The 143,005-nt window shown below is 44.3% G+C and overlaps 7 protein-coding genes across 13 annotated transcripts; 2 read left to right on the top strand and 5 right to left on the bottom strand.

Annotated features, from left to right (window-relative positions):
* Nucleotides 1-8,825: 8,825 nt before the first annotated feature.
* Nucleotides 8,826-11,426, bottom strand: LOC139702682 (zinc finger protein 83-like). The gene has a single exon (XM_071604397.1). It carries the CDS (start codon nt 11,169-11,171, stop codon nt 10,164-10,166), a length of 1,008 nt encoding a protein of 335 aa, XP_071460498.1. The 5' UTR covers nt 11,172-11,426; the 3' UTR covers nt 8,826-10,163.
* Nucleotides 11,427-11,639: 213 nt separating this feature from the next.
* On the bottom strand, nt 11,640-19,740 carry LOC114081942 (zinc finger protein 880-like). The gene is given in 6 exon segments (XM_071604380.1): nt 11,640-11,807; nt 11,809-12,895; nt 13,423-13,554; nt 14,041-14,167; nt 16,609-16,696; nt 19,661-19,740. Coding segments are annotated over 5 exon segments (1,443 nt in total). The 5' UTR covers nt 16,624-16,696; nt 19,661-19,740; the 3' UTR covers nt 11,640-11,725.
* Nucleotides 19,741-25,157: 5,417 nt separating this feature from the next.
* Nucleotides 25,158-36,650, top strand: LOC139702675 (zinc finger protein 83-like). Its single transcript, XM_071604360.1, has 6 exons — nt 25,158-25,247; nt 26,962-27,033; nt 29,224-29,311; nt 31,757-31,883; nt 32,551-32,679; nt 33,712-36,650. Exons 3-6 carry the CDS (start codon nt 29,243-29,245, stop codon nt 35,310-35,312), a joined length of 1,926 nt encoding a protein of 641 aa, XP_071460461.1. The 5' UTR covers nt 25,158-25,247; nt 26,962-27,033; nt 29,224-29,242; the 3' UTR covers nt 35,313-36,650.
* A 13,031-nt stretch (nt 36,651-49,681) lies between these two features.
* Nucleotides 49,682-62,200, bottom strand: LOC139702674 (zinc finger protein 83-like). 6 transcript variants are annotated; one of them, XM_071604352.1, is made up of 6 exons: nt 62,111-62,200; nt 60,327-60,398; nt 58,050-58,137; nt 55,119-55,245; nt 54,316-54,447; nt 49,682-53,078 (listed from the first exon to the last, which is right to left on the bottom strand). In XM_071604352.1, the coding sequence occupies exons 3-6, from the start codon at nt 58,116-58,118 to the stop codon at nt 51,226-51,228; spliced, it is 2,181 nt and encodes a 726-aa protein (XP_071460453.1). In that variant the 5' UTR covers nt 58,119-58,137; nt 60,327-60,398; nt 62,111-62,200; the 3' UTR covers nt 49,682-51,225. The 6 variants fall into 6 exon arrangements, 3 of the variants coding, with proteins under 3 accessions (XP_071460453.1, XP_071460451.1, XP_071460452.1); XM_071604350.1 differs by lacking the exons at nt 58,050-58,137; nt 60,327-60,398; nt 62,111-62,200 and adding an exon at nt 57,318-57,341; XR_011705234.1 differs by lacking the exons at nt 49,682-53,078; nt 54,316-54,447; nt 55,119-55,245 and adding an exon at nt 57,422-57,557.
* Nucleotides 62,201-68,355: 6,155 nt separating this feature from the next.
* Nucleotides 68,356-94,344, top strand: LOC139702676 (zinc finger protein 480-like). 2 transcript variants are annotated; one of them, XM_071604377.1, is made up of 7 exons: nt 68,356-71,995; nt 73,998-74,124; nt 74,490-74,672; nt 87,050-87,135; nt 89,607-89,733; nt 90,149-90,280; nt 90,809-94,344. In XM_071604377.1, the coding sequence occupies exons 1-7, from the start codon at nt 71,981-71,983 to the stop codon at nt 91,696-91,698; spliced, it is 1,560 nt and encodes a 519-aa protein (XP_071460478.1). In that variant the 5' UTR covers nt 68,356-71,980; the 3' UTR covers nt 91,699-94,344. The 2 variants fall into 2 exon arrangements, with proteins under 2 accessions (XP_071460478.1, XP_071460479.1); XM_071604378.1 differs by lacking the exons at nt 87,050-87,135; nt 89,607-89,733; nt 90,149-90,280; nt 90,809-94,344 and adding an exon at nt 75,203-78,904.
* Nucleotides 94,345-100,922: 6,578 nt separating this feature from the next.
* Nucleotides 100,923-115,474, bottom strand: LOC114083999 (zinc finger protein 160-like). The gene is made up of 5 exons (XM_071604336.1): nt 115,417-115,474; nt 112,005-112,092; nt 104,974-105,100; nt 103,579-103,707; nt 100,923-103,033 (listed from the first exon to the last, which is right to left on the bottom strand). The coding sequence occupies exons 2-5, from the start codon at nt 112,017-112,019 to the stop codon at nt 101,013-101,015; spliced, it is 2,292 nt and encodes a 763-aa protein (XP_071460437.1). The 5' UTR covers nt 112,020-112,092; nt 115,417-115,474; the 3' UTR covers nt 100,923-101,012.
* Nucleotides 115,475-115,532: 58 nt separating this feature from the next.
* LOC139702771 (vomeronasal type-1 receptor 4-like) lies at nt 115,533-133,283 on the bottom strand. Its single transcript, XM_071604922.1, has 3 exons — nt 133,235-133,283; nt 130,378-131,188; nt 115,533-115,812 (listed from the first exon to the last, which is right to left on the bottom strand). Exons 1-3 carry the CDS (start codon nt 133,281-133,283, stop codon nt 115,533-115,535), a joined length of 1,140 nt encoding a protein of 379 aa, XP_071461023.1.
* Nucleotides 133,284-143,005: the final 9,722 nt, after the last annotated feature.

Genomic DNA, 143,005 nt, shown 5'->3' with positions numbered 1-143,005 from the left:
ATAAATGAAGTAGTTCAGCATGAATTCTCATACGTTTGACTTTGAAAATTCCAAATGCTTTAAAATTTGTTTTTACCTATTGGTAATAGAATTCCACTTCAGGAATATCAAATAACGCATTTATGCATTCCTTTCTTGATACACACGTGCAATTGTGTGGATATGACACAAGTTTTTTTCCCTAAAATTTCATGTATTGGAAGCTTTGTTCCCAGTATGATGACATTGGGTGTTGGAACCTTTGGAGTGGAGGCAAGGAAAAGATGGTTGGGTTTATCCTTGGAAGGGTAAATGCCGATCTCCTGGAGCATAGTAGTTCTCATGAGAATGGGCGGTCCTACATTGAGTGCAGGTGTCTCCTCTTTGTCTCGCTCTGTCCTGCCCTGTGGTCTCTTCTGCATGTGCTCCCACCATTGTGATTCCATCTGCTGTGAGGCCCTCACCAGAGCTGAGCAGATGCTGGTGCTGTGTTCCTGAATCTGAAGAAGTGTGAGCTAAATAAATTTCAGTATCAAGTACCCAGCCTTAGGTATTCGATGATGGCAGCAAAATCACTCTAGTCCAACATGTGCACTTTAGTTTGGAGCATCATGATGGGCACTGGCAACAAATTTTGATGATAATTGTCAGAAGTTCTGCTGGTATGTGTGTAGTGGTACCCTTATTGGTCATAGGTTTACACCTCCTTGGCCTTAGAATATTTTGCCAAAGAGTTTACCAAATGATTCCATGAATTTCAACCAAGAAGATACTCCTATTTTCATGAATATCATTTATATTTCCCTCTTTAGAGTCAATAATTTGTTCTATTAAACATAGTTTCTTATTATATGACCTGTGTTCATCTCTTGTCATATGTATTGTAAAACCTCTGGGAAAATATTTTGAGTTTTTGTCATATGAGATTCTGTTTGAGGAGATAGATATGCTTAATCTGATGCAAAGATTGACAAATGTGCACATTGTATTTGAATATCTTTGGAACCTAAAAATGTGTAAAATTTTAAGTATTAGTTAAAACAATGTAAATTTAATATTTATTTTTTATTTTTAGGTGAACACACAATCTTTATTTCATTTTTTTTAGGTGGTGCCGAGGACCGAACCCAGTGGCTCATGTGTGCTGGGCAAGCCTGCTACCACTGAGCCACAACCCCAGCCTAAGCACCCATTTCTTTCTCACACTTTTGTTGAGGGCTCTCATACTCCAATGCCAATAATAAGTGAAAAACCCTTCTCATACTCCATAGTTTTTTAAAGTGTAGATTATAACTGTTCTTGACATGGGGGAATATGTGTATCTCTGAGAGACGAGGGATCAGTTAGTTTGTTTCTTTCTAGTAACCATTTTATTCTATATCTTATATCGTCCGCTTTGACATACACAGTGAAATTCATTGTTTTACAAAGTATGTTAGACCACTCCCACTTCTTGCATCACAGATGGAGTCAATGAGCTTGTCCTCGCGCCCTATCTGAGAGTGGAATCAAGTCTGACATTCAAAACAAGCAGAACATTGGAAGTTCACTCTCTGCATGGAGTAACAAGTTGGAGGGACATGAATTCAGTAGAGAGCTGGAAACCCTACTGAATATTGAAAGCCCACAGCCATCTTCACCTGGCCAGCTTCCAATGGTTGGGCAGCCAGACTTGCCTTCCAAACAGAACAGAACCTGACCAGATGAAAATTTACAGATACTGATGTTCAGCCATGCAGATGTTTTTAACCTCCAATGTTAAAGAGATGGAATCCAGTGGTGACCCATGTTCTCCCCAGAGATCTCTGTATGGAAGAGGCTACTCTCTGAATACTGATAAGCTGACCTTCAAACCCTGCCTTCCAGCTTTCCAGCCTACAAGTGTTCTCTAACGACAGTGATAAACATCACTCTTCCGCATTTAGCATCAGTCCAGGCCTATCAAGAAAACTCTCAGACAGAGTAAGAAAAGCAGATGAGAAGTTACATTACTATTCTGCATCAACATCACCGGGCTCTTGAGTCAGAGGTCCACAGCTTCAGACTCCAGAATATTGTCCTCTGAACACATGCTGGACCTTGGGGCCCCAGCAGAGCCATGAATTAATAATATTGTGAAAGGATTCTTCTCCTATGGTTTGGTCCACGTGACCAGAAGAATACTGCAGAAGTAAGAGGTCCATATGGAAGGAAACTGAGGTGTCTTGTTAACAGCATGTTCAACATGCCAGCCCTGTGAGCAAGCCACTTTGGGAAATGATCCGCCCACCCCAGATGAGGACACTAAGGGTCAGAAACGTTGAAATCACTCACCAGAGTTCCACAGCCTACAGCACGTGGGTCCCTACCTGCTCAATCCGAAGCCACGGCCCTTGTGCAGCTCGGCTCCATCCGCTCAGGCTTTTGCAGCAGTTGGTGCATCACCTCCACGGACCTGAGAAGGTGGGAGTTTAACTTCACCTCTAATCATCCGAAACACCAGGATGACTCACATACCCAGTTGTCTTTAGACGACTATCCAGTGTTTCCGGGAGGAAACAAGGCCTCCGGTCCATCTCCTTCCTTTTTAGTAGAAGAGAACTTGTATGCAAAGGACTTGTCAACGAAAGCTATCTGCAGTGAACTTCACATTTTTCTAATTTCCCTTATTTTGTTTCTTCTTGCTCTTATTTCCTTGTGTGTTCCTAAGAGCTGCTCTCGTTTCTATCCATTTCTAGCTGGTCCTCCTGTGGTCCCTTTGTGAACTCCCTGTTAAAATTTTAATAAATGCCTTTTCTGATTAAAAAAAAAGTATTTTAGTAGATATTTTTCCTAAAAAAGACAATGCAGGAGAAAGATACATTAATTGGTCTCATACTGTCTAATAATCACGCAAGTGCACAAAAATACAAGGAGATATTACCTCACAAGTGTTGGGATGGTTAATATGAGAAAACAGTGTTGGCAGGAATATGGGGCAAGTCAATCTTGGGCAGATTATGTGGGAGATCAGGTAACCTGCACCCCACCATGGAAAAGTGCAGGAGGACGCCTCTGAAAATGTAGAGTAAAACTCACCTGTGGGACAGCAATCCCACTCCCTGCTGTGCATCTAAAGGAAAGTATTCATAGTCAACAAGACGTCTGCACCTCCAGGTTCACTGCAGCACTGTTCACGACAGGCAATCAGCAGCAAGGTGAGATGTGGTGTCCACCAGAGTGTACAGGTGTGTAGGTGAGGTGCTGTGTCCATCAACACTCAGGGGAAAGGTACTGAGCCTTCTACCAGGGAAATCCTGCCACTGTGCTGACATAAATGAGCCTGGAGGAAGTGAGGTGACAATAATTAAACACAAGCACTCTACGATCTCAGGTGGAATCTACAGTAGTCACCTTCACAGAAACAGAGTGGAACGAGAGTTGTAAAGTGGTGGTTAGTGAGGGACATTGCGGGGATGGTCAAAGTGCACCAAATTCCATTACAACATGAATGTACCCTGGGGATCTACTGAACAGTGTGGAGACCGTAGTTAGTAAGACAGTGTTGTGCAGTTGGAATCTGCAGAGCTCTTAAATGTCCTTACCCGCCCCCACCCACACACCAGGTAACTGTGAAGTGATAGTGTTAGAAATATTGGGATGCAACAAGAAATCAGTCATCTGCTCAAAAGTTAATTGACAAGGCAAATGTTACTTCTACAGAAGGGTGTGCTACTCCCGCCCAAATCTGGCAAGCTAGCGCACTGGGCAGGAAGTGTGGCCACGTTTTTATCCCAGATGCAGCACTGCCCCTAGCTTGGATGGGAGGAGCTCAGGTTACAATGTACAGGATTGACTAATTTAAAATTGGCGAGTGGATGGGGCAGGACTATAGTTAACAATGGGTCACCGACTACACCAGAGGCATGATAATTGGAAGACTGAGAACAAAGGGGGTTTGATAGGGGGCTCAACATGTCAACATTTAACCACATGATTTTGTGACTTGAAAATGGCTCTACCTTACTTCACAATATAAAATTTAGTTTTTAGATTACAGCAAGAAAACACATTTTTGTTACATATGAGGAAACTCAGACAACAGGTTTAACTGTCACAGAAAAGAGAACGTGAATCTTAACCGGTCCCATCGTCCTCCATCTCTCTCCTGGGTGCACACCTCTCCACATTATTTCTTTCCCATGTGCCTGGTCCTAAATCAAGGACTTACCCTGGTTTTTTTGCTGTCTTTTCATGTGCTTTATAGTGTAAGTACACCACATGGTTGTCAAAACTGTACCTCTTCACTCATCCTGAAGTCGTAAGTCACAGGTTTTAACCTTTTTTTCCTGATGTTTCTACTGTTCTTGGTTGTCCCGGCCTCTGTTCCTCTCTCAACCCACTTCTTTCCCCAGCTTCTTCATTGCCCTGTGCCTAATTTCCCACCCTTGAGATGCATTCTCTCTCCCCAGACTCACCCTCTAGGCCCATTTGAACAACTACTTTATCCAGGACATCATTCTCCACGCATATTAACAAGCCTCCCACTACCTGTAGATATTAATGCCTTAAAGACACTAATTCTATGAATTTTTCCAGCCAGTGACCTTCACCTTTATCATTGCTCTCTGCTCATCCCCAGGAGCCCCTTCATTCCCTTGTAATCATACACCCCATGTCTCTATTAACTGGCAGGCACCATGTCCCTAACGTCCCTTAGCTCTTTGCCCCCTGTATGCCCAATCCATACCTCTTTCTGGACATTCGACGAGCTTTTGCCGTTTCCCCTTCTACCTGCTCTGTTTCCCCCCTCAGTATTTCCTTAGCATCCCATGATCTTCACCACCATCTTGTCCCTGTGTCCCCCGGTTCTCTGTGACCTCTTGCTTACCACTTCTGTATCACACCCGTGCAGTGTCACTGCCCCAAACCTTCTACTTTCCTGCCACAGGACTTGACCTGAATGGTAAGCCTCACAGCATTTATTAAGATGATTCACTATAACAATTGTCCTTGCAGGGTTGGAGGGATTACAAAAAATAGGAAGGACTTCTTTTCTGTGGTCACCCCTTAAGGCTGCTGAGATGATGTTAGTGGCCCCCTGGCAGATCTGATACTTAAAGAAATGGTAGGTCTGGCCTGTTGAAGCATCTGATCCTGCTGCTGTCTTGGTGAAGGAACATTCTGTGTTGTTTAACAAATATTGTTGTGTTTCTCCCTTCGTTCACTGATGACATCAGTATGGGTATACTTATCCACAAAATTTTGGTATTAGTTGGCAATAAATTGTGCAAATGAGGGAAGTTAACTGACTTGCATTAGGCAGATGAGTACAATGACTTCCAAGGTGATCTATCAGCGTCATGTTCTTCCCTTGCTGTGTGTGTTTTAAAATCTTTAACGGGTATTTTATCAAATGCTATGCACCTAGTAATAGTCTAAATGGTGGTGCCACTACTGAACAGTGTGGAGAAATGAATAAAACTTAACTATATTTGGAGTAGAAAACGTCACACGGAAGTGAGGAATGCAACGGATAGGTATAGCTTACTGCCAGTCCCTCCCATGACAGACCTCAGGATTCCCTGCCATCTCCATGTGACCTCCTATCTGCCCTCAGAGATCAGGGATAAGTAAGAGCCTCCTCAATACTCCAGGATTCCCTGGGGAGGAAGTTTTCCACAGTGTCCTCAGCTCCCCTAGCTGGCTGCTACAGGCACAGAGAAAATTGCGGGTCCCAGGACAGGTGAGGTCACAGTCACAGACCCATATCTCAGGAGCTGGCCGCCTCCCTGCAGCACAGGTCCCGGTCACAGAGGCCTCTGCACTGAAAGCACCATCTGGATAAATAGAATGAGCCTGATGAGTAATCCAATGTTTTTCTGAGGGGCAAAATATGTGGGAAAAATCAATTTCTGTTTAAAAATGTTTTTGTGGATGCATTATAGTCACACAAAATAGTGGTTCATTTTGACACCATCATAACTGCATGGAATATCCCCAGTACACCCTCTTTTCCTACCTTCCTTTTCCCTGTTGCTTTATCTACTCTAATGGTCTTTATCCTATCTATTTTTTTGGTGCTTTATATATAAAGGTGAAATTCACTGTGGTATGCTCATATGTGTACAGAGCATAATCTGCTCAATTATATTCAGCAGTTCTTCCTTTTTCCTGTCCTTCCCCACCCAGTGCCCTTCCTACACTCTAAAGTTCTCCATTCTCTTTTCATGGAAGCCTCCCTTTTTGCCCTTATATTACTCTAGCTTCTACATAATGGAGAAAAAATTCCAGTCTGGCTTATTTCACTTAGCCTGATGTTTTCCAGTTCTGTGCATTTGCAAACAAATTCTATGACTTCATTCTTCTTTATGGCTGAGTAAAACTGCATTGTGTGTGCACATTGGTGTATATACAGTATTTTCTAGATATATTGTATTTGTGTGTGTGTGTGTGTATATATATATATATATATATATATATATATATATATATAAAGTAAATGTATACACAATACATATTCACATTTTCTTTATCCATTCATCTTTTGATGGGCACTCGATCTGGTTCCATAACTTGGCTACTGTGAATTTCATTGCTATAAGGATCGATAGGAAAGAATCATTATGGTGTGCTGATTTTAGTTCTTTTGTATAGTCACTGAGGAGTGGAATTGGTGGGTCATATTATTGTTCCCTTCGTAGTCTTCCAAGGAATCTTCAAAACTGATTTCCAAAGTGGTCATTCCAACTTGTAGTCCCATGAAAAATACACACATACCTTTTTCTAACACCTTTGTCTGCACTTATCATTAATTGCAATCTTACTGATTGCCATCCTAACTGGGAGTGAGGATAAGTCTTCAATGTAGTTTTTACATTTTCTTGTTTCTTCTTTTGAGAAATGTCTATTTGGTTCTTGTGCACATTTATTGTTTGGGCTATTCATTCTTTATCTTTTTGGTGTGAAGCTTTTTGAGTTTTTAATACACTATGGATATTAATCTCTTCTGTTGGAGAGGCACTGACAAATATTTTTTTCCAGTCCATATTAGTGTTCTTCAGTAGGTTGAGAAAGTAGTTCTTAAAGATGGTAAAATTGCTATTATATTCTATAGGGGCTACAAAGGGGAGAAGAGAAAAAAATGGAAAAGAAGAAAAGATAAAATAACACAAACTAAGGTAAAAAAGGTGAATCAATGTGAGGTTATTTGAGGCAGGAGTAGGTAATACAAGAAGCAAACATGAAATTAAGAGGAGCAAGTATAAATATACATTAGGAAAGCAAAGATATAATGCTTCTAGTTAATGCTTTAAAACAGGAAATACTATCAATTGAGGTGAAGGCTGCAATGCCAAATAAACAGAACATGCCCATTCAATATGAAATGCAATATCAGTAAGATAAAAATTGACATTAGAAGTATTTATGATATTCCATGCCAAAGTGGGGAGTGTTCTTGGATCTTCCTGATTTGGACTCTATCAGGGTTTGGAATGTTTTAAAGATGCCGAGTACTCCTTGTCTTTGCCTCTATTTTTTCCCTGGTGTGGAGGTAGTGATCAGACCAGCTCACCTCAGATACAATTCTAGGAGGCTCCTCTAATCTTTCATGTGTTGAGGTACTTACTAGCTTTCTGGTGGGTCAGAGTAGACCGTCCTGAATTGTCTGATTTTGTCAGTTACCCCCATTAGGGATAAGTAAGAGCCTCCTCAATACTCCAGGATTCCCTGGGGAGGAAGTTTTCCACAGTTTTGTGAATCCTCCTGAAGAAAATCTCTTTGACCAGCCCTCTCAGATCCAATATGGGTTCCACCTTATGTACTCTGGAGCATGCAGGGTGCAGTGGTGTAAGGTGGAGGTACTATAGTCAGGATGACATGGCTGTATGGCCCATGTGAGGGTCTCAGGTCGGTGGGGTTTTATCTGGCCACACTGGGAAGTGGTTGGTGTCAGTGGGATACTCCTCTATAAATCCCTTTTTGGGGTGTACTGCCCTTATCTATTCAAGGAGGTTCTCTGCTGGTTGCATGGGGTTCTCCTAGGGGAAATGCCATTTGTGGTTCAGTGCATCTGAATGAGAATTAGCTCACAACTCTGGGACACCCGGCAGGGCCTCTCCTGCAGGTGCTGGGGCAAGTAAGCTGCATTATTCTCAGAAAAAAAATCAGACTGAGAAAAAGCATCTAAGAAGAATGTCTAATGAGATAAGAAAAAAAAGGAAGAACATAATGTCTTAATTTACCTTCAAATTCAAAAGATTTGTGTAACTGAATGTGAATTAATTTTAAAATAATGATATACAGATATTATAGAACTTACTTTATGAATATTGCCCCAGGATGGCCACCATTTCCCTGCATTCTTCCTGGATATAATCAGTCCCTAAGATCACACTCCTCTTCTCCAATAAAAAGCCCAGTCCCTACAGTCTTGGCTGCCCTACTTCAGGCAGTTTGTAGAGTGTTCCTTACCCCATTCCACTATGGACAATATGGACAAGGGGGCACAGACCGCCACAGACAGGATGACTGACATCCTAATTCTACATCCTGCTCAGCCCCTTTGAAATACTCTTTGATGCAGATAATATTGACTTTTAACAAGGAGTGTTCTCCACCTCCAGGAGCAAGGACAGCAATGATCCTCATTTCATGAAGGCCTTTGCTCCTAAGGGTTCCTTTCTGGACACAGCCATGAGGCCTGTAAGGAAGGCAGAGAACCCAAGACAAGCAGAGTACTTTCCAAGAAATATTAAAGAATGAGACACTTTACAACCTGAAGATAACTGGATCTTTTCAAAAATCCCTGTACCTTTGACATGTCATGAGTTTTAACATATTCTGACTTGTAATTCTTCCACAGTATGCAAGACCAGAAGCTAATCTTGGACAATCAGAGACTAATTTATTTTTCCTATAAATTCTCTGACATGGGGAATTGTGTGAGAATTGGTGAAATAATGCATTATACCAGTACAACTAGTGAATCCCAAGGATACTCCCTTGATGAAGAAACTATCCAGGGTCACAATGCCTGTCTCATTTCTCCCCAGAATAAATCCTCTCAGGACAACAAAATCACAAATGTTTGACAATGAAATAGCACTTTCCTTACACTTGGATGGTTGGTTGTTCTCTGGGGCATGTACTCTGTTCCAGGTTTTAAGGCTTGTATTTAAGCCCCATCATGAAAATAACTTTTGCACAGTTTCCACTGGTTTTGAGGCATGGAAGTCTGTCCTGTGTTGTGATTGTGACGGATGTTGCTCTTTAGTACGGACTCTGACCACTGCTTGAACTCATAATGCAGGGGGTGCCACACTCACTGGATTCAAGCTTTACCTCTAGGACGTCTTCTCCCAGGATGTGCAAGCTGTGAACTGTGCCAGAAGAGCTTGGCACCTGCAGACATTTCCATGGTTCCTCTCCAGTGTGGATCAACTGATGTCCACTGAAACATGAGCACTGAAGACAGGCTTGGCCAAAGTCATTATGCTTTTGTGCCTTACCTGACGTGTACAGAGGACTGAGTGCATAATAAAGATTTGCAACCGTGGTACATTTATGAGTTTCTGTTCCAGCAGGAATCCTTACAAGAGGCTTTTACCATAGGGCCTGTTTACATCCAATGAATGTGTGAAGTTCCTCTCTATCACAGACTAACTAAGTTACTAAGCCTTAAATGAGGCCTGGATCACTCTGTATAGTCATGACACACGGGAGATAATTTCTCCACTAGGAAATCTCAGTGGTCTTGCACGGTTTGAATGCTGACTGAGACTTTGTCTAATTCATTTGTGGTTTTATTCTAGGATGAGAAATTGACAATGTGCATGATAGGAAATGTCAGTGAACACTTTGCCTAGCCCTCTTGGTGTGGATCACATGATCGGCCAGGCCAGATGCACCTTATATGGTTTGCGACCCTCATCACATTCATTGGGTTTCTCTCCACCATAAATGCTTGACATGTGAGATGTCAATGTTACTGAAGACCTTAACACATTTGTTGCATTACTATTTTCCTCTTCTGGGGTTTAGGGATTGAACCCAGGGACTCAAAACGTGTTAGGCGGTCATTCTAACACTTAGCTACATCACAGCCCTTTATTTCATATTTAGAGAGTCTCACCATTATGTCCAGACTGGATTTCCACTTGCCACCCTTCTGCCTTTTTCTGAAGTAGGTGAGACCCACCACCCTGCGCACCTTGATTACACGACTATGGCTTCTCTACACTATGGATCCTGCGGTGATGGGCTAGGGATGAGTTCAGACTGAAGACCTTGCCACAGTCATTACATTTATAAGGTTTCTCCCCAGTGTGGATTCTGCGATGACATGCAAGGTATGAATTTTGACTGAATACTTTGCCACAGTCATTACACTTATAAGGTTTCTCTCCCGTATGGATTCTGCGATGACATGCAAGATGTGAACTGCGACCAAACACTTTGCCACATTCATTGCATTTGTAAGGCTTCTCCCCAGTATGCATTATCAGATGTTCTGCTAGGTATGAGTTGCGGCTGAAGCCCTTGCCACACTCATTGCATTTGAAAGGTTTCTCTCCTGTGTGGATTCTTTGATGATTTGCTAGGGAAGATTTGTGACTGAAAACACTGCCACACTCATTGCATTTGTAAGGTTTCTCTCCTGTATGAATTCTCCGATGTTGTGCAAGGTGTGAAATGTGACTGAAGACCTTGCCACACTCATTGCATTTGTACGGTTTTTCCCCAGTGTGGATTATCAGATGTTGAACAAGGTAAGAATTGCGACTGAAGACCTTGCCACACTCATTACATTTGAAAGGTTTCTCTTCTGTGTGAGTGGTTCGATGTTGTGCAAGGTGTGAAATTTGGTGGAAGACCTTTCCATATTCATCACATTTGTAAGGTTTCTCTCCAGTGTGGATTCTACAATGACTTTTCAGGTGTGAAATCTGATTGAAGACCTTGCCACATGCATCACACTTGTAAGGTCTCTCCCCAGAGTGAATTCTCTGGTGGTTTGCCAGGTAGCACTTCTGACTGAAGACTTTGCCACAGTCATCACATCTGAAAGGTTTCTCTCCAGTGTGGATTCTCTGATGTTGTGCAAGGTGTGAACTGTGATTGAAGACCTTCCCACACTCATTACACTTGAAAGGTTTCTCTCCAGTATGAATTCTATGATGACTTGTAAGATTCGATTTTTGAGTGAAGACCTTGCCACATATATCACACATAAATTGCTTCTCTCTAGTACGGAGTGTCTGATGTATAGTACATTGTGACTCTTGATTAAAGGATTTTCCAAACTCATTAAATTTGTGAGCTGCTGGAGGAATGTCTGTTTTTGGTTCTTGTATAAACAAACAAGAACCTATAAAATCATGTTCATATTTATGAGAAATGTTTGTTTTGATACTAGAAAGAATTCTTTGGTGGGCTGGAAGCAAGGAACCATTGTTGAGTGCCTGCTCACTATCGATCAATTTATGATCAATTTATGAAAGACCCGTAAGGAAGGCACAGAACCCAAGACGAGCAGGATACTTTCCAAGAAATCTCGAAGAATGAGACACTTTACAACATGAAGATACCTGGCCCTTTTCAAATGTCCCTGCACCTTTGATATGTCCTGAGTTATAAAACATTATGTAATTTTTCCACAGTATGCGAGGCCAGAAACTAATCTCTTTCCTGCTTCCTTGTGACGCTGTTGGGATGACAAGTGAGGCCCTTGCACAGTGATTAAATGTCGAAGCCTTCTCTCCAGTATAGATCCTCCAGTGTCGTCTCAGGGATGATTCAGACTGAAGACCTTGCAACACTCATTGCATTTGAAAGGTTTCTCTCCAGTGTGAATTCTCTTGTTGTGCAAGGTGTGAAATGTGATTGAAGACCTTCACTCTCTCGTTATGACTGTAAGGTTTTTCTCTACTATGAATTCTACGATGAATTGTAAGGTTTGATTTCTGACTAAAGACCTTATGGCAATCATTGCATTTGAAAGGTTTCTCTCCAGTGTGGATTCTTTGATGACTTATAAGGGCTGATTTTTGATGGAAGACCTTGTCACACTCATTGCATTTGAAAGGTTTCTCCCCAGTGTGGATTCTTTGATGAGTTATAAGGACTGATTTTTGTTGGAAGACCTTGCCGCACTCATTGCATTCGAAAGGTTTCTCTCCAGTGTGGATTCTTCGATGTTGTGTAACATGTGCAGTCTGACTGAAGCTCTTCCCACACTCTTTACACTTGTAAGGTTTCTCTCCGGTGTGAATTCTACGATGATTTGTAAGAATTGATTCTTTATTGAAGACTTTGCCACACTCATTGCATTTGTACGGTTTCTCCCCCGTGTGGATTATCACATGTTGAATGAGGTATGAGTTACGACTAAAGACCTTGCCACACTCATTACATTTGAAAGGTTTCTCTCCAGTGTGGATTCTACGATGACTTGCCAGGTGTGAAATCTGATTGAAGACCTTGCCACATGCATCACACTTGTAAGGTTTCTCCCCAGTGTGAATTCTCCGGTGGTTTGCAAGGTAGGATTTGTTACGGAAGACCTTGCCACATTCATCACATCTGAAAGGTTTCTCTCCAGTGTGGATTCTCCAATGTTGTGCAAGGTATGAACTGTCATTGAACATCTTCCCACACTCATTACACTTGTAAGGTTTCTCTCCAGTGTGGATTCTCCGATGTTTTCCAAGGTGTGAACTTCTACTGAACATCTTCCCACACTCATTACACTTGTAAGGTTTCTCTCCAGTATGAATTCTAAGATGACTTATAAGATAAGATTTTTTATTGAAGACTTTGCTACATATTTCACAAGTAAATCGTTTCTCTCCAGTACAGATTGTCTGATGTATAGGACGGTGTGATTCTTGATTAAAGGATTTTTCAAGCTCATTACATTTGTAAGGAGCTGGAGGAATGTTTGTTTCCGGTTCTTCTACAAATGATAAAGAATCTATAAGATCATGTTCATATTTATGAGAAATGTTTGCGTTGACATTAAAAGGAATTCCTTGGTGGGGTAGTAGGAAAGAAACATTGAAAGAGGTAAAATAAGCCAGAATCAAAAATTAAGGGTTAAACTGTTGCTCTCATATATAGAAACTAGTCCATAATAAATGAGAAAAGGCAGTTGAGGAAGTGACTGGATACCATAAAGATACAGAGAAGATGGGGTGGGAGTGAGGAATGAGAGGAAAAATGAAATGAATTTAACAAAATCATGTTACATTACTATGTAAAGATACCAAACTGGATGTCATCATCATGTATACATAAAGTTTAGAGGAGGGAGAAAAGGGAGAAGGAGCAGAGGAGGAAAAGGAGAAAGTGGAGCTTGAAACCAAATTCCTTGCATGTAAAGCCCAGGAAATGCACTTCACCTTAGCCCTGACCCCTCCCACTGCCAAAGCACCCCAACACTACTTAGTGGGCAGCTGCCTCTCTGCCCATGTGAGCTCTTACCTGCTTTCACACCCTCCACACATGCCCACTCATTTGCAGGCCTGGATATTTCCTCTGGGCCATTCACAGTCCAGGGCTCCCTCCCTAGCTCCAACCAGCAGAGGACACTCAGGTCTGAAGGACATATTCCTGCTTGTAAAGAGAAAAGAAGCTGATGCACTGTGGCTTCTCCACAATCCAGCATGAGAAAGAGGACATTACAGAGGGATACAGAATCACTATATCATGTAGGTATCTACCTCTCTTCCAAGAACCACTGAATCAAAAGCACAGAAATAGAAAACGGGGAACTGGATATTTTGTGATTGTCCTGATCCTTGTACCTCAGCAAACCAATTCACTGGGATTGTAGGCATGTGCCACTGCATCTGGGTAGAACTGGATATTTTAAGAGTCGGCTGTGGGCTTTATGTTGTGCTTCAGCTCTGGAAGCACCACTGCAGTATCATGAAGGGGGCAGAACATCTGAAGAAAGGGAACAAACTACAGAGGATGTACTGTGGAGCGTCTTTCACAGGCAACAGGACTTCAATCAGTCAATGTAGAGAATCCCAAAGACAAAAGGGAAATGCTACGATACACAGAGCAGATCCCAGCATCAGGGGAAGTCAAGCTCACCCAGGTAGACCAGGTTCCTGTAGGTCTCCAGCATCACATCCCTGTACAAAGCCCTCTGAGCAGGGACCAGGCACTTCCACTCCTCCTGGGAGAATTCTATGGCCACATCCCTGAATGTCAGCAGACCCTGAAATTAAAACAGACTTCACAATGGAGCACTGGGGACAGTTACAATCTTCATGCAAAATGTGAACCACAGAACCCAGACATGGTGGTACATGCTTGTATCCCAGCTATCCCCAGGCTGAGGTGGGAACATTGTAAATTGGAGGTGGGATTGGGAAACATAGCAAGATCCTCTCTGAAAATGAAGAACATAGGAGTAGGGATGTAATGGCAGAGGGGACCTAGGTTCAACAACATTATTGCAAAGAAGTAAACTGAAATGAAATGAGAAGGGAAGAGAGGTGTAAGCATGCAACTGATTCAAGTGAGAAGTGCTGCACTGTGAGGCTGTAAATACACATTTGGTATCTGTCTGTCTGCTGATGTGGAGCTCACCTGGAATACCTGGAGAACTAAGAAGGATTTCTATGCTAGTGAGAAGACAGGTGCCAAAGCCCCCTAGAGAGCTTCACGAAGAGGCTTCTCCCCAGAAAGCCTCAGGCAGGAGAGGCAGTTGTAACACACTCCTGCTATCCACCTCCAGGGAAGGGAGAGGGACTGAAGTCTCAACTGATCACCATCACCCAGGATGTAATCAAGCCTGCCTACATAATGGAGCCTCCATAAAAACTCAACAGGACAGGGTGAAAGGGTGTTCAGATCAACGCATGGGTGTAGGGTCCTGAAGGGTGGCGCAGCACACAAAGTCATATGAGCTGCACGACCTTTTCCCCACACCTTGGCCTATCCACCTCTTCCATCTGCGTGTTCATCTGTATCTTCCGAACAGGCGTTACCATAAGGCAAATGCAAGTAAACTCCTTGACAGTTTTAGGATGCACTCTAACCACTTTTTGAATGTGAGGGATGAAGGAAGCCCCATTTATAGAAAGTCGTTCTGAATCATGGGCCATACTTTTGCAGGCCTCTGAAAAGGGGCCCATTTTGTGGGACAGAGACCTCAGCTGGTGGGATCCACCATGTATCTACACAGACAGTGTCTGAACTAGGTGAAATGACAAGTGCCCTCTGAAGAACTGCATTCTTGGCATATGGGCAAAAACCCGCACTTATTTGGGATCACAGAAGCTTTCTGTGTGCGGAGGGTATATAAGGAGAAACTGAGCTTGCTTTCCCTGTGTTTTCATATGTTCTGGTATTTCTGAGAATGTTAAATCTCCTCGTTGTGTTTTATTTTAATTTTCCTTAAGGCAAGATACTGCCTAAATCTGTACAGATTTCTCCCCTGCAGAAAACATAAGAAACATAGTAGCCAGCCACAGTGGTACACAACTGTAATCCAGACCCAGAAGGAAGAAGCAAGAGAATCACAAGTTCAACACCACCTCAGCAATGAAGCAAGACTCTAATTATAAAAAAGAAAAAAACAAGACAACAGATTTGAGGATATAACTCAATGGTAGAAGGGCCTGATTTCAATTTCTAAGAAAGAAAGAAACAGGAGTCAGGATGCTCAGAGTCACTGTGCTCAGAGACTGTGCTGCAGGACACTGTGCAGCCAAAGCAGTCCATAGGAAAAAGAGGTCTGTGCAGAATCAACCGGAAGTTGGGGCTGAAGGTAGACCATTCACATAAAAATTCATAAAATTTAGTTATGGTACTGGACAATGAACCAGGGTGCTTCACCACTGAATAAAACTGCTAGCCCCGCCACATAACTCCAGGCCTTTTTTTTTTTTTTTGGTTGTAGAAGACTGACACCAGGACACTTACCACTAAGCTACTACACACGTCTATTTTTTCATTTGAGACACATTAGGTCACAAATCTTAACATTCACTTTCAGAAGCTTAAAAGGACCCCAATTTTCTTTCTGAGCACAATGGAATAAATACAGAAGCCAATTGCAGAAGAAAAATTAACACCCTCAAATAAGGGAAAATGAAACACCTCATTCTTAACCAACCAATGGTAAACAGGAAAAGGATTCAGAAAATATCTGAAACAAAAGCAAAATAAAAAAAATATATACACGAAAACTCACGAAATGCAGTGAAGAAGAAACAAAAAAAATGAAAGACCTTAGGGTAGTGAAACTTTACAACAAGGACGAAGAAACCCAGGTCAACTAACCATACACCTCCAGGGCAAAGAGCCAACTGAAGGCAACAGAAGCAAAAGGCAGGAAACAGTGAGCAATAGAGCGAGAGAACTGGTGTGGAGGACAGAGACAACACCAAACAGCACACTCACTTTTTTAAAAAAAAGATCAACAAAAATGACAGAGGACTCCCAGGGCCACACCTGACGGCACCTCCTCATGGGTGCCCTACCACCAGGTCACAGTGGGATGGAATCTAAGCACAGAGGATGGAGTAAGGGAGGCCCTGGGGAGTGCAGGCACACTTGACAGGCAGGAGGCCACAGAGTCACCTGAGGCCAGCAGCTCCCAGGCCCAGAACTGCACAGGGGACTCAGTACCACCTGACAGCATCACTGTACCTCAGTGACAGCCATTCCTGACCCCTTTTCTTTCCTCCTCCTCTTCAGAGCTGTTTCCTCAGGTAACACGATTCTTTACAAGTCAATCCTGGAAGGAGGAAACATACTGTTTAAGGCTCAGAATCATCACACCCTTCCTATGCCAAGCCACACACACAGGGAGGACCTCACCATGTGAGAAGATGGTCCTCTTCTGCCCACCCCTTTAGAGTGACCCAGGCACAGTAGTAAACTCCTGCAAGAAGGTGCACAGGAGACCTCTGTTACTCCTCTCTTAAGGCTTAAGCAACCTGCTACCAGGAAAAGGAAAGAGGCCTGGGTGGCTGAGCAGCAGAGGCCCTGAGGCAGCAGAACAACCAGGACCCAGGTCTTCCCACATCTTTCCCAAGCCTCAAGAACAGTGTGCACTCTAGTTTCCTTGCCTGTCTGAAAAAACACATGTGATCTTTGTCTTTCTCCTCTTAAGATATAAAACTTACCAATATGATAATACATTGTGCTATTTCGATATATGTCATATCTAGCCAACACCCCCAAGTACAGGATCACCCTACCTGAAATGCTGAAGACTACAGGGGAGAGACACCTGGGGAGCTAAAGAAGTCACAGGATGGACCATGAAGGTAGAAAGGCCCACTAACATCCCAGCATGGACCTGAGGACACAACTGGCCACAGAACTCTTATGTTCATAGGAGAAGTCTCCAGGAAAACTATAGAGGAGAATGGTATCAAAGCTGTGATCAAAAAGATGAGGAGAGACAGTGGGCACAGACAGGCTGAGCAAAGGTACAAGGCTCTACTGTGGGGCAGCACTGCCATCAGAGAACAGGGGGTGGGGCCTGGCAGCAGAGGAATTGCCAAACTGATCAGGGAGGAATCATAATGAATGCAAGGAGAGTTTTAAGATAGATAGATGTCCTAACAACTAAGAAGAGAAAAGAGAAGAGGGAGTCATCAACTGGGCAATGTGCTACTGACAGAAAAGAGAAATGAAAAAGGGAAATTTGATACTGCATTTAAGCCAGGCACAGTGGCACACCTGCAATCCCACCTACTTAGATTGTGCCAGGAAGATGGAAACATGGGACACTTAGCCAGACCCTCTCTCAAAATAAAAATTAAAAGGACGAAGTATGTGACTCAGTGGTTAACTCCCCCAGGGTTCAATTCCCAGTACCAAAAAAAAACCCTTACATTTTATATATTTTATATGGAGTTTTTTGGTACTGGGATATTTGGGATGTGTGTGTGCATGTGTGTGTGTGTAAAATCTATCTTTCCTTTTCCTTTACTATCTGAGACAGAAGAAAATCCCAAATGTTTCTACTGTCTTACAATCATTACACAATGCCTCCCCTCTATTCAGCAATATGTGGTTTCCCCTACTGGCAGATTCCTGGTGTCCCACAACCTCAGTACCCATCCTATTTATTTTAGGAAATGTCATCCTATAGATGACATTTAGGGGTTCAGTTCCACAACAAAGGCACTCACTTCACATGCTGTAATATGGAGCTGTCATTCATCCCTGCGTGATAATGGATAAAAGTCATGGTGCCCAAAACCCCCTCCTGGGTTTCAGTTAATCTTCTAGCATATTCTTCCATGTGTACCTGTATGCATAATAAAGTATTTCCCTAAGTGAAATTACCCCATGGAGCAAATTAACAAGACCCGAGCAGGGAGCATGGGAAGCTCTAATTTATAGCCGACCAATGAATTCAGGTCCCAACCCAGGACATGTGGCTGGCATGGGAACTGGGGTGTGTATGGAATTGTGGTACTAAAACACTCAACCAGTGACATTGGATGCTATCTCCAGGTAGTGATTCCCAGATCTGGATGCAATTACAGAAACCTAAGATGGTATATGACACAGAACTGTTTGCTGACGGAGACAGATTCCCACGTATTTAGATGACCACAGTTAAGAGTGCTGTACACAGTGTTGCACTTCAGCTTTCCCTATCCCCTCACCAACACTACACCATCTCTGGAAAACACAAGAGGGGAACCCACAACTGAATGGCTCAAGTCACTGCCTTCTGGCCCAAGAGACTACAAAAGGAAGCTATCCTAATCCCAGAACTGCAGAACACACAAAACTTAGAAACAGCAGTTTTGTCATTCCCTTCTTCAGCTGTATAGTTCAAACAAACAAAAACTTAACTTACACTTACCTTATTGGAGACAGAAATCAATATATTACATCATCATCATCCACACCCAGGGGCCTCTGTCTTCATTGCTGCTTCCCTCCCTCACTCTGATCATCTCCATTCTCACCTCCACTCTGATTTCCTCACCCATCCTGGGTCCTGCTCCCTTTGCTTCTCTCTCCTCTCCTGGTTTCTCCCCTTCTTCCCTCTACTCCTTCCCTCCATCTGATCTTCCCCATTCCTGCAACTCCCTTCACCTCCAGTCAGTCTTTCTGCCCAGTCTCCTCATTGTCCCCAATCTCCACAGATGTCTGCCTCTTTCTTCCCCATCCACTCTCTCCCTCTGGCCTGCCTGCTGCAGGCCCCTGTCCGCATGCTCTGGACCCGCACATCACTAGGCCTCTTCCCTGGGCTCCCTTGTCACTACTTACACCTCTTCTTGTCCCAGCACCAGTTGTCCTCTGCCATCCCTGCAGATAATCCATCCTCTCCTCCCCTGCTCAGCCTGAGGTCCCTCCCCGTTATGTACCTTTCCCTATGTGGCTGTCCTTCACGTCTCCGGAGATTGAGATTCTAGATTTCTCCATTTCCTTTTCCCCTTGTTGGGAGAATTAGGAGACCAGGACGCGCGCTCTGTGGAGAACCACCCGCGCTCGGACAGGCTGCGGGCGGCGGGGAGGGAGCGGGGACCGACAGGGCGTCCAGCGGCCCAGGCCAACCCCGGCTGGGACTCGCGCCAGGGCACAGACCAACGCGACTCTCCCGCGGCGACCGAGCTGACTACAGGTGGACGGCGCGCGGCAGAGACGCAGAGGTCTGTTGGGACCCAGTCCCCGCCACGGACCCGCCGGCGACCCAGTAGCGCAAACAACCCAGAGACCGGGAACTCACCAGCCGCTCGACGACGGGATCCGCTTCCGGGTCTCCTCGTGGACGCGCGGGCTCCGGGAAGATTGCAAACAAGGAGGAACCTGGAGCTGGTGGGCGGGACCGGAAGGCTTGACGGGCGGGGGAGGGACGATGGAGAGAGTGGATCTCACAGGTTAAAACTCACCCAATGAGCGGGGTCGCAAAGCTTGACGGGCAGGGAGGGATCGATGGAGAGGGGGGGCCTAAGAGGGTAAATCCCACCTAGTGGAGGGGGGTCGAGAAAGCTGACGGACAGGGGCGTGGCGATGGAGAAGGCGGGACGCACTGGGGGAAACCCACCCAGTGGGCAGGATTGGAAGACTGACGGACAGGGGCGTGGCGATGGACAAGGCGGGACTCACTAGGTGAAACCCACCCAGTGAGCGGGATTGGAAGGCTGACGGACAGGGGCGTGGCGATGGACAAGGCGGGACGCACTGGGTGAAACCCACCCAGTGCGCGGGATTGGAAGGCTGACGAACAGGGGCGGGACGTTGGACAGACCCCGCCTGGGCAGAGAAACCCTGGCGCCTGAACCCAGGGGCGGGAGTTTCCAATGTGCTGAGAATAGAGAACCTTTGCTGGGTACAGAAATGCTAGCAGTTGAATTGGGTTGAGGTCGGCCTGCAGGGAAGTGCGGTGGTCCAGGATGTGCTGGACCTGAGCATGAACCCCAAAACGCAGGGTCTTAGTGGGCAAGGGTGTGGGCGAGGCCTAATTATCCTGCTTTCCGCGTTTTTGTGTTTTATGACTGAAAAAGGAGGTGAGACTCCCTGGGAAGCTGCGACAACATGGGAATGTGGGAGGTCACTTCGCCCTTGGGGAGGGCCCCTGGGTTAACATTGGGTGATAGGATCTAGTTCGGTTCTTGCTATTACAATTAATTTTAGCAATTGAATTCAAAAACCCTGGGATTATCCATGAAGTCAATGCGAATCAGAATGTGAAAGGAAAATGTGGCGGGCAGCATGTATAATTTCACCCTGAGGCCCTCAGGATATAAATCCCACCCCCCACACACACACCTCCACCCACCCCCACCCCGCTCTTGTGACTGACATCACATTGTTCCTGGAACTAAGCCTAGGGTTGGGTACCTGTCTCTGAGGTGAATGGATGAAAGAACTAGATAGGGTGCTCTGATGGAAGTGGACATAGCAGGATGCACAAGCAAAGCTTGGGGATTTTTTTTCTTTTTATCACAATCAAAGTTTTGCGTGGCATGTATATAGCATATACATAACAACACGGTGAAATTCAGCTCTTCTGAAACCAAGGGCACTTAATTACTGAGCCACACCCCCAGGCCTTTTTATTTATTTATTTATTTTGAGACAGTGTCTCAGTTGATTATGGCCTCACTAAACTAATGGGGCTGGCTTTGAACTTTCTATCTGCCTGTCTCAGCATCCTGAGCCACAGGAATTACAGAGTGCACCACCATACCCAGCTATATATGAAATTCTAATATGTTCTAAACCTCAGAAATTCCTGACCTCAAACACTATTGGATATTAACTGCCCCCCACACAGAAACACACAGACAACACTGAATCCAGTGCACACGTCTGAGGTTTACCAGAGTCACTTGCAGGATATATGCACTGTAAAAATGTCATAAGGGTTTAGACTCTTCACTTCTGCCTCCAAATATCCAATGGGTGGCTAAAGGCAGGACTGAGACATGTCATCTCTGCCTCCATTTTACATCTAACTCTTTGGCTCCAAGTCACCTTGGATTCCAAACAACATTTGACCAGATAAACATCTTGTGTGGACTCTAGACTACCTCACAGCAAGAGCAACTTTCTTTATTCAGGAAGAGGCTCCACCTGGCTAATCCTGAGATAATGATGGACTACATTGAGGTGGGAATTTAAAAATAAAGGGAAATATACTGAGTCTCAAAGGAAGTGCCCATGAACTGTTGTGAAACAGACTGGTCCAGCAGCAGCAAGTAGCACTCTTGGAGGACAAATCCAAACTTTATTTTTCACAAGCAGGACCAGAAAAGAACAAACTACAAATGCTGAGCACTGATCCTCAGTTTCTCACAACATTTAGAGGCTACTTCGTGCCATAAAATTTCTACTCTTCAGTCTGGTGTTGTGACTGAGTGGTAGGACACTTGCCTAGCTGGACTAGATCCCACAAGACTGTTGCCGTTTCAAAACAGAGTACTCAGACTCAGATATTTTCAATACAAAATGTAGGGACTTAGGGTTAATTAGGTTTGCTGAAGAAATGATATAGCAAGGAAGGGAACTTACTCTTTCCCCAGGCATTCGTTTCTCAGGATAGCATTTCTACATTACATTTTACAAATGGATCTGGTTTTGCTACCTCAGAACCACTGAAATGCATAAAGCACCCATGAAACAAATTTCAACTCCCCACTGATATGTCCTTGATTCATGCCCTTCAGCCTTGTAACCTGAGGTCAATACTCAAGCACAAGGAAAACGTGATATTTGCTTGCTCTGACATTGCTCCACCTCTAGCCCAGGACCTAGGAACTGTTCCTCTATGAATATTAACATCACCATTCTAGGGGTAAGTCCCGTGCTCCAAAAATAGCCAGGCTTCTCCCTTGAATGTATATGCCTTGCTTTACCCCAGAGGAGACTCCATTTAGAGAGGGCTCCTATTCTTTCTTGAATATGTATTTACCTCCTAAATAAATCACTTTGTATGCCTTTGGCATGTGCTGAAATTCTTTTCAGTCATGTGTGCCAAGAACACCCCTGAGACAATTTTCCTCTTCTCTCTGGGAGTTCCTCAGAGCCTTCTCCAAACACATCTCTTCCCCTGTCAACAAGACATCACCTAGAGAAAATCATCTGCTTTGGCAGCAGAGAAAAGCCTTCCCCTATGCAAATCCCAAACCCTTGCACTCATTACCCTTTTTAAATTGTGTGTGTATGTGTGTGTGTGTGTTTTCTCCCCTGCTAGGGATTGAACTCAAAGTCTTGCACATGTGCTACTTCAGTTACACCTACACCAACTGGAGCTATAACTCCAGCCCCACTCCCCCTTATTATAAAACCTCAAAGTCATTGTCAGCCAGTTTGGGGGTAGGGGCTTACCAGGCATGGAATTCAGAGTTAGCAACAGTATGCAGCTATTTCCTCACTTACATTCTACAGTTGCAAAATGTAATGTAGAGTGGGCACTCTACACTGAGTCACGTCCACAGACCTACTTTGTAGTTTATTTAGAGACAGGGTCTCACTGAGTTGCTTAGTGCCTCATAGTTGCCTAGGTTGTCTTGAAATCCCCATCCTCCTGTCTCAGCCCGCTGGGATTATAGGCACCCACCACTGGGCCTAGACATTGTCAGCCTCTTGAAGAGAGAGATAAAGAAGCAGGTACTCTTCTATTCCCAATGCAGTTCTACTGACTAAAGTTACTTTCATGTGTTTACCTTATTTTTTTGCGGGGGGAAGGGGGAGGGGTGCGACTGGTCTGACCTGATTTATTGAATCCTCAGAGCCAGGCCTCTGATTGAGGACCTCAATACCAAGACATATAAAAATTAGTTTTTCCTACTGCAAATGAGGGAAGCAACTCTCTGCCCCTCCTTTTTAGACTTTCACCTTAGAAACTTGAAATTTAATCTATTTTCTCCTGTGCTTAAGATGCATATAAATTCTTTTGAAAACTGAATAGGAGTGTTGTCACCTTTATGACCCAGAAATGTCTTCAAGGACCAAAAAGCTATCTCTTCAAACATCCCAGTAACTGAGGCAGGGTAGGCACCTAACTCTTTAGGCATCTTGCTGAAATTTGCAATCTCTTAGTGCATTGCCTGTGTTACCCACAACATTATAGTTTAAAGCTTTATTCAATTACAATATTTTCTTCTTTCACTCCTACATTGGTGGGGAAGATTTTTTTTAAGAGAGAAGAGAGAGAGAGAGAGAGAGAGAGTTTGAGAATTTTAATATTTATTTTTTAGTTTTCGGCGGACACAACATCTTTGTTTGTATGTGGTGCTGAGGATAGAACCAGGGCCACATGCATGTCAGGCGAGTGCGCTACCATTTGAGCCACATCCCCAGCCCAGGGGAAGATTTCTGAGGTGTGAAGCAATTTTGTTTTTAATTATATTTTCCCATGCCACCTGTTGGCAAAAAAAGAGCATGCACTCCATAGTTTACAACTAGTTTGAGGAAAATGTTCTCAGCTCCCAAGACAAGTGGCCTTTATAGGCAGCTTTAATCTCTCACCCTAACTTGCTGCACTATTAATTTCAAACCTAAGGAAGCCAACCAGGTCCCACAGGTCATCCAAAAGATGCCAGGAATGCAAAAACAGAACGATCAGCCCAGGTGGATGACTCCATTTTCACTGTTCACCTTGATTTGGGGACTCCCTGCATGTGCTTAGTCTGTAGGAATGATCTCTAGTCTTTTTGACTTAAAAATATCTACTGTTTTGGAAGATCCCAATTTTCAAGCCAGCCTCAGCAATGGTGAGGTGCTTAGCCACTCAGTGTGGACAGCGGTGACAGTAACTGGGAGACCAGTGTCTGAGACTGGGGTCCCTGATGACTTCATGGCTGTGGCATACTTGGTGACTGGGAAAGTTTCTGTGCATAGGCATAGTGTGGGAAGCCGTTCTCACACGTGATTGGGTACCTCCCTGACTGGGTGTGAGGCGCTCAGGCCAGCTGTGTCTGAGCTTATCTCCACCCTTTTCAGGTGCAAGAGCCTGTCCCTGTGGGGGTGTGACTGACCATTGACCCTGAAACCAATCACTGACCCTGACCTTGGAATGCTGTCCCCCTCGAACTTCATTGCATGGAATTTTCCCCTGAATTTTTTGTTCCCCAATAAAAGACAACTCTCCGCGTGCTCCGCCATCTCTCCTGCTGGTCTCTTGTGTAAACCTCCGAAGCACATCAGGTGGCTGGAGACAGGAGCCTGGAAGGGCAGTCTCTTAGCTGGGCAAAAAAAGGTAAATTGAGTTTATATGTCTTTATTTTGATCTCACTAGTTAACTTCTATGTTTGGAACCTCTAGTATGAAGCTAGCGTGCTGGTCGCACAGCAGCCTTGGATGCCCGGTTGCTATGGAGATGTCCTCCATGCTAGAGTCTTAACAGCTTGGACCTTATTCTCAGGCAGGGCAGCTCCTGGGAATGACGGAACTTCATGGATGTGTTCCCTAGGAGAGCCTCTGGAGTTAGCACAGGTGCAGGATCACCTTCAAAGTGAACTGAGAATAGAAATGGAAAAGAAGTTAATGCAGGACTTGAGGGACACAGCGAAAAATGGCACCATCTACGCAGACGGTTTTGCATTTCAACTGGTACTTCCTACATATTTCCTGCCTGTCACTCACAAAAGGGGCTCCAGGTTCTAAGTAAGAATCTCCGCAGCCACGCCCCTGCGCGCCCCGCCCCACCCGCCTTCTCCCGGGGCCGCGTCTCCTGTCACTCTGGCCCCGCCCCGCCCGCCGCGGCCCCGCCCACCGCCCCTGTTTCCCTGCCAGGCATCTCCAGGAGCGCTCTGCTCCTCCTCCCAGACCCGGAAGCTGATCACGGAGCAGCGGTCACAGTGAGGCACGTGAGTTCCCTGTTCAGTGGCTGCGTCTCCTCCAGAGACATAAGAATCACACAGGCCTGCAGCAGCGGCGCCAGGCAGGGAACCCGACAGGTGTCAGGCTTGGCCGCCTGACCGCTCTGCAGCCTCACCCAGCGCGCTGGCCTCCATCTGCACACCAGGCCCTGCCATCACCTGGCCCTGCCCTCCTCAGTCCTGCCTTCACCTGTCCTGTCCTCACCCAGCCATGTCTCCTGGCCTGACCCTACCCTCGCCCAGCCCTGTCCTCCTCACCTGCCCTGTTCCTCACCCAGCCCTGCTCCCCTACTGGCCCAGCTTTTGCCAGGCCTTGTCCTGCTACCTGGCCCTACCTTCACTTAGCCCTGTCTACCTTGGCGCTGTCCTCCTCACCTGCCATGTCCTCCTTGGCCAGGTGTCCACCCTGCAGGTCTTCCCTCCATTAGTCTCCCTGTTGTCTACAGGAGGTGACCTGGGCCTGTGTGGTGACTTCCAGGGGGTCATCTGATGCCATCTCCAGGTAGCAACAGCCAGATCTGAATGTCATCACAGAACACTAATTGAGCAGGTGGCACAGATTCCACCCCAGGGGAAAATATGCTCCCCTGGAGGTGGGCATCCCAGACCATCCCCCTCCCTGTGATGTGTGGCACTAGGCTCTGGACAAAGAGCTGGACCACAAATGAGAGAAAGGAGACAACAGAGAGAGACCTTACACAGATGGCAAGGGATTGCAGAGGGAGGGCACAAGAGTGAAAGAAGAAGCCATAAAGCAGCAGAGAGAAGCAGATGGAGAAATCTAGAATCGCAAACTCCAGAGAGGCGAAGGACAGCCACACAGGGATATGGACAGAACAGGGGAGAGACCTCAAGCTATCTAGAGAGATGAAGGACATAGGGAAAGAGACAGAATCGGGGAGGGACCACAGGCAGAGCGTGGGAGCAGAGGACACATTATCTGCAGGCATGGCAGAAGGCAGCTGTGGTGCTGGGATAAGAAGAGGGGTAACAGGTGACAAGGGGAGCCCAGAGGAGCACCTTAGAGAGGAGGCCTCGGAATGTGGGCATCCAGAGCATGGGATTAGGGGCCTGCAGCAGGCAGGGCAGATGGAGAGTGTGGATGGGGAAGAAAGAGGCGGAAATCTGTGGAGACTGGGGACAAAGACTGGGGAGAAAGACTGACTGGAGGTGAAGGGACTTGCAGGAATGTGGAAGATCAGATGGAGGGAAGGAATAGAGGGAAGAAGGGGAGAAACCAGGAGAGGAGAGGGAAGCAAAGTGCGCAGGACGCCCTCCAGGGTGGGGGTGCTAAAGGAGCACAGTAGAGGTGATGAAAGAAATTGCAAAACTACTGCCCAGGAGAGTTGTGTATTTTAAAATTCTAGAGGTAACAGGATAGCTCCCTTATCCAGCCCAAAGGCAGTAACTGAACTCATTGTGTCCAAGGTCACCCTCCTTCCTCTCCTGATTTGTGGTGTCATGTAGGGAGTGTAGGAGATAGAAAGGGCAATTAAAGTGTTTTTGCTTTTGTCATGCTGAATGCAACAGTGACCACTCAGCAGAGAGTTTTTCACCTCTGGTCACATAAATGTGTGGGGATTTCTCCCCACCAACAAAGGGTGTCTGTGCCACCTGCCAAATTAGTGTTCTGTAATGGCATTCAGGTCTGGCTGCTGCTACCTGGAGATAGCATCAGATGACACAGACCTTTCTCCTACAGCACTGCCCCACATGGTGTGCCAGTCACCTTGAGAAGTTGGGACCCCCTGCTCAACACCTTGAGGGAAACATGGTACTTTTGTTTGCATGCTTGTTACAAATAAAGTGACACAGGTTACAGAGGTACAGGCAAATGAAAGAGCCATGGTAAAGGTTAACTGAACCCTAGAAGGGTGTTTTGGGAACCCTGAGATACCAGGGAGGAGTCTGGCAGAGAACTGGTCATTATTAAACAACCACATATGCATTTTAGTGACTAGAGAGGTGGTATTGTTTGTGGAATGTCAGAGCAGTTGAAACAGGGTGGGTTTTCCCTGTATCAGACAGTAAAAGGAAGAGATCTTATCTAAGCTGCCCTCCCATCTCAAGGCTGGTGTCTCACTGCTGCCTGAAGAGAGTGTGTCTTTGCCTCTGGCTGGTGCTGACCCTGAGATCAAGCATTCTCAGCCCCTCTCACAGTCTGAAAATGGTGTGGTGTCCTTCCCCTGTGTATCATAGTTTTCCACATGCAGAATCATTTGGTCATTGTCCTCAGAACACTGGCATTGAGCATTTCCAATCACATGAAATAAAGCCTCTTTTGTTTTCCATTCTTCTGTCTCTAAAAGACAAATACTTTGTTAATTACATTTTTTCTCTCTAATGTGGACTCCCCTTTTAGACTACATTTGCATGCTGAAAATTTGTTTATATACACCGTCTTCTAGTTCTGGAGTCATGTCTTCCAATCAAGTGTTCTCATCCACCCTAAGCTAATGGTTTAATTTTCACAGTCTCTTGTGACATCACTGTTTCTATATTCCTTTTTAAATGCCTTGTCCTCATATCTCTTCATGTCAGTACCACATTGCCCAGTTGATGACTCCCTCTTCTTTTTTCTTAGCTCTGCAGACATCTTCCTTATCTTAAAACTCTGCTTGCATTCATTGGGATTCTTCCAAGGATCACTTTGGCAATTCCTCTGCTGCCAGGCCCCACGCTGTTCTCTGACTGGGGTGCTGCCCCACAGTGGAGCCTTGCACCTCTGCTCAGCTTCTGTGTGTGCCACTGTCTCTTCTCCTCCTCTCACTCACACCTTACACACCATTCACCTCTCCAGTTCTCCGGGAGACTGCTTCCATAAACCCTAGAATCTTCTGGCCATTGTCTCCTAAACTTCATGCTGGGATGTTTAGTGGGCCTATCCACATTCATGTTCTTCCATGACCTCAGCTCCTCACATGCCTCCCCGGCATAGTCCTCAACATCTCAGGAAGGTTGGCCTCTACGTGGGGGACTTGGATGGACACCTCCACATATATCAAAATTGTACAATGTATTATGACATTGACAGGTTTTTTTTTTATTGTATAGGAGAATGAAAAAAAATCACATGAGTTTTTCAGAGTAGAAAAGAATCTAGAGTACACACAGCTCTTGAGGCTTGGGAGAAAAATGGGGAAAGACCTGGCTCCTGATTGCTCTGCTTCCCCAGGGCCTCTGTCCAGTTCTACTACTGTGTCCTCTGCTTGCTCACTTTCAGCCACAGGGGCCTCTTTCCTTTTCCTGGCCGGAGCTTGCTCTAGCCTCAGGGCCTTCACTGGGTCCTGTCTCTCTACCTAGCCCTCTACATGGCCCCTGGGCTGCAGGTGGCCAACCCCTCAGGTCTTTGTTATGACATCACCTGCTCCATGGAGACTCCTTGATCGCCCCCAGCTCCTGTCACACTCCAGCCACAACCTGCCCCTACTCTGGTCCATGCATCTTGCTGTGTCTGTCTCTTTCTGCTCCTTTACTGTCCACTACCTGGATCCTGATAAGAACAAGGGTCCAAGAGATGGGCAGAGCCAGAAGGTGGGTGGTGGGCTCGACCTGCCCTTCTGGGAGGTGCTCCATGCTGGCTTCCCCTAAGTGTGATGAGTCATTTTACATCCATTCAGGGGTGAGGCTGGTGCCCAGCCTTAATAATATTTGAGGGTGATTTTCTTCTTTGTACCAGCATTGAGTACCAGCTCTGGAGTGGTACTGGGGTCAGCCTGAGATCTGATGATAGCTGATGGGTCAGTGGTGTGGTTCACTTTGGTCAGGACTAGGGGGTGCCCTGAAGGGGAGCCCAGTGCTGCCCAGGTCCCCGCTTGTGCAGCCTGTGGGCTTCACCAGCAGGGAAATGAGGCCCAAAGGAAGGAGTCAGAGAAGCCTCCTGTGCTCCTCCCTGTAAGAGCTTACTATGCCTGGGTCTTCCTGTGCATAGGCAGCCAGTAAACAGTATGTTTCCTCCTTCCAGGATTGACTTGTAAAGACTCATGTTACCTGAGGAAACACCCCTGAAGAGGAGGAGGAACGAAAAGGAGTCAGGAATGGCTGTCACTGAGGTACAGTGATGCTGTCAGGTGGTCCTGAGTCCCCTGTGCAGTGCTGGGCCTGGGAGCTGCTGGCCTCAGGTGACTCTGCAGCCTCCTGCCTGTCAGGTGTGCCTGCACTCCCCGGGGCCTCCCTTACTCCATCCTCTGTGCTCAGATTCCACCCCACTGTGACCTGGTGGCAGGGAACCCATGAGGAGGTGCCACCAGGTGTTGCCCTGGGAATCCTCTGTCATTTTTGTTGATCTTTTAAAAAAGTGAGTGTGCTGTTTGGTGGTGTCCCTGTCCTCCACACCAGTTCTCTCGCTCTAGTGCTCATTGTTTCCTGCCTTTTGCTTCTGTTGCCTTCAGTTGGCTCTTTCCCCTGGAGGTGTATGGTTAGTTGACCTGGGTTTCTTCTTCCTTGTTGTGAAGTTTCACTACCCTAAGGTCTTTCTTTTGTTTTTATTTTTATTTTATTGCATTCTGTGAGATTTGGTATGTTTATTTTTGTTTTGCTTTTGTTTCAGATATTTTCTGAATCCTTTTCCTGTTTACCATTGGTTGGTTAAGAATGAGGTGTTTCATTTTCCCTTATTTGGGAGTGTTAATTTTTCTTCTGCAATTGGCTTCTGTATTTATTCCATTGTTCACAGAAAGAAAATTGGGGTCCTTTTAAGCTTCTGAAAGTGAATGTTAAGATTTGTGACCTAATCTGTCTCAAATAAAAAAATAGACATGTGTAGTACCTTAGTGGTAAATGTCCTGGTGTCCGTCTTCCACAACCAAAAAAAAAAAAAAAATGGCGGGGAGTTGGGGGGGGGGGGCTGGCAGTTTTATTCAGTGGTGAAGCACCCTGGTTCATTGTCCAGTACCATAACTAAATTTTATGAATTTTTATGTGAATGGTCTACCTTCAGCCCCAACTTCCGGTTGGTTCTGCACAGACCTCTTTTTCCTATGGACTGCTTTGGCTGCACAGTGTCCTGCAGCACAGTCTCTGAACACAGTGACTCTGAGCATCCTGACTCCTGTTTCTTTCTTTCTCAGAAATTGAAATCAGGCCCTTCTACCATTGAGTTATATCCTCAATCCCTCTTGTTTTGTTTTTTTCTTTTTTATAGTTAGAGTCTTGCTTCATTGCTGAGGTGGTGTTGAAGTTGTGATTCTCTTGCTTCTTCCTCCTGGGTCTGGATTACAGTTGTGTACCACTGTGGCTGGCTACTATGTTTCTTGTGTTTTCTGCAGGGGAGAAATCTGTACAGATTTAGGCAGTATCTTGCCTTAAGGAAAATTAAAATAAAACACAACGAGGAGATTTAACATTCTCAGAAATACCAGAACATATGAAAACACAGGGAAAGCAAGCTCAGTTTCTCCTTATATACCCTCCGCACACAGAAAGCTTCTGTGATCCCAAATAAGTGCGGGTTTTTGCCCATATGCCAAGAATGCAGTTCTTCAGAGGGCACTTGTCATTTCACCTAGTTCAGACACTGTCTGTGTAGATACATGGTGGATCCCACCAGCTGAGGTCTCTGTCTCACAAAATGGGCCCCTTTTCAGAGGCCTGCAAAAGTATGGCCCATGATTCAGAACGACTTTCTATAAATGGGGCTTCCTTCATCCCCTCCTCACATTCAAAAAGTGGTTAGAGTGCTTCGTAAAACTGTCAAGGACTTTACTTGCATTTGCCTTGTGGTAACGCCTGTTCAGAAGATACAGGTGAACACGCAGATGGAAGAGGTGCATAGGCCAAGGTGTGGGGAAAAGGACGTGGAGCTCACATGACTTTGTGTGTTGCGCCACTGTCCAGGACCCTCCACCCACGCGTTGATCTGAACACCCTTTCACCCCGTCCTATTGAGTTTTTATGGAGGCTCCATTATGTAGGCAGGCTTGATTACATCCTGGGTGATGGTGATCAGTTGAGACTTCAGTCCCTCTCCCTTCCCTGGAGGTAGGTGGCAGGACTGCATGTTACAACTGCCTCTCCTGCCTGAGGCTTTCTGGGGAGAAGCCCCTTCGTGAAGATCTCTAGGGGGCTCTAGGCACCTGTCTTCTCACTAGCACAGAAATCTTTCTTAGCTCTCCAGGGATTCCAGGTGAGCTCCACATCAGCAGACAGACAGATACCAAATGTGTATTTACAGCCTCACAGTGCAGCGCTTCTCACTTGAATCAGTTGCATGCTTACACTTCTCCTCCCTTCTCATTTCTCTTTGTTTACTTCTTTGCAGTAAGGGGATTGAACCTAGGTCCCCTCTGCCATCACATCCCTACTCCTATGTTCTTCATTCTCAGAGAGGATCTTGCTATGTTTCCCAGTCCCACCTCCAATTTACAATGTTCCCACCCCAGCCTGGGGATAGCTGGGATACAAGCATGTGCCACCATGCCTGGGAAATGTGGTTCACATTTTGCATGAAGATTGTAACTGTCCCCTGTGCCGCATTGTGAAGCCTGTTTTAATTTCAGGGTCCGCTGACTTTCAGGGATGTGGCCATAGAATTCTCCCAGGAGGAGTGGAAGTGCCTGGTCCCTGCTCAGAGGGCTTTGTACAGGGATGTGATGCTGGAGACCTACAGGAACCTGGTCTCCCTGGGTGAGCTTGACTTTCCCTGATGCTGGGATCTGCCCTGTGTATCTCTGCATTTCCCTTTTGTCTTTGGGATCCTCTGCATTGACTGACTGAGGGCCTGTTGCCTATGAAAGATGCTCCACAGTACATCCTCTGTACTTTGTTCCCTTCCTTCAGATGCTCTGCCCCCTTCATGATACTGCAGTGATGGTTCCAGAGCTGAAGCACAACATAGAGCCCACAGCCAACTCTTAAAATATCCAGTTCTACCCAGATGCAATGGCACATGCCTACAATCCCAGTGGATTGGTGTGCTGAGGTACAAGGATCAGAACAATCACAAGTTCAAAGTCATCCTCAGCAAAACTGAGGTGCTAAGTAAGCATCTCAGTGAGACCCTGTCTCTAAATAAAATACAAAATATCGCTGGGGATATGTGGCTCAGTGCTCAAGTGGCCTTGAGTTCAATCCCTAGTACAAAACAAAACAAAACCCTAAAAATTAAAATACCCATTACCTGTTTTCTGTCCGTGTGCTTTTGATTCAGTGGTTCTTGGAAGAGAGGTAGATACCTACATGATATAGTGAAATATTTTCTGTATTCCTCTGTAATGTCCTCTTTCTCATGTACAGATAGGGCTGGATTGTGGAGAAGCCACAGTGCATCAGCTTCTTTTCTCTATACAAGCAGGAGTGTGTCCTTCAGACCTGAGTGTCCTCTCCTGGTTGGAGCAAGGGAGGGAGCTCTGGATTCTGAATGGCCCAGAGGAAATATCCAGGCCTGCAAATGAGTGGGCATGTGTGGAGGGTGTGAAAGCAGGTAAGAGCTCACATGGGCAGAGAGGCAGCTGCCCACTAAGTAGTGTTGGGGTGCTTTGGCAATGGGAGGGGTCAGGGCTAAGGTGATGTCCATTTCCTGGGCTTTACATGCAAGGAATTTGGTTTCAAGCTCCTTTTCCTCCTCTCCTCCTTCTCCCTACTCTCCCTCCTCTAAACTTTCTCTATGTATACATGAGGATGACATCCCCTTTGTTATCTGTATATATGAGTGTAACCTGATTTTGTTAAACTCCTTCCGTTTTTCTTCCCTTTCCTTCCTTCCTCCCTCCTCTTGTTCTCTTCCTTCTCCTCCCCTGTCTTCCCTGTATCTTTATGGTGTCCAGTCACCTCCTCAAACCCCTTTTCTCCCTTATTTTGCTCTAGTTTCTACATATAAGAGCAACCATTGACCCTCAATTTTTGAGTCTGTCTCATTTCACCTAGCACAATATTTTCCATTCCACCCACCAGCCAATGCCATGATTTCATTCTTCATTTACCTCTAGGTTTTTAAAAATCAGTGCTGTCAATTAGTAAAGAATGTCTCATATTTTATAGTAAAGATTCACAGTTTCCTTTTTGTTGACTAAGATTTGTTAGCCTTCTCTCATGATCGTGATGAGATGGTAATTTTCCTGTCAATTCACTTCCAATTACTATTAGAAATCCAATAGACTTATTTACTTCAACCACAGAAGTTTATTTCTCACATTTTGGGGCCTGCAAAATCCATGATCAAGGTCCCTATTTAATTAGTTGATATAGCAGGAGTGTTTTGGTCAGAATTTATTTAAACTAACTTTTGCTGTTAAAGACATTTTGCTTACATGAATTACATGTAAACAAGCTTTCCTTCTGTAAAAGTCCAGTTCCATATATTTTTTCTTAACAATAAAATCATGATCATGTAATATCCCCATAACTGTTGTCAATACAAGTATTACTTTGGTATAACATTATATATTTACGTGTAAGATAACATTTTTTTTCTTCAGTAATTAGTCATAAACCTGTGGTTTCTTTTGTCATGTAGACATTACTCCAGAACGTTTCTTCAAGGAATGTTCACCAAAAAGGCACAGCTGTACAGGAGAAATAGTCCACACGGTGACATTGCAAACATGTGATGGCCGTGCCATTGAAGGATCATGCTGCGATGAAACCCGGAAGAGTACATGGGACTTATGTTGTTGGAGCAATGTAGGAAGACATCACACAGGATTTTCTATGACTCAAGAGGAAAGTCCCCCTGGTTGCAGAGGTGAACGTGGAGGCAGGGATGCAGGGAAGGTGCTCATCAACAGTTGGCTTGGATTCAGCTTTCAGTCACATCTGCCTGAACCACAGTCCTTTCAAGATGAAGGGAACCTTCATAAATGGATCGATAGTGAGCAGGCTCTCGACAATGGTTCCTTGCTTCCAGCCCACCAAAGAATTCCTTCTAGTGTCAAAGCAAACATTTCTCATAAATATGAACATGATTTTATAGATTCTTGTTTGTTTATACAAGAACCAAAAACAGACATTCCTCCAGCAGCTCACAAATGTAATGAGTTTGGAAAATCCTTTAATCAAGAGTCACAATGTACTATACATCAGACACTCCATACTAGAGAGAAGCAATTTATGTGTGATATATGTGGCAAGGTCTTCACTCAAAAATCGAATCTTACAAGTCATCATAGAATTCATACTGGAGAGAAACCTTTCAAGTGTAATGAGTGTGGGAAGGTCTTCAATCACAGTTCACACCTTGCACAACATCAGAGAATCCACACTGGAGAGAAACCTTTCAGATGTGATGACTGTGGCAAAGTCTTCAGTCAGAAGTCCTACCTGGCAAACCACCAGAGAATTCACTCTGGGGAGAGACCTTACAAGTGTGATGCATGTGGCAAGGTCTTCAATCAGATTTCACACCTGACAAGTCATCGTAGAATCCACACTGGAGAGAAACCTTACAAATGTGATGAATGTGGAAAGGTCTTCCACCAAATTTCACACCTTGCACAACATCGAACCACTCACACAGAAGAGAAACCTTTCAAATGTAATGAGTGTGGCAAGGTCTTCAGTCGCAATTCTTACCTTGTTCAACATCTGATAATCCACACTGGGGAAAAACCGTACAAATGCAATGAGTGTGGCAAGGTCTTCAGTCACATTTCACACCTTGCACAACATCGGAGAATTCATACAGGAGAGAAACCTTACAAATGCAATGAGTGTGGCAGTGTTTTCAGTCACAAATCTTCCCTAGCAAATCATCAAAGAATCCACACAGGAGAGAAACCTTTCAAATGCAATGAGTGTGGCAAGGGCTTCAGCCGCAACTCATACCTAGCAGAACATCTGATAATGCATACTGGGGAGAAGCCTTACAAATGCAATGAATGTGGCAAAGTGTTTGGTCGCAGTTCACATCTTGCATGTCATCGCAGAATCCATACGGGAGAGAAACCTTATAAGTGTAATGACTGTGGCAAAGTATTCAGTCAAAATTCATACCTTGCATGTCATCGCAGAATCCACACTGGGGAGAAACCTTATAAATGTAATGACTGTGGCAAGGTCTTCAGTCTGAACTCATCCCTAGCCCATCACCGCAGGATCCATAGTGTAGAGAAGCCATAGTCGTGTAATCAAGGTGCGCAGGGTGGTGGGTCTCACCTACTTCAGAAAAAGGCAGAAGGGTGGCAAGTGGAAATCCAGTCTGGACATAATGGTGAGACTCTCTAAATATGAAATAAAGGGCTGTGATGTAGCTAAGTGTTAGAATGACCGCCTAACACGTTTTGAGTCCCTGGGTTCAATCCCTAAACCCCAGAAGAGGAAAATAGTAATGCAACAAATGTGTTGAGGTCTTCAGTAACATTGACATCTCACATATCAAGCATTTATGGTGGAGAGAAACCCAATGAATGTGATGAGGGTCGCAAACCATATAAGGTGCATCTGGCCTGGCCGATCATGTGATCCACACCAAGAGGGCTAGGCAAAGTGTTCACTGACATTTCCTATCATGCACATTGTCAATTTCTCATCCTAGAATAAAACCACAAATGAATTAGACAAAGTCTCAGTCAGCATTCAAACCGTGCAAGACCACTGAGATTTCCTAGTGGAGAAATTATCTCCCGTGTGTCATGACTATACAGAGTGATCCAGGCCTCATTTAAGGCTTAGTAACTTAGTTAGTCTGTGATAGAGAGGAACTTCACACATTCATTGGATGTAAACAGGCCCTATGGTAAAAGCCTCTTGTAAGGATTCCTGCTGGAACAGAAACTCATAAATGTACCATGGTTGCAAATCTTTATTATGCACTCAGTCCTCTGTACACGTCAGGTAAGGCACAAAAGCATAATGACTTTGGCCAAGCCTGTCTTCAGTGCTCATGTTTCAGTGGACATCAGTTGATCCACACTGGAGAGGAACCATGGAAATGTCTGCAGGTGCCAAGCTCTTCTGGCACAGTTCACAGCTTGCACATCCTGGGAGAAGACGTCCTAGAGGTAAAGCTTGAATCCAGTGAGTGTGGCACCCCCTGCATTATGAGTTCAAGCAGTGGTCAGAGTCCGTACTAAAGAGCAACATCCGTCACAATCACAACACAGGACAGACTTCCATGCCTCAAAACCAGTGGAAACTGTGCAAAAGTTATTTTCATGATGGGGCTTAAATACAAGCCTTAAAACCTGGAACAGAGTACATGCCCCAGAGAACAACCAACCATCCAAGTGTAAGGAAAGTGCTATTTCATTGTCAAACATTTGTGATTTTGTTGTCCTGAGAGGATTTATTCTGGGGAGAAATGAGACAGGCATTGTGACCCTGGATAGTTTCTTCATCAAGGGAGTATCCTTGGGATTCACTAGTTGTACTGGTATAATGCATTATTTCACCAATTCTCACACAATTCCCCATGTCAGAGAATTTATAGGAAAAATAAATTAGTCTCTGATTGTCCAAGATTAGCTCTGGTCTTGCATACTGTGGAAGAATTACAAGTCAGAATATGTTAAAACTCATGACATGTCAAAGGTACAGGGATTTTTGAAAAGATCCAGTTATCTTCAGGTTGTAAAGTGTCTCATTCTTTAATATTTCTTGGAAAGTACTCTGCTTGTCTTGGGTTCTCTGCCTTCCTTACAGGCCTCATGGCTGTGTCCAGAAAGGAACCCTTAAGAGCAAAGGCCTTCATGAAATGAGGATCATTGCTGTCCTTGCTCCTGGAGGTGGAGAACACTCCTTGTTAAAAGTCAATATTATCTGCATCAAAGAGTATTTCAAAGGGGCTGAGCAGGATGTAGAATTAGGATGTCAGTCATCCTGTCTGTGGCGGTCTGCGCCCCCTTGTCCATATTGTCCATAGTGGAATGGGGTAAGGAACACTCTACAAACTGCCTGAAGTAGGGCAGCCAAGACTGTAGGGACTGGGCTTTTTATTGGAGAAGAGGAGTGTGATCTTAGGGACTGATTATATCCAGGAAGAATGCAGGGAAATGGTGGCCATCCTGGGGCAATATTCATAAAGTAAGTTCTATAATATCTGTATATCATTATTTTAAAATTAATTCACATTCAGTTACACAAATCTTTTGAATTTGAAGGTAAATTAAGACATTATGTTCTTCCTTTTTTTCTTATCTCATTAGACATTCTTCTTAGATGCTTTTTCTCAGTCTGATTTTTTTTCTGAGAATAATGCAGCTTACTTGCCCCAGCACCTGCAGGAGAGGCCCTGCCGGGTGTCCCAGAGTTGTGAGCTAATTCTCATTCAGATGCACTGAACCACAAATGGCATTTCCCCTAGGAGAACCCCATGCAACCAGCAGAGAACCTCCTTGAATAGATAAGGGCAGTACACCCCAAAAAGGGATTTATAGAGGAGTATCCCACTGACACCAACCACTTCCCAGTGTGGCCAGATAAAACCCCACCGACCTGAGACCCTCACATGGGCCATACAGCCATGTCATCCTGACTATAGTACCTCCACCTTACACCACTGCACCCTGCATGCTCCAGAGTACATAAGGTGGAACCCATATTGGATCTGAGAGGGCTGGTCAAAGAGATTTTCTTCAGGAGGATTCACAAAACTGTGGAAAACTTCCTCCCCAGGGAATCCTGGAGTATTGAGGAGGCTCTTACTTATCCCTAATGGGGGTAACTGACAAAATCAGACAATTCAGGACGGTCTACTCTGACCCACCAGAAAGCTAGTAAGTACCTCAACACATGAAAGATTAGAGGAGCCTCCTAGAATTGTATCTGAGGTGAGCTGGTCTGATCACTACCTCCACACCAGGGAAAAAATAGAGGCAAAGACAAGGAGTACTCGGCATCTTTAAAACATTCCAAACCCTGATAGAGTCCAAATCAGGAAGATCCAAGAACACTCCCCACTTTGGCATGGAATATCATAAATACTTCTAATGTCAATTTTTATCTTACTGATATTGCATTTCATATTGAATGGGCATGTTCTGTTTATTTGGCATTGCAGCCTTCACCTCAATTGATAGTATTTCCTGTTTTAAAGCATTAACTAGAAGCATTATATCTTTGCTTTCCTAATGTATATTTATACTTGCTCCTCTTAATTTCATGTTTGCTTCTTGTATTACCTACTCCTGCCTCAAATAACCTCACATTGATTCACCTTTTTTACCTTAGTTTGTGTTATTTTATCTTTTCTTCTTTTCCATTTTTTTCTCTTCTCCCCTTTGTAGCCCCTATAGAATATAATAGCAATTTTACTATCTTTAAGAACTACTTTCTCAACCTACTGAAGAACACCAATATGGACTGGAAAAAAATATTTGTCAGTGCCTCTCCAACAGAAGAGATTAATATCCATAGTGTATTAAAAACTCAAAAAGCTTCACACCAAAAAGATAAAGAATGAATAGCCCAAACAATAAATGTGCACAAGAACCAAATAGACATTTCTCAAAAGAAGAAACAAGAAAATGTAAAAACTACATTGAAGACTTATCCTCACTCCCAGTTAGGATGGCAATCAATAAGATTGCAATTAATGATAAGTGCAGACAAAGGTGTTAGAAAAAGGTATGTGTGTATTTTTCATGGGACTACAAGTTGGAATGACCACTTTGGAAATCAGTTTTGAAGATTCCTTGGAAGACTACGAAGGGAACAATAATATGACCCACCAATTCCACTCCTCAGTGACTATACAAAAGAACTAAAATCAGCACACCATAATGATTCTTTCCTATCGATCCTTATAGCAATGAAATTCACAGTAGCCAAGTTATGGAACCAGATCGAGTGCCCATCAAAAGATGAATGGATAAAGAAAATGTGAATATGTATTGTGTATACATTTACTTCATATATATATATATATATATATATATATATATATATATACACACACACACACACAAATACAATATATCTAGAAAATACTGTATATACACCAATGTGCACACACAATGCAGTTTTACTCAGCCATAAAGAAGAATGAAGTCATAGAATTTGTTTGCAAATGCACAGAACTGGAAAACATCAGGCTAAGTGAAATAAGCCAGACTGGATTTTTTTCTCCATTATGTAGAAGCTAGAGTAATATAAGGGCAAAAAGGGAGGCTTCCATGAAAAGAGAATGGAGAACTTTAGAGTGTAGGAAGGGCACTGGGTGGGGAAGGACAGGAAAAGGGAAGAACTGCTGAATATAATTGAGCAGATTATGCTCTGTACACATATGAGCATACCACAGTGAATTTCACCTTTATATATAAAGCACCAAAAAAATAGATAGGATAAAGACCATTAGAGTAGATAAAGCAACAGGGAAAAGGAAGGTAGGAAAAGAGGGTGTACTGGGGATATTCCATGCAGTTATGATGGTGTCAAAATGAACCACTATTTTGTGTGACTATAATGCATCCACAAAAACATTTTTAAACAGAAATTGATTTTTCCCACATATTTTGCCCCTCAGAAAAACATTGGATTACTCATCAGGCTCATTCTATTTATCCAGATGGTGCTTTCAGTGCAGAGGCCTCTGTGACCGGGACCTGTGCTGCAGGGAGGCGGCCAGCTCCTGAGATATGGGTCTGTGACTGTGACCTCACCTGTCCTGGGACCCGCAATTTTCTCTGTGCCTGTAGCAGCCAGCTAGGGGAGCTGAGGACACTGTGGAAAACTTCCTCCCCAGGGAATCCTGGAGTATTGAGGAGGCTCTTACTTATCCCTGATCTCTGAGGGCAGATAGGAGGTCACATGGAGATGGCAGGGAATCCTGAGGTCTGTCATGGGAGGGACTGGCAGTAAGCTATACCTATCCGTTGCATTCCTCACTTCCGTGTGACGTTTTCTACTCCAAATATAGTTAAGTTTTATTCATTTCTCCACACTGTTCAGTAGTGGCACCACCATTTAGACTATTACTAGGTGCATAGCATTTGATAAAATACCCGTTAAAGATTTTAAAACACACACAGCAAGGGAAGAACATGACGCTGATAGATCACCTTGGAAGTCATTGTACTCATCTGCCTAATGCAAGTCAGTTAACTTCCCTCATTTGCACAATTTATTGCCAACTAATACCAAAATTTTGTGGATAAGTATACCCATACTGATGTCATCAGTGAACGAAGGGAGAAACACAACAATATTTGTTAAACAACACAGAATGTTCCTTCACCAAGACAGCAGCAGGATCAGATGCTTCAACAGGCCAGACCTACCATTTCTTTAAGTATCAGATCTGCCAGGGGGCCACTAACATCATCTCAGCAGCCTTAAGGGGTGACCACAGAAAAGAAGTCCTTCCTATTTTTTGTAATCCCTCCAACCCTGCAAGGACAATTGTTATAGTGAATCATCTTAATAAATGCTGTGAGGCTTACCATTCAGGTCAAGTCCTGTGGCAGGAAAGTAGAAGGTTTGGGGCAGTGACACTGCACGGGTGTGATACAGAAGTGGTAAGCAAGAGGTCACAGAGAACCGGGGGACACAGGGACAAGATGGTGGTGAAGATCATGGGATGCTAAGGAAATACTGAGGGGGGAAACAGAGCAGGTAGAAGGGGAAACGGCAAAAGCTCGTCGAATGTCCAGAAAGAGGTATGGATTGGGCATACAGGGGGCAAAGAGCTAAGGGACGTTAGGGACATGGTGCCTGCCAGTTAATAGAGACATGGGGTGTATGATTACAAGGGAATGAAGGGGCTCCTGGGGATGAGCAGAGAGCAATGATAAAGGTGAAGGTCACTGGCTGGAAAAATTCATAGAATTAGTGTCTTTAAGGCATTAATATCTACAGGTAGTGGGAGGCTTGTTAATATGCGTGGAGAATGATGTCCTGGATAAAGTAGTTGTTCAAATGGGCCTAGAGGGTGAGTCTGGGGAGAGAGAATGCATCTCAAGGGTGGGAAATTAGGCACAGGGCAATGAAGAAGCTGGGGAAAGAAGTGGGTTGAGAGAGGAACAGAGGCCGGGACAACCAAGAACAGTAGAAACATCAGGAAAAAAAGGTTAAAACCTGTGACTTACGACTTCAGGATGAGTGAAGAGGTACAGTTTTGACAACCATGTGGTGTACTTACACTATAAAGCACATGAAAAGACAGCAAAAAAACCAGGGTAAGTCCTTGATTTAGGACCAGGCACATGGGAAAGAAATAATGTGGAGAGGTGTGCACCCAGGAGAGAGATGGAGGACGATGGGACCGGTTAAGATTCACGTTCTCTTTTCTGTGACAGTTAAACCTGTTGTCTGAGTTTCCTCATATGTAACAAAAATGTGTTTTCTTGCTGTAATCTAAAAACTAAATTTTATATTGTGAAGTAAGGTAGAGCCATTTTCAAGTCACAAAATCATGTGGTTAAATGTTGACATGTTGAGCCCCCTATCAAACCCCCTTTGTTCTCAGTCTTCCAATTATCATGCCTCTGGTGTAGTCGGTGACCCATTGTTAACTATAGTCCTGCCCCATCCACTCGCCAATTTTAAATTAGTCAATCCTGTACATTGTAACCTGAGCTCCTCCCATCCAAGCTAGGGGCAGTGCTGCATCTGGGATAAAAACGTGGCCACACTTCCTGCCCAGTGCGCTAGCTTGCCAGATTTGGGCGGGAGTAGCACACCCTTCTGTAGAAGTAACATTTGCCTTGTCAATTAACTTTTGAGCAGATGACTGATTTCTTGTTGCATCCCAATATTTCTAACACTATCACTTCACAGTTACCTGGTGTGTGGGTGGGGGCGGGTAAGGACATTTAAGAGCTCTGCAGATTCCAACTGCACAACACTGTCTTACTAACTACGGTCTCCACACTGTTCAGTAGATCCCCAGGGTACCTTCATGTTGTAATGGAATTTGGTGCACTTTGACCATCCCCGCAATGTCCCTCACTAACCACCACTTTACAACTCTCGTTCCACTCTGTTTCTGTGAAGGTGACTACTGTAGATTCCACCTGAGATCGTAGAGTGCTTGTGTTTAATTATTGTCACCTCACTTCCTCCAGGCTCATTTATGTCAGCACAGTGGCAGGATTTCCCTGGTAGAAGGCTCAGTACCTTTCCCCTGAGTGTTGATGGACACAGCACCTCACCTGCACACTCTGGTGGACACCACGTCTCACCTTGCTGCTGATTGCCTGTCGTGAACAGTGCTGCAGTGAACCTGGAGGTGCAGACGTCTTGTTGACTATGAATACTTTCCTTTAGATGCACAGCAGGGAGTGGGATTGCTGCCCACAGGTGAGTTTTACTCTACATTTTCAGAGGCGTCCTCCTGCACTTTTCCATGGTGGGGTGCAGGTTACCTGATCTCCCACATAATCTGCCCAAGATTGACTTGCCCCATATTCCTGCCAACACTGTTTTCTCATATTAACCATCCCAACACTTGTGAGGTAATATCTCCTTGTATTTTTGTGCACTTGCGTGATTATTAGACAGTATGAGACCAATTAATGTATCTTTCTCCTGCATTGTCTTTTTTAGGAAAAATATCTACTAAAATACTTTTTTTTAATCAGAAAAGGCATTTATTAAAATTTTAACAGGGAGTTCACAAAGGGACCACAGGAGGACCAGCTAGAAATGGATAGAAACGAGAGCAGCTCTTAGAAACACACAAGGAAATAAGAGCAAGAAGAAACAAAATAAGGGAAATTAGAAAAATGTGAAGTTCACTGCAGATAGCTTTCGTTGACAAGTCCTTTGCATACAAGTTCTCTTCTACTAAAAAGGAAGGAGATGGACCGGAGGCCTTGTTTCCTCCCGGAAACACTGGATAGTCGTCTAAAGACAACTGGGTATGTGAGTCATCCTGGTGTTTCGGATGATTAGAGGTGAAGTTAAACTCCCACCTTCTCAGGTCCGTGGAGGTGATGCACCAACTGCTGAAAAAGCCTGAGCGGATGGAGCCCAGCTGCACAAGGGCGGTGGCTTCGGATTGAGCAGGTAGGGACCCACGTGCTGTAGGCTGTGGAACTCTGGTGAGTGATTTCAACGTTTCTGACCCTTAGTGTCCTCATCTGGGGTGGGCGGATCATTTCCCAAAGTGGCTTGCTCACAGGGCTGGCATGTTGAACATGCTGTTAACAAGACACCTCAGTTTCCTTCCATATGGACCTCTTACTTCTGCAGTATTCTTCTGGTCACATGGACCAAACCATAGGAGAAGAATCCTTTCACAATATTATTAATTCATGGCTCTGCTGGGGCCCCAAGGTCCAGCATGTGTTCAGAGGACAATATTCTGGAGTCTGAAGCTGTGGACCTCTGACTCAAGAGCCCGGTGATGTTGATGCAGAATAGTAATGTAACTTCTCATCTGCTTTTCTTACTCTGTCTGAGAGTTTTCTTGATAGGCCTGGACTGATGCTAAATGCGGAAGAGTGATGTTTATCACTGTCGTTAGAGAACACTTGTAGGCTGGAAAGCTGGAAGGCAGGGTTTGAAGGTCAGCTTATCAGTATTCAGAGAGTAGCCTCTTCCATACAGAGATCTCTGGGGAGAACATGGGTCACCACTGGATTCCATCTCTTTAACATTGGAGGTTAAAAACATCTGCATGGCTGAACATCAGTATCTGTAAATTTTCATCTGGTCAGGTTCTGTTCTGTTTGGAAGGCAAGTCTGGCTGCCCAACCATTGGAAGCTGGCCAGGTGAAGATGGCTGTGGGCTTTCAATATTCAGTAGGGTTTCCAGCTCTCTACTGAATTCATGTCCCTCCAACTTGTTACTCCATGCAGAGAGTGAACTTCCAATGTTCTGCTTGTTTTGAATGTCAGACTTGATTCCACTCTCAGATAGGGCGCGAGGACAAGCTCATTGACTCCATCTGTGATGCAAGAAGTGGGAGTGGTCTAACATACTTTGTAAAACAATGAATTTCACTGTGTATGTCAAAGCGGACGATATAAGATATAGAATAAAATGGTTACTAGAAAGAAACAAACTAACTGATCCCTCATCTCTCAGAGATACACATATTCCCCCATGTCAAGAACAGTTATAATCTACACTTTAAAAAACTATGGAGTATGAGAAGGGTTTTTCACTTATTATTGGCATTGGAGTATGAGAGCCCTCAACAAAAGTGTGAGAAAGAAATGGGTGCTTAGGCTGGGGTTGTGGCTCAGTGGTAGCAGGCTTGCCCAGCACACATGAGCCACTGGGTTCGGTCCTCAGCACCACCTAAAAAAAATGAAATAAAGATTGTGTGTTCACCTAAAAATAAAAAATAAATATTAAATTTACATTGTTTTAACTAATACTTAAAATTTTACACATTTTTAGGTTCCAAAGATATTCAAATACAATGTGCACATTTGTCAATCTTTGCATCAGATTAAGCATATCTATCTCCTCAAACAGAATCTCATATGACAAAAAATCAAAATATTTTCCCAGAGGTTTTACAATACATATGACAAGAGATGAACACAGGTCATATAATAAGAAACTATGTTTAATAGAACAAATTATTGACTCTAAAGAGGGAAATATAAATGATATTCATGAAAATAGGAGTATCTTCTTGGTTGAAATTCATGGAATCATTTGGTAAACTCTTTGGCAAAATATTCTAAGGCCAAGGAGGTGTAAACCTATGACCAATAAGGGTACCACTACACACATACCAGCAGAACTTCTGACAATTATCATCAAAATTTGTTGCCAGTGCCCATCATGATGCTCCAAACTAAAGTGCACATGTTGGACTAGAGTGATTTTGCTGCCATCATCGAATACCTAAGGCTGGGTACTTGATACTGAAATTTATTTAGCTCACACTTCTTCAGATTCAGGAACACAGCACCAGCATCTGCTCAGCTCTGGTGAGGGCCTCACAGCAGATGGAATCACAATGGTGGGAGCACATGCAGAAGAGACCACAGGGCAGGACAGAGCGAGACAAAGAGGAGACACCTGCACTCAATGTAGGACCGCCCATTCTCATGAGAACTACTATACTCCAGGAGATCAGCATTTACCCTTCCAAGGATAAACCCAACCATCTTTTCCTTGCCTCCACTCCAAAGGTTCCAACACCCAATGTCATCATACTGGGAACAAAGCTTCCAATACATGAAATTTTAGGGAAAAAAACTTGTGTCATATCCACACAATTGCACGTATGTATCAAGAAAGGAATGCATAAATGCGTTATTTGATATTCCTGAAGTGGAATTCTATTACCAATAGGTAAAAACAAATTTTAAAGCATTTGGAATTTTCAAAGTCAAACGTATGAGAATTCATGCTGAACTACTTCATTTATATAAAGCACAAAAGAGGTAAAAGTGATCCATGCTGTTAGATGTCACATACTGATCCCTCTTGGCAGAGGCAAGAGGAGGAGTCTTTAAGACTGACAGTATAGGTTTTGGTGCAGAAGTTGATTGCAGAGGTGTGTGTTGTTTGTAAAATTTCATTGTATGATGCGTGTCTGAATTGTACATAACATTGCTCTTAAGATGCATATCAGTAACTTAAAAATCAGTTGCAACAAGAAAAGAAAAATAGTACCTAATATCCTATATTGCCAAGGTGGACAGTAAATGTGTTAATTTTACATTCTGATTCATTTTTTTTAAAGATAAAATGTGTATTGTGGATTAACAGTACAAATTAATGTAGAAAACTCAACACAGTACCTATTGCTTGCCTTTAAGCCCTGTACACTGTTAAACATAAAGGACTAATTTCATCTGCTATAGGCAAATATTATTGTTGGACTATATTCACTAAGATAATTCTTTAGAAAGACACAGCTAAGACACAAATATGAAAGTAGATGACTAAAAAACTATGTTACACTTATTATAAATGCTAATCAATCAGAATAGCAAGAAAATATAAAAAGATTTTATGTGAAATCAGTTTGAAATACATTTATTTATTTATTTATTTATTAATTACTGGGGATTGAATTCAGGGGCACTTGTCCACTGAGACATATCCCCAGCCCTATTTTATATTTTATTCAGAGACAGGGTCTCACTGAGTTGCTTAGTGCCTCACTTTTTGATGAGGCTTGCTTTGAACTTGCAATCCTCCTGCCTCAGCCTCCCAAGCCACTGGGATTATAGGCATGCACCACCAAGCCCAGTATTTAATTGGTGTTATTAAAGCTGAAATTTGCGTTTCTTACATACAATTTCACAGAAGTGTTTCTTGGTAAATACTAGCATAATTGAGGAGATATGCACGCATCCATGCTCATGTACACAAACACACACACAGACACATTCATAATATACAAAAGAGCATGTATATAAACACCATTTGCATACAATATGATTGCTTACAACTGTGCTTACAATATTGTAAGAATGACTAAAGAACTCAGAACTTTGCAAAACCTTAGAATTTACATGTTCCTCATAAAATAGGGGTTTTTTCATTTCTTATCCACATAAGGGAGAGTGTGAATGTACTGGAGTCTCTCGAGCAGAATGGGACTGACAGCTGGGAAACACCCAGACTACTGCAGCTGTGTTCACCAGGAACCAGTTGGGATAATAAATGCAAAACTGAAAGATGCAGGAAAGTGTATAAAAAAAAAAAAAAAAAGACAAAGGTGCTCACAGGAAGGAGGATGATTTGGGGGACTCAGGACCCAGGGGAGAACCTGGGGAGCTGGACTTATGAAGGTGCTGTATTCTCTGCTGGTGCCTGTGCAGGATGAGCACCATGGAGCTGCTGGCCCAGAGCATGAGCCCCCCCCCCACACCCCCCCACCCACACACACGACATCAGGGAATGTTAGCAATGCTGCCTGCAGTGCGTCTGTGGTTGTGTCATGAGGAACACTAGAACACTCTCCAAAATCTTTTAGGATTGTGAAGTTTTTGGTGCTCTTTTTTCCAGTCATGTACATAAGAAAATTAATATTTGCAAGGAGTTACAAAATTCTGCTCAGGTATATGGAGAAGCCAATGTACTTGAGAGCCTTTACTTTAAGCACTGACCACCTCAGGCTGGTCTCTGGGCCTATTTGAAATTCAGATGGCCCAAATCATTCCAATTAAGAGGACACACATTAATAGACAGGAGATCCAGAAGCAGATCTTTAATATTACTGCACACCAGGTGGACCTCCCACACCAAACCAGAACATTGTATCCTAGGGCAGTAGGAAACGCATCTCTTAAAATCCACAAGGAACATCTATCTACAGGAGGGTCCATAATTAGGTCACACACATCTTCAAATTCAGTTTCAGAAGCTTGAAAGGACCCCAATTTTCTTCCTTTGCACAATGAAATAAATACAGAAGCTGAGTGCAGAAGAAAAATTAACACCCCCAAATATGGAGAAATGAAACACTTCATTCTTAACCAACCAATGTAACAATGGGAAAAGGATTCAGAAAACATCTGAAACAAAAGCAAAACAAAAACAAACACACCAAAACTCAGGAAATGTAGTGAAGAAAAAAAAAAGAAAATAGGAGAATGTTAGTGTAATTAGACTTTACAACAAGGTCAAAGAAACCCAGGACAGCTGACTACGCATCTCAAGAGGAAATGAGCCAACTAAAGCAAAGGGAAGGAAACACTGAGCACTCTAGCAGAGGTTGCTGGTAGAGAGGACAGGAACCCCACCAAGCAGCAGGTTTACTTTTTTAAAAGGTTAACAAAAATGACAAAGGGACTCCCAGGACCATGCCCAGTGGTGCCTCCTCATGGGTTCCCTGCCACCAGGTCACAATGGGATGGAATCTAAGTGTAGAGGAGAGGGGCTGAGGGAGGCCCAGGGGAGTGCAGAGTCACCTGAGGCCAGCAACTCCCAACCCAGCACTGCACAGGGGACTCAGGACCACCTGACAGCATCACTGTACCTCAGTGACAGACATCCCTGACTCCTTTTCTTTCCTCCTCCTCTTCAGGGCTGTTTCCTCGGGTAACACGAGTCTTTACAAGTCAATCCTGGAAGGAGGAAACATACTGTTTAAGGCTCAGAATCATCACACCCTTCCTATGCCACAGCCACACACACAGGGAGGACCTCAGCATGTGGGAAGATGGTCCCCAGCTGTCCACTGCACCAGGGACACCCAGGCATAGTACAGTCCTGCAGAAAGGTGCACAGGAGACTTCTGTGACTCCATTCTTTCGACCTCATTTCCCTGCTGGTGAAGCACACACAGGCTGCAGCAGTGGGGAACTGGGCAGCACTGGGCTCCCATTCAGGACACAGACTGGCCCTGACCAACCTGAACGTCAGAGCAGCCCCCCTCACCTCTCCTGGGATCTCAGGCTGATCTCAGCCCTCAGGATGGAGGACACAGAGCTGGTACTCAATGCTGCACAGAAGAAAATCAACATCAACCTTAAGTATTATTAAGGATGGGCACCAGCCTCACTCCATCAGTACGATGCCACTTAGTGGACATATTTATTGCAAAGTACCTCAGCACTCTAAAGGCAGCCAGGGTTGAACATGTACCAGAGGGGAAGGCCCAGCCCATTGCCCATGCCCTTCCATCATGATGAGTACATGGCCCAAAGCAGGTGGCAGCCCATCAGGGGTTGGAACCCATGAGTCTGAAACCGTGAGTCAAAACAAATCTTTCCTCCTTGTTCTCAGGTGTTTTGTCACAGCAACAAACACAATGAATGACCTGGCAAAATTGTTTAACCATATCTATTATCTACCAAACATTTAAAACAATAGTTTTCATGGAACTACCATACAAACGTTAGGTAACTTGTCTAAACAGTATTTCAAAAACATTTTCAACAATCATACTGTAGAATGGGACCTACAGGTGCATCAGGAAATGCAAATTTGACATGACAAAAATTGTAAGTTCCTCTATGCCAACCAAGAGCCCAGAGAATCAGGAGTAAACACTCAGGGTTGTGCTGGAGTCTGACCCATTTTGATGTTTATTGTTGACACCTTTCAAGTCTCACTGCTCCCTTTCTATGATGCCATCTGGGCAAGATGCTGATAAACCCTAAGTGTTCCCTTCTTCGGGCAGCAGCTGGGAGTTCTAAAGATGACCAGGTTCCCTCACTCCAGCACCACCCAGGACCCCCATAAGAGGAGGCAGCCACTTCTGGACAAGTGTAGCAAGTCCACCCTGCTTCCCTGGAAGGCCTCCTTATGCTGTGAAGTCTGCAAACACTTCAGTGTTTGGCTTCGCCATTCCTGACAAACCAGCCCAACTGGGTGGGGTTCGGCCCTGAGTTGGGACTGGTCACAAGTGCAAACTAGCAAAAATGTTAGGGGCAAATACATGAGTTTCCACTTCACAAACAAGAGAAATTCCACCCTGGGTGTTCATTCTGAAGTGGAAACTCATGAACGTTGACCTTTTCAGTATATCTCTCTCACAAGCACTTTAAGAATAAAAAGATATTTTTATCCTTATTCCCTGAATTTTCTTATGTTTCATATTCTTGCTGTATTTCAATTTTCACATTTATGTAAATTAAAGTGAATTCCATGCAGTTTTGTTAAAAAATGTATCATAAATCTCATGTAATAAAATTTAGTCTCTTTTTTATTATTACCAACAATCATGTTCCTTTCCTCATTAGCACAGAAGAAATAATACAGTGCATGTTCCATAACAGTGAGGGCAGAATGTCAGTCTGAACTACATTTTGTACTTTCATTATACACAGTAAGTATCCTAGTCAGACTACAGAGATGGGAACACAGCATTTCTCCAAGGGATTGTGCTTCTACTAAGTGTAGAAAGAAAATATATGTGAACATGAACAATCACTTTACAAAGAAAAACATGAGGTATTTCCAATGGGAACAAATGAAGGGGAGAACATTGGGTGTCCTGTGCACAGTGAAAAGGACACGTACATCATGTCTGTCTGATTTTGCCAGAATAAATCCTCTCAGGACAAGAAAATCGCAAATGTTTGAAAAAGAAACAGTACATTCCTTACACTTGGATGGTTGCTCTCTGGGGCACATGATTAATTTGGGCACAAATTAAATCATTCCTCCTTGTTCTCTGGTGTTTTGTCACAGCTTCCTCAAAGGTGTCTCTTTGATGCCCACTGGTTCTGAGGCATGGAAGTCTGTGCTATGTGCTGTGATTGTGACGGATGTTGCTCTTTAGTGTGGACTCTGACCACTGCTTGAACTCATAATGCAGGGGGTGCCACACTCACTGCATGCAAGCTCTACCTCTAGGACGTCTTCTCCCAGGTTGTGCAAGCTGTGAACTGTGCCAGAAGAGCTTGGCACCTGCAGACATTTCCATGGTTTCTCTCCAGCGTGGATCAACTGATGTCCACTGGGACATGAGCACTGAAGACAGGCTTGGCCAAAGTCATGCTTTTGTGCCTTACCTGACGTGTACAGAGGGCTGAGTGCATCGTAATGATTTGCCACCTTGGTACATTTGTGAAGTTTTTTTCCAGCAGGAATCCTGATGACAGACTTTTACATTAAGGTGGGTTTATAGCAAATTATGGATGAGGTTCCTCTCCATCACAGACTGACTGAAAGTTTCCAAGCTTTAAATGAGGCCTAAAGGTTCAGATAGTCATTACACATAGAAGATAATTTCTCCACTAGGAAATCAAGTGGTATTACATGACTTGTATTCTGACAAAGACTGTGCTTAATTCATTTGTGATTTTTTCCTAGGATGAGATCTTGACAATCTGAGTGATAGGAAATGTCAGTGAAAACCTTGACATGCCCTCTTGGTGTGGATCACATGATAGGCCAGGCCAGATGCACCCTACAGGCTTTGCCACATTCATCATATTCATAGGGTTTCTCTCCACCATAAATGCTTGGCATGTGATGTGCCAATGTGACTGAAGTCCTCAACACATTCATTGCATTTCTTTTCCTCTTTGGGGGTATGGGAATTGAACCCAGGGACTGAAACATGCTCTACCATCATTTTCCCACTGATCTACATCCCCAGCCCTTTATTTCATTTTGTAAGCATCTCACAATTATGTCCAAGCAGAATTTGCACGTGCCATCCTCCTGATTTTTGCAAAATAGCCGGGATTACAATGTGACCCCCGACCCTGCACACACTGATTACTAAGGCTTTTCTACACTATGGATCCTGCGGTGATGGGCTAGGGATGAGTTCACACTGAAGACCTTGCCACAGTCATTACATTTGTGAGGTTTCTCCCCAGTGTGGATTCTGCGATGACATGCAAGATGTGAATTTTGACTGAAGACCTTGCCACAGTCATTGCATTTGTAAGGTTTCTCTCCAGTATGAATTCTGCGATGACATGCAAGATGTGAATTTTGAGTGAACATCTTGCCACAGTCATTACATTTGTAAGGTTTCTCCCCAGTATGGATCCTGCGGTGATGGGCTAGGGATGAATTCAGACTGAAGACCTTGCCACAGTCATTACATTTGTAAGGTTTCTCTCCCGTATGGATTCTGCGATGACATGTAAGATGTGATATTTGACTGAAGACTTTGCCACATTCATTGCATTTGCACGGCTTCTCTCCAGTATGGATTATCAGATGTTCTGCTAGGTATGAGTTACGGCTGAAGCCCTTGCCACACTCATTGCATTTAAAAGGTTTTTCTCCTGTGTGGATTCTCTGATGATTTGCAAGGGATGACTTCTGACTGAAAACACTGCCACACTCATTGCATTTGTAAGGTTTCTCTCCAGTGTGAATTCTTCGATGTTCTGCAAGGTGTGAAATTTGATTAAAGACCTTCCCACATTCATCACATTTGTATGGTTTCTCTCCAGTATGAATTCTTTGGTGACTTGTAAGGATCGATTTTTGATTGAAGACCTTGCCACACTCATTGCATTTGTACGGTTTTTCCCCAGTGTGGATTATCAGATGGTGAACGAGGTACGAGTTGCGACTGAAGACCTTGCCACACTCATTACATTTGAAAGGTTTCTCTCCTGTGTGAATGGTTCGATGTTGTGCAAGGTGTGAAATTTGGTGGAAGACCTTTCCACATTCATCACATTTGTAAGGTTTCTCTCCAGTGTGGATTCTACGATGACTTGCCAGGTGTGAAATCTGATTGAAGACCTTGCCACATGCATCACACTTGTAAGGTCTCTCCCCAGAGTGAATTCTCTGGTGGTTTGCCAGGTAGGACTTCTGACTGAAGACTTTGCCGCAGTCATCACATCTGAAAGGTTTCTCTCCAGTGTGGATTCTCTGATGTTGTGCAAGGTGTGAACTGTGATTGAAGACCTTCCCACACTCATTACACTTGAAAGGTTTCTCTCCAGTATGAATTCTATGATGACGTGTAAGTTTTGATTTTTGAGTGAAGACCTTGCCACATATATCACACATAAATTGTTTCTCTCTAGTATGGAGTGTCTGATGTATAGTACATTGTGACTCTTGATTAAAGGATTTTCCAAACTCATTACATTTGTGAGCTGCTGGAGGAATGTCTGTTTTTGGTTCTTGTATAAACAAACAAGAATCTATAAAATCATGTTCATATTTATGAGAAATGTTTGCTTTGACACTAGAAGGAATTCTTTGGTGGGTTGGAAGCAAGGAGCCATTGTCGAGAGCCTGCTCACTATCGATCCATTTATGAAGGTTCCCTTCATCTTGAAAGGACTGTGGCTCAGGCAGATGTGACTGAAAGCTGAATCCAAGCCAACTGTTGATGAGCACCTTCCCTGCATCCCTGCCTCCACGTTCACCTCTGCAACCAGGGGGACTTTCCTCTTGAGCAATAGAAAATCCTGTGTGATGTCTTCCTACATTGCTCCAACAACATAAGTCCCATGTACTCTTCCGGGTTTCATCGAAGCATGATCCTTCAATGGCACGGTCATCACATGTTTGCAATGTCACCATGTGGACTATTTCTCCCGTACTGCTGTTCGTTTTCCATGGAAGTTTCTTGATGACCCATTTAGGAGTGATGTCTAGAAGATATAAGAAACCACAGGTTTATGACTAATTACTGAAGCTAAATATATATCTTACACTGAAATATATAAGGTTATACCAAAGTAATACTTGTATTGACAACAGTTATGGGGCTTATGATCATGATTGTTAATTGGTAAGGAAAAAATGAACAGGAATTTTAAAAAAGGAAAGCTTGATTACATGTAATCCAGTTTTTTTCAGGGAAGCTTATTTTATTTTTTATTTTCTGGGTATGGGGGATTGAACTCAGGGACACTCGAGCACTGAGCCACATCCCCAGCACTATTTTATACTTTATTTAGAGTCAGAGTTTGACTGAGTTGCTCAGTGCATTGCCATTGCTGCTGAGGATGCTTTGAACTTGCAATCCTCTTGCCAGAGCCTCCCAAACTGCTGGCATTAAAGGCCTGTGCCACAGACCCTGGTGGAAGCTTAGTTTTGAAAAACCTCTAGTCCAAAAAACTCATGCTATATCAACTAGTTCAATAGGAACCTTGATCTTGGACTTTGCAGGCCCCAAACTGTGAGAATTAAACTGCTGTAGTTAATGTAAATAAGTCTATTGGATTTCTAATGGTAAATGAAAGTGAATGAACAGAAAAAGGACCATCTCATAATGATCATGAGAGAAGGCTGACAAATCTCATTCAAAAAAGGAAACTATGAATCTTTAGTATAAAAAATGAGACATTCTTTACCAATTCACAGCACTGATTTTTAAAAACCTAGAGGTAAATGAAGAATGAAATCATGGCATTGGCTGGTGGGTGGAATGGAAAATATTGTGCTAGGTGAAATGAGACAGACTCAAAAATTGAGGGTCAATGGTTGCTCTTATATGTAGAAACTAGAGCAAAATAAGGGAGAAAAGGGGTTTGAGGAGGTGACCGGACACCATAAAGATACAGGGAAGACAGGGGAGGAGAAGGAAGAGAACAAGAGGAGGGAGGAAGGAAGGAAAGGGAAGAAAAACGGAAGGAATTTAACAAAATCAGGTTACACTCATATATACAGATAACAAAGGGGATGTCATCCTCATGTATACATAGAGAAAGTTTAGAGGAGGGAGAGTAGAGAAAAGGAGGAGAGGAGGAAAAGGAGCTTGAAACCAAATTCCTTGCATGTAAAGCCCAGGAAATGGACATCACCTTAGCCCTGACCCCTCCCATTGCCAAAGCACCCCAACACTACTTAGTGGGCAGCTGCCTCTCTGCCCATGTGAGCTCTTACCTGCTTTCACACCCTCCACACATGCCCACTCATTTGCAGGCCTGGATATTTCCTCTGGGCCATTCAGAATCCAGAGCTCCCTCCCTTGCTCCAACCAGGAGAGGACACTCAGGTCTGAAGGACACGTTCCTGCTTGTAAAGAGAAAGGAAGCTGATGCACTGTGGCTTCTCCACAATCCAGCCCTATCTGTACATGAGAAAGAGGACATAACAGAGGGATACAGAAAATATTTCACTATATCATGTAGGTACCTACCTCTCTTCCAAGAACCACTGAATCAAAAGCACACGGACAGAAAACAGGTAATGGGTATTTTAATTTTTGTTGTTGTTGTTGTTGTACCAGAGATTGAACTCTGGGAGACTTGACCACTGAGCCACATCCCTAGCCATATTTTGTATATTATTTAGGGTCTCACTGAGTTGCTAAGTACCTCACTTTTGCTGAGGCTGGTTTTGAACTTACAGGAATATTTCTGATCCTTGTACCTCAGAGAACCAATCTACTGGGATTGTGGGCATGTGCCATCGCATCTGGGTAGAACTGGATATTTTAAGAGTCGGCTGTGGGCTTTATGTTGTGCTTCAGCTCTGGAACCACCACTGCAGTATCATGAAGGGGGCAGAACATCTGAAGGAAGGGGACAAAGTGCAGAGGCTGCACTATGAAGCTTTCTTTAGCCTGCACCAGGGCTTCAGTCAATCAGTCAATTCAGAGGATCCCAAACTCAAAGGGGAAACACAAAGGTATGCACTGAAGATCCTGGCATGGGGCGGGTGCAGGGTGGGGAAGTCAAGCTCACCCAGGGAGACCAGGTTCCTGTAGGTCTCCAGCATCACGTCCCTGTACAAAGCCCTCTGAGCAGGGACCAGGCACTTCCACTCCTCCTGGGAGAATTCAATGGCCACATCTCTGAATGTCAGTGGACCCTGAAATTAAAACAGGCTTCACAATGGGGCACTGGGGACAGTTATAATCTTCATGCAAAATGTGAACCACAGAACCCAGACATGGTGGCACATGCTTGTATCCCAGCTATCCCCAGGCTGGGGTGGGAACATTGTAAATTGGAGGTGGGACTGGGAAACATAGCAAGATCCTCTCTGAGAATGAAGAACATAAGGAGTAGGGATGTAATGGCAGAGGGGACCTAGGTTCAACCCCATTACTGCAAAGAAGTAAACAAAGAGAAATGAGAAGGGAGGAGAAGTGTAAGCATGCAACTGAATCAAGTGAGAAGAGCTGCACTGTGAGGCTGTAAATACACATTTGGTATCTGTCTGTCTGCTGATGTGGAGCTCACCTGGAATCCCTGGAGAGCTAAGAAGGATTTCTATGCTACTGAGAAGACAGGTGCCTAGAGCCCCCTAGAGAGCTTCACAAAGGGGCTTCTCCCAGAAAGACACAGGCAGGAGAGGCAGTTGTAACACGCAGTCCTGCCACCTACCTCCAGGGAAGGGAGAGGGACTGAAGTCCCAACTGATCACCATCACCCAGGATGTAATCAAGCCTGCCTACATAATGGAGCCTCCAAAAAACTCAACAGGACGGGGTGAAAGGGTGTTCAGATCAACGTGTGGGTGGAGGGTCCTGAAGTGTGGCGCAGCACACAAAGTCATGTGAGCTCCACGTCCTTTGCCCCACACCTTGGCTATGCACCTCTTCCATCCGCGTGTTCGCCTGTCTCTTCTGAAGAGGCGTTACCACAAGGCAAATGCAAGTCAAGTCCTTCTCAGATTTACAAAGCACTCTGACCACTTTTTCAATGTGAGGAGGGGATGAAGGAAGCCCCATTTACAGATGGTCATTCTGAATCATGGGCCACACTTTTGCCTAAGACTGATATCTGAAAAGCGGGCACTCTTGTGGGACAGAGACCTCAGCTCTTGGATCCATCGAGTGTCTACACAGACAGTGTCAGGATTAGGTGAAATGACAAGGTGCCCTCTGAAGAACCGCTCGCCTGGTTGCGGACAAAAACCCTCTCATCTGGGATCACAGAAGTTTTCTGGGTGCGGAGTATATACAAGGAGAAACTGAACTTGCTTTGCCTATATTCTCACATGATCTGGTATATTTGAGCATGTTAAATCTCTCTAGTTGTGTTTTATTACACTTTTCCTTAAGATAAAATACTCGCTACATCTGTATAGATGTCTTCCTTACAGACACCACAAGAAACATAGTAGCTGGGCACAGTGGTACACAGCTGTAATCCAAGACTCAGGAGGCTGATTCAGGAGGATTCGCATTCAACACGAGCCTCAGCAACTTAGCAAAACACTGTCAAAAAAACAAACCAAAACCAAAACAAAACAAATCAAGACTGGGGATGTATTACAAAAGAGAGGAAAAGAAACATGCAGATGGAAAGAGAGGAAAAGAAACATGCAGGCTGTATCTATGAGTGGAGACCCTGTATTCCACACACCAGGTGATGCTCAGGGTCTGGGTGAGCCAGAGCATGATCTGTGTCCTGAGAAGATAAGTCCACCCTGTGTGGACAATAGCAAAATCTCAACAGCAGGGGAGGACCACAGAGTAGTGTCCTGGGTGGTGACACTACTGAGTGCACACCTTTTCCTAAATGCTTTACATGCACTAACTTATAAAAAATGGCCCAGGAGAGGAAGAAGGATTCCCATCATTCTGCACACATGATAGTGTCACAGACGCCCTATGAAATTTCCGTTGGGTCAAGGAATACAAAATTACAGAGCAAAACCCAGCCCAGGTGATTGGAATCAGAGCTGAACATGAGCAATCGGAGACTTAGGGGCAGAGACTGTCCAGTGAAACTGACAGCAGGTTTCCTACGTGAGAGACGTGGACCAAGTGCAGGGCAACATCATGGATCTGCCTGGCAGGTCCCTGCAGGTGCACAGGCAGGGGCAGGCACAGGAAGGCGCCCCCACTACTGGCAGCACATTCACAGCCTAGGGTAGAACCAATCCGATGTAGATGAATGCAGGCGCCTCATTTTAAAATTCATAAAACTTACTTATGGTACTGTGGTCTGAACTCGGGTGCTTCACCACTGAGTGACACTGCCAGCCTTTTTTGTTGTTATTGTTAGGGGGGATTGTCAAGAGGATGCTTAACCACTAAGCTACCACCCAGCTTTATTTATTTTTTCATTTGATACAGATTGGGTCACAAATCTTAAGATTCAGTTTCAGATACTTGGAAGGACCCCATTTTCTTTCCAATGGTAACGACAGGAACAGGATTCAGAAAATATCTGAAACAAAAGCAAAACAAAAATAAACATACCAAATCTCACAGAATGCAATGAAATAAAAAATAAAAATAAAAGAAAGACCTTAGGGTAGTGAAACTTCACAACAAGGACGAAGAAACCCAGGTCAACTAACCATACACCTCCAGGGGAAAGAGCCAACTGAAGGCAACAGAAGCAAAAGGCAGGAAACAATGAGCACTAGAGCGAGAGAACTGGTGTGGAGGACAGGGACACCACCAAACATCACACTCACTTTTTTAAAAGATCAACAAAAAATGACAGAGGATTCCCAGGGCCACACCTGGTGGCACCTCCTCATGGGTTCCCTGCCACAGGTCACAGTGGGATGGAATCTAAGCGCAGAGGATGGGGAGGCCCAGGGGAGTGCAGGCACACCTGACAGGCAGGAGGTCACAGAGTCACATGAGGCCAGCAGCTCCCAGGCTCAGCACTGCACAGGGGACTCAGGACCACCTGACAGCATCACTGTACCTCAGTGACAGCCATTCCTGACTCCTTTTCTTTCCTCCTCCTCTTCAGGGGTGTTTCCTCAGGTAACATGAGTCTTTACAAGTCAATCCTGGAAGGAGGAAACATACTGTTTACTGGCTGCCCACTGCACAGGAAGACCCAGGCATAGTAAGCTCTTGCAGGGAGGAGCACAGAAGGCTTCTCTGACTCCTTCCTTTGGGCCTCATTTCCCTGCTGGTGAAGCCCACAGGCTGCACAAGCGGGGGCCTGGGCAGCACTGGGCTCCCCTTCAGGGCACCCCCTAGTCCTGACCAAAGTGAACCACACCACTGACCCATCAGCTATCATCAGATCTCAGGCTGACCCCAGTACCACTCCAGAGCTGGTACTCAATGCTGGTACAAAGAAGAAAATCACCCTCAAATATTATTAAGGCTGGGCACCAGCCTCACCCCTGAATGGATGTAAAATGACTCATCACACTTAGGGGAAGCCAGCATGGAGCACCTCCCAGAAGGGCAGGTCGAGCCCACCACCCACCTTCTGGCTCTGCCCATCTCTTGGACCCTTGTTCTTATCAGGATCCAGGTAGTGGACAGTAAAGGAGCAGAAAGAGACAGACACAGCAAGATGCATGGACCAGAGTAGGGGCAGGTTGTGGCTGGAGTGTGACAGGAGCTGGGGGCGATCAAGGAGTCTCCATGGAGCAGGTGATGTCATAACAAAGACCTGAGGGGTTGGCCACCTGCAGCCCAGGGGCCATGTAGAGGGCTAGGTAGAGAGACAGGACCCAGTGAAGGCCCTGAGGCTAGAGCAAGCTCCGGCCAGGAAAAGGAAAGAGGCCCCTGTGGCTGAAAGTGAGCAAGCAGAGGACACAGTAGTAGAACTGGACAGAGGCCCTGGGGAAGCAGAGCAATCAGGAGCCAGGTCTTTCCCCATTTTTCTCCCAAGCCTCAAGAGCTGTGTGTACTCTCGATTCTTTTCTACTCTGAAAAACTCATGTGATTTTTTTTCATTCTCCTATACAATAAAAAAAAAAAACTGCCAATATCATAATACATTGTACAATTTTGATATATGTGGAGGTGTCCAGCCAAGTCCCCCACGTAGAGACCAACCTTCCTGAGATGTTGAGGACTATGCCAGGGAGGCATGTGAGGAGCTGAGGTCATGGAAGAATGAATGTGGATAGGCCCACTAAACATCCCAGCATGAAGTTTAGGAGACAATGGCCAGAAGATTCTAGGGTTCATGGAAGCAGTCTCCCGGAGAACTAGAGAGGTGAATGGTGTGTAAGGTGTGAGTGAAAGGAGGAGAAGAGACAGTGGCACACACAGAAGCTGAGCAGAGGTGCAAGGCTCCACTGTGGGGCAGCACCCCAGTCAGAGAACAGCGTGGGGCCTGGCAGCAGAGGAATTGCCAAAGTGATCCTTGGAGGAATCTCAATGAATGCAAGCAGAGTTTTAAGATAAGGAAGATGTCTGCAGAGCTAAGAAAAAAGAAGAGGGAGTCATCAACTGGGCAATGTGGTACTGACATGAAGAGATATGAGGACAAGACATTTAAAAAGGAATATAGAAACGGTGATGTCACAAGAGACTGAAAATTAAACCACTAGCTTAGGGTGGATGAGAACACTTGATTGGAAGACATGACTCCAGAACTAGAAGACAGTGCATATAAACAAATTTTCAGCATGCAATCATAGTCTAAAAGGGAAGTCCATATTACAGAGAAAAATGTAATTAACAAAGTGTTTTATCTTTTAGAGACAGAAGAATGGAAAACAAAAGAGGCTTTATTTCATGTGATTGGAAATGCTCAATGCCAGTGTTCTGAGGACAATGACCAAATGATTCTGCATGTGGAAAACTGATGATACACAGGGGAAGGACACCACACCATTTTCAGACTGTGAGAGGGGCTGAGAATGCTTGATCTCAGGGTCAGCACCAGCCAGAGGCAAAGACACACTCTCTTCAGGCAGCAGTGAGACACCAGCCTTGAGATGGGAGGGCAGCTTAGATAAGATCTCTTCCTTTTACTGTCTGATACAGGGAAAACCCACCCTGTTTCAACTGCTCTGACATTCCACAAACAATACCACCTCTCTAGTCACTAAAATGCATATGTGGTTGTTTAATAATGACCAGTTCTCTGCCAGACTCCTCCCTGGTATCTCAGGGTTCCCAGAACACCCTTCTAGGGTTCAGTTAACCTTTACCATGGCTCTTTCATCTGCCTATACCTCTGTAACCTATGTCACTTTATTTGTAACAAGCAAGCAAACAAAAGTACCATGTTTCCCTCAAGGTGTTGAGCAGGGGGTCCCAACTTCTCAAGGTGACTGGCACACCATGTGGGGCAGTGCTGTAGGAGAAAGGTCTGTGTCATCTGATGCTATCTCCAGGTAGCAGCAGCCAGATCTGAATGTCATTACAGAACACTAATTTGGCAGGTGGCACAGACACCCTTTGTTGGTGGGGAGAAATCCCCACACATTTACAGGACCAGAGGTGAAAAACTCTCTGCTGAGTGGTCACTGTTGCATTCAGCATGACAAAAGCAAAAACACTTTAATTGCCCTTTCTATCTCCTACACTCCCTACATGACACCACAAATCAGGAGAGGAAGGAGGGTGACCCTGGACACAATGAGTTCAGTCACTGCCTTCGGGCTGGATAAGGGAGCTATCCTGTTACCTCTAGAATTTTAAAATACACAAGCCTCCTGGGCAGTAGTTTTGCAATTTCTTTCATCACCTCTACTGTGCTTCTTTAGCACCCCCACCCTGGAGGGCGTCCTGCGCACTTTGCTTCCCTCTCCTCTCCTGGTTTCTCCCCTTCTTCCCTCTATTCCTTCCCTCCATCTGATCTTCCACATTCCTGCAACTCCCTTCACCTCCAGTCAGTCTCTCCCCAGTCTTTGTCCCCAGTCTCCACAGATTTCCGCCTCTTTCTTCCCCATCCACACTCTCCATCTGCCCTGCCTGCTGCAGGCCCCTAATCCCATGCTCTGGATGCCCACATTCCGAGGCCTCCTCTCTAAGGTGCTCCTCTGGGCTCCCCTTGTCACCTGTTACCCCTCTTCTTATCCCAGCACCACAGCTGCCTTCTGCCATGCCTGCAGATAATGTGTCCTCTGCTCCCACGCTCTGTCTGTGGTCCCTCCCCGATTCTGTCTCTTTCCCTATGTCCTTCATCTCTCTAGATAGCTTGAGGTCTCTCCCCTGTTCTGTCCATATCCCTGTGTGGCTGTCCTTCGCCTCTCTGGAGTTTGCGATTCTAGATTTCTCCATCTGCTTCTCTCTGCTGCTTTATGGCTTCTTCTTTCACTCTTGTGCCCTCCCTCTGCAATCCCTTGCCATCTGTGTAAGGTCTCTCTCTGTTGTCTCCTTTCTCTCATTTGTGGTCCAGCTCTTTGTCCAGAGCCTAGTGCCACACATCACAGGGAGGGGGATGGTCTGGGATGCCCACCTCCAGGGGAGCATATTTTCCCCTGGGGTGGAATCTGTGCCACCTGCCCAATTAGTGTTCTGTGATGACATTCAGATCTGGCTGTTGCTACCTGGAGATGGCATCAGATGACCCCCTGGAAGTCACCACACAGGCCCAGGTCACCTCCTGTAGACAACAGGGAGACTAATGGAGGGAAGACCTGCAGGGTGGACACCTGGCCAAGGAGGACATGGCAGGTGAGGAGGACAGCGCCAAGGTAGACAGGGCCAAGTGAAGGTAGGGCCAGGTAGCAGGACAAGGCCTGGCAAAAGCTGGGCCAGTAGGGGAGCAGGGCTGGGTGAGGAACAGGGCAGGTGAGGAGGACAGGGCTGGGCGAGGGTAGGGTCAGGCCAGGAGACATGGCTGGGTGAGGACAGGACAGGTGAAGGCAGGACTGAGGAGGGCAGGGCCAGGTGATGGCAGGGCCTGGTGTGCAGATGGAGGCCAGCGCGCTGGGGGAGGCTGCAGGGCGGTCAGGCGGCCAAGCCTGACACGCGGCGGGTTCCCTGCCTGGCGCCGCTGCTGCAGGCCTGTGTGATTCTTATGTCTCTGGAGGAGACGCAGCCACTGAACAGGGAACTCACGTGCCTCACTGTGACCGCTGCTCCGTGATCAGCTTCCGGGTCTGGGAGGAGGAGCAGAGCGCTCCTGGAGATGCCTGGCAGGGAAACAGGGGCGGTGGGCGGGGCCGCGGCGGGCGGGGCGGGGCCAGAGTGACAGGAGGCGCGGCCCCGGGAGAAGGCGGGTGGGGCGGGGCGCGCAGGGGCGTGGCTGCGGACATTCTTACTTGGAACCTGGAGCCCCTTTAGAGTGACAGGCAGGAAATATGTAGCAAGTACCAGTTGAAATGCAAAACCGTCTGTGTAGATGGTGCCATTTTTCACTGTGTCCCTCAAGTCCTGCATTAACTTCTTTTCCATTTCTATTCTCAGTTCACTTTGAAGGCGATCCTGCACCTGTGCTAACTCCAGAGGCTCTCCTAGAGAACACATCCATGTCGTGGGGCGAGCAGGGCTAAGGCCAGTGATAACTTACATCACCAACAGCTGCTTCACAGCAATGGTGACAGCAAGCTGTACTTTAAAACAGTAGATGCTTTGATGTTTTTATCTATCTATCTGTTTATTTATTTATTTTTGTACTCGGGATTGAACCCAGGGACACTCAACCACTGGGCCATATCCCCAGCCCCATATGTATTTTATTTGAAGACAGGGTTTCACTGAGTTGCCAAGATCAGGATGGCCAAAGTAGCAGGTTCCAAGGAGGGGCGATGGGAGATTGGAAGAGATAAGAATCACACAGGCAGATCTTGAAGCTAAAACAGCTGGGGTCTAGTGGAGAGCTGCTCTCTGATGCAGAAGCAGGTTTAAGGAATCACTCCAGCAGTCTTTATTATATATGTCTCTAAATCAGATTAAAGATTGTGCAAGCATTATTCTTTGTACTCATAAAAGTTACAGAGTTAGCAACAGTATGCAGCTATTTCCTCAGTTACATTGTACAGTTGCAACGTGCAATGTTAGGAGCATTGTGCAGCTCTCAAGAAAGTGCATTGTTTAAATTTACTAATTTGAGGCAGATTCAGGAGCAGCAGAACTGGTGAAATATTGTGGCTATCTTAGCAAGGACGTTCCGTCATTCCCAGGAGCTGCCCTGCCTGAGAATAAGGTCCAAGCTGATAAGACTCTAGCATGGAGGACATCTCCATAGCAACCGGGCATCCTATGCTGCTGTGCGACCAGCACGCTAGTTTCATACTAGAGGTTCCAAACATAGAAGTTAACTAGTGAGATCAAAATAAAGACATATAAACTCAATTTACCTTTTTTTTGCCCAGCTAAGAGACGGCCCTTCCCGGCTCCTGACTCCAGCCACCTGATGTGCTAGCGAGGTTTACACAAGAGACCAGCAGGAGAGAGGGGGGAGCACGCGGAGAGTTGTCTTTTATTGGGGAACAAAAAATTCAGGGGAAAATTCCATGAAATGAAGGTCGAGGGGGACAGCATTCCAAGGTCAGGGTCAGTGATTGGTTTCAGGGTCAATGGTCAGTCACACCCCCACAGGGACAGGCTTTTGTACCTTAAAAGGGTGGGGATAAGCTCAGACACAGCTGGCCTGAGCGCCTCACACCCAGTCAGGGAGGTACCCAATCACGTGTGAGAACGGCTTCCCACACTATGCCTATGCACAGAAACTTTCCCAGTCACCAAGTATGCCACAGCCATGAAGTCATCAGGGACCCCAATCTCAGACACTGTCACCGCTGTCCATACTGAGTGGCTAAGCGCCTCACCATTCCTGAGGCTGGCTTGAAAATTGCCATTTTCCAAAACAGTAGATATTTTTAAATCAAAAAGATTGGAGATCATTCCTACAGACTAAGCACATGCAGGGAGTCCCCAAGTCAAGTTGAACAGTGAAAATGGAGTCATCCACCTGGGCTGATTGTTCTGCTTTTGCAATCCTTGCATCTCTTAAATGACCTGTTGGACCGGGTTTGCTTCCTTGGGTTGGAAATTAGTAGTGTAGCAAGTTAGGGTGAGGGATTAAAGCTGCCTGTGAAGGCCACTTGTCTTGGGAGCTGAGAACATTTTCCTCCAACTAGTTGTAAACCATTGAGTGCATGCTTTTTTTTTTGCCAACAGGTGGTATGGGAAAATATAATTAAAAGCACAATTACCTCCCACCTCAGAAATCTTCCCTACCAATGTAGGAGAGAAAGAAGAAAATACTGTAATTGAATAAAGCTTTAAACTATAATGTTGTGGGTAACACAGGAAGAGATTGCAAATTTCAGCAAGATGCCTGAAGAGTCTGGTGTCTACCGTGTCTCAGTTACTGGGATGTTTCAAGAGATGGCTTTTTGGTCCTTGAAGACATTTCTGGGTCATAAAGCTGACAACACTCCTATTCAGTTTTCAAAAGAATTTATATGCATCTTAAGCACAGGAGAAAATAGATTAAATTTCAAGTTTTTAAGGTGAAAGTCTAAAAAGGAGGGGCAGAGAATTGCTTCCCTCATTTTCAGTAGGAAAAACTAATTTTTATATGTCTTGGTATTGAGGTCCTCAATCAGAGGCCTGGCTCTGAGGATTCAATAAATCAGGTCAGACCAGTCACCACCACCCCCGCCCCCCACAAAAAATAAGGTAAACACATGAAAGTAACTTTAGTCAGTAGAACTACATTGGGAATAGAAGAGTACCTGCTTCTTTATCTCTCTCTTCAAGAGGCTGACAATGTCTAGGCCCAGTGGTGGGTGCCTATAATCCCAGTGGGCTGAGACAGGAGGATGGGGATTTCAAGACAACCTCGGTAACTGTGGGGCACTAAGCAACTCAGTGAGACCCTGTCTCTATTTAATAAACTACAAAGTAGGTCTGTGGACGTGACTCAGTGGTAGAGTGCCCACTCTACATTACATTTTGCAACTGTAGAATGTAAGTGAGGAAATAGCTGCATACTGTTGCTAACTCTGAATTCAATGCCTGGTAAGCCCCTACCCCCAAACTGGCTGACAATGACTTTGAGGTTTTATAATAAGGGGGAGTGGGGCTGGAGTTATAGCTCCAGTTGGTGTAGGTGTAACTCAAGTAGCACATGTGCAAGACTTTGAGTTCAATCCCTAGCAGGGGAGAACACACACACACACACACACAATTTAAAAAAGGGTAATGAGAGCAAGGGTTGGGGATTTGCATAGGAGAAGGCTTTTCTCTGCTGCCAAAGCAGGTGATTTTCTCTAAGTGATGTCTTGTGACAGGGGAAGAGATGTGTTTGGAGAAGACTCTGAGGAGCTTCCAGAGAGAATAGGAAAATTGTCTCAGTTGTGTTCTTGGCACACATGACTGAAAAGAATTTCAGCACATGCAAAAGGCATACAAAGTGATTTATTTAGGAGGTAAATACATATTCAAGAAAGAATAGGAGCCCTCTCTAAATGGAGTCTCCTCTGGGGTAAAGCAAGGCATATACATTCAAGGGAGAAGCCTGGCTATTTCTGGAGCACGGGACTAATCCTTAGAATGTTGATGTTAATATTCATAGAAGAACAGTTCCTAGGTCCTGGGCTAGAGGTGGAGCGATGTCAGAGCAAGCAAATATCATGTTTTCCTTGTGCTTGAGTATTGACCTCAGGTTACAAGGCTGAAGGGCATGAATCAAGGACATATCAGTGGGGCGCTGAAATTTGTTTCATGGGTGCTTTATGCATTTCAGTGGTTCTGAGGTAGCAAAACCAGATCCAGTTGTAAAATGAAATTGTAGAAATGTTATCCTGAGAAACGAATGCCTGGGGCAAGAGTAAGTTCCCTTCCCTTGCTATATCATTTCTTCAGCAAACCTAATTAACCCTAAGTCCCTACATTTTGTATTGAAAATATCTGAGTCTGAGTACTCTGTTTTGAAACGGCAACAGTCTTGTGGGATCTAGTCCAGCTAGGCAAGTGCCTTACCACTCAGCCACAGTTCATAATGTGGAGTAGAAATTTTATGGCACGAAATAGCCTCTAAATGTTGTGAGAAACTGAGGATCAGTGCTCAGCATTTGTAGTTTGTTCTCTTCTGGTCCTGCTTGTGAAAAATAAAGTTTGGATTTGTCCTCCAAGAGTGCTACTTGCTGCTGCTGGACCAGTCTGTTTCACCACAGTTCATGGGCACTTCCTTTGAGACTCAGTATATTTCCCTTTATTTTTAAATTCCCACCTCAATGTAGTCCATCATTATCTCAGGATTAGCCAGGTGGAGCCTCTTCCTGAATAAAGAAAGTTGCTCTTGCTGTGAGGTAGTCTGGAGTCCACACAAGATGTTTATCTGGTCAAATGTTGTTTGGAATCCAAGGTGACTTGGAGCCAAAGAGTTAGATGTAAAATGGAGGCAGAGATGACATGTCTCAGTCCTGCCTTTAGCCACCCATTGGATATTTGGAGGCAGAAGTGAAGAGGCTAAACCCTTGTGACATTTTTACAGTGCATATATTCTGCAAGTGACTCTGGTAAACCTCAGACGTGTGCACTGGGATTCAGTGTTGTCTATGAGTTTGTGTGTGGGGGGCAGTTAATATCCAATGGTGTTTGAGGTCAGGAATTTCTGAGGATTAGAACATATTAGAATTTCATATATAGCTGGGTATGGTGGTGCACTACTGTAATTCCTGTGGCTCAGGATGCTGAGACAGGCAGATAGAAAGTTCAAAGCCAGCCCCATTAGTTTAGTGAGGCCATAATCAACTGAGTGAGACACTGTGTCAAAATAAATAAATAAATAAAAGGCCTGGGGGTGTGGCTCAGTAATTAAGTGTCCTTGGTTTCAGAAGAGCTGAAATTTACCGTGTTGTTATGTATATCCTATATACATTCAATGCAAAACTTTGATTGTGATAAAAAGAAAAAAATCCCCAAGCTTTGCTTGTGCATCCTGCCATGTCCACTTCCATCAGAGCACCCTATCTAGTTCTTTCATCCATTCACCCCAGCGACAGGTACCAAACCCTTGGCTTAGTTCCAGGAACACTGTGAAGTCAGACACAGGAGGGGGGGGGGGCGGATTTATATCCTGAGGGCCTCTGGGTGAAATTTTAAATGCTGCCCGGCCACATTTTTCCTTTCACATTCTGATTCGCATCGACTTCATGGATAATCCCAGGGTTTTTGAATTCAATTGCTAAAATTAATTGTAATAGCAAGAACCGAACTAGATCCTATCACCCAATGTTAACCCAGGGGCCCTCCCCAAGGGCGAAGTGACCTCCCACATTCCCATGTTGTCGCAGCTTCCCAGGGAGTCTCACCTCCGTTTTCAGTCATAAAACACAAAAACGCGGAAAGCAGGATAATTAGGCCTCGCCCACACCCTTGCCCACTAAGACCCTGCGTTCTGGGGTTCATGCTCAGGTCCAGCACATCCTGGACCACCGCACTTCCCTGCAGGCCGACCTCAACCCAACTCAACTGCTAGCATTTCTGTACCCAGCAAAGGTTCTCTATTCTCAGCACATTGGAAACTCCCGCCCCTGGGTTCGGGCGCCAGGGTTTCTCCGACCAGGCAGGGTCTGTTCAACGTCCCGCCCGTGTCCGTTAGCCTTCCGACCTCGCCCACTGGGTGGGGTTTAGTCGCTTAGACACGCGCGCTCCATGGCTCCCTTCCTGCTCATCAAACCTTCCCGACCCCGCCTGGTGGGTGAGTGTTAACCTCTGAGCCCCGCCCTCTCCATCGCCACGCCCCTGTCCGTCAGCCTTCCAATCCCGCCCACTGTTGGGTTTCACCCAGTGCATCCCGCCTTATCCATCGCCACGCCCCTGCCCGTCAGTCTTCCAATCCCGCCCACTGGGTGGGTTTTACCCTCTGAGCCCCGCCCTCTCCATCGCCACGCCCCTGCCCGTCAGCCTTCCAATCCCGCCCACTGGGTGGGTTTCACCTAGTGAGTCCCGCCTTGTCCATCGCCACGCCCCTGCCCGTCAGTCTTCCAATCCTGCCCACTGGGTGGGTTTCACCCAGTGCGTCCCGCCTTCCCCATCGCCACGCCCCTGTCCGTCAGCTTTCTCCACCCCCCTCCACTAGGTGGGATTTACCCTCTTAGGCCCGCCCTCTCCATCGATCCCTCCCTGCCCGTCAAGCTTTGCGACCCCGCTCATTGGGTGGGTTTTAACCTGTGAGATCCACTCTCTCCATCGTCCCTCCCCCGCCCGTCAAGCCTTCCGGTCCCGCCCACCAGCTCCAGGTTCCTCCTTGTTTGCAATCCTCCAGGAGCCCGCGCGTCCACGAGGAGACCCGGAAGCGGATCCCGTCGTCGAGCGGCTGGTGAGTTCCCGGTCTCTGGGTTGTTTGCGCTACTGGGTCGCCGGCGGGTCCGTGGCGGGGACTGGGTCCCAACAGACCTCTGCGTCTCTGCCGCGCGCCGTCCACCTGTAGTCAGCTCGGTCGCCGCGGGAGAGTCGCGTTGGTCTGTTTCCTGGCGCGAGTCCCAGCCGGGGTTGGCCTGGGCCGCTGGACGCCCTGTCGGTCCCCGCTCCCTCCCCGCCGCCCGCAGCCTGTCCGAGCGCGGGTAGTTCTCCACAGAGCGCGCGTCCTGGTCTCCTAATTCTCCCAACAAGGGGAAAAGGAAATGGAGAAATCTAGAATCTCAATCTCCGGAGACGTGAAGGACAGCCACATAGGGAAAGGGACATAACGGGGAGGGACCTCAGGCTGAGCAGGGGAGGAGAGGATGGATTATCTGCAGGGATGGCAGAGGACAACTGGTGCTGGGACAAGAAGAGGTGTAAGTAGTGACAAGGGAGCCCAGGGAAGAGGCCTAGTGATGTGCGGGTCCAGAGCATGCGGACAGGGGCCTGCAGCAGGCAGGCCAGAGGGAGAGAGTGGATGGGGAAGAAAGAGGCAGACATCTGTGGAGATTGGGGACAATGAGGAGACTGGGCAGAAAGACTGACTGGAGGTGAAGGGAGTTGCAGGAATGGGGAAGATCAGATGGAGGGAAGGAGTAGAGGGAAGAAGGGGAGAAACCAGGAGAGGAGAGAGAAGCAAAGGGAGCAGGACCCAGGATGGGTGAGGAAATCAGAGTGGAGGTGAGAATGGAGATGATCAGAGTGAGGGAGGGAAGCAGCAATGAAGACAGAGGCCCCTGGGTGTGGATGATGATGTTGTAATATATTGATTTCTGTCTCCAATAAGGTAAGTGTAAGTTAAGTTTTTGTTTGTTTGAACTATACAGCTGAAGAAGGGAATGACAAAACTGCTGTTTCTAAGTTTTGTGTGTTCTGCAGTTCTGGGATTAGGATAGCTTCCTTTTGTAGTCTCTTGGGCCAGAAGGCAGTGACTTGAGCCATTCAGTTGTGGGTTCCCCTCTTGTGTTTTCCAGAGATGGTGTAGTGTTGGTGAGGGGATAGGGAAAGCTGAAGTGCAACACTGTGTACAGCACTCTTAACTGTGGTCATCTAAATACGTGGGAATCTGTCTCCGTCAGCAAACAGTTCTGTGTCATATACCATCTTAGGTTTCTGTAATTGCATCCAGATCTGGGAATCACTACCTGGAGATAGCATCCAATGTCACTGGTTGAGTGTTTTAGTACCACAATTCCATACACACCCCAGTTCCCATGCCAGCCACATGTCCTGGGTTGGGACCTGAATTCATTGGTCGGCTATAAATTAGAGCTTCCCATGCTCCCTGCTCGGGTCTTGTTAATTTGCTCCATGGGGTAATTTCACTTAGGGAAATACTTTATTATGCATACAGGTACACATGGAAGAATATGCTAGAAGATTAACTGAAACCCCGGAGGGGGTTTTGGGCACCATGACTTTTATCCATTATCACACAACGATGAATGATAGCTCCCTATTACAGCATGTGAAGTGAGTGCCTTTGTTGTGGAACTGAACCCCTAAATGTCATCTATAGGATGACATTTCCTTAAATAAAAAGAATCGGTACTGACATTGTGGGACATAAGGAATCTGCCAGTAGGGGAAACCACATATTGCTGAATAGAGGGGAGGCATTGTGTAATGATTGTAAGACAGTAGAAACAGTTGGGATTTTTTTCTGTCTCAGATAGTAAAGGAAAAGGAAAGATAGATTTTTACACACACACACACACACATACATCCCAAATATCCCAGTACCAAAAAACTCCATATAAAATATATACAATGTAAGGGGTTTTTTTTGGTACTGGGAATTGAACCCCGGGGGAGTTAACCACTGAGCCACATACTTTGTCCTTTTAATTTTTATTTTGAGAGAGGGTCTGGCTAAGTGTCCCATGTTTCCATCTTCCTGGCCCAAGCTAAGTAGGTGGGATTGCCACTGTGCCTGGCTTAAATGCAGTATCAAATTTCCCTTTTTCATTTCTCTTTTCTGTTAGCACATTGCCCAGTTGATGACTCCCTCTTCTCTTTTCTCTTCTTAGTTGTTAGGACATCTACCTATCTTAAAACTCTCCTTGCATTCATTATGATTCCTCCCTGATCACTTTGGCCATTCCTCTGCTGCCAGGCCCCACCCCCTGTTCTCTGATGGCAGTGCTCCCCCACAGTTGAGGCTTGTACCTCTGCTCAGCCTGTCCGTGCCCACTGTCTCTCCTCATCTTTTTGATCACAGCTTTGATACCATTCTCCTCTATAGTACTCCTGGAGACTTCTCCTATGAACATTAGAGTTCTGTGGCCAGTTGTGTCCTCAAGTCCATGCTGGGATGTTAGTGGGCCTTTCTACCTTCATGGTCCATCGTGTGACTTCTTTAGCTCCCCAGGTGTCTCTCCCCTGTAGTCCTCAGCATTTCAGGTAGGGTGATCCTGTACTTGGGGGTGTTGGCTAGATACTTTGACATATATCGAAATAGCACAATGTATTATCATATTGGTAAGTTTTATATCTTAAGAGGAGAAAGACAAAGATCACATGTGTTTTTTCAGACAGGCAAGGAAACTAGAGTGCACACTGTTCTTGAGGCTTGGGAAAGATGTGGGAAGACCTGGGTCCTGGTTGTTCTGCTGCCTCAGGGCCTCTGCTGCTCAGCCACCCAGGCCTCTTTCCTTTTCCTGGTAGCAGGTTGCTTAAGCCTCAGGGTCTTCACTGGGTCCTGTCTCCTGGTCTAGGCCTCCTTGACACTGGGCTGCAGGTGGTCAACACCTCAGGTCTTTGTTCTGATGTTACCTACTGCATGGAGACTACTGTGACCGACCCCCCCAGCTCCTGTAGCACTCCAGCCACACCCTGCCCCACCTCTAGTCCATGCAGCCTACTTTGCATATTTCTTTCTGTTCCTTCACCATCTGCTGTCTGGATCCTGGTAAGAACAAGGTTCCAAGAGAGGCGCAGAGCTAGAAGGTGGGTAGTGGGCTGGGCTTGCCCCTAATGGGGGTACTTAATCTTGGGTTCCATGAGAGTCCCGAGTCATTTTGCAATAATTCTACTAACTGGATGTGCCATTCAGGGGTGAGGATGTTACCAGTTTTAATAATACTGAAAAATAGTTGATTCTCTTCTCTGTGCAGCATTCAAAAACTGGCTCTGTGTCCTCCATCCTGGGGACTGAGATCAGTCTGAGATCCCAGGAGAGGTGAGGGGGCACTGTGCTGTCGTTCAGTGTGGTCAGGGCCAGGCTATGCCCTGAAGGGAGCCCAGTGCTGCCCAGCTCCCCACTGCTGCAGCCTGTGTGTGCTTCACCAGCAGGGACACCAGGCCCAAAGAGAGGAGTAACAGAAGTCTCCTGTGCGCCTTCCTGCAGGAGTTTACTACTGTGCCTGGGTCACTCTAAAGGGGTGGGCAGAAGGGGACCATCTTCTCACATGGTGAGGTCCTCCCTGTGTGTGTGGCTGTGGCATAGGAAGGGTGTGATGATTCTGAGCCTTAAAGAGTATGTTTCCTCCTTCCAGGATTGACTTGTAAAGACTCGTGTTACCTGAGGAAACAGCCCTGAAGAGGAGGAGGAAAGAAAAGGAGTCAGGAATGGCTGTCACTGAGGTACAGTGATGCTGTCAGGTGGTCCTGAGTCCCCTGTGCAGTGCTGGGCCTGGGAGCTGCTGGCCTCAGGTGACTGTGTGTGGCCTCCTGCCTGACTGGTGTGCCTGCACTCCCCGGGGTCTCCCTTACCCCATCCTCTGCTTAGATTCCATCCCACTGTGACCTGGTGGCAGGGAACCCCATGAGGAGGTGCCATCAGGTGTGGCCCTGGGAGTCCTCTGTCATTTTTGTTGATCTTTTAAAAAAGTGAGTGTGCTGTTTGGTGGTGTCCCTGTCCTCCACACCAGTTCTCTCGCTCTAGTGCTCATTGTTTCCTGCCTTTTGCTTCTGTTGCCTTCAGTTGGCTCTTTCCCCTGGAGGTGTATGGTTAGTTGACCTGGGTTTCTTCTTCCTTGTTGTAAAGTTTCACTACCCTAAGGTCTTTCTTTTATTTTTTTTTTCTTCTTCACTGCATTTCATGAGTTTTGGTGTATTTGTTTTTATTTTGCTTTTGTTTGAGATATTTTCTGAATCTTTTTCCTGTTTACCATGGGTTTGTTAAAAATGAGGTGTTTCATTTTCCCTTTTTGGGGGGTGTTAATTTTTCCTCTGCAATTGGCTTCTGTATTTATTCCATTGTGCACAGAAAGAAAATTGGGATCGTTTTTAGCTTATGAAACTGAAGGTTAAGATTTGTGACCTAATCTGTCTCAAATGATTGCTTCTTCCTCCTGGGTCTGGATTACAGTTGTGTACCACTGTGGCTGGCTACTATGTTTCTTGTGTTTTCTGCAGGGGAGAAATCTGTACAGATTTAGGCAGTATCTTGCCTTAAGGAAAATTAAAATAAAACACAACTAGGAGATATAACATTCTCAGAAATACCAGAACATATTGAAAACACAGGTAAAGCAAGCTCAGTTTCTCCTTATATACCCTCCGCACACAGAAAGCTTCTGTGATCCCAAATAAGTGAGGGATTTTGCCCATATGCCAAGAATACAGTTCTTCAGAGGGCACTTGTCATTTCACCTAGTTCAGACACTGTCTGTGTAGATACATGGTGGATCCCACCAGCTGAGGTCTCTGTCCCAGAAAATGTGCCCCTTTTCAGAGGCCTGCAAAAGTATGGCCCATGATTCAGAACGACTTTCTGTAAATGGGGCTTCCTTCATCCCCTCCTCACATTCAAAAAGTGGTTAGAGTGCTTCATAAAACTATCAAGGACTTTACTTGCATTTGCCTTGTGGTAAAGCCTGTTCAGAAGATATAGGTGAACACGCAGATGGAAGAGGTGCATAGGTCAAGGTGTAGGGCAAAGGACGTGGAGCTCACATGACTTTGTGTGGTGCGCCACCCTTCAGAATCCTCCACCCACGCGTTGACCTGAACATCCTTTCACCCCGTCCTGTTGAGTTTTTTGGAGGCTCCATTATGTAGGCAGGCTTGATTACATCCTGGGTGATGGTGATCAGTTGAGGCTTCAGTCCCTCTCCCTTCCCTGGAGGTGGATGGCAGGACTGTGTTACAACTGCCTCTCCTGCCTGAGGCTTTCTGGGGAGAAGCCCCTTCGTGAAGATCTCTAGGGGGCTCTAGGCACCTGTCTTCTCACTAGCATAGAAATCCTTCTTAGCTCTCCAGGGATTCCAGGTGAGCTCCACATCAGCAGACAGACAGATACCAAATGTGTATTTACAGCCTCACAGTGCAGCTCTTCTCACTTGAATCAGTTGCATGCTTACACTTCTCCTCCCTTCTCATTTCTCTTTGTTTACTTCTTTGCAGTAATGGGGTTGAACCTAGGTCCCCTCTGCCATTACATCCCTACTCCTATGTTCTTCATTCTCAGAGAGGATCTTGCTACGTTTCCCAGTCCCACCTCCAATTTACAATGTTCCCATCCCAGTCTGGGGATAGCTGGGATACAAGCATGTGCCACCATGTCTGGGCTCTGTGGTTCAGATTATTCATCAAGATTGTAACTGTCTCCAGTGCTCCATTGTGAAGTCTGTTTTAATTTCAGGGTCTGCTGACATTCAGGGATGTGGCCATAGAATTCTCCCAGGAGGAGTGGAAGTGCCTGGTCCCTGCTCAGAGGGCTTTGTACAGGGACGTGATGCTGGAGACCTACAGGAACCTGGTCTTTCTGGGTGAGCTTGACTTTCTCTGATGCTGGGATCTGCTCTGTGTATCGTAGCATTTCCTCCTTTGTCTTTGGGATTCTCTACATTGACTGATTGAAGTCCTGTTGCCTGTGAAAGATGCTCCACAGTACATCCTTTGTACTTTGTTCCCTTTCTTCAGATGTTCTGCCCCCTTCATGATACTGCAGTGGTGCTTCCAGAGCTGAAGCACAACATAAAGCCCACAGCCGACTCTTAAAATATCCAGTTCCCCGTTTTCTATTTCTGTGCTTTTGATTCAGTGGTTCTAGGAAGAGAGGTAGTTACCTACATGATATAGTGAAATATTTTCTGTATCCCTCTGTAATGTCCTCTTCCTCACGTGCATATAGGGGTGGATTGTGCAGAAGCCACAGTGCATCAGCTTCCTTTCTCTTTACAAGCAGGAGTGTGTCCTTCAGACCTGAGTGTCCTCTCCTGGTTCGAGCAAGGGAGGGAGCTCTGGATTCTGAGTGGCCCCGAGGAAATATCCAGGCCTGCAAATGAGTGGGCATGTGTGGAGGGTGTGAAAGCAGGTAAGAGCTCACATGGGCAGAGAGGCAGCTGCCCACTAAGTAGTGTTGGGGTGCTTTGGCAGTGGGAGGGGTCAGGGCTAAGGTGAAGTGCATTTCCTGGGCTTTACATGCAAGGAATTTGGTTTCAAGCTCCACTTTCTTCTTTTCTTCCTCTGCTCCTTCTCCCTATTCTCCCTCCTCTAAACTTTCTCTATGCATACATGACGATGACATCCCCTTTGTTATCTTTATATAGTAACGTAACATGATTTTGTTAAATTCATTTTTCTTTCCTCCCCTTCCTTCCTCCCCCGTGATCTTCTCTGTATCTTTATTGTATCCCGTCACTTCCTCAACTGCCTTTTCTCCTTTATTATGGACTAGTTCCTACATATGAGAGCAACAGTTTAATCCTTAATTTTTGAGTCTGGCTTATTTTACCTCTTTCTATGTGTCTTTGCTACTACCCCACCAAAGAATTCCTTTTATTGTCAAAGCAAACATTTCTCATAAATATGAACATGATCTTATAGATGCTTTATTATTTGTAGAAGAACCGGAAACAAACATTTCTCCAGCTCCTGCCAAATGTAATGAGCTTGAAAAATCCTTTGATCAAGAATCACACCGTATTATACATCAGACTATCTGTACTGGAGAGAAACGATTTACTTGTGAAATATGTAGGAAAGTCTTCAATAATAAATTTTATCTTACAAGTCATCTTAGAATTCATACTGGAGAGAAACCTTACAAGTGTAATGAGTGTGGGAAGATGTTCAGTAGAAGTTCACACCTTGGAAAACATCGGAGAATCCACACTGGAGAGAAACCTTACAAGTGTAATGAGTGTGGGAAGATGTTCAATGACAGTTCATACCTTGCACAACATTGGAGAATCCACACTGGAGAGAAACCTTTCAGATGTGATGAGTGTGGCAAGGTCTTCCGTAATAAATCCTACCTTGCAAACCACCGGAGAATTCACACTGGGGAGAAACCTTACAAGTGTGATGCATGTGGCAAGGTCTTCAGTCAGATTTCAAACCTGGCAAGTCATCGTAGAATCCACACTGGAGAGAAACCTTTCAAATGTAATGAGTGTGGCAAGGTCTTTAGTCGTAACTCATACCTCATTCAACATGTGATAATCCACACTGGGGAGAAACCGTACAAATGCAATGAGTGTGGCAAACTCTTCAATAAAGAATCAATCCTTACAAATCATCGTAGAATTCACACCGGAGAGAAACCTTACAAGTGTAAAGAGTGTGGGAAGAGCTTCAGTCAGACTGCACATGTTACACAACATCGAAGAATCCACACTGGAGAGAAACCTTTCGAATGCAATGAGTGCGACAAGGTCTTCCATCAAAAATCAGCCCTTATAAGTCATCAAAGAATCCACACTGGAGAGAAACCTTTCAAATGCAATGAGTGTGACAAGGTCTTCCATCAAAAATCTGCCCTTATAAGTCATCAAAGAATCCACACTGGAGAGAAACCTTTCAAATGCAATGATTGCGGCAAGTTCTTTAGTCAAAGATCAAACCTTAGAAGTCATCGTAGAATTCATACTGGAGAAAAACCATACAGTCGTAATGAGCGAGGGAAGGTCTTCAATCACATTTCACACCTTGCACAACAAGAGAATTCACACTGGATAGAAACCTTTCAAATGCAATGAGTGTGGCAAGGTCTCCATCCTCAACTCAGACCTAGCAAGACAGCTGATGATAATTCATACTGGGAGATGTCTTACAAATGCAATGAATGTGATAAGGTCTTCAGTTGCAATTCACCTCTTGCTTATCATCATAGGATCCGTACTGGGGAGAAACCTTAAAAATGCAATGAGTGTGGCAGTGTTATGAGTCACAAGTTATCCCTAGCAAGTAATCAAAGAATCCACATTGGAGAGAAATCTTTCAAATGCAGTGAGTGTGAAAAGATCTTCAGTTGCAACTCATACCTAACAGAGCATCAGATAATTCATAGTGGACAGAAGACTTACAAATAAAATCTATGTGGCAAGGTCTTCAGTCTGAATCATGCCTGAGACAACACTGGAGGATCTATACTGGAGAGAAGGCTTCGACATGTAATCACTGTGCAGGGGCCTCACTTGTGTTCCCAACTACGTCACAAGGAGGCAGGAAGATGATTGGTGCAAATCCTGCCTGGCCAACATGATGAGACTGTCTCAAAATAAAATAAAGAGCTGGGGATGTAGCTCAGTGGTAGAATGATTGCCTACACTGTTGAGTCCCTGGGTTCAGTCCCCGCACTCCATAAGGAGAAAAAAAAGTACAACGAATGTTTTGAGGTCTTCAGTCAGATTGGCTTCCACATATCAGGCACTCAGGATATAGAGGAACCCTATGGATGTGATGAATGTGGCAAAACCTGTAGGGTGCATCTGGCCTGGCCGATCATGTGATCCACACCAAGAGGGCATGTCAAGGTGTTCACTGACATTTCCTGTCACGCAGATTGTCAAGATCTCAGAGAAAAGCCACAAATGAATTAGGCAAAGTCTCAGTCAGCATACAAGCCATGTAAGACCACTTTATTACCTAGTGGAGAAACTATCTTCCACGTATAATGACTCTACAGAGCCTTTAGGCCTCATTTAAGGCTTAGAAACCCTCAGTTAGTCTGTGTTGAAGAGGAACCTCACCTATACTTTGGATGCAAACAGGCCCTAAGTTAAAAGTCTGTCATCAGGATTCCTGCTGGAAAAAAAACTCATAAATGTACCAAGATGGCAAATGTTTACTATGCACTCAGCCCTCTGTACACGTCAGGTAAGGCACAAAAGCATAATGACTTTGGCCAAGCCTGTCTTCAGTGCTCATGTCCCAGTGGACATCAGTTGATCCATGCTGGAGAGAAACCATGGAAATGTCTGCAGGTGCCAAGCTCTTCTGGCACAGTTCACAGCTTGCACATCCTGGGAGAAGACGTCCTAGAGGTAGAGCTTGAATCCAGTGAGTGTGGCACCCCCTGCATTATGAGTTCAAGCAGTGGTCAGAGTCCGTACTAAAGAGCAACATCCATCACAATCACAGCACATAGCACAGACTTCCATGCCTCAGGACCAGAGGGCATCAAGGAGACACCTTTGAGGAAGCTGTGCAAAAGTCATGCCATGATCTTAAATCTAAGCTTTAAAATCTGGAACAGTACATGACCCAGAGAACTACCATCCAGTTGTAAGGAATGTGCTGTGTTTTTTTTTTTTTTTTTTTGCCAAACCTTTGTGATTTTGTTGTTCTGAGAGGATTTATTCTGGCAAAATCAGACATTGTGACCCTGCATAGTTCTTTCATCAAGGGAGTGTCCACAGGATTCACCAGTGAGTCCATATGCTACAAAGGACTCTTAACAAATGTACTGTGTGGTACATTATTTCACCAAATCTCACACAATCTTCTATGTCAGAAAATTTATAGGAAGGATAAGTAAGTCTCTGATTATTGAAGATTAGCTTCTGTCCTCGCATACTGTGGAAAAATTACATAATGTTTTATAACTAAGGACATATCAAAGGTACAGGGACATTTGAAAAGGCCCAGTTATCTTCATGTTATAAAGTGTCTCATTCGTCGAGATTTCTTGGAAAGTACCCTGCTCGTCTTGGGTTCTGTGCCTTCCTTACGGGTCTTTCATGGCTGTGTCCAGAAAGGAACCCATAGGAGTATAGGTCTTACTTCGTGAAACGAAGATCCCCGTTGTCCTTGCTCCTGGAGTAGGAGGACACTGCCTATTAAAATTCAGTATTGCCTGCACCAAGAAATATTTCAAAGGGACTGATCAGGATGTAGAATTGAGGTATCAGTTATCCTGCCTGGGGTGGTCTGTGCACCCTTGTCCATATTGTCCATAGTGGGATGGGGTAAGGAACACTCTACAAACTGCCTGAAGTGGGACAGCCAAGACTGCAGGGACTGGGCTTTTTATCGGAGGAGAGGAGTGTGTTCTTAGGGCCTGATTATGTCCAGGAAGAATGCAGGGAAATGGTGGCCACTGCTGCATTTAATGGCCATAGCTGTTTAGCACCGTTGGTGACTAATTGTCTCATTCTTGGAATTGAAAAGTTATCAGAGAGAAGAGATGAACCTAAAGAACCACAAGAGCACATGCTTCATGAGGATCCACCTTTACCTGCTGAGGTTACATTTGCTGCCGATTTATTCAGAATGTACCGTAGATTTCATATGATACTTAATAAAATCTAATCTTTCACATAAGTATGAGTGGATTGCGTTTCTTCTACAACAGTTTTGTTCCACCTCAGTTGGTTCTTTATACTGGAAACTTAACATTCACCATTAGATTCTTAAGGTTCAAAGAGATTTATAACAGTTTTTTTTTTTTTTTAATTTCCCTGGTGGATCAAACAACATATAATCTTGGGAATAGATAAACATGCTTTGTACTTGAGTTATTCCGTGCTCTGCCGTAGGGTAAGTATGTGGGTAGGATGGAAGGCTCCCAGAAGCTTGGTGTCAGATATGGACATCCAAGTGCCTGCGTCATTGTTGATGAATGTGCATCTCATACTTCCTTTTCCTCTCTTCCCTCCCCTAGTACTGGGCATTAAGCCCAAGTCCTCTGTACCACTGAGGGACATCCCTAGCCCCTTTATTTTTTTTATTTTGTTCTATTTATTTCAATCCTGGGATAGGTCCTTGCTGAGTCACTGCTGGGCTTGAACATGGATCATCCACCCTCAATCTGACTAGCCCTTGGGATTATCAGCATACACCACATTAGTAGTGTGTTTCTAAATGTGTCTCTCATTGGGCAATTAAGACACACAGAATGCACCTTTTTCCATAAAGCAAAAATAAAAATAGAGTAAGGGTATGTAATAAGATGAGCATTAAAGATGAATGCCACAAAATTTCTTCGCATACATAGTGGGTTTTGTTAAGTTTGTACTGTCATCCTCATGAGTGTTAACTTCTTACCACCTTACCAGAACTGCCTTAAGCACCACCCACATCAGGTTAGTTCATCAAGGATGCCAATACCATAGCCTGAAGTGTCCATCACACAACGAGGCTTGGTGGGGTGGTGGTGGTGGTGGTGGTGGTCGACCTAAGCTGTTCTTGAGGTCCCTGAGAATAGGGAATAGTGCCTGGCTTGTGTTGTGACAGTGAGGCTTGAATGTGGGCACCTGGGTGTGCTTCAGACTTCAGCTGCTGCTGCGGAATTTATCATCTCCTTAGCCAGGGGGAGAGGAGGGACAGTGGTGACAAGGATGGGGTATGCACAGTTTAGCATCAAAGGCTACTCAAGCTCTGTGGTCCCTGAATGTTTCATCTTGGTTCTCCTTGCTTGTTGTTTGGGAGGCTCCAATTTCTTTATGCTCATGGTTTTCTGTTTTCCACATGCTGTCACACAGCTGCCACTGCACAGTGAGGTTGTTGGAAATGTTTTGAAAAAACTCCCTAGATCAACCGCCTAATACATGTTTATAGTACTGCAGTGAAGATGTTTGGAAATGATGATAAGTGATCCATATGATTAAACAGTTTTACCCGAAGAGTATTTTTCCCGAGGGATAATATCTTACTTTCAGAATATGATATAAGCCAATATGTTACATGGTTTATTTCATAATTATTTTTCTCATCATTTCCTCCATCCCTGTTATGCAGATTGCAGCATATATTCCTTTCATTTGTTCAAAGAAATGTTCAGGGGTATACAAATGAACGTGCTTTATCGAGACTGGATTTTGTGACTTAGAGGTGATCACTAGATGTCACTAGGAGCTCTGCAGTGATGGAGGAAGGCCTCTTCACACCTGCACAGGAGCAAGGGGGCGAGCTGATGTCTTCTTGATTCAATCTGGGCAAATCGTATGACTTAAGAAATTTGTCAATGCCTTCAATGTCTTCTATTTTTTGGAGTATAAGTTTTCAAAATAATATTTGATTATCCTCTGTATTTCGGTAGTGTCTGTAGTGATATTACCTTTTTCATCCTGTATGCTGGTGATTTGAGTTTTCTCTTGCCTTCTTTTTGTTAGTGTAGCTAAGGGTCTGTCAATTTTATTTATTTTTTCAAAGAACCAACCTTTTGTTTTGTCAATTTTTTCAATTTTTTCTTCTGTTTCAATTTCATTGATTTCTGCTCTAATTTTAATAATTTCTTACCTTCTACTGCTTTTGCTGCTGATTTGTTCTTCTTTTTGTAGGGCTTTGAGATCTAGTGCAAATGTCCAAATGAAAGAAGGCAATCTTAAAGACTACACACTGCAGAGCTCTTATCTACTTGATATTGAGAAATAGGCAATTTTAGACACACCATGAAAAGATCAATCAGTGGTTGTTAGTTGTTTGGAGGAAGGAAGGGATAGATGGATAATGCACAGGGGATCTTTAGGATGCTGAAACTTCAGTATGATGTAGTAAAATGGGTCTATAACACTATGAATTTTCCAATTCCAACGAGTGAACTCCAATGTAAAGTATGGATTTTAGCCCATAATTATCTATATATAGTTTTTTAACTGTGATATAGACCATACGAATGGAAAAATGTAACAATCATGGACTTTGTGTGCACAGAAAAGGTATAATGAGAAATCCTGGGGCTGGGGATGTGGCTCAAGTGGTAGCGTGCTCGCCTGGCATGTGTGCGGCCCGGGTTCGATCCTGAGCACCACATACAAACAAAGATATTGTGTCCACCGAAAAATAAATAAATAAATATTTAAAAAAAAAAAAAAGAAATCCTAACTATAGGCTTATTTGTTCTGTAAATATAGATTGCTTTTAATAATCAAATATAAATTTAAAAACTATAATGCACCCAGCCAAGTGACTATTTTTTTTAAAATTTTTTATTGTTGGTTGTTCAAAACATTACAAATTTCTTGACATATCATATTCCACACTTTGATTCAAGTGGGTTATGAATTCCCACCTTCAAATGCCAAGTGACTATTACCTTGGAAATGCAAGGTGCATTCACTCTTTCATGAGCAGTATCATTCACAACAAGAACCAACTAATAGAGAAAAAACTCATTAGGGCATGAAGATGATAAGAGCATTGGACAGCACTCCTCCTGCATTCAAGATAAAACCTCTCAGCAGATGCTATACTTTCCTGATAGTACTGTTAACCACCTCCCTCTGTGGCCCCACCCAGAATAAAACCACATTCCTACAGCCCTAAACCTGCTCTAGGACCCTCAGGCCCAGCATCCTGCAGAGCTTTAGATACAGAGGTGATGGCTGTCCAGGACGATGTTACCTCCCAATTGCACTGCACCTGCACAGCACTGCAGTGGCCACTGTCCACCAGCAAGCCTAACTTAGATGACAGGATGGGTGGACAGCAAGTCCACTCCTGTGGTTCTACACTCTAGGGACAGCCCTGAAGGTGACCCAAGAAAGGTGGTTTCTGCTGTGGACTCTTCTTAATCACAGCCACTAGATGAGCTGTGGTGAGCAGATGGCCAGGTCCTCACTCTGGTCCTCTGGAAGGCCCAGCTCTGAGAGGATGTGCTGAGCTCTGGGCAATGGAAACTGTTCACAGTGTCCATAAGCAGCAGAGGAAGCTGGGTCCAGAGGACTAACAGGGGCTTGTGGGTCAGACTGGGTGGGCGCACTCAGGTGAGCACCAGAGGGTCAGGGTCAGAGGACCCTGTGGGAATCCTTGGCATTGTGTGCAGGCCAAGGTCCTCCAGCACCCTGGGGTTCAGATGTCTGTGGGCTCCAGGGGAGCTGTTCTGCAGACAGGAGGACCAGTGATTGGGTACTGAAGCTGCTGCTTAGGAATCCTTTGGGAAAGTCGTGACTGCAGGACTTCTTTGAGCTGTGGTGCAGACTGGCCTGGTGTATCCACTGGCTCCAAGGACATGTGATCCTGCTGTCAGCCTGAGTGCATGCATCTGTGGATGTGGAGGTCTAGCCTGAGAAGAAAGCAAATGGTCCACAGTGGATTGCTTACATCGGTCATCCTGACAGCTCTACATTGAGCCCAGGAAGGGAGCGGAGACCCAGGTAGGGCACCATTTTAAAAATAGCCTTTTGCAGCCAGGAGTCAGGCCTGGAGTATCCTGAAAGCATCTTCTGGTATCTGTCCAGACGCCTGAGCTATTGGAAGCTTCTCCTCTGCCCTGGATGTCTGCTGGGCCACAATGTATGAAACAGGTGCCAAGCTAAAGTGAACAGTGTGTGCTGCAGAGTCAGGCTCTAGGAGGAAAGGAGACCCTTGAGGTTCACTCCTTACACGTCTGGCTACATCCTCCACCCTCCATTGCTGTGACCTTTAGAAATCCATAAGCGTTCATTGTCCTTCACTTCCTCCCACACTTTCTAATATATATTCCCTGGACCCACATTCTGTAACCTTTTTGAAAACAAACAAACAACCCCAACAACAAAAACCAGGAGAAAACAGAAACCTTTTTTCCCTGTTCCAAGGACCACAGTCTGACCACAATCCTCCTTGCCTTCAGTGGTTCCTGCAAACTCTGTCACCTATCTTCCTTCCCCTTCTCTGTATCTACTCCCAAATCTAGTGTCAGCCTGTACCTTGAGTCCTCTGCCTAACACCCTCAAATCCACAGTGCTCAACCTCCAGGACCCTCCACTCCTCTGTGAAGTGCATGCTGCCCCTGACCGCCATCCACCACCCTGCAGCCCTGCCCCTTGCTCCTGGGTGCTTCAGTGCACTCACAACCAGGGTCCCCTCCCTCGGCTCCCTCCCTTCCTGTGCACATCCTTCCTCCCTCCCCATGTCTGTCCCCAGGCTCCATCTCGTTTGCTTACACTCTGAATGCGCCTCAGTCACTGTCCACCAAGGTGGGCTCCTCCTCTCCTGATCTTTGCCCACAGCAGGTCTCCACATGCTTCCCACTGACCATTGGCCCCCATTGCCAATGTCTTGTGTTGCCATCACACCCTTGTTCCTGTCACCTTGCCATCCACCCACCCGAACTCAATGGGTTTATGCCTGTGCCTTCCTGGCCCACTCTTCCCTTTGTAGTCATAGCCTGGCATTGGCCTTAACCTTGGAGCAACCCGTGACATGCTTCTGCCTTTCCCCCTCTCCCCTCCATCATCTTTAGACCTGGCCCTCCAGGCTCACTGCTCCACCATCTCACGTCTGTCGTCCATTTCCCTGTGCCCTGTGCTCAGTCTTGTCCATCACACAGCTGTGCTCTGTCCCTCCCTCAACACTTCACTGTTAACAGTGGCCCTGGGTGTTTTTAGTAAATGCCCTTGAGTGCCAGGGCTCACAGGTGAGGGAGTGCTGAGGCAGCCACTGGAGGAAGGTGAGGCCTGAGCCTCTCAGCAAGCCTCCAGGCAGGTTCCAGAGCGAGCATTCCCCAGGATGTGCAGGGCCAGCTCCACCTCTCTCCTCATCTCTGGGCCTCCCTTTATTTCCTCTGCATTCTCATCACGTGAAAGTTTTTATTTTTTGGCGGGGAGGGAAGTCTATTCATTCCACACATAACCCAGCTACTAGCTGGGTCTAGTTTTAACCTAGCATTTACCACATCTCTTCCACAGCCTCTAAGTGTTGACCATTCCCTAGGAATTTGTGATAATACCTGAGGGGTTGGCTTTTCCATAAAATTAGACTTTGCCTTTAATAATCAAAGCCTTAAAACCCAAGCTCCTTCAAACATTTCAAAAAGGGTCTATTTTCACAGAGAAAACCCAGCAACTCATGTGGCCTTCTGAGAAGATAGCATATGGGTGACAGGCAGGGACACAGATATTAGGGCAATGGAGTGCAAATAAATTAATGTCCTATTATAAATGCTTTTCCTGAAAGTCCCTCCATGATGCTGTTGCCCAGGAAGCCTCATGTATCTTCCCCTCCCCCTTTTCTGTTCTCCACCTCTGGGACCTGCTGTGATCTTTCCCATGTCTGTCTCTGCCTGCACCAGCGACTTCACTCTTTATAGACGAATTGGTTCTCCTGAGAATACAACCTAGCTTAAATACATACATTTATTTTTATTTAGAGAGTAATAAATGCTACTTTTTAAGATGTAGGTAAGACTTGTCCATGTTTCTGCCTGTTTTAAACCTAGATGTGAATATTTTCACAAAATATGAAACTCTTGTATAGATCCCAACTGAAGAGGTATGATTCCTAGATGAGAAACCATGTCCTTCCTTTCCTTGTGGCATAGGTGGAGCAGGAGCATTGTGCTCCTACCAGCTTTGCTTTCTTCCACCCAATGCAGACTGGGTGGTGTGCAGTGGCCCAGGTGGAGGCTGCACAGGAAAGAAGTTTGCATCACATCAGATCTATTCCCCTCCTTCATGACCATGTGGGTCCCACCTTCAGCCAGCTGAAGGTGCCCTTTAGGGTTAGAAAGTCAGGTGTCTCTTCTATCCGTTCTCTATTGATGTTTTCAGTATGAAGAACAATTAAATTCTTGAACATTGTAGAAAAACATGAAATTATGTATTATGATACAATTAGGCAACTTTTGACATATATTTTGGTACTGAGGACTGAACCTGGGGGTGCTTTACCATTGAGTGACACTGAGCTTCATCCCAACCCCTTTTCTTTTTCAGTTTTGAGAGAGAGTCTTGCTAAGTTGTTGAGGCTGGCCTTGTACTTGGAATGCTCCTCTCTCAGCTTCCTGTGTTGCTGGGATTACATGCACATGTCACAGCACCCAGCAGGACTTTGCATTTTTTATGCAGACAAAACAGAGCCTGGATAAAGTAAGTAGAATGGCTCACAGCTCATGAGAATAAAGAGGCTGGCAGTGGGAAAACACACTGATATTAGGTCATTGATGTTCACCAACCACCCTGTGGGGTTGGGAAACAGAGCAACATTAACATTTAGTATGGAGGAGAGGGTGTGGAAAGTCACAAAGGAGCCCATCAGGAGAAGGATTCTCTGGGTGGCTCTGGAGTCAGGGCAGGATCTGGGGGAAACTTTGATGCTGTGAATGTGCTGAACCCATTGCTTGTGCCTGAACAGAAGGAGAACCATGGAGCCACCGGACCATATCATGAGCACGGAAAAGACAACCTCAGGAAATACAAACAATGCTGCATATAATGAATTTGGTATTTTGTCACAACCTGCAGAAGTACAGTACCCAAAATCTATGTCAGGTTTTTGCTACTCCATATGCTAAGCACATAGAGAGGAAAAATGAATTCACCCCAATGTACAGGATCCAGCAGAGGGAAATGGAGAAGCCAATGTACTTTGTGGCTTTTCCTTTGAGATACTTTTAACAGGAGTTCATGGGATTGATCATGATGTTCTGGAAGATGCTCAAAAGTCTCTGCTCTACCTAACAGTACTATCTGTACCTTCAATAAATCTGTACTGTCCTGTTATTTCTGTGTCTTGCTCAATCTTGGTTTTGGGGAAACCAAGGATGTGGACTTCAACTGGACATCCCAAAGGGAACAGCACTGTTTCTGAGTGGAAACTAGGGTGCACACTGTTCTTGAGGCTTGGGAAAGATGTGGGAAGACCTGGGTCCTGGTTGTTCTGCTGCCTCAGGGCCTCTGCTGCTCAGCCACCCAGGCCTCTTTCCTTTTCCTGGTAGCAGGTTGCTTAAGCCTCAGGGCCTTCACTGGGTCCTGTCTCCTGGTCTAGGCCTCCTTGACACTGGGCTGCAGGTGGTCAACACCTCAGGTCTTTGTTCTGATGTTACCTACTGCATGGAGACTACTGTGACCGACCCCCCCAGCTCCTGTAGCACTCCAGCCACACCCTGCCCCACCTCTGGTCCATGCAGCCTACTTTGCATATTTCTTTCTGTTCCTTCACCATCTGCTGTCTGGATCCTGGTAAGAACAAGGTTCCAAGAGAGGCGCAGAGCTAGAAGGTGGGTAGTGGGCTGGGCTTGCCCCTAATGGGGGTACTTAATCTTGGGTTCCATGAGAGTCCCGAGTCATTTTGCAATAATTCTACTAACTGGATGTGCCATTCAGGGGTGAGGATGTTACCAGTTTTAATAATACTGAAAAATAGTTGATTCTCTTCTCTGTGCAGCATTCAAAAACTGGCTCTGTGTCCTCCATCCTGGGGACTGAGATCAGTCTGAGATCCCAGGAGAGGTGAGGGGGTACTGTGCTGTGGTTCAGTTTGGTCAGGGCCAGGCTATGCCCTGAAGGGAGCCCAGTGCTGCCCAGCTCCCCACTGCTGCAGCCTGTGTGTGCTTCACCAGCAGGGACACCAGGCCCAAAGAGAGGAGTAACAGAAGTCTCCTGTGCGCCTTCCTGCAGGAGTTTACTACTGTGCCTGGGTCACTCTAAAGGGGTGGGCAGAAGGGGACCATCTTCTCACATGGTGAGGTCCTCCCTGTGTGTGTGGCTGTGGCATAGGAAGGGTGTGATGATTCTGAGCCTTAAAGAGTATGTTTCCTCCTTCCAGGATTGACTTGTAGACTCGTGTTACCTGAGGAAACAGCCCTGAAGAGGAGGAGGAAAGAAAAGGAGTCAGGAATGGCTGTCACTGAGGTACAGTGATGCTGTCAGGTGGTCCTGAGTCCCCTGTGCAGTGCTGGGCCTGGGAGCTGCTGGCCTCAGGTGACTCTGTGGCCTCCTGCCTGTCAAGTGTGCCTGCACTCCCCGGGGCCTCCCTTACTCCATCCTCTGTGCTTAGATTCCATCCCACTGTGACCTGGTGGCAGGGAACCCATGAGGAGGTACCACCAGGTGTGCCCCTGGGAGTCCTCTGTCATTTTTTTTGATCTTTTAAAAAAGTGAGTGTGCTGTTTGGTGGTGTCCCTGTCCTCCACACCAGTTCTCTCGCTCTAGTGCTCATTGTTTCCTGCCTTTTGCTTCTGTTGCCTTCAGTTGGCTCTTTCCCCTGGAGGTGTATGGTTAGTTGACCTGGGTTTCTTCTTCCTTGTTGTAAAGTTTCACTACCCTAAGGTCTTTCTTTTGTTTTTTTTTCTTCTTCACTGCATTTCATGAGTTTTGGTGTATTTGTTTTTATTTTGCTTTTGTTTCAGATATTTTCTGAATCCTTTTCCTGTTTACCATTGGTTGGTTAAAAATGAGGTGTTTCATTATCCCTTTTTGGGGGGTGTTAATTTTTCTTCTGCAATTGGCTTCTGTATTTATTCCATTGTGCTCAGAAAGAAAATTGGGGTCCTTTTAAGCTTCTGAAACTGAATGTTAAGATTTGTGACCTAATGTGTCTCAAATGAAAAAATAGACGTGTGTAGTAGCTTAGTGTTAAGTGTCCTGGTGTCAGTCTTCTACAACCAAAAAAAAAAAAAAAAAGGCGGGGAATAGGGGATGGGGCGGCTGGCAGTTTTACTCAGTGGTGAGGCACCCTGGTTCATTGTCCAGTACCATAACTAAATTTTATGAATTTTAATATGAATTGTCTACCTTCAGCCCCAACCTGTGGTTGGTTCTGCACAGACCTCTTTTTCCTATGGACTGCTTTGGCTGCACAGTGTCCTGCAGCACAGTCTCTGAGCACAGTGACTCTGAGCATCCTGACTCCTATTTCTTTCTTTCTTAGAAATTGAAATCAGGCCCTTCTACCATTGAGTTATATCCTCAATCCCTATTGTCTTGTTTTTTTCTTTTTTATAGTTAGAGTCTTGCTTCATTGCTGAGGTGGTGTTGAAGTTGTGATTCTCTTGCTTCTTCCTCCTGGGTCTGGATTACAGCTGTGTACCACTGTGGCTGGCTACTATGTTTCTTGTGTTTTCTGCAGGGGAGAAATCTGTACAGATTTAGGCAGTATCTTGCCTTAAGGAAAATTAAAATAAAACACAACTAGGAGATTTAACATTCTCAGAAATACCAGAACATATTGAAAACACAGGTAAAGCAAGCTCAGTTTCTCCTTATATACCCTCCGCACACAGAAAGCTTCTGTGATCCCAAATAAGTGAGGGATTTTGCCCATATGCCAAGAATGCAGTTCTTCAGAGGGCACTTGTCATTTCACCTAATTCAGACACTGTCTGTGTAGATACATGGTGGATCCCACCAGCTGAGGTCTCTGTCCCACAAAATGGGCCCCTTTTCAGAGGCCTGCAAAAGTATGGCCCATGATTCAGAACGACTTTCTATAAATGGGGCTTCCTTCATCCCCTCCTCACATGATGATAATTAAAACTGGGAGATGTCTTACAAATGGTTAGAATGCTTCGTAAAACTGTCAAGGACTTTACTTGCATTTGCCTTGTGGTAACACCTGTTCAGAAGATACAGGTGAACACGCAGATGGCAGAGGTGCATAGGCCAAGGTGTGGGGCAAAGGACGTGGAGCTCACATCACTTTGCATGGTGCGACACCCTCCCGGACCCTCCACTCACGCGTTGATCTGAACACCCTTTCACCCCGTCCTGTTGAGTTCTTATGGAGGCTCCATTATGTAGGCAGGCTTGATTACATCCTGGGTGATGGTGATCAGTTGGGACTTCAGTCCCTCTCCCTTCCCTGGAGGTAGGTGGCAGGACTGTGTTACAACTGCCTCTCCTGCCTGTGGCTTTCTGGGGAGAAGCCCCTTTGTGAAGCTCTCTAGGGGGCTTTGGCACCTGTCTTCTCACTAGCATAGAAATCCTTCTTAGGTCTTCAGGGATTCCAGGTGAGCTCCACATCAGCAGACAGACAGATACCAAATGTGTATTTACAGCCTCACAGTGCAGCTCTTCTCACTTGAATCAGTTGCATGCTTACACTTCTCCTCCCTTATCATTTCACTTCAGTTTACTTCTTTGCAGTAATGGGGTTGAACCTAGGTCCCCTTTGCCATTACATCCCTACTCCTTATGTTCTTCATTCTCAGAGAGGATCTTGCTATGTTTCCCAGTCCCACCTCCAATTTACAATGTTTCCACCTCAGACTGGGGATAGCTGGGATACAAGCATGTGCCACCATGTCTGGGTTCTATGGTTCACATTTTGCATCAAGATTGTAACTGTCCCCAGTGCCCCATTGTGAAGCCTGTTTTAATTTCAGGGTCTGCTGACATTCAGGGATGTGGCCATAGTATTCTCCCAGGAGGAGTGGAAGTTCCTGATCCCTGCTCAGAGGGCTTTGTACAGGGATGTGATGCTGGAGACCTACAGGAACCTGGTCTCCCTGGGTGAGCTTGACTTCCCCTGATGCTGGGATCTTCCCTGAATATCGTAGCATTTCCCCTTTGTCTTTGGGATTCTGTACATTGACTGATTGAAGTCCTGTTGCCTGTGAAAGACGCTCCACAGTACATCCTCTGTAGTTTGTTCCCTTTCTTCAGATGTTCTGCCCCCTTCATGATACTGCAGTGGTGCTTCCAGAGCTGAAGCACAACATAAAGCCCACAGCCGACTCTTAAAATATCCAGTTCCCCATTTTCTATTTCTGTGCTTTTGATTCAGTGGTTCTAGGAAGAGAGGTAGATACCTACATGATATAGTGAAATATTTTCTGTATTCCTCTGTAATGTCCTCTTTCTCATGTACAGATAGGGCTGGATTGTGGAGAAGCCACAGTGCATCAGCTTCTTTTCTCTTTACAAGCAGGAATATGTCCTTCAGACCTGAGTGTCGTCTCCTGGTTGGAGCAAGGGAGGGAGCTCTGGACTGTGAATGGCCCCGCGGAAATATCCAGGCCTGCAAATGAGTGGGCATGTGTGGAGGGTGTGAAAGCAGGTAAGAGCTCACATGGGCAGAGAGGCAGCTGCCCACTAAGTTGTGTTGGGGTGCTTTGGCAGTGGGAGGGGTCAGGGCTAAGGTGAAATCCATTTCCTGGGCTTTACATGCAAGGAATTTGGTTTCAAGCTCCACTTTCTCCTTTTCCTCCTCTGCTCCTTCTCTCTATTATCCCTCCTCTAAACTTTCTCTATGTATACATGACGATGACATCCACTTTGGTATCTTTATATAGTAACGTAACATGATTTTGTTAAATTCATTTCATTTTTCCTCCCATTCCTCCCACCCCCAATCTTCTCTGGTCTTTATGGTATCCAGTCACTTCCCCAACTGCCTTTTCTCCTTTATTTTGGACTAGTTTCTAATTATGAGAGCAACAGTTTAACCCTTAATTTTTGAGTCTGGCTTATTTTACCTCTTTCAATGTGTCTTTGCTACTATCCCACCAAAGAATTCCTTTTATTTTCAAAGCAAACATTTCTCATAAATATGAACATGATCTTATAGATTCTTTATCATTTGTAGAAGAACCGGAAAGAAACATTCCTGCAGCTCCTTACAAATATAATGAGCTTGAAAAATCCTTTAATCAAGAATCACACCGTACTATACATCAGACAATCTGTACTGGAGAGAAACGATTTACTTGTGATATATGTAGCAAAGTCTTCAATAAAAAATCGAATCTTACAAGTCATCTTAGAATTCATACTGGAGAGAAACCTTACAAGTGTAATGAGTGTGGGAAGATGTTCAATAAAAGTTCACACCTTGGACAACATCGGAGAATCCACACTGGAGAGAAACCTTTCAGATGTGATGAGTGTGGCAAGGTCTTCCGTAACAAATCCTACCTTGCAAACCACCGGAGAATTCACACCGGGGAGAAACCTTACAAGTGTGATGCATGTGGCAAGGTCTTCAATCAGATTTCACACCTGGCAAGTCATCGTAGAATCCACACTGGAGAGAAACCTTTCAAATGTAATGAGTGTGGCAAGGTCTTTAGTCGTAACTCATACCTCATTCAACATGTGATAATCCACACTGGGGAGAAACCGTACAAATGCAATGAGTGCGGCAAGGTCTTCAATAAAGAATCAATCCTTACAAGTCATCGTAGAATTCACACCGGAGAGAAACCTTACAAGTGTAAAGAGTGTGGGAAGAGCTTCAATCAGACTGCACATGTTACACAACATCGGAGAATCCACACTGGAGAGAAACCTTTCGAATGCAACGTGTGCGGTAAGGTCTTCCATCAACAATCAAACCTTATAAGTCATCAAAGAATCCACACTGGAGAGAAACCTTTCAAATGCGATGATTGCGGCAAGTTCTTTAGTCAAAAATCAAACCTTACAAGTCATCGTAGAATTCATACTGGAGAAAAACCTTACAGTCGTAATGAGTGAGGGAAGGTCTTCAATCATATTTCACACCTTGAACAACAAGAGAATTCACACTGGAGAGAAACCTTTCAAATGCAATGAGTGTGGCAAGGTCTTCAGCCTCAACTCAGACCTAGCAAGACAGCTGATGATAATTCATACTGGGATATGTCTTACAAATGCAATGAATGTGATAAGGTCTTCAGTTGCAATTCACGTCTTGCGTATCATCATAGAATCCGTACTGGGGAGAAACCTTAAAAATGCAGTGAGTGTGGCAGTGTTATGAGTCACAAGTTATCCCTAGCAAGTAATCAAAGAATCCACATTGGAGAGAAATCTTTCAAATGCAGTGAGTGTGAAAAGATCTTCAGTTGCAACTCATACCTGACAGCATCAGATAATTCATAGTGGACAGAAGACTTACAAATGAAATCTATGTGGCAAGGTCTTCAGTCTGAATCATCCCTGAGACGACACTGGAGGATCTATACTGGAGAGAAGGCTTTGACATGTAATCACTTTGCAAGGGCCTCACTTGTGTTCCCAACTACGTCACAAGGAGGCAGGAAGATGATTGATGCAAATCCTGCCTGGCCAACATGATGAGACTGTCTCAAAATAAAATAAAGAGCTGGGGATGTAGCTCAGTGGTAGAATGATTGCCTAGACTGTTGAGTCCCTGGGTTCAATCCCCGTACTCCATAAGGAGAAAAAAAAAAGTACAACGAATGTTTTGAGGTCTTCAGTCAGATTGGCTTCCACATATCAGGCACTCAGGATGTAGAGAAACCATATGGATGTGATCAATGTGGCAAAGCCTGTAGGGTGCATCTGGCCTGGCCGATCATGTGATCCACACCAAGAGGGCATGTCAAGGTGTTCACTGACATTTCCTATCACGCAGATTGTCAAGATCTCAGAGAAAAGCCACAAATGAATTAGGCAAAGTCTCAGTCAGCATACAAGCCATGTAAGACCACTTTATTACCTAGTGGAGAAACTATCTTCCACATATAATGACTCTACAGAGCCTTTAGGCCTCATTTAAGGCTTAGAAACCCTCAGTTAGTCTGTGTTGAAGAGGAACCTCACCTATACATTGGATGCAAACAGGCCCTAAGTTAAAAGTCTGTCATCAGGATTCCTGCTGGAAAAAAAACTCATAAATGTACCAAGATGGCAAATGTTTGCTATGCACTCAGCCCTCTGTACACGTCAGGTAAGGCACAAAAGCATAATGACTTTGGCCAAGCCTGTCTTCAGTGCTCATGTCCCAGTGGACATCAGTTGATCCACGCTGGAGAGAAACCATGGAAATGTCTGCAGGTGCCAAGCTCTTCTGGCACAGTTCACAGCTTGCACATCCTGGGAGAAGACGTCCTAGAGGTAGAGCTTGAATCCAGTGAGTGTGGCACCCCCTGCATTATGAGTTCAAGCAGTGGTCAGAGTCCACACTAAAGAGCAACATCCGTCACAATCACAGCACATAGCACAGACTTCCATGCCTCAGGACCAGAGGGCATCAAGGAGACACCTTTGAGGAAGCTGTGCAAAAGTCATGCCATGATCTTAAATCTAAGCTTTAAAATCTGGAACAGTACATGACCCAGAGAACTACCATCCAGTTGTAAGGAATGTGCTGTGTTTTTGTTTTTTTTTTTTTTTGCCAAACCTTTGTGATTTTGTTGTCCTGAGAGGATTTATTCTGGCAAAATCAGACATTGTGACCCTGCATAGTTCTTTCATCAAGGGAGTGTCCTCAGGATTCACCAGTGAGTCCATATGCTACAAAGGACTCTTAACAAATGTACTGTGTGGTACATTATTTCACCAAATCTCACACAATCTTCTATGTCAGAAAATTTATAGGAAGGATAAATAAGTCTCTGATTATCAAAGATTAGCTTCTGGCCTCGCATACTGTGGAAAAATTACATAATGTTTTATAACTAAGGACATATCAAAGGTGCAGGGACATTTGAAAAGGCCCAGTTATCTTCATGTTATAAAGTGTCTCATTCTTTGAGATTTCTTGGAAAGTACCCTGCTCGTCTTGGGTTCTGTGCCTTCCTTACGGGTCTTTCACGGCTGTGTCCAGAAAGGAACCCATAGGAGTATAGGTCTTACTTCGTGAAACGAAGATTCCTGTTGTCCTTGCTCCTGGAGTAGGAGGACACTGCCTATTAAAATTCAGTATTGCCTGCACCAAGAAATATTTCAAAGGGACTGATCAGGATGTAGAATTGAGGTATCAGTTATCCTGCCTGGGGTGGTCTGTGCACCCTTGTCCATATTGTCCATAGTGGGATGGGGTAAGGAACACTCTACAAACTGCCTGAAGTGGGACAGCCAAGACTGCAGGGACTGGGCTTTTTATCGGAGGAGAGGAGTGTGTTCTTAGGGCCTGATTATGTCCAGGAAGAATGCAGGGAAATGGTGGCCACTGCTGCATTTAATGGCCATAGCTGTTTAGCACCGTTGGTGACTAATTGTCTCATTCTTGGAATTGAAAAGTTATCAGAGAGAAGAGATGAACCTAAAGAACCACAAGAGCACATGCTTCATGAGGATCCACCTTCACCTGCTGAGGTTACATTTGCTGCTGATTTATTCAGAATGTACCGTAGATTTCATATGATACTTAATAAAATCTAATCTTTCACATAAGTATGGGTGGATTGCGTTTCTTCTACAACAGTTTTGTTCCACCTCAGTTGGTTCTTTATACTGGAAACTTAACATGCACCATTAGATTCTTAAGGTTCAAAGAGATTTATAACAGATTTTTTTTAATTTCCCTGGTGTATCAAACAACATATAATCTTGGGAACAGATAAACATGCTTTGCACCTGAGTTATTCCGTGCTCTGCCCTAGGGTAAGTATGTGGGTAGGATGGAAGGCTCCCAGAAGCATGGTGTCAGATATGGACATCCAAGTGCCTGCGTCATTGTTGATGAATGTGCATCTCATACTTCCTTTTCCTCTCCTCCCTCCACCAGCACTGGGCATTAAGCCCAAGGCCTCTCTACCGACATCTGAAGGATATCTCTAACCCCTTTATTTTTTATTTATTTCAATCTTGGGAAAAGTGCTTGCTGAGTGGCCTACCCTGGTCTTGAATGTGGATCATCCACCATCAATCTTAATAGTCCTTGGGATTACCAGCATCCACCAGCATTGTTAGTGTGTTTCTAAATGCCTTTCTATTGTTGGCCAAGTAATTCACACAGAATGCACCTTTTTCCATAAAGCAAAAATAAAAATAGAGTATATAAAAGTAGGCATTAAAGGTAAAATAATCTCTTTTTTTGACTTCTATGTGAATAATTTGTTAGCATACATAATGGGATTTGTTAAGTTTGTTTTATTATCCTTATGGTTGTTAACTTGCACTTCTGACCACTGAGCTGAACTGCCTTAACACCTCCCACATTCTGGTTGGTTTATCAAGGATGCCAACCCCGGAGCCTGAAGTTATGTATCACACAATGAGGCCTGGTGGGGGTGTGGTACATCTAAGCTGTTGCAGATGTAGTCCCAGAGTTCAGGGAATGGTGCCTGGCTTGTGTTGTGACAGTGAGCCTGCGGTATGGGCACCTGGGTGTGCTTCAGACTTCAGCTGCTGCTGAGGAATTTATCATCTCCTTAGCCAGGGGGAGAGGAGGGACAGTGGTGACAAGGATGGGGTATGCACAGTCCAGTGTCAAAGGCTAGTCAGGGGCTGGGGTTGTAGCCTAGTGGGAGATCTCTTGCCTTCCATGGGTGAGGCCCTGGGTTTGATCCTCAGCACCACATAAAAATAAATAAAAATATTGTATCAATCTAAAACAAACAAACAAAAATGTCAAGCTCTGTGGTCCCTGAATGTTTTCTTGGTTCTCCTTGCTTGTTGTTTGGGAGGCTCCAATTTCTTTATGCTCATGGTTTTCCATATTCCTTCTCCTGTCACACAGCTGCCATTGCACAGTGAGGTTGTTGGAAATGTTTTGGAAATACTGCTTAGGTCAACCGCCTAATACATGTGTGTAGTACTGCAGTGAAGACGTTTGGAAATGAGTGATTTGTATGATTAAACAGTTTTACCAGAAGAGTATTTTTCCTGAGGGATAATATCTTACTTTCAGAGTATATGATATAAGCCAATATGTTGCATGGTTTATTTTTAAATCTAAATGTTTATTTCATAATATGTATTTGTCTCACCATGTTCTCCATCACTGCAATGCAGATCACACAGTGTATATTTCACTAAATTTGCTGTTCTAGTGAAAATGTTTAGGGGTACATAAATGGAGGTACTTCTTCATGACTAGATTTTGTGACATGGAGATGGTCACTAGGTGTGACTAGAGCTCTGCAGTGATGAAGGAGGGCCTGCTCAGTGCTGCATAGGGGCAACAGGGCTGAGATCATACAGAATGGTGAGCTGAGGTCTCTCTGAGATGACTGAACATCAGCTCTGTGAGCTTTACCAGCATCTGGAGAGGTCATGGATATAGAATGGAAGATGGAGAGAAGGGCATTGAGATTCCAGCGGAGTTCCTGACAAGAGGCTATCTGTGGCCAGTCCCTGGCAGCTCTGCTGCCACTCTCCTGAGGCTGGCATTCCTACTCAGCCAGAGGACCTTTCAGGGAAGGATGGAGTAACTGCTCCTTTCATGGTGCACATGACACCCGATGGTCTCCCATTTGTTTGTTCCCATCTAGAAATATCTGGTATTTTTCTTGCATAGAGTATTGTTCATGTTCGCATATGTTTCCTATCTACCGCTTAAACTTAGAGGTACAATCCCTTGTAGAAATGCTATTATTCTTCTGCAGTCTGACTAGGAAACTTACTGTGTATAATGAAAATATAAAATGTAGTTCAGACTGACATCCTGTCCTCCCTGTTATGGAACATGCACTGTATCATATTTCTGAATGCCTCTTTCTTCTGTGCCAATGAAGAAAGGAACACGATTATTGTTGAAAGGAAATTATTAAGTTGCAATTATAGAAAAGAGACTAAAGGGGCTGGGGTTCTGGCTCAGTTCTTGCACATGCAAGGCCCTCGATTTGATCCTCAGCACCACATAAAAATAAAGTTATTGTGTCCAACTACAACTACAAAAAATAAATATTTAAAAAGACTAAATTTTACTACATGAGATTTTGAACAAAACTGCATGGAATTCACCTAAATACAGCAAGAATATGAAACATAAGAAAATTCAGGGAATAAGGATAAAAATATCTTTTTATTCTTAAAGTGCTTGTGAGAGAGATATACGGAAAAGGTCAACGTTCATGAGTTTCCACTTCAGAATGAACACCCAGGGTGGAATTTCTCTTGTTTGTGAAGTGGAAACTCATGTATTTGCCCCTAACATTTTTGCTAGTTTGCACTTGTGACCAGTCCCAACTCAGGGCCGAACCCCACCCAGTTGGGCTGGTTTGTCAGGAATGGCGAAGCCAAACACTGAAGTGTTTGCAGACTTCACAGCATAAGGAGGCCTTCCAGGGAAGCAGGGTGGACTTGCTACACTTGTCCAGAAGTGGCTGCCTCCTCTTATGGGGGTCCTGGGTGGTGCTGGAGTGAGGGAACCTGGTCATCTTTAGAACTCCCAGCTGCTGCCCGAAGAAGGGAACACTTAGGGTTTATCAGCATCTTGCCCAGATGGCATCATAGAAAGGGAGTAGTGAGACTTGAAAGGTGTCAACAATAAACATCAAAATGGGTCAGACTTCAGCACAACCCTGAGTGTTTACTCCTGATTCTCTGGGCTCTTGGTTGGCATAGAGGAACTTACAATTTTTGTCATGTCAAATTTGCATTTCCTGATGCACCTGTAGGTCCCATTCTACAGTGTGATTGTTGAAAATGTTTTTGAAATACTGTTTAGACAAGTTACCTAACGTTTGTATGGTAGTTCCATGAAAACTATTGTTTTAAATGTTTGGTAGATAATAGATATGGTTAAACAATTTTGCCAGGTCATTCATTGTGTTTGTTGCTGTGACAAAACACCTGAGAACAAGGAGGAAAGATTTGTTTTGACTCACGGTTTCAGACTCATGGGTTCCATCCCATGATTGGCTGGCCGCTTGCTTTGTGTCAGTGGCAAGGCCCATGATGTGTTCATCATGTTGGAAGGGCATGGGAGAGCAATGCTGTCTACCTTGTGGCAGGTGGATAGCAGACAGAAGCAGAGGAAAGGGCTGGGGACAAGACACACTGTCCTGGGGCATGACCCCAGTGGCTCACCTCTTGGTTCCCACCATCTCCCAATGGTGCCACTGGCTGGGGAGAAAACCTTGACCTTGTAAGCCTTTGGAGGATATTCCAGATCCAAACTATAACATAAAAGTGTTGATTTCAGGTGTGATTTTAAGCACTACACTACATGGCTCATTTTCAACTGCAGAGAAAAGTGATCTTGTATGTGAATTTTTCTTGCCTTTATTGCTCCCAAACTTTGTAATGAGGATTACATATTTAGTATAGATTTGTTCTGTTATTCTTCGTGATATCTATGACAGATTCAGAATGGAATCATGTCTGACTGTGAAGGCAAGTCACTCATCCCTAGAGCTAAGCACAGTTACCTCTGTGCTTCAATTATTCAACATCTGCATTTTATTTTCTAGTGATTTTTTTGTTTTCTGCTCAACTACTCGGGCCTCAACCTGGGGCTTCATGCACGTGGGCAAGTGTTCTACAACTGAACCACACTCAGGTCCTGAAGTGTTTTTCTTGTATAATTTCTTAACATGAGGGATTAGAGTCTGTGTTCACTAATTTGGACTAAGTCCTCAACAGGTCCTCGCTTATGAATCATATGATCTTTCAGAGGTTTGAGGCCTTTGAATTATTACTTGGCTTTTCTCCACGTCCATGTGCCATCTCTCTGTTCTGAGTGTGAATTCACCCATATCTTGCCCCCCACATTTGCCTACAAGAATGGCATGGCACACATACCCTCATAGGACAGTCACATGTGCTATACTGGCCAGTGACACCTGGGCTGTGTCTTAGCTGAGTTAGGCCATGTTCAGTTCCTGAAGGTCAGATAGGTCCCAGTTGGCTGTGGCCCACCCAAATATGTAAACCCGCCTTCTGCCTCAGGGTGAAGGAAATATTGGTGAGACGCTCACTTCACACAGGGAACCTAGGACAAAAACAGCTATGGCACTCTAGAACATGGCCAGGACTCTGTCCCACAGCTTCTCAACACAGTACTTCCAATCTCCTTGTCACTTTTCAATGGCTCATTTACGTGTCATGACAGTTGCAGTAAATTTGTATTGTCCATACTTCTACTTCAGATAAAAACTATGACCTGATATTAATTGCAAATGTACTCATTACCATATTAAGCTGTAAGAAAGACTATCAGGTCTTTCATGGGAAATATCTGGTCTCTGAAGAGCCAGTTTGTGATTCATTCCCCTCAATGAAGTGCTAACTCATGATTCAGTAATAGTCACAATGGCAATGCACACTTGTTGAACATATCTTGAGAACCTGTGTCCCACTGTTAATTTCCAGAAACAATTACAAGTTCCTAACTCATGCCACCAAAGACACACTGAAGTTGCTCTTTTCTACAATCTCTGCAGACTGGGGTCTGCATGGGAAAGGCAGAAAATGCTAACACGTGACCCTTGATGGACTGGTGATGTTGGAAATACGTTCATGAGCCTGTATTCTCTCTACATGTCGGCTAAAAAGTGTTACTTTTTCTTCCCCACACTTTCATCTTTAATATATTTGTATTTTCACTTTATATAAATCAAGATGCATGTCATCTCACTTGGTATGTAAGGAAGGGCCATATAATATAGTGAATATTTATCAACAGATGCAGATTTTAGGGTGAAATATGAACCACTTATATGGAATTTTCATTGTACATAAGTATCCTAAGATAGGGTGTGAGGAGAATAACTCAATGGCAAATATAATATAGGTTCCCCAAACTGTATGATACCTGACTTCACACACCAAGTCTAGATCCCTCAACCTTAACTTTGGATAGTTGCTGTTATGAAGCACTGACTGCACTGAGATGAATTAAAACTGTCGATCAAAGAAACAAATTACTTGTAGTAATGAAAAGATTAAATTTTATTAATTAAAACATCAGATCAATGATACATTCTACTAAAGCAGTGGCAAAATGTATGACCAGCAGTTAAATAATCCTGAAGGAAATGCTATTTTTTCTTTTTTGTCGAGCTTAGAACCCAGGGCCTTAAACATGCTAGGCGAGTACTCTAGCGAGCCATGCCCCGAGCCCCCATTCTGGTTCTTTTAATTAGATTCTCCAGTCTGATAACTCTCAATTTCAAAAATAGGGCTAATTACTCTTCGGTCTTTGCTAAGAGAGCTATTGTGATTCAATGGAGCATGTGGTCCCCATTCTTTTGCATTCTATCACAGTCTGTCCCTGTTCGCCTGTGACTCTCATCCCATATGAGCCCCCAGGATGGCACATCCTTGGTCTGTTTTATTTTACAGTCGGTGGAATGATTTTTCCTATAAACTACAGAAGGGCCTCAGGACACAGGAAGCTTGATGACTTGTATCCACTTAAAGACACTACTCTTTGCCTCTTCCAGATGCTAATTTAGACAATATTTACCTTGAAAGGCAGAGCTTGTCTTCCCAGAAGTTGAACAGAATGACCCTTACCTAATGCAGTAAGCCCTCCCATCCTATGCTTCTTTCCCAGTGACCATAATAAAGGCCTGGAAGGCAGGCACAACGTGAGACAGGTTTTAAAGCCCAGGGTAAAAGTTACATATAGCAAAGAAGCCTTCTCATGAGACCTCAAATGACTGAATAAAGTAATTCTTGACCTGAAGATAAGTAGTTGATTTCCAAAAGTCCTTGCACCTTTGAGTCTTAACGTATTTTGACTTGGAATTACTCCACAAAATGTAGTGACCAGGGTTACCCATAGAGAACTAGAGAATTTCTTCAAGTAAATCCTCATCTGCAGGTATGGTCATCAGGTAACAACAGCCCAGTAAAGACCCTCCATTTGTACGGTTTCATCAATGACGTATTGCTGCTTTCCAGTCATCTGTGAGGCTGGACTGAAGCCTCTGTGGGGCACATTACAGATACAAGACTTCTTTCCATATGCTCTGGAGCCTACCAGTGCTTGCACTACTGTCTGTGCTGGGCGTGGACCCCAGGGCCTGGCATGTACAAGGCAAGTACTCTGCCCTGGGCCACACCCCAGCCACGGATCAACTCCTGATAGTCTTCCACAGTCACTGCGTTTATAAACTCTCTTAAAAATGAATGCACAGATGTTGTGCAAGGCAAAGACCTGGCTACACTCATTTGTAAGGCTTGAGTCCAGAGTGAGTTCTTCGATGACTTGCAAGGTTGGAACTTCGACTAAAGACCTTACCACACTCATTACATGTGTATGGCTTCTCTCCAGTGTGGACTGCCTGGTGGGTAGTCAAGCTTGAGCGCACACTAAAGGCCTTGCCACACTTATCACACTTGTACGGCTTCTCTCCAGTGTGAGTCCTCCGGTGACTTGCCAGGTGTGAGTTCTGGGTGAAGACCTTGCCACACTCATTGCACTTGTACGGCTTCTCCCCGGTGTGGATCGCCTGGTGAGTAGTCAGGCTTGAGTACACGCTGAAGGCCTTGCCACACTCTGTACACTTGTATGGCTTCTCCCCGGTGTGAGTTCTACGATGATTGGCCAGGTGTGAGTTCTGAGTGAAGACCTTGCCACACTCAGAACACTTGTACGGCTTTTCTCCAGTGTGGATGACCTGGTGGGTGTTGAGGTTTGAGTGTGAGTTAAAGGCCTTACCACACTCGTTACACCGGTATGGTTTCTCCCCTGTGTGAATCCTCTGATGAATTGCAAGGCTCGAGGTCTGGCTGAAGACCTTGCCACACTCATTGCACTTGTATGGCTTCTCTCCAGTGTGGGTCACCTGATGGGACGTCAGGCTGGAGCGCACGCTGAAGGACTTGCCGCACTCGGCACACCTGTAGGGCTTCTCCCCAGTGTGCACCCTCCAGTGCCTGGCGAGGTTTGAGGTCTGGCTGAAGACCTTGCCGCACTCATCACACTTGTACGGCTTCTCTCCACTGTGAACTCCTCGGTGACTTGCCAGGTGTGAGTTCTGGGTGAAGACCTTGCCACACTCATTGCACTTGTACGGCTTCTCCCCAGTGTGGATCGCCTGGTGAGTAGTCAGGCTTGAGTACACGCTGAAGGCCTTGCCACACTCTGTACACTTGTATGGCTTCTCCCCGGTGTGAGTCCTCCAGTGATTGGCCAGGTGTGAGTTCTGGGTGAAGACCTTGCCACACTCAGAACACTTGTAGGGCTTTTCTCCAGTGTGGATGACCTGGTGGGTGTTGAGGTTTGAGTGAGAGCTGAAGACCTTGCCACACTCGTTACACCGGTATGGTTTCTCCCCTGTGTGAGTTCTCCGGTGAATCGCGAGGCTCGAGGTCTGGCTGAAGACCTTGCCACACTCGTTGCACTTGTATGGCTTCTCTCCAGTGTGGATCACCTGATGGTTGGTTAGATTGGAGCGCACGCTGAAGGCCTTGCCGCACTCGGCACACTTGTACGGCTTCTCTCCGGTGTGAGTTCTGCGATGACTTGTTAGGTGTGAGTTCTGAGTGAAGACCTTACCACACTCATTGCACTTGTAAGGTTTTGCTCCCGTGTGATGTCTCTCGTGCACCAAAAGATAGGAGCGCCTGAAGAAAGCCTTGCCACACTCAGCACACTTGTACAGTTTCTCTCCAGTGTGGATTCTGCGATGATGTGCAAGAGAGGAGGTGTAACTAAAGACCTTGCCACACTCGTGGCATCTGTAAGGCTTGTCCCTAATGTGTGCTTTGTGCCTTGGAATGAGCAATGAAGAATAAATAAAGTCATTCCCGTATCCTTCCAGCGTTCCGACACTGGAAGGAACGCTTTGAGGTGGTAAAGCTGAAGAACCACTGTGCACAGACTTCTCCTCTTCACCACACTCGCTTTTCCCTGCAGACTGAAGCAGCTGGGGTGCAGACAGGCCTGGCGGAAAGCCCAGCCCAAGCCAATCACTCTCAAGCTTGCTCCCTGCATCCTGTCCATCACCACCGTCTCTTCCACCCATGTGGCTTCCTTTATGGATCATGGGCACTCTCTTACAATCTCCTTCACCATCTCTCCATGGAAACTGGAAGCCATGTGCCTTTCTCTGGATGTCCCTGAAGGAAAGGGCTTCAGCGTCATGGTGCTCATGTCTTCCCAGCATGGCTTTCTGGAATCTCTCTTCTATACTGCTGTTTCTTTTTGAAGGTGATTTTTTAATTATGTGTTTAGGAGAGAAATCTACAAGATATAAAGTTACATGTTTCTCATCAACAAAAGAAACATTCATATTGAAAAAGATGTTATTATTGCAAAAGTAATATTTGTATTAAGCAGACTTTTAAAACTTAAGAATAACCATAAAATTTACCCCAGATGGTGGTGAGGGTCTGTAATCCCAATGACTCAGGGGGCTGAGGCAGGAGGATATCAAGTTCAAGGCCAGCCTGGGCAATTTAGTGAGACTGTGCCTCAGAAAAAAATTTTTTTAAATGCCAAGAAAAGTAGTTCGGTATTAGTGCATTTGCCTACTATATGTGAGGCCCTGAGTTCAATCCCCAGTAATTACACAAAAACTTGATTAATAATACATAGACCTTGAGAGGGTGAAAAGATAAATTTTTACATCTCTGAAGAATAGAATGGTAAGTGGGAGAAGTTTGAAAATTTCCTGCAAGAGCTCACAGCATAGAAACTTTTGTTTTCCCACAGAAATCTTTCACCCGTGGAGTTTCTCAGACAACACTGGGCGATAAAGCTTCTACTGTGCACACGTGAGCTCTTACCTGGGTTCACACCTTTGACATAGCCCCACCCACCGGGATTTCTTGCTATTTTCACTTCATTCTTCAAGGTCCAGGGCTCTTTCCCTTCTTCCAACATGGAAATAACACCAAGGTCAGGAAGGAAGATCCCTGTTTATAAAAAGAAAGGAATCCCATCTGTTGTGGCTTCTCCAGAATCCTAGTCCTATGTGTACATGAGAGAGGATGTTATAGAGGGAGCCCGAAAAACATTTCACAAATCCACCCATTCGTTGCCTCCTCCTGACAACTGAGGGAATATTTTAATATAAGACCTCTAGCTCTTCCAAAAACTAATAAATCAAAAGCAAAGCAGCACAATGAGCTTATTTGCAGCTATTCAAGAGTCTGAGGCAGGAGGATCACAAGTTTGAGGCCAGCCTGGGCAACTTTGTGAGACCCTGTCTCAAAATAAAACTTAAAAAAATGTCTAGGAATGTAGCTTAGTGGCAGACCTAGCATGTGCAGAGCTCTAGACTCAATTCCCAGTACCAGGTGGGTGGAAGGAAGCAAGCAGAGCTAAATCTTCCATAGGGCCTGGGCTATCGGTCAGTGGCAGAGTGCTGGCTGAGCATGTGAGAGGCCATAGGTTTCATCCCCAGCACTACCACACACACACACACACAAAAAAAAAGTCTGCCATCTGTGCATACCTGAGCTGTGTAACCACCCAATCATGTATCATATTATGTAGGCAAAACATCTACAGAAATGAAGGAGAAAGGACCAGCACAATGGTGCACTTGTGCCTGTAATTCCAGCTAATTGGGAGGCTGAGGCAGGACAGCCTCAGCAACTTAGCAAGGCCCTGTCTCAAAAAAGTAAAAAGCACTACCATCTAGCTAAGTGGTACAACACCCCTAAGTTCAAACGCTAGTATGAGAGTGAGGGGTGGGAGGGAGGGAAAGAGGGAGGGAGGGGGGAAGGTTGGGCTGTAGCTCTGTGGCAAAGTGGTAGAGTGCTTGCCTAGTATGTGCAAGGCTGTGTGTTTGATCCCCAGCACTGTAAAAAATAAAAAGATACGTTAAGAGTCATAGGAAATAGCTGGCCATGGTGGTGCATACCTGTCATCCCAGTAACTGGGGAGGCTGAAGCAGAGAATTTTAAGTATGAGGTCAGCCTCAGCAACGTAGTAAGACCCTGTCTCAAAATAAAAAGTCAAAAAGATAGGGTTATAGCTCAGTGGCCAAATGCTAGTGGTGAGGAAGAGGAGGAGGAGAGATGGTTAAAGTCCAGCGGCTACATTAGGAAGATTTTCATTTCTGGGTCAACAGAGCTTCAACTTTACTCAAGTAATAAGCAGCTCCCCCGAGGCATGTGAAGGAAAAATGCAAAGGTACACAAGACAGATCCAATCTCAGGAGAGATCACGCTCACCCAGGGAGACCAGGTTCCTGTAGTTCTCCAGCATCACGTCCCTGTACAAAGCCCTCTGTGTGGGGTCCAGGCACTTCCACTCCTCCTGGGAGAATTCAATGGCCACATCCCTGAATGCCAACTGTCCCTAAAATAAAAAATACGTTTCATCAAGAAGACATGCAGATAGTTATCATCTCCACATAAAATGGGATGAGAAGAGAACTGTAAGAAATCTCCTGGAGTGAGCATACCAGACCCAAGCTGGGATGCTATGAAATGCATACTTGACCTCTATATTTGCAGATGCACAATTACTTGGATCTCTAAAGTGATAAGGGAGGATACAAGCCCCTAGACACTTCAGGACTGGGACTGGTCACTGGAAAGATCCAGGCAGGATTTGTGGATCAGAACTTCCAGCCTTACTCCCAGACCACCCATGAGGGGACAGGGGCTGAAGGTTCAATGGCGCACCAATGGCCAATGATATCACCAATCATGCCTGGTAATGATGCCTCCATAAACCCCCAAAGGACAGGATTTGAAGAACCTTCCGGCTAGCTGAACATGAGAAGGTCCTCCGAGGAGGGATCGCCCAGCGAAGGGACGGAAGCTCCAGGTGCCTTCTCCCACACCTTGCCTTATGCACCCTCCATTCGGCTCTTCATCTGCATCCTTGATAGTATGTGACAGGGTAAGTAAGCGTATCACTCAGTGCTGTGAGCCGCTCCAGGAAATTAACCAAACCCGAGGAGGGAGTCCTGCAAACCTGTCACTCAGAACCACAGGCATCTGATATGAGGGCACCTGAGGGACTGGGCCCGCCCCCTGAGGGATCTGAGGCTACTCGTCAGAATCCAATTGAATCAAAGGACACAGAGCTGGTTTCTGCTGCAGAATTTCTTGCTGGTTGTGTGGGGAAACCCCACACATTGGAGTCACAGAAGCTTTCTGGGTGGTGGGTGTACAGTAGGAGAAATTAAAAATTTGCTTTTACGATATCCCCGTACATATAAAAGTACATTTGAGCAACATTATGTCTCCCTAATTCTGTTCCAGTTTATTTTTCCACAAGAGGTTATACCCTGTATATATATATATATATATATATATATATATATACCCTGTATATCTACCCTGTAACACGAAGGTCAGGAAGGAAGATCCCTGTTTATAAAAAGAAAGGAATCCCATCTGTTGTGGCTTTTCCAGAATCCTAGTCCTATGAGTACATGAGAGAGGATGTTATAGAGGGAGCCCGAAAAACATTTCACAAATCCACCCATTCGTTGCCTCCTTCTGAAAACTGAGGGAATACTGTATATCAGTGTGGATTTCTCATTTTTGTGGATAATGTAAGAAGCACATAAATAAAAAGCCAGATCATGGCCGGGATGTGGCTCAGTGGCAGAGTTCCTGCCTAGTGTGGACGAGGCCCTGTGACAGATCCCCAGTACCCACACAAAGCAAAAGCCCAACTCAGGCTGACCTCCATGGAAGCATTAGTTATGACATCTGCCACACCATGTGATGTGCACTCAACACCTAGGTGAGCTATGGCATGAGCCCTGTCTTCAGAGACGACAGTCCACAGAGGCTTCCAAAAGTCAGAATCTAAAACTGTGAAAACAGCAACAGCAGTGCCTAAAGCTTCTAAATGCTGGCTATTATGATTTGTGTGTGTGTGTGTGTGGGTGGGTGTGGGTGGTGCTGGGTGTGTGTGAACCAGGGCCTTGAGCATACTGGGCAGGCATTCTATCACCGAGCCACATCCCAGCTACACACAGGGTGTTCAACACGCCTTCCGTGAAGTAACACCTATGGCGACCTAAGAAAGATTCATTCCCATCTTCCTGAGGAAACAACTGTGTCACAGATACTGAAGAAACTCTGCTCAAATCAAAGAGCTGAGCATGGAAGAACGAGTACCTGACCCAGATATCTAAGAAATGGAACTAAACCTGAAGAATTAAACAGTTAAGTAGCAGAGCATCAGAAGTGAATAAACAGTACGGGAAGTGAGGGACGTAGAAGCAAGTTCAAGCAGAGCAATGTGAACTTCTGCATGCATGCACACGTAGCCACATAAGACTCCCATTCCTACCAATGTCAACTTGTGAACATGAGAGGGGACAAAGAATGCAAGACCACAGAAAATACGATAAATCAGGTAAAAACATACAGCTGTCTTTGATAAACAGCATACACTTGCACATCCATGTATGCAAGACAAATACACACACACACACACACACACACACATACTTATATCAAATGAAATAACAGGACTTGTCTCTCAGTGATAATTGTCCCAATACTTTTCATCACCACTGTTCTCACATGCATGTTGGCATGTTTGGGACAATAAAAATATATAAATCATCCTGAGTTTTGTTTATAAACATTGTCCATTAAGCCATTAAGACAGGACTATACAGGTTGGGCGTGTAGTCAGTGATAAGAGTGCTTGCTTAGCATGGGCAAGGCTTGGGGCTCAATCCCTAGTACTGCCCCCTCCAAATAGGGGAGAACATGTAACAAACAAACAAACAAAAAAAAAAAAACAAGAAAAAGAAAGAAATTTGAACTCTAATCTCTATGAGTCACTAACATTCAAAACTAAGAAAACAACTTCATCAACTTAAAATTAGATATTTAGGCAATTATCAATAGAATTTTATGCCTGACTAGTAAAACTGTGACATAACAATTAGGAAACGCTACTGTTACATATCAATTTAACAGACTAAAATAAGAAAATGTATCACCGCAAAACATACTTTCAGAAATCAATGGATCTTTAACAATCAGCACAAAAAGTAAATGCGAAGAAAGAAGTGACATTAAGCAGGAACAATTTACCCTACAGCACAATCAGCATTTCCTCCAAATAAAGGCAGAGAAGAGATGGACTAGCAGCCAGGGCTTTGTCTCGTTCACTATCAGGCAGGCTGCATGAGCACGGGCCATAAAGAGGAAAAAGGTGGAAACAAAAGAGGTAAAGAAGACAGCAGAGATCTGGATCTGTTAGAACACATGACATGACTGCAACACAGAAATACTGTACTGCAGGAGCTGGTAACAGTGGAAAACAGACTTCCTTCCTTAGTAGCCCTTATTAACACACATGTGCACATACAAAACATCCTGCACCTCCTTCGGCAAAGATACCAGAGCACCAAATTAAAAGACTTACCCAAAGGACTTAAAGTGAGCATACTACAGTGACATGGCCGTGTTAATGTTTATAGCAGCTCAATTCACAATAGCCAAGCTATGGAACCAACCTAGGTGCCCTTCAACAGTGAATGGATAAATAAGCTGTGGTATATATACACAATGAATATACCAGTCATAAAGAAGAAGGAAATTATGGCATTTGCCAGTAAATAGATGGACCTAGAGGCTATCATGCTAAGTAAAATAAGCTAATCCCCCCAAAGCAAATGTTCTAATATGCAGATGCTAACACACAATGAGAGGCAGGGAAAAATAGTAGTTCACTGGATTAGACAAAGGGAAAGGAGGTGGGATGAGAACGGGAAAGACAGTAGAATGAATCGGACATCACTTTCCTATGTTCATATATGAATACATGACCAGTGTAAAACTCCACATCAAGTACAACCACAAGAAAGGGAAGTTACACTCCATATCCGCATGATATATCAAAATATACACTCTACTGTCATGTGCATCTAAAAAGAACTTAAAAAAAACAAGACTTCCAGGATCTCCCTCATGGTGACACAGACCAACAAGGATCTAAAAGCCACGTGGATTCAGTGGTGAACCACTTAAGAGGCTGGGATTCTCACTGCAGGGCCAGATAGACAGTTTGTGTCCCCTGCCTACTGAAGCCCTGACCCTCTCAATTTCTCCTGGGGCAGGGAGGGCAGGGGAGCATCCACCTAACATAACTTTGGGGGGAACTGCCTGAGAGACTGTGTTCTGCCTTCCATGAACCTAAGCAATAAAGAGACAGGCATCAGGTGGGGAAAGGCACGAAGACAGAGAGTCCCCATTAACCATGTCTAGAGTGTCCCTGGTGGAAACAAGGTGGAAATCCAGAGGATGGCTGACTGAGACACCAGAGAGGGCACAGAGCAGCAGGAGGCAACAGGAGAGCCCCTGGGTAGAAACTGCAAAGCTTCTTCTACAAGACTGCAAGCAAAAGCACAGAGACGACAGATCCTCCGCCTCTAGCACAGATCACTTCCCTCAAGGAAGCCAGACACCAAAACCTGCAAGGTGATTGATTTTCAAACTGCTGGAGTCCAAGCACAAGACCACCAGCCACACAAACAGAAAGAAAACATGGCCCCCATAAGCAGAAAATTAAATAGCCACAAACCAACACTAAAAAATTAGAGATATGTAAACGACCAAAGAATTAATTCTGAGAGTTATAACAGTGCTCCAACGAAATAAAAGCAGAAACACAAAATCAGAAAACCAATGAATGGATAAAATGAGAATATTAACAGAAACTATGAAGCTGGGCAGGTGGCGCACGCCTGTAATCCCAGTGGCTCGGGAGGCTGAGGCAGGAGGATTTTGAGTTCAAAGTCAGTCTCAGCAACTTGGTGAGGCCATAAGCAACTTAGTGAGACCTTGTCTCAAAATAAAATAAAAAGAAAGGGTTAGGCATGTGACTCGGGGGTTAAGCGCTCCTGGATTCAATCCCTGGTACCAAAACCAACCAACCAACCAACCAACCTACAGGGAAAAGTAGAGCAAGAAAGAATGACAATGAAGAAGGGCAGAATGTGGAGGCATATACCTATAAGCCCAGCTGCTTGGGAGGCTAAGGCAGGAGGATTAGAAAGCTTGAGGCCAGCCTCAGCAACTTAGCAAGACTCCATTTCAAAAATTAAAAATTAAAAAAGGAGAGGTCCCAAGGGACTCACAGGATACCCCCATATGTACTCCAGAAGAGGAGGAGAGAGAGAGGTGGAGAACCTATGTGACAACAATGATGGCCAACTATTTCCAAGATATCTGAGATACAGATATATATAGCCAATAAGCTTCAAGATACAGGGTGACATGAGCAGGGTCCTGGGTTCAATCTCCAAGTAAAAAGTATCAACTTGCAACCATTCAAATTTTCTTCTCTATCTAGAATAAATGCAGAAATTAGTAGCACAAGAAAAATGAAAATCCACAAATATAAATGCAAATTAAATAACTTCTTATGTGGATGTCCCAGGGGTATTCTACCACTGGGCTACCTCCCCAACCTTTTTTTTTTTTCCCTTTTCTTTTTGAGATAGGATCTCACAAATTACCCACAAATCATCCTCCTTCCTCAGCCTCCTGTGTCATTGGGAATACGAGCATGCACCACTGTGACCAGCTAAATAACATTTGCTTAATCAGTCAATGAGTCAAAGGCAAAAGGGGGAACTAAAAACAATCGAAAAAAATCATTGTTCTATGCGACCACCATTATTCTGATGTCAAACTCAGGCAAAGGAAAAAAACACCACAGATCAATAACTCCAATGAATATTGATGAAAAATTCCTCAACAAAAAACTGGCAAATCTAAATGTATAGGACACTGAAAGGATTAGACACTGTGACAGGTGAGATTCATTTCTAGGAACAAGGGTGGAGCAACTAATAAGGTCAACTGCACAACACATGACACTGACAGAGAGGACAAAACGCACGGGACCAGGTCCACAGATTCCGAAAACACCTCAGAGCCAACGCCTCTCCTGGCACAAACACTCAAGGACCAGGCACAGAGAGAACGTCAGGACAGTAATGTTAGCTATGATTTCTTGGATACAGCATCAAAAATACTGGCAAATGGAACGACTTACAGCTGAAACACTGTTGTACAACAAAGGACGCTGTCAAGAGTGAAAACACCTAATTATATTGTGTAGAGAAGAACTAACACAAATCTGAAAATAAAAAGATAACAGAGGGGGGATCCAGAAACTGCCCACGAACCTCTTCTGATATATACGATCAGCAACTTTAAGCTGAATCAGGGAGCCTGGGATGTAGGTTAGTTTTAAAAGTGCTTGCCTGGCAGGCACAAGGCCCTGGGTCTGACCCCACAAACAAATGACTGAAGAAATAAATAAGATTGAGAGATAAGACAGGTATAGTGGCACACACCTATAATCCCAGCAGCTCTCAGGCTGAGATGGGAGGATGGCAAGTTCAAAGCCATTCTTAGCAACTTAGCAAGGCCCTAAGGAATTTAGTGAGACACTGTCTTCAAATAAAATATAAAAAAAAAGGCTGGGGATGTGGTTCAGTGATTTGAATTCCCTGGGTTCAATCCCTGGTACAAAAAAAAAAAAGAAAAAGAAAAAAAGAAAGCTTCACCAGGCACAGTGGTACACGTTGGTAATCCCAGCTACTTGGGATGCTGAGGAAGGAGGATTGCAATTTTGAGGCCACTGTGGGTAACCTAGTGAGACCCTGTATGGAGAGCATTGGGAATATAGCTCAGAGGTACAGTACCCCTTTGTTCAATCCACAGTTCCAAGGGGGACCCTGCAGAACATCTTTGATCACTGTCTCACTATCTTTCTATTCCCAGTCACTGAGATTTTGGAATCCAAAACACTGTCTCACTGGATTATCTATAAAAGCGATATATTAAGCAGTGCATATTTCCCTTTATAGTTCTCCTTTTCTGGAATTTAAAAGCATCTGTGCGCATTAATATGTGATTTCAAAGTGCAGCTTTTTTCACCCACATCGAGAGGCAGCTGACAGTGTATCCAGATATGCCCTAATGATCCCTGCTGCCCAACAGGACTGACACACAAGCCCTCACAGGCCCACAACCCTGCCAGGCTGTGAAATCCTTCCCAGGAACACAACAGTGGTGCCTCCTCATGGGTTCCCTGCCACAGGTCTCAGTGGGATGGAATCTAAGCGCAGAGGATGGGGGAAGGGAGGCCCCGGGGAGTGCAGGCACACCTGACAGGCAGGAGGCTGCAGAGTCACGTGAGGCCAGCAGCTCCCAGGCCCAGCACTGCACAGGGGACTCAGGACCACCTGAGAGCATCACTGTACCTCAGTGACAGCCATTCCTGACTCCTTTTCTTTCCTCCTCCTCTTCAGGGCTGTTTCCTCAGGTAACACAAGTCTTTACAAGTTAATCCTGGAAGGAGGAAACATACTGTTTAAGGCTCAGAATCAACACACCCCACAGCCACACACACAGGTGGACCCCAGCATGTGAGAAGATGGTCCCTGGCTGCCCACCCTTCCAGGTTGACCCAGGCACAATACACCCCTGGAAGAAGGCCCAGAGGAGACATCTCTGACTCCTTTCTTTGGGCCTGGTCTCCCTCCTGGTGAAGCCCACACACAGACTGCAGCAGTGGGGAACTGGGCAGCATGAGGCTCCCCTTCAGGGCACAGTCTGGCTCTCACCAAACTGAACTACAGCATAGCCCCCCTCACTTCTCCTGGGATCTCAGCCCTCAGGATGGAGGACACAGAGCCAGGTACACAGCTCTGGATGTGGTGGTGCATGCCTGTAATCCCAGTGACTTGGGAGGCTAAGGAAGGAGGATTCAGCAACATAGTGAGGCCCTAAACAATTTAGCAAGAACCTGTCTCAAAATAAAAAGGGCTGGGGATGTGATGTGCCTAAGTGGTTAAGTGCCCCTGTGTTCCATCCCCAGCACCATAATAAACAAATAAATAAATAATAAAAGGACTGAGTACTCAATGCTGCACACAGAAGAGAATCAACCTTACTTATTAAGGCTGTGCACCCATCAATGAGATGTCCAGTAGGTGGACAGACTGCTTGCAAAATGCCTCAGCACTCATGGGAAGCCAACGTTGAGCACCTCATGGAGGGGCAGGCCCAGCCCGCCACCCACCTTCTGGCTCTGCCCCTCTTGGAGCCTTGTTCTCACCAGGATCCAGACAATGGATGCTGAAGGAGCAGGAAAACACAGGCAGCACAGGCTGCATGGACCAGATGTGGGGCAGGGTGTGGCTGGAGTGTGACTGGAGCTGGGGGGGGGGGGCAGTCACAGAAGTCTCCATGGAGCAAGTGATATCAGAACAAAGACCTGCAGCCCAGGGGCCAGGTAGAGGGCTAGGTAGAGGGACAGGACCCAGTGAAGGCCCTGAGGCTGGAGCAACCTTCAGCCAGAGAAAGGAAAGAGGCCATGTGGCTGAAAGTGAGCAAGCAGAGGACACAGCAGGAGATGAGGGCAGAGGCCCTGGGGAAGCAGAGCAGGTAGGACTGAGGTCTGACATTTCTATTCACCTAAATGAAGTTTAAAATCCATTTTCTCACCTGTCTTAGGTAAACATACAGTTTATTCTTTATTTTATAACTTAAAACATACTGTAGTATCTTCAATATTGTAGATAATAAGCAGAGATGTTCACCTAAGCCCCAGGAAGTACAAGGCCACCCTACCTGAAAACGTTGAAGACTACGGGGGGCCTATCTGGCTGTTCATCTGTATCCCTTATAACAAGTGGATAAACTTTATCAAGTGTTCCCTGCACACTGGGTATTGAACTAGAAAAGTAATAGAAGCTTAGCAGGCGTCATGGGAATCCAGGATGTATATCCAGTTGACTAAAGTACAAGTTCCAACCTGATCATGAGACTGGCATCTAAACTGGGGGGCAGTGCTTCTATACTGAACCTTCAAACGGTGGCATCTGATCGTATCTCCAGGCAGTGAATGCCAGATCTCAGTTAAATTATAGAACACTAAATTGTTGTCTTAAGGAGAACTGCTTATGAATGGGAAGAAATCCCCACATATTTTATGGTACTGGGAATTGAACTGACGTGTGCTCTACCACTGAGCTACCCCCAACCCGCAACCCTTTTATAAATTTTCAGACAGTCTGCCTACATTGTTGGGGTCTTGACCTTGAGAGCCTCCTGTCCTGAGTAGGAATTCTGTTTTTTCTTTGTTATCTCACACTCACCCACACTACACTATCCCAGGAAAACAGAAGAGACTGACCCCAAACTGAATGGGTCAGACCCTGCCTTCTGGCTGAATATGGAAGTTATTTGTACCAATAGTTTTAAAATAGACAAATCCAGACAGTTTTGCAATTGTTATCCTCATGTAAAGACATAATTTAAGCACAAATTTTAATTTTTTGAATTATAAACATAGAAATCATTACACTTCAGCTTCACCATGCCCATCTAATCAAGTCACCATCTGCACCCGGGTCCCCATCTTCATTGCTGCTTCCCTCCCTCCCTCTCATCATCTCCATTCTCACCTCCACTCTCATTTCTTCCCCCATCCTGGGTCCTGCGCACTTTGCTTCCCTCTCCTCTCCTGGTTTCTCCCCCTCTTCCCTCTATTCCTTCCCTCCATCTGATCTTCCCCATTCCTGCAACTCCTTTCACCTCCAGTCAGCCTTTCTGCCCAGTCCCCTGACTGTCCCCAATCTCCACAGATCTCTGCCTCTTTCTTCCCCATCTACAGGCTCCCTCTGCCCTGCCTGCTGCAGGCCCCTGTCCCCATGCTCTGAACACCCACATCCCTTCCTGAAGTGCTCCTCCCTGGGCTCCCCTTGTCACATGTTACCCCTCTTCTTGTCCCAGTACCACAGTTCCCCTCTGCCATGCAGATTATCTGTCCTCTCCTCCCATGCTCTGCCAGAGGTCCCTCCAGGTTTTATTTTTCCCTGAGTGGCTGTCCTTCACCTCTGTGGAGATTGCGATTCTAGATTTCTTCTCTCTCCTGCTTTATGGCCTCTTCTTTCACTCTTATGCCCTCTCTCTGCAATCCCTTGCCATCTGTGTTAAGGGTCTGTTTTCCCTTTTCTCTCATTTCTGGTCCATCTCTTTCTTCTGAGCCCTCTGCCCACCTCCAAAGGAGCACATTTTCCCTGGGAATCTGGGGTGTGAGAATCCTGGAAGTCACCACCCAGGCCCAGGTCGCCTCCTCCAGAGTGCAGGGTGACTATGGAGGGAAGACCTGCAGGGGAGTCACCTGGCTAAGGAGGACAGGTTCTGGGAAGGAGGACAGGGCCAGGAAGATAGGGCTGGGTGAGGACAGGGCCTGGGGAGGGGGACAGGGTTAGGTGAGGACAGGGCCCGGTGAGAAGGACTGGCAGGGTCTGGTCAGGGGAGGGCAGGCCCGGCTTGGCACAGGCTGGGCTGTAGACCTCAGTGGCCAGGAGGATCTGCGGAGGAGCGCGCAGGGCGGGCTGGGCGTGCAGCGCCGAGGACCCGCGAGCTCGGAAGGCCACCGTCGGCGGGAGGGAGCGGCGCCAAGCGGAGCGTCCACGCGGCCGGGCTGGACACCTGTGGGACCCGCGCCGGGGCTTCAGGCCGACCCGGTTCTCCCGCAGAGATGGGACTGACTCGGGGTGGAGGGCGCGGTGCGGGGACGTGGAGGTCTGTTGGGACCCGCGTTCCGGCCACGGGCGCGCAGGGGACCGTGAAGTGCCGAGATCATAGAGCAAGGGAACTCACGAGCCAAGCTGTGACCTTCATTCCGCGATCCGCTTCCGGGTCTGCCGGGAGCCCCGCGGGCAGCCGGGAGGAAGCGTGGGCGGGACCGGGACGTGATGGGCAGGGCCGAGCCGTGGTCAGGAAACGCGAGTGGATCCGCGGGGCGGGACCGCGTTGGTGGGCGGGGCGTGACGGAGGGGCGGGGCCAGGGAGGCCGCCATGGCGGGTGGGCGTGGCGCATAGGAGGCGTGGCTGGCGGGATGCTGTGCCTGAGACCGCGGTGATGGGCGGAGCCTGACGCGGGAGAAGGTGGCCTGTGGAAGGCCCTCCGGGGACCGCACCTTGGGCAGGCGAGACGGGCAGGGGGCGGGGCTAGCGGGAGGCCGCGCCTGGTCTGGGGCAGCCTGAAGCAGGGACCTGGCAAGGCAGGTCTTGTGGTCTTTGGAAACAGGGAGTCACTGAGTTGCTTAGGGCCTCACCGATGCTGAGACTGGCTTTGAACTCACAGTCCTCCTGCCTCAGCCTCCGGGAACCACTGGGATTAGAGGCATGCATCACCGCACTGTGCTCTTTTGTGCATGTTTCTAAAATCACTGCCCTTATCCTGGGCGTTGGAAGCCTGACCTCCCCCGGAGGCTGAGGAAACTGAGGTCTGCATACAGATCTCGCGGGCGGGTGAGGGGGCAGGATTAACTAGGAGAGGCCACGGGATCTACATAATTCCCACGTTTAGAAATTAAGTCACTTAAAAAACAAAACAACAACAACAACAAAAACAAACAGGAAACCGGGCGTGGTGTTACATACCTTTAATCCCAATGTCTCTGGAGACTGAGGCAGGAGGATTGCAAATTCAGCCTCAGCAAATTAGTGGTGTGCACCGCAATTTAGCAAGACCCTGTCTCAAAATTTTAAAAAAGAGCCCATTAAGTGGCTCAGTGGTAGAAGTGCACCCGGGTTCAATCCTCAGTACAGCAAAACAACCACAACGACAGAACAATAACAATAAAATACTGAAATAAAGGAAACTTTGTAAATGGTGAACAAGGGAAATACATGGGGCCAACTCTGCCTGGTAGCTCAGTTCGCTTAATCCTGGAGCACAAGGAAGATCACATTGGTCTGTTTTTGTTATTGTTGTTGTTTGTTTTTGTTGTTTTTCAGAATATCAAGGTTGATGTCATCTAGTCAATAGATAATGTTTCAAATATACTCATAAGTCTCTAGCAATATTTTACCTTGGCCTTATTTAGTCTAAATAAAATATGTTGCATAAAAACAGCTGAAAAACCAGCCTCTACCTCAGAGCAAAGCCTGTCCAAGGAAGGGACATCACCTTTGTCCTTGGAAAAACACACAGAGCACTCCTAGGCACATTCCCACCCTGCTAAGTTGTTTATCTACAAATAACAGGAGAGATCTGCTGTGCCAGGTGTCCCTGACTCAGTCAGGCTAGGTGGGGATCCATGGCAGCCCCCTAGCAGCCACCAATCAGCATGAGACAGGGAAATACCTGGGATGTCAGATGACCCTCCCAGTAGTTTATGGTGGTTGATAACATGATGGGAAACCATGTAGTTCAGCACGTACACCCCTCTTGGCTTAAACCAATCAGTTCAAATGAATACCCCTTTTGTACTGACCAATCACCCCTCTCCAACTTGTTCCCGCCAGTGAATGTGCTAATCATGTTTTAGAGTTGTTATTTGATTTTCCAGCGGTGTGTGATGATTTGCTAAGAGATGCTATGATGTATGTGAAGTCGCTGCCTTCTCCAAAGAATGTATAAAACTGCTGCAAACCCTGGGCTCGGGGCCTCTTAGTGTCGCCAGTTGCTGTGTGCGCGCGGAGGACCAAGCTAGCTCGCAATAAACACCTCTTTGCTGCTTACATCGATCTTGGGTCTCTGGTGGTCTTTTGGGGGTCCCGAATTCGAGCATAACACAGCAATGCACAGAGGCATGAAATAAATTCAAATGTTGAAAGTAAGTCGTACGTTTTCCCTACTCGTTCATCTTAATATTTGAAGTATCATTGAATTTGATGTATTTGAAAGATGGCGCTATTTTGTTCTTTCTCCCCCCCCCCCTTTATTTTTATTTTTTATGGTGTGGGGGGATTGAACCCTGGGCCTTCTACACTGTTAGGCAAGAGCTGTCCTGCTAAACCACATCCCCTAACTGCTGCTTTTTTTTTTTCTTTTTAGTTGTAGTTGGACACAATACCTTTATTTTACAGGGTGCTGAGGATCCAATCCAGGGCCCCACAGATGCTAAGCAAGCGCCCTATCACTGAGCCACAACCCCAGCGCCCCCTAGCTTCTTGATCACTTTTTTTTATCAGGCCATCAGCAGAATGGCAAAACACTTTGTGTTGGCAAAGGAGGGTATTTTCCAATGGCACTTGTAAATGCAGAGGTAGCTGTTTTTTGGTGAGATTATTTAAGTATTATACCACAAATCTTATCTCAGGGGAGAGATCGGACAATCTGGCATATACAAAAAGCTTTGCCTTAACCTTGCTTTTCCTAGGTTGCATTCAAGGGTTTGGAGCACAGGATGTTGTTAAGCCTAAATAGTCATTCTTATCTTTATCAGGATACTGTTGTGGCGCATTAGTAATAAATCACTGGGTCAGTCTTATGGTGGGACAGGAAGCTTTATTGCTGGAGGCTGAGATGCAGAGATCTAAACCTCTTGCCACCCATTGACCCTAATTGAGGGTAAGGACAGGCTTATAAAGCTAAAAACCACAAAAGGGGTGGGGGAGGGGAAGAAGAAGCAATCATAATCACAAGATACATTTCATAAAAGTGGAAAATTACCAGATTGTATATAAAAAATAGTCACATTCACATAAATTACATTTTCACAAGGGAAGAAAAAGAAGAGACATGACAAAATCAAAACATTTTTCTGTTTTGATACTGTCAAAGCAGAAACTTCTGGTTAGCAGGTGAGGGGGGCAGATGTGGGTACCATTTGGGAAGGGGCCTGGGGAATTGGGGAGTATATAAAGTATACCTAAGTAGGGTATCTGAACAAAAGGAAGTAAGTCTGGTCAGGATTTTTGAAATGAGCTGGTAACAAGATAACAATACCATCAACTTTAAATGAGTTCCCACTGTGAATTGTGCCCAGAGGCTCTTGCTGGACTTTTATCTTATGGTAGCAGTCATTGGATCTATGAGGTCCTCACATTTAAAAATACACAGGCATAAACTGATTTTCAATGGAGGTGTTGCAGGACTGGAACCTTTTGGGAAACTGAGGCAGTGTGAAAGTGATAAGTCCTGCTTCTTCACTTATTGAAGTATAATTAGAGAAGCACCCTGAGGCAAGCATATAAAGCAAGGCTTATTTAAAAAGGGGTAACATAGACTTCTCCCACCGGAGAAGGGGGTCACAGCTGGTATCCTGGTATCCCAAGACGCGAGAGTGTTTTGCCTTTTTATATGTCCTAGGCTTCCTTTGTTCTCCTGCTCTCTTCCTCTCCCTCTCTCTTTCCTGTGTATGTGATTAGGCTTAGGAGATGCTCAGATGGGATGGCCAAAAGGCAAGAAGCAGATAGGTTGGAGGGGCCAAGTTGGGGTGTAATCAACAACTCCCTATTGGAAGGGACAATCCCTGAGACCGGTTTCCTTAGCAATAGGTTGGAGCAGGGGCAGGTTATCTTGAGAAGGGTGAAGAAAGGGCTCTGAAGGAAGTCTCTGAATTCAACCCTTGCTGTGTGCCTGTCTAATTCCAGTTCCAAAAGCCTCCCCTCAAACCCCAGTTCTTGTGATCAAGTCAGATAGTTTCTGTTCCTCCAGGACTTTATATACTTGAAAGGTAATATTAACTAGCTGTAAGGTTTATGTCAATTGTTCGCTCCACCCACTGAAGCTTCTTCCTTATGTCTGGGGTACTCTATTCAAGGAAGGTCATATTGAACCATGGGGAGATTTTCAGGGACCTCTTGCAGAAGGGCCAAGAGGCAGATGCCTGCATATATAGGGACTCTCAGCTACCCCCCTGCCTTTCCCTAGATTCCCTGGCCTTGAGTTACAGCCAGGGCCTGGGGAATTTGGGAAAGGCTTGTCTCTGGTGCTGAGGGCAGACAGGTGGCACTGTTATGTCAGATTCGTGGGACCCCAATAGACCTCCAGGAGCCGAATCCGATGCAAGCACACAAGAATCTTTTTTGCAAGCTCGAGCCTGGACTCACAACCATTCCCGATGCAGCGGTCCCAGGGAGTGAGTCCTGGTCCTTTGTTCAGTGAGATTTTATAGGTTTTGGGGGATACTCTATGCGTCACAACATCACACAGCAAATCATTTCACACCTCGGGAAAGTCAAACAACAACTCTTAACATTGATTAGCACATTCACTGGCGGGAACAAGTTGGGTAGGGGTGATTGGTTAGTACAAGAGGGGGATTCCTTTGAACTGATTTTAGGCCACGAAGGGTGAAGTGTGTTCGTGCTAAACTACATGGTTTCCCAACATGTTATCAACCACCATAAACTACTGGGGGGTTATCAGGCATCCCAGGTATTTCCGTGACTCATGCTGATTGGAGGTTGCTAGGGGGGTTGCTATGGGTCCTCACCTAGCCTGCCTGAGTCAGGGATATCTGGTGCCACAAATCTCTCCTGTTATTTGCAGACAAACAACTCAGCAGGGTGGGCATGTGCCTAGGAGTGCTCTGTGGGTTTTTCCAAGGACAAGGGTCATGCCCCCTTCCTTGGACAGGCTTTGCTCTGTGGTAGAGGCTGGTTTCTCAAAAATAGAGTCACATCAGTTTCTCAGCACATGATGTAGAGTCACACCATTCATGCAATCATACGTGTACCTAGGGTAAGGACGTCCATCTCATTCCATCATCTTTCCTAGCCCCATGCCCCCTCTCCCCACCTTTCACTCTGTGTTATTTGATACACAGAGCTTTCAAAGTTCTGATATACCATTTTTTGTTGTTGTTGTTTGTTTGTTTTTTGCTTTTCTTGCCTGTGCTATTAGTGTCAGATTTAAAAAAAAAATCAGTGTCAAATAAAATGTTTTGAAGCTTTTTTCCTATACTTTCTTCTATGTTTTTTTTTCAGTTTTACGTCTTAAGTTTAGGTTTTTAACTTGTTGTGAGTTAATTTTTACACATGGTGTAATTTAAGCCTTTCAACTTTGTTCTTCAGCATGTGGGTATCTAGTTTTCCCGTCACTATTTACAAGTTCACAAGACTGTCCTTTCCCCATTTTACAGTCTTGTTTGTTTGTTTGCTTATTTATTTATTTATTTATTTATTTTTGTACCAGGGATTGAATCCAGGGGTGATTTACCACTGACTCTTATCCTCATTCCTTTTTGTATTTTATTTTGAGACAGGGTCTTGCTAAGTTGCTTAGGGCCTTTCTAAGTTGCTAAGGCTGACTTGGAACTTGCCATCCTCCTGCCTCGTCTCCTGAGTTGCTGGGATCACAGGTGTGCACCACTGTGCCCTTCCTGCATTCCTTTTTCCTGTCTGATTGCTCTGGTTAGGACTTTTAGTACTCGCTAGTTAGCAGAGTACCTTATTTATATTTGCATTATTTTTATGAGAAAACATTTTCAGTTTTTCACCATTGAGTATGATTTTTAGCTGTGGGCTTTTCATATATGGCTTTTACTATTTTGAGGTAGCTTCCTTCTGTTTCTGGTTTGTTGAATTTTTTTTTTTTTTTCATGAAAGATTGCTGACTTCTCCATTGCTTTTTCTGCACCAATTGAGATGACCATGTGGATTTTGCCCCTTACTACATGAATGTCCTACATTATATTGATTGATTTTCTTATGTTGAACACCATTCTTGCCTTCTATCAATAAACATTACTTTATTGTTATAATTCCTTAATGTGCTGTTAAATTTGGTTTGCTATGGGGCTGGAGTTGTGATTCAGTGGCAGAGCGCTTGCCTAGCATATGTGAGGAACTGGGCTTGATCCTCTGCACCACATACAAATAAATAAAAGTATTATGTCCATCTACAACTAAAAAAAATAATAAAATTTTGTTTTGCTAGTGTTTTACTGAGGAATTTTACATCCTTGGGGATATTGGCATGTAATTTTTTCCCTAATGATCTCTTTGTCTGGCTTTGGCATCAGAGTGATGCTGGCTCAATAAACTAAGCGTGGAAATCTTCCTCCTCCAAATCTTTGGAAGAATTTGAAGATTGCTGTTAATTCTTTTTTTTAAGACTTATTTTTTAGTTATAGGTAGACACAATACCTGTATTTCATTTTTATGTGGTGCTGAGGATGGACCCCAGCGCCTCATGCATGCTAGGCAAGCGCTCTACCACTGAGCCACAACCCCAGCCTGCTGTTAATTCTTTTTAAACATTTGTTAGAATTTTCCAGTGAAGTTATCTGCTCCTAACTTTTCTTTTTGGGAAGGTTTGATTATTCTTCACTCTTACTATTGTTTTCAACCTGTTATATTTTTATTTCTTTACAATGATGTCTTGGTAGGTTGTATGTTTCTAAGAATGTATTCATTTTTTTCTGGGTAATCCAATCTGTTGGCATTGCTGGCATGTAAATGTATGTATTATAATGTCTCAAAAAATAATTACAGGAGAGTCATGAACAATTATGTTCATTTCTAGGATATCAGTTGTAATCTTCCTTCTTTCATGTCTAATTTTAATTGTCTGATTTTTTTTGGGGGGGCGTACTGCGGATAGAAACCAGGAGCACTGAACCATTGAGCCACATCCCCAGTTCCCCCCCCCGCCCCCCCCCCTTTTTTTTTCATTTTGAGACAAGGTCTCCTAAATATTTGAGGCTGCTGTCTTTGAATTTGTGATCCTTCTGCCTCAGTCTCTCTGGGATTATAGGCATGCACCAACATACTCAGCTTTCTTTTTCTTAAGTAATCTAGCTAAGGGTTTGCCAATTATGTTGATTTTTCCCAAAAGCCAACTCTTGGTTTTGTTGATTTTGCCATAAATTTTCAGTTTTCTCTTTCTATTCAGTAATCTTACTATTTTCTAATCTTATTATTTCTTTCCTTCTGCTAATTTTGAGTTTAGATTTTTTTTCCTACTTCTTTGAGATGTTAGGTTGATGTGATTTTTTTCTGTCTCAAAATAAACATAAAAAATTAAACAAAAAGGGCTGGGGATATAGCTCAATGTTAAAGCATCCCTGGGTACAATCCAGAGTATCCCCCCTCATTAAAAAAGAAAAGGAAAAAAAACCCCACAAATTTTATTTTGAGCTGAGTACAGTAATTCTAGAGACTTGGGAGGTGGAGATGCGAGGACTGAAAATTCAAGACCAGCTTCAGCAACTTATTGAGGCTCTAAGCATCTTAGACCTTGTTTGTTTTATTTTTTTTAAGACAAGGTCTTGTTGGGCTGCACAGGCTGGCCTCTAAGTTGTAGTCCTCATGCCTCAGTCTTTAAAAAAAAAAAAAAAAGCAAGGGCTGGGGATGTGGCTCAAGCGGTAGCATGCTCGCCTGGCATGCGTGTGGCCCGGGTTCGATCCTCAGCACCACATACAAGCAAAAGATGTTGTGTCCGCCGAAAACTAAAAAAATAAATATTAAAAAAATATTCTCTCTCTCTCTCTCTCTCTTAAAAAAAAAACAAAGCAAAATTTTTATTTGTGTGCTGGGAATCAGATTCAAGGTCTTGCACATACTAGGCAAGCACTCAACCATCAAGTTATAGCCCCAACCCCCAGTTAAAATTAAGTGCTTCTGAGTAGCCAGGATGACTGGTGTGCACTACATACCTGGTAGTCTGGTGTGTTTTTATTGGTATATTGTTTTATTTATGAGTAAAAGTGGGATATTGAAGTCTACAATTGTGCTGCTCTTTATATATCCTTCATTCCTGGCAGGATTTGTTTTATGTGTTTAGGAGTTCTAGTGTTAGTTAAATATATATTTCTATTTGTTCTGTCTCCTAGTGAATTGACTGTTTCAGCATTATGCAGCGACCTCCTGTCTCTATGACAGTTTGTGCCCTGTCCTAAAGTCCACTTTCTGATACTGTACAGCTGCTGCTGATCTCTTTTTAAGTTCTCATTTCTAGCCTTGACTTTTACCCTTTGGCTCTCTTTAGATCTAATGTGACTCTTGTAGGGAACATACAGTTGTCTCCTTCCTGTTATCCATTCAGTTGATGCATATCTTTTACACGTAAGTGTTGACTCTGTTTACATTTAAAGAATTTCTCTTGGGAAGTACTCACTGTGGCCACCCTGAATTATGCTGGGTTGTCTCTGGCTTGGTTTTCCCTAATAAATGCCCTCACTGCCTTCTTTCTTGTTTAGTGTTGGTAGGGATGTATTTTCATTACCTTCTCAGTTCCCTTTGTGTCTATTCTATAGATATTTTTCTTTGCAATTATCATTATTCAAAAAACGTACTAAAGTTATAACTACGTGTTTTAAACAAATGACAGGTTAAATTGAGCTCATATACGAAATACACTCCTTTAATCTGCCTTCTTCCCCACTTAATGTTAGTAGTGACACAAATGGCCTCTTTTTGTATTATATATACCTTAACATAGATTTACAATTATCTTTTATGCTTCTGTTATTAAGTCTATCAGATATAGGTGGGTACAGTGGTGTGCTCCTGCAATCCCTGCAACTCGGGAAGCTGAGGCAGAAGGATCACAAGTTCAAGGCCAGCCTATGCAATTTAGCTAGATCTTGTCTCAAACATAAAAACTTAAAAGGGCTAGGGATGTAGCTCAGTGGTAAAGCACCTCAGATTTTAATCCACAGTACCAAAAAAAAAAAAAAAGAAGTCAGATATAAAAGTGACTAATACACCGAGAGTGCTGTAGAATTTTGTCAATTTTTTAAATTTATGTTTATCTGGGAGTTTTATATTTTCATTTTTGCTTCAATATAAAGGACTTCCTACAGCATTTCTTCTTTTGGCCCTGGGGATTGAACCCAGGGACACTTTACCACTGAGCCACATCTCCAGTTCCCTTTATTTTTCATTTTGAGGCAGGGTCTCTTAGGGCCTTGCTAAGTTGCTAAGGCCGACTTTGAATTTGAATCCTCCCTCCTTGGCCTCTTGATTGCTGGGATTACAGGCCTGTACCACAATGATGGCTTGCTCATATTCTCTCTCTCTCTCTCTCTCTCTCTCTCTCTCTCTCTCTCTCTCTCTCCCCAGGGCTGGGGATTGAACCTGGGGCTCTGTGCCTACTAGGCAAGTCCTCTACCACGAAACCACATTGCCAACCCATTACTTTTCTCTTGAAGTAATGAAGATTTTTTGTGTCTGCCTTTTGGTAGTGTATGCTCTCTTCTCATGTATATCTCTTACTTTTATCTTAGTTGGATATTTTAAAACTTTGTTGATTTACATGTCCATTTAGTTCCTCACGTTTGGGGAATGCACATAATGTCACACTTAGTTGAGTCCAGTAGGAGATCCCTATATTCTCGTCATTTTTCTTTATTGTTTTTTTCAATTTCTCTCTCTCTCTCTCTCTCTTGAATTTAAAAGTCCTTTGAATGGCTAGCTGGGACCTGCAGTTTATTGCTGCTGCCAGCATTGAGAGAGAGGATATCATACTGCATATCACTTCTCACCACTCTAGGAAAAGAGCAAAATTCAGAATTCTAAGCATGGTTCCTGTGTATTACTTTTGCACCATTATAAAACTGAGAAATTCTAAGTTGAACTGTTGTAAATTTGGGACTATTTGTCTATGTGTGTGCATGAGTGCATGGATATACAAACTTGTGACATTTATAAAAGACAAATCATTATTTCATATGTAAGCTTTGTGTTCTTTTAACTGCTGAAATTGTCTTAAGCATTTTCCATTATCTTAAATTTTTCCTATGCTATCACTTAGTGAATTAAATAATGCACAGAATGTTAACATATCCTGTGAATGCTTGTGTGCATGATATACAGTGACCTCCTATGTAGTTCCATGTCATTAGGCTTGAACTTGTTTGAGGTTTCTTTACCTTTTTTTGTTTGTTTGTTTGTTTCAGGTTTCTAAGAGAACTCTGTCAAAGTACTCTTAATCCTGGGTTGTGTTGTTTAACTCTTTGATTCTTTAGCCTCAGTTTTTTATTTCTTAACTTTTTAGGGTGCTGGGGGTTGAACCCAGATTCTTATGCAAGCTAGGAGGGCAGGAGCTCTACCACTGAGCCATATCCCTAGCAAACTTAGGTTCAGTTTTGAAGCCTGACTGTCTGGGTTCACATGCTTCTCAGCTATTTCTTAACTATTTGACCTGAAGTGAGTTTGTGTCTGTGAGAGGGTGGCCTCATGATGAGATGGGGTATTTCTTTCCCTCGCCGCTATTATGTTGCTATATGAATCAGCACGTGTGAAAGCATTTAGAATAATTCCTGGCATGGGGAAAGTGTTCAAAAGTTTTAGTCATTGTCATCATTATGTTTTTTAGATTCTTTTTTTTTTTAAACCACTATGGACTGTGTCATTGTCACAGGAAAGCAGGAAGCTGAAACTCCAAACCTTGGTTCTTGTGTTCTGACAAAAGAAGATTTAAAGTCAGATACCAAAGTCATGCAAGATAACTTTATTAGAAGTGAAAATAAAGTTTTTAAAAAAGTGAGACTTAAGCAAAAACACTTTTAAGGGAGAGAGTGGGTTTTCTCCAAGCAGAGGACAACGAAGGAGACAATGCTATTCCCAATTTTATTACTGTTTAATCAGGTGTTCAGCCTCCTTTTCGTTAGGCTGTGGAGTTTTTGACCTCAGTTGGTCCTCTCTGAAACTGTCATGGTAGCCATACTATGGGGGGTTTCATGGTCAATGCCATGGGATCAATAGTTGGTTAGAAGTTACCTTAGTGTGCCTGTGCTACTAAAAGAATCTTCCTTTCCAGACAGTTGGAGACACATATAACCATAATTCCTAGCTTTGTGTCAACATCAATGGATCCTGTAAAGAGTTAGTCCCATTAATCCTTTTCTCTTGACGTATTTCCCAATTCATTCCTTTTGCTTCCGTTTATTTTTTACAAATTAACTAACACTCTTTGCTTTTTCTTCTACTTTGGAAGTAGTTTAAAGAAGAACCCTAAGTAATTTAAAGAACTCATGTGACCTTGCCTGCCTTTCATTGTTCATTGCTAGCTACTGCCTAACAACATCTCTGACAATACCATATATGCTGTAGCTCATCTAGATACTGAACATCCCCAGATGTGTAGAACATGATATCTAATGGTATAAAGATAACTGTGCATTGATGTGTGTGTGTGTGTGTGTGTGTATTTCTTATCTCCAGAAATGAGGAATCCATACTGATCTAGAGGATATCATAGCCTTCTATGGAAAAGTATAATGAAATAAGATCAGAGACATGTAATTTGCTTAAAAATACTATCCATGAAGAGTGTCAGAGCATTCACTTTAATGGGGTTGATCCTTATACCTCTCTCCTGTTGTTATTTTTTGCAGATGGTAAATCTCTTCATCTGCCTGAAGTTAAATGTATTTTTGTTTCAGGGTCTGCTGACATTCAAGGATATGGCCAGAGAATTTTCTGAGGAGGAGTGGAAGTGCCTGGGCCCTGCTCAGAGGGCTGCGTACAGGGACATGCTGCTGGAACCTACAGGAACCTAGCCTTCCTGCTTGAGCACCACTTTCCCCAAGGTCGGGGTCTGCTCTGCAAATATTTCCATTTTCCCCCGTGTGCCTCTTGGGGGCCCTGTGTGGCTTGGCTGAGAATGAAATCCTGTTGCCTCTGCAGGGAGAAGCTTCAGCGTGACCTCTGACTTTCAACCATCTCCTTCCTTCAGGTGATCCTCCCCCTGTATAATCATGGGTGGTTCCAGAGCTGAAGTAGGCCTAGAGCCTTTCAGATTTTAAAACATCCACTGCTCTTATTGTTTACCTCTGAGCTTGTAAATCAATAGTTCTTGGAAGAAAGCTAGATGTCTTCATTACACTGTTCCCTAAACTTTTGGTAGAAGGTAATTAGTGGATTTTTCTTGCTGCCTCCATCTGCAATGTCCTCTCCCGCAAGTTGAGCATGGCTGCATTCTGGAAAGCCACCGCACAGCATGTCCCTTTCTTTCATAAGCAGGAATCTCTCTTCCTGATACGAGTGTTGGTCTCTATGTTGGAACCCTGGACTATGGAGTCCAAGATGAAAATATCATGAAGCACCCCTCCCCTAGGTGGTGTTCCGTCAAAGGTGAGAGCACAGGTATGAACTCAGGTGGCAGAGGAAGCTACACCACTCATAGTGGGCCAGAGAGTCACGCAGACAGGGCAGTGGGAGAACAAAACCCTATTTCCAATCCACCTGAAAGCAATTTTCTCTCCTGCCCTTGTCAGCTGTTCTCCAAATGGCAGTATTTATCCTCCCAGCAGTGCTGCAGCTCAGACAGGGCAGAGTTTCTGTTGTGATGAACAGCCAGTGGTCAGTTCTCTGCCAGTAGATGTCAGAGCTGAGGCCTCCACACTCCTGCACCTGGACCTACCTGTCTTCCGGGTTTCCGGGACTCGGAAGAGCTCTTCCAGGGTTAGGAAGCCTTGGCTGTTCTTCCTTTGCATCTGGGGCCCTACAAACTGCACCCAGCTGTCTCAATTCTGTTGTGGTCCCACAGATATTTTTCCATTCTGCTTTTAATGTGCTGCTCAGATGGTAGAACAGGCCTAGGATACAGACTCACGGTGGGAAAATTAGGCAAGAAGGAGAACGTGGGATCCCAAGCAAATTCAAAGGCTATCAAGACAGAATCCATGAAAACTTATCTTAAGAATAATTCTTTCGGGCTTTATGCTCTGTCATCGAGGCCAACTGGGCTGCCAGTCCTGCTCTGGAGACTCAGTAAGTTAGGGTCCCCATCCCCACTCTTCTGCTCTTAGGTATATTGAGAAGAAAATACCAAAGGTGTGTCTGACCAAACATTTGATAAGAAGATCAGCATGAATGTGAGTACTGGACTTGATGACTGTCCCATCAAAAGGCAAAAATAGAGACAGGATACTACTGTGAGCAGAAACCTGTGAGCAGAGCTCAGAAAATGGGCAAAATGAAGGAGACTTATCATATTTCTTCTGCCCCACAGAGCTGGACTATAGAACTATATGGCTGAAAATGGGGAAGTTTTTAAGACAAGGGAAAAGGGACTTTTCCCAAGTGTGGGAATGGGGATGTGGTGGAGTCTTTAAAAGCAAGGTCTAATGAGATGTCCTTAGGGTACTGGGGAAGCTGCCCTTAGAAGGAGTTGCAGAAGGATACCTCTGATAGAGTCCCTGAGCTTTCAAGGAGAATGAGTCATAACAAGAACCACCTTGATGCCTTGATTGCTCTCAGTGCTGTTTGGCAATGGAAACTCTCCCTCTGTTATGAGCTCCTGTATGCTCCTCCTGCTGTCTGCCACGAGGCCATCATGAGAGCTGAGCTGATGCCAGCACCATACCATTGAATCTCCAGAACTATGAGCTAAATTAACCTCTTTCTTAATAAAGTTATCCTTTGATGAAAATGTTCTGATATAGACCTCAAATGCCATTCAGAAATCATCATGGCTGCCATTCCAGAGTGTATGGGCCCCCAGGTTAGGGCTACATCCACCTTGATTTTAGAACTTGGGACGAAATCCAAGGAGAATCATACAATTGAACTCTGGGGGCAAACCTCATCTCAACCAAGAACTCTGGCATGGATGGAGCCAAGGCAAAGAGCCCCAACCTGGGCAATGCCCTAGCAGAAAACTTCCACAGGACTGGGACCCAGAGAACTGCTTTTGGGAACATTCTGCAAAACCCCAACCGAAAACACTCAGGTGCACATCAGCAGGAAATAATTAAATCAGTGGTCTAATATTCACACGGTAGAGTTCAATGCTGGAAAAGGATCCACACCACAAGCAAAATCTCAGATAAACTCAGAATGAGGACATTTAAAATGAGTGAACAGAACCGTTTCTGCTGTCTGATATTCATAGAGAGTACAAAAGAGGCTACAATGCTGTGTGCTGATGGATGGAGGAATGGTGTGCACTCTCAGGAGAGGGAGAGCAAGGACCAGTAGCCCAACCTGCCCTGTTTTATATAAAAGACTCATACAGATTTGGGTTTGGTTTTTGAAATTCTATTGTTAAGTCCAACAATGACCTGTGCATGAATCTTTAGGTATTTTACATCTATGTTACAATGGAAGAAAGGGAAAGGGCTTAATGTAATAGTGTCTGCAAATATTGAGTTGCTTGACATCATGATTGATCTTTTAAAATAAGGTATCAATTCTAGGTTGCAAACTAAGATATAACAGACATACAACTCCCAGTGTAAAAGAGTAAAAGGTAGGATTCTCTTTGAATTAATACAAAAGATATTAAGAGACAGAAAAACAACAGTGCAAATATTATAAAAAGCAAACAGTAAGTTGATGAAACTAGTTCCAAATATTTCCATTATTTTACTCAACAAATGTAGACCGCCTTTCTAATAGTGACAAAGATTTTGCTGAACTCAGGGAGATATTTTAAGGATGTATTAACCATTCATTGACCACAGTGGTATATGTATGAATTAAATAAAATTCTAGAATGGTATAGAATTTTTCATTGTTGTAATTAGTATAATTTTAATTCTCTTTACATGGCATTTTTCAACATTATTTCTTGATGGTACTATGCATACTCTGACTGGTTGTCATATACACAGAAATAGAGGCATGCACACATGTACATGATCACCCAGTAGTAGGTCTGTTCTGACAGATCCCTGTACTGTGACTGTGCCACCCTTGTGTTTATGGCTCAGGGAGGTGAGTAATAACCAGGAGACATGGGACAGGGGCACACACATCACATGTTTCTGAGGACACTAGGGGAGGTTCTCCTCTTTATCCAGGAAAAGCAGACCCTAGTGACACTAGCATCTCTGCTCAGGAGAATAAAGGGGCTGAGAGCAGAGACACCTGCATTGATTAAGGCAGAGAGGTGCAGCATCCTCTGACTGGGAGGACCAGAAACACCCCACCAGAGAAGAATGGTGAAGGAGAGAGTGTAGAGGGACACGAAGGTGCCCACCAGAAGGAGGACGGTTTGGGTAGCTCTGGACTCTGGGGAGGACCTGGGGGAGGGACTGTTGCCATGGAGGTGCTGGAACCTCTGCTTGTGCCTGTACAGGATGAGAACCATGGAGCCACTGGCCCAGGGCATGATCCCCAAACAGAGCACATCAGGGAACGACAGCAAGGCTGAATTTATGGCATAAATATTTCTCTCATAATTACCATCAGAACAGTATCCAAATTTTTTTCTCTGTGTCATATTAATGTCACCCCTATTCACAGTCACATGCACAGGAACAATGATATTGACCAGCAGGTGGAGGATCCAGCACAGGAACACAGAGGTGCTAGTGTACCTGGGGGCTTTCACTTGGAGCTCTGCCCACCTGGAGTCCCTGGGGCTGATGGTGATGGCCTGGAAGACACTCAAGAGGCAGGTGCTGCTGAAGGACATACCCCTGCCCACCCTGTGAACATAGAAAACAAGTTTGCATCCAAGATCACTGAAGAAATGTCTAAACCCAAGAGCTGCCATGGTCTGTGGGACTCCCCTGCAGAGCAGGAAAAGGGAGTTGGCTACAGTCAGGTGCCTAATAATCCAATCTGTGCATCTTAACCTACACCCAGAGCAGTAAAGGCACAGGGAGGAGGAGAGGAGACAGAAATTCCCCAGGATTCCAACCACAGTCTGGCTCAAGAAGACACACCCATGGTCAGGTCCCCAGAGGCCATTCTGCCAGTTCCCACAGACGATATTGATCTTCAGATCCCAGGATCCTGCATGAGGACAAGAGGTAAGGGCTACATTGAGAGGGTCATCTAAAGTCCAGTGCCTCTGCTTACTATTAGTTCACAATTAGGAACATGTACTTTAACGTGTTTCTATTACTAAAAGGATTCCATCATTAAAACATCTGTTTAATATATTAAAATGTGTTAAAAAAACATTGTAACATGTATAATGGCATAATTTGGCATGAACATTCTTTATATACAGAGTTACGAAAAATTGTGCTGTAAATGGGTAATAATGGGTGTAATGCATTCCACTATTGTCATGTATGTAAAAAACAAATAAATAAATAAAATAAAAAACCCATTATAAAGAAAAGATGTATACAGCCTTTTAATTTTTTACATTTTTAAACACTCCATGAGACAGGTACTTCAGTATAAAGTCGAGGGATATTTAAACTGAGGGATGTTATCTGATTTTCCAAATCCACACTGGTTGAGATTATGTAAAAATGTGGATGTGTAACCGATGTGATTCTGCAATCTGTATTTGGGGTAAAATTGGGAGTTCATAACCAACTTGAATCTAATGTATGAAATATGATATGTCAAGAGCTTTATAATGTTTTGAACAACCAATAAAAAAAAAAGAGATATCATGGGCTGATGTAGAATGAGGCATTTAAACATCATGTTCTACTATCAAACCTAGTTTCTAGAGTTTCTCCAGTTATCCATACATATATTTAATTTTTACTGAACACATTAATACATTTTAGATACAGAATTTTATTATTTTGGCTTTAAAAATGATGTGCTGATTTGTAAACGATAATCCCACCAGCCACTATCAATTAAGATTGAACCTTATAAGATCTTGATGAAAGGCAGATGCACTGATTCCTGTAAGAGTTATAGGAATCTGTCCCATGATCAGGGTGGCTTTAATGAGCATCAGGTTATCCCCACATAAACAGAGCCACAGGAAGACACATTTGTTTTACTTCCAGGAAACATTGTAAAACAGCTCCTACCAGAGGAATCATTGTACTCACTCTCTGACACCCTGAACCAAGGCACATGAGATACTAGTCAATGATGGAGTACAGAGGTTAAAGGTTAGTTTACTAGTTTAGTTCATATATTCATCAATTGATGCATAATTTACGTAAAACAGCTAGCAATGAGGTAAGATGTACAAAGAGTATTAATACAGAATACTGTAACATGAAAGCTGTAAGGCAGGAATCATTTAATACACACTATGCACTGACATAGTTGCTTTTGAAATTGGTTAAAAAGACATTTAAAACTCAACAAGATTCATTGAAGTGTGTCAACTGCCATCTGACATTGATTATCATAAGTCACATGTTCTTTCCATGCTTCCTAAAGAACCTCAAGAATAAAGGCCATCTTATCATCACCAACAGTCCCTCGTGTCCCCAGTGCAGATGCAATTACCGTCCCATTCAGCACCTCCTAAGAGAATTGAGGAAGCATTTCTATTCCAGCCAGCAAAATTCAATGCACAGAATCTGCACAGGAGTAGATAATTCCTACAGATTTATCCTAGTCTTTATGGAAAGCATGAGGGTGATATAGGTGTACCTCTAGTTACCCCCCAAATTGTGTCTCTGATTGGAGTAAAGCAGGTTGGACAGCAGGTTAATTTGAGAATTACAGTCGAGCACCTTGTCATTCTGGTGTCATTGTCACATGGGTTAAGAACAAAAGAGTTTATTACTGTAGCTGTGGTAACTTTCACTGGGGGCACCAGACACTGGTGGTGGTCTGCTGCCCTCAACTCCCTGCACTAGGGCAGCTCGGGCCTCAGGAGTTTCGACTCCTGAATGGCTTTGGCACTGGAGCACGTCTGAACTCTAAGATCCCCTTTATCCGACACCCCACTTATCTAGACTCTGACATGCCTCCTTCCCTCACACATTCTGTCAGGCTCCAGTAGCAAATTCCAACCTTCCTCCATTCTGCTGACTAGTGAGCACACCCAGTGGTCCTGACAGGCAGTGCTGTGTGGGTGGAGGCAGCCAGACCCTGAAATATGGCTTTGTGACTATGTGACGTCACCTCCCTGCACAGCTGCAATGATCATGTCACCTGTCATGGCAAGGACCATGTAGCTGGGGAAGCTGAGATCATCAGAAAACTTTTTGCCCAGTTGCAATTACCAAAACAAGCCCCTAGCTCCTACCTGGCATCTCCAAAGAGACTTGGGAGTGTCTGGGGAGGCTCCTTTCCTTGATCCCTGGACACGGACAGTGGAGCACATAAAGAAGAGCAGGGAATGCTGGGTGTCCATGGATGGATGACTGGATGAAGGAAATGAACATGCATACCTCTCCTGGAATACTATTCAGCTATTAAAAGGAATGAAATATTGTCATTTGTGGCAGCATTGAAGAAATTGGAGGACATTATCATAAGTAGAAATGTAGACTCTGTTGTACAAATACAGAAAGTGTGACGTATTCTCACTTACATGTGGAAGCTTAAAATGTTTGTCTCAGGAGAGAGAATAAGTGAACAGAGGTAAGGACACAGGGTAGGAAGGAAAGGCACAGGCCCACAGGGAAAGTTGATAGGAGTGATATCTACTAATATTCTATAGCACAGTAGATAAATACCATCAATGCCCCTTAATTTTATATTTCAAAACAACTAGTAGAGAATAGTTTGTTTCCAACACATAATACATGATAAATGTTTGATGTGATATGCCAGTTATGCTCTTTGGAGCATTGTATATTTTATACATGTATTGAAATGTCACTCTGGCCATCCCAGATGCCAGAGTTGAGAGAAGTAAATCCAAGTGTTTAAAGTCCCAGTGTTGTCTTAGACCAAAGGAGAAGGTTAATCCAGTAACGAAGGTAGTATTTGGAATTTTCCTTTTCTTTAAACCCGATGTATATAAGGAATCCTTGATAATTTTTATCATACAGGGATTTAGCATTTTATTTTATTTTTTGGGTACTATGGATTGAACACAGGGGCACTTGGCCACTGAGCCAGGTCCTTTTTGAATTTTATTCAGAGACAGGGTCTCGCTGAGTTGAATATGGCCTCGCTGTTGCTGAGGCTGACTTTGAACTCAAGATCCTCCTGCCTTAGGCTCCCGAGCTGCTGGGATTACAGGTGTGTGCCACTTTGCCCAGCAAAACAGTTATTTTAGATTCAGATTTTTCTTATACTTTTTAAGTGCAGTATCTTTTACATATTATCTTGGATCTTTTTAAAATATATAGATGGTATATTCAATTAGGTGATTTTCTTGTTTTACTTTGTAGTATTTTTTTGATTTTTTTTTGCTTTTCCAATATATATCCCTGTATATTATAAACTCATTTAATTCCTGTGTTTTATTGCCATTAATATCACTTCCTAAACAGTATTTGATAAGCTAGGCACATTGGCAAATGCCTGTAATCCTAGTAACTCCAGAGGCCGAGGTGGGAGGATTGCAAGATCAAAGCCATCCTCAGCAAATGAGCAAGGTCCTAAGCAACTTAGTGAGACCCTGTCTCAAAATAAAAAAATAAAAAGGACTGGGGATGTGGCTCAGTGTTGGTTGCCCTTGGGGTAAATTCCTAGTAGAGCCTCCTTTCATATACTAGATAATATAGAAAATGGAGGTTGTCTCCTGGTGCTCTCTTGGACTTCACTTGGAATTAAGTCAGCTATTTCTCTATAGGAAAGATAAATTGATGCTTAGTGACATTTCTTTGTCAAGTTGAATGAACAGTCATGGTATCTTGCTTTATTTTTATAATGATCATATGTAGGATTCTGCCATATCACTTTGCTTGCTTCAGTTCAACCATATGTCTTTCAGCTTATTTTTATTAAGAAATGAATTGACTTTTATATTTTCTAACAGTAATAATTTTCAAAAGATATCTGCAAATCACAGAGTTCCTTTCATAGAAGCTCATACAAGGACGAGTGAATCTCATATAACAGCAACAATTATTGCAGTTCTTATATGAGAATCACTTGGTCCTCGTATAATCTTCAGTGTGCCAATATTTGCTAACACTAGTTTTAGTATTTTTTTTAATTCCAATGATTTCAGAGGTGACAAATATATTTTTGAAAATATCAGTAAGTATTTTGTGAAATATTTGGAAACCTTATTCTTCAATGCCTTTGAGTACCTTAAGTTTCATTGAATTCTCCAATATTTGGGGGATAGTATTGGATATCAGATCCATGGCCTCACACATGCTAATCACCCACTGTACTACATAGCTACATCTTCTGACCCTAAAATATTTCTTTTGGTACTTGGTATTGAAATGAGCCATAACAAAAAGCCTTCCAATAACAACAGTGAAAAAGCCAGGAGAAGATGGATTCTCAGCTGAGTTCTTCCCGACATTTAATCAGAAACTAATATAACTCCTCCCTGAAGTATTCCAAGAAATATTAAAGGAACGAATGCTTCCATTTTTTTTTCTGTGAATCCAGTATCACCATAATTCCAAAACCAGATGAGGACAAATTAAGGAAAGAGAACTGATCAATATTCCTGTTTTGTTTGCTTGCATCACAGTGGGTCATTACTCGAAACTAGGCAAGTGCTCTCCTGCTGACCTACGCCTCAGCATGGTTGAAACTTCAGTTGGTGTGTGATCCATGCCAAACGTGTAACAATTATTCCAAAGTCTTCCTGCTAGCACACAGACCTGACCTATGATTCTACTGATAAATGAGAATGCAGGGACCTATTGTCATTAGACGCACCATAGTCCCATTCTGTGCACAGAGAAAGCCCAGCAGACTTTCTTTTTTCTGAACATGTACCGGGGATTCAATGCAAGGGCACCCTACCACTGAGCCACATCCCCAGTCTTTTTGTTTCTGATTTTGAGGCCGAGTCTTGTTAAGTTACAGCTTTGCCAAGTTGCGGAGCTAGCTTGGAACTTGCAATCCTCCTGCCTCAGCCTCCTGCCTTGCTTGAATTACAGGTATGCTCTGCTGTGGTGCAGGTCTGTCCTTGGATCTTCTTAAATACTAGTTATCAATGGTATCTCAGAGGCCAGGGTCCAAAGGATTTCATATGTTAAATTTTGATCATTTTCTGGACTAGTGTGGTGCCCTCCCATGTCCTCCCAGGATGGTGGGGCAGAGCTGTGGTCTGCAGCCCCAGTCAGCCCTGTCACAGAGAAAACACTAATTCTCCAGTGTACTACTATGTTGCTAAGCTCTGGAATTCAGTAGGTCATGTGCCTAAATGCATTTTTGACTTTGGATATTTCAAATGAATTTAGAATGTATACCCCATTCTAAGCTGAGAAGCATCTATATATGTGTGTAGTTATTGAACACTTTATTGGTGCATTATAATTATACATTAGAGTGGAATCAAATTTTTTTAGTTGTAGATGGAAAAAACAAATTCTTTCTTTCTTTCTTTCCTCCTTCCTTCCTTCCTTCCTTCCTTCCTTCCTTCCTTCCTTCCTTCCTTCCTTCCTTCCTTCCTTCTTTCCATCCTTCCTTCCATGGAGCAGAGGATGGAATCCAGTGCTAGGCAAGTACTCCACCACTGAGTCACACCCAAAACCTCCTCTTTTGCCTTAAAAGCTCCCTGCCTCAGTTTACAAATGAGAGAGAGAAGATGTGACCATTGGCATTCTGGGTCTGGCTTACTATGCCTGACATGATGCTTTCTAGTACCATCCACTGTTATGAACATGACATAATTTCACTCTTTTTATGAATATTACTCTGTTCTGCACATAGGACACACCTTCTTTATCCATTCATCTATAGTCAGCACCTGGGCTGTTTCAAAACTTTCCTGTTGGGACTTGCACTGCTAGAAATCTGGATATTACTGTGTATATTTTTTGTTGAAAATATACAGTTATATGCTAAGCTCTTTGCAGTCTTGGGAACTGTAAGTAGGAAATTAAATTATTTTTAAGAATGTAAGAAAATGAGTGTGGTAAGGATCTGAAACACCAAGCAGAACCTTCCATCAATCAATGAGTAGATCACGTGATTGCTTACATCAATCTGGTCAGGTCTTCCGGGGCAGATCCAGGGGTCCTGAGGCAGTATATAAAGCCCGGTAGAAGGGGCCTTCCCTCAGTCCATCTTTTCAGCTCCTGGAAGCCGCAGGGTCTCCAGTGGAGTTGGCTCTTTGATCACAGACCCGTGTGGCCAGAGACAGGCAGAAAGACAAAAGGTGAATTTTCGTTATTATTTTTTGCCTTGGTTTAATCCCAATAGAAAAATAGGGATATGAAAAAAGATATTTAGTGTGTGATCTTAGGTATTAAGAATTAATTAGGTCTGGGGATATAGCTCAGCTGATACAGTGCTTGCCTCGTATATACAAGGCCCTGGGTTCAATCCCCAGCTCCACAGACACACACACACACACAGACACACACACACACACAGAGAAAAGAATTCTTTAGTGGTGTGATATCCTTTCTTTTTTTTAAATTCCCGTTAGTTATACATGACAACAGAATGCATTTCAAGTCATTGGTGTAATAGCCTTTCTTAGTACAGAACGTAATTAAAAACATTTTAGAAATATTATAAGAAGTCAGAGTTCCCAAAGAGTCGTCACTCTCAGCTGGAGTTGTGTGGTTGAGCAGATAGGGTGAACTTGGGTCCCTGGGTGGAAGGAATTTAAAGACCCTCAGGGATTGATACCCTTGTATTTTATTTCAGTGTATTCATTGATTCAATAGGAGTTGGTTGAAATTATGACCCTGACCCTAGAATCATAGATCAAGTTGAACAGGATCTGGCTGTGAGCTGCTAAGTTGTTGGTGGAGGATAAGAGTCTTATCCTCAAATTGAACTTGGAAAATCTTCTCCACTTTTCTATTTTTTTTTCATTGCATCTCTCTCTCTCTCTCTCTCTCTCTCTCTCTGGCTCTTTCTTTAATTATATGTGTGTTTATAAGTGTGTGTTACTGGAGAATTGAATCCAGGGGTTCTCTACCCCTGAGCCACATCCCCAGCCCTTTATATTTCTCATTTTGAGATGGAGTCTTGCTAAATTGTCCATGCTGATCTTGAAATTGAGATGCCCTCCCCTTCTTATTCTTCAGTTGCTGGGATTCAGATAATCATTTGCATTTTAAAAACAAATCAGACTTTATTTTAGATTTAAAATAGGTTTTCTCCCCATAGAATTTCTGAATTTGTTCTTTCCTTTTGTTGTGGCAAATATTGTGGTTTGTTTTCTCAATATAGTCCTTTCCAAAAGATTTAGTATCTTTTTAGGACAGCCTGTTATAAGATGTCCTATTGTTTTCAAAGAAACCCTCCATGTTGTCATATTTTATTTATTTTTTCTAAGAATCTATTTTTGTGGCTAAAAATTTCCATCCTATTCTATTTTTAGTAATGTCATTTTGGGTCTCTAATTCATAAGCTGAGCACACCTTTATATTTTAGAACATGGTCATTTAGATGAAGACTTGCCCCTGAAGGCAGGATTTACACTGCTGCTAAGGTTGTCCACAAAAGGCTTTCTCTTTTATTTTACTGAGACTTTATGATATCTATTTGAATTTCATTGTTTATTTCAAGCTACTCAATTTCAGGAATTTCAAAGAATGTGTTTCATAGGTTAAGACATATTTAACATTATAAAGAAGTGACATGGCATAGCACTATTTAATTTTGTCAGATTAATATTTTTATTTTTATTATTTTTGGTACTGGGATTGAACCCAGGGGCACTTAACCACTGAGCCACACCCTAAGCTGTATTTTCTATTTTGTTTCGAGGCAGGGTCTCCCTGAGTTGCTCAGTGTTTCTAAGCTGAGAAGCATCTGCATATGTGTGTAGTTATTAAACATTTTATTCCTTTTATAATGATCCATGAGAGTGGAATCAAATTTTTTTTTAGTTGTAGATGGAGAAAAATTTATCTTTTTTTTCTTTCTCTCTTTCTTTCTTTCTTTCTTTCTTTCTTTCTTTCTTTCTTTCTTTCTTTCTTTCTTTCTTTCTTTCTTTCTTTCTTTCTTTCTTTCTTTCTTCTTTCTTTCTTTCTTTCTTCAGTAAGCTGAGGATGGAACCCAGTGCTAGGCAAGTGCTCTACACTGAGTCACACCCAAACCCCTCCTCTTTTGTCATAAAAGCTCCCTGCCCCAGCTTACAAATAAGAGAGAGAAGATGTGACCCTTGGCTTTCTGGGTCTGGCTTATTATGCTTGACATGATGCTTTCCAGTACCATCCATTGTTATGCACATGACATAATTTCATTCTTTTTATGAATAATACTCTGTCCTGCACATAGGACACACCTTCTTTATCCATTCATCTATAGTCAGCACCTGGGCTGGTTTCAGAACTTGCCTGTTGGGACTTACACTGCTAGAAATCTGGATATTACTGTGTATACAGAGTCACATCTATTTGTTGTTGAAAGTATACAGTTATATGCTAAGCTCTTTGCAGTCTTGGGAACTGTAAGTAGGAAATTATATCTTTTAAAGAATGTAAGAAAATGAGTGTGGTAGGATCTGAAACACCAAGCAGAACCTTCCATCAATCAATGAGTAGATCACGTGATTGCTTACATCAATCTGGTCAGGTCTTCCGGGGCAGATCCAGGGGTCCTGAGGCATTATATAAAGCCTGGTAGAAGGGGCCTTCCCTCAGTCCATCTTTTCAGCTCCTGGAAGCCGCAGGGTCTCCAGTGGAGTTGGCTCTTTGATCACAAACCCATGTGGGCAGAGACAGGCAGAAAGACAAAAGGTGAATTTTTGTTATTATTTTTTGCCATGGTTTAATCCCAATAGAAAAATAGGGGTATGAAAAAAGATATTTAGTGTGTGATCTTAGGTATTAAGAATTAATTAGGTCTGGGGATATAGCTCAGCTGATACAGTGCTTGCCTCGTATATACAAGGCCCTGGGTTCAATCCCCAGCTCCACAGACACACACACACACACACACACACACACACACACACACAGAGAAAAGACTTCATTAATGTTGTGATATACTTTCTTTTTTTTTTATTCCAGTTAGTTATACATGACAGCAGAATGCATTTCAAGTCATTGGTGTAATAGCCTTTCTTAGTACAGAACATAATTAAAAACATTTTAGAAATATTATAAGAAGTCAGAGTTCCCAAAGAGTCGTCACTCTCAGCTGGAGTTGTGTGGTTGAGCAGATAGGGTGACCTTGGGTCCCTGGGTGGAAGGAATGTAAAGACTCTCAGGGATTGATACACTTGTATTTTATTTCAGGGTATTCATTGATTCAATAGGAGTTGGTTGAAATTATGACCCTGACCCTAGAATCATAGATCAAGTTGAACAGGATCTGGCTGTGAGCTGCTAAGTTGTTGGTGGAGGAGAAGAGTCTTATCCTCAAATTGAACTTGGAAAATCTTCTCCACTTTTCTTTTTTTTTTTTTCGTTGCCTCTCTCTCTCTCTCTCTCGTCTGTCTCTGTATTTTTATTTATATGTGTGTTTTTATAAGTGTGTGTTACTGGGAAATTGAATCCAGGGGTTCTCTACCCCTGAGCCACATCCCCAGCCCTTTATATTTCTCATTTTGAGATGGAGTCTTGCTAAATTGTCCATGCTGATCTTGAAATTGAGATGCCCTCCCCTTTTTATTCTTCAGTTGCTGGGATTTAGATAATCATTTGCATTTTAAAAACAAATCAGACTTTATTTTAGATTTAAAATAGGTTTTCTCCCCACAGAATTTCTGAATTTGTTCTTTCCTTTTGCTGTGGCAAATATTGTGTTTTGTTTTCTCAATATAGTCCTTTCCAACACATTTAGTATCTTTTTATGACAGCCTGTTATAAGATGTCCTATTGTTTTCAAAGAAACCCTCCACCTTGTCATATTTTATTTATTTTTTCCTAAGAATCTATTTTGTGGCTAAAAATTTCCATCCTTTTCTGCTAAGGTTGTCCACAAAAGGCTTTATCTTTTATTTTACTGAGACTTTATGATTTCTATTTGAATTTCATTTTGTATTTCAAGCTACTCAATTTCAAGAATTTCAAAGAATGTGTTTCATAGGTTAAGACAAATTTAACATTTTACAGAAGTGACATGGCATAGCACTATTTAATTTTGTCACATTTTTATTTTTATTTTTATTATTTTTGGTACTGGGTTTGAACCCAGGTGCACTTAACCACTGAGCCACACCCTAAGTTGTATTTTCTATTTTATTTAGAGGCAGGGTCTCCCTGAGTTGCTTAGTGCTTCTAAGCTGAGAAGCATCTGCATATGTGTGAAGTTATTAAACATTTTATTCCTTTTATAATTATCCATTAGAGTGGAATCAAGTTTTTTTTAGTTATAGATGGAGAAAAATTTATCTATATTTTTCCTTCCTTCCTTCCTTCCTTTCTCTCTTTCTTTCTTTCTTCAGTAAGCTGAGGATGGAACCCAGTGCTAGGCAAGTGCTCTACACTGAGTCACACCCAAACCCCTCCTCTTTTGTCATAAAAGCTCCCTGCCTCAGCTTACAAATAAGAGAGAGAAGATGTGACCCTCGGCTTTCTGGGTCTGGCTTATTATGCTTGACATGATGCTTTCCAGTACCATCCATTGTTATGCACATGACATAATTTCATTCTTTTTATGAATATTACTCTGTCCTGCACATAGGACACACCTTCTTTATCCATTCATCTATAGTCAGCACCTGGGCTGGTTTCAGAACTTGCCTGTTGGGACTTACACTGCTAGAAATCTGAATATTACTGTGTATACAGAGTCACATCTATTTGTTGTTGAAAGTATACAGTTATATGCTAAGCTCTTTGCAGTCTTGGGAACTGTAAGTAGAAAATTAAATTCTTTTAAAGAATGTAAGAAAATGAGTGTGGTAAAATGCTGAAACACCAAACAGAACCTTCCATCAATCAATGAGTAGATCACGTGATTGCTTACATCAATCTGGTCAGGTCATTCGGGGCAGATCCAGGGGTCCTGAGGCAGTATATAAAGCCCGGTAGAAGGGGATTTCCCTCAGTCCATCTTTTCAGCTCCTGGAAGCCGCAGGGTCTCCAGTGGAGGTGGCCCTTTGTTCACATACCCGTGTGGCCAGATATAGGCAGAAAAACAAAAGGTGAGTTTTCATTATTATTTTTTGCCTTGGTTTAATCCCAATAGAAAAATAGGGATATGAAAAAAGATATTTAGTGTGTGATCTTAGGTATTAAGAATTAATTAGGTCTGGGGATATAGCTCAGCTGACACATTGTTTGACTCGTATATACAAGGCCCTGGGTTCAATCCCCAGCTCCACACACACACACACACACAGAAAAGACTTCATTAATGGTGTGATATCCTTTCTTTTTTTTTATTCCAGTTAGTTATACATGACAGCAGAATGCATTTCAAGTCATTGGTGTAATAGCCTTTCTTAGTACAGAACATAATTAAAAACATTTTAGAAATATTATAAGAAGTCAGAGTTCCCAAAGAGTCGTCACTCTCAGCTGGAGTTGTGTGGTTGAGCAGATAGGGTGACCTTGGGTCCCTGGGTGGAAGGAATGTAAAGACTCTCAGGGATTGATACACTTGTATTTTATTTCAGTGTATTCATTGATTCAATAGGAGTTGGTTGAAAAAAATGACCCTGACCATAGAATCACATACCAAGATGAGCAGGATCTGGCTGTGAGCTGCTAAGTTGTTGGTGGAGGATAAGAGTCTTATCCTCAACTTGAACTTGGAAAATCTTCTCCACTTTTCTATTTTTTTGTTGCATATCTCTCTCTTTTCCTCTCTCTCTCTCTCTCTCTCTCTCTCTCTCTCTCTCTTTCTCTCTTTATTTATATGTGTGTGTTACTGGGGGATTGAATCCAGGGGTGC

The sequence above is a fragment of the Marmota flaviventris genome, chromosome 18 (assembly GCF_047511675.1).
Source record: "Marmota flaviventris isolate mMarFla1 chromosome 18, mMarFla1.hap1, whole genome shotgun sequence".
NCBI lineage: Eukaryota > Metazoa > Chordata > Mammalia > Rodentia > Sciuridae > Marmota > Marmota flaviventris.
This window is presented reverse-complemented; position numbering and strand designations above follow the sequence as displayed.

Bases quoted from the DNA above. Each gene is read 5' to 3' on its own strand.
- LOC139702676 (XM_071604377.1), top strand. The intron at 74,673-87,049 runs GTAAGAGCTCAC...TCCTCCTTCCAG, and splicing joins TGTGGAGGGTGTGAAAGCAG to GATTGACTTGTAGACTCGTG. The intron at 89,734-90,148 runs GTGAGCTTGACT...TCTCTTTACAAG, and splicing joins CAGGAACCTGGTCTCCCTGG to CAGGAATATGTCCTTCAGAC.
- LOC139702771 (XM_071604922.1), bottom strand. From the start codon at position 133,283: ATGGTCCTTGCCATGACAGGTGACATGATCATTGCAGCTGTGCAGGGA. The intron at 131,189-133,234 runs GTGACGTCACAT...GTCCTCATGCAG, and splicing joins CATTGCAGCTGTGCAGGGAG to GATCCTGGGATCTGAAGATC. The intron at 115,813-130,377 runs GTGGGGTGTTTC...CTGCCTTGCCAG, and splicing joins TCCTTCACCATTCTTCTCTG to GTCCCTGCTTCAGGCTGCCC.
- LOC139702682 (XM_071604397.1), bottom strand. From the start codon at position 11,171: ATGTGTGATATATGTGGCAAGGTCTTCACTCAAAAATCGAATCTTACA.
- LOC139702675 (XM_071604360.1), top strand. From the start codon at position 29,243: ATGTTACCTGAGGAAACACCCCTGAAGAGGAGGAGGAACGAAAAGGAG. The intron at 31,884-32,550 runs GTGAGCTTGACT...CTATACAAGCAG, and splicing joins CAGGAACCTGGTCTCCCTGG to GAGTGTGTCCTTCAGACCTG. The intron at 32,680-33,711 runs GTAAGAGCTCAC...TTTGTCATGTAG, and splicing joins TGTGGAGGGTGTGAAAGCAG to ACATTACTCCAGAACGTTTC.
- LOC114083999 (XM_071604336.1), bottom strand. The intron at 103,708-104,973 runs GTGAGCGTGATC...TTTTATAAACAG, and splicing joins CAGGAACCTGGTCTCCCTGG to GGATCTTCCTTCCTGACCTT. The intron at 103,034-103,578 runs GTAAGAGCTCAC...TATATCTTGTAG, and splicing joins TGTCAAAGGTGTGAACCCAG to ATTTCTCTCCTAAACACATA.
- LOC139702674 (XM_071604352.1), bottom strand. From the start codon at position 58,118: ATGTTACCTGAGGAAACACCCCTGAAGAGGAGGAGGAAAGAAAAGGAG. The intron at 55,246-58,049 runs GTACAGTGATGC...TTTTAATTTCAG, and splicing joins CAGGAATGGCTGTCACTGAG to GGTCCACTGACATTCAGAGA. The intron at 54,448-55,118 runs GTGAGCTTGACT...TCTCTTTACAAG, and splicing joins CAGGAACCTGGTCTCCCTGG to CAGGAACGTGTCCTTCAGAC.